Consider the following 114,960-nt stretch of genomic DNA (forward strand, 5'->3'; position numbering starts at 1 on the left):
TTACTTAAGTTAAGAGACTGAACATAGTCATATTAACCCAAAGTATGATCTTTTCCTAAACCTAACCAATTATTTTTGTGCCTAAACTTAACCCAAAGCACAACTTAAATAACAGCCCAAGTCATAATATGTCTCAATATGTGAACTGTTTGTCAGCAAGCATTATTTTGAAAGTCTAACCATATGTTGCATATTATGTATTATTGCTAACTTGACGATGATGCTACACTGTACATTTTAAAAGTTGATTTTACTTTTAGAAAGTCAGGAAACCGATTACCTCAGATTAACTCAGTAAATTAGACTATTAAATTTAAGTTGTACAAGCTAAAAAGTCTTAACTTAAAATGATATGTCTACTTTACTTGGTCACTTCAAAGCTTCATGCCACCGACTAAGCTTTAACGAGTTGGGGGAAAGAACTTGTTGCCCTGGAACAGCCAAATGAACATCTGTGGTAAGCTTGTGCCAACAACCTTGAGTGCAACCAGCTTGGACAAACTCATAGAAGGTGCACTCTGACTGATTGAATCCTGGTCTGCACTGAAACCAAACCAACATTGACCAGTTTGGCTCTGAAATCACCAGACTTTGACTTGAATTAATCAAAAAAACTGGGAGGAAAACTCAACACACCAACCTAGCTGATCACCAAACCCTACCAAATCTTTGAAGGACTACTGGGACACAACTAAGGACAAGTTCTTTGGTTAAAAGGGCCAAGTTTATTGAGGTGGACAACATCTGCATGCACAAATTTAGTTAGAAAGTTATATCTTCGTGCGGTTGCTAACAACATCAGGCTGTGGCGAAAAACTTGCGTATACTTTTTTGATTCAGGACTAAATGTTGATGTTGCTTATATCAGAAATACCATCAACACAGTTTCATTAAACAGACTTTGTTTGTTTTCTCACAACTGGACCCCTTCACTGATTTTTCAACAGGCTCTGACTAATACAACTCTAGTTACTAAACTTTTAACTTGAAGCAGAGAAAGAGAACATATCGATCTACATTTTGCATCACAACCTTTGTAACATTCATCTTGTATAACTTTTTTGGGAGGTGACAGTGATCGGAGGATGACGATGACAGTGTTGATTATAATATGTTGATGACGGTGTTGTTGGCAAGATTGATGAAAAAGACCAGAGACAACAACAACAACAACAATAACAAAACTACCAAAAAGTGATGATGATTGTGACGATGGTGATGATGATGATGATGATGATGATGATGATGATGATGATGATGCCCCTGACTGTTGAAGTGGAGATCAGTGCCAGATGGCTTAAAAACACACAGAAAGCTCTCTCTGTGCCGCTCCGCTCTGCTGAGCAGGATTCAGGACGGTAAAGAGGGATTGGCAGGGGAGTGGGAGGAAAAGCAGGTTTGCTTTGTTTTTAGTTAAATTCCCTGGACTGTTTCCTCGCTGCCAATAACACTGGCAGCCTGAGTAATTAGTGTAAACTCACATTGTGAAAAAAACGTGTGTGTCTGTGTGGTGTGTATGAGGACGGGTGTGAAGGCAACATTTGTGTGCAGTTAAAAGGTGGTTTCTTGTTTTTGTTTTTTTGTTTTTTACCTTGCGTGCACGGTTCATTTGAAGGTAAAAAGAATTTTAAAAAACAATATTTACAACCAGCACAGTAGGTTTGATTTTGTCTGGCCGTGATCTTCTGTTTGAAGCCCAAGGACATTAACTCTCTGGCTTCAGCTCTGCATGCATGCAGGGCAAAGAGGTATGAGAGGAGAGGAATGGAAAGGACCCAGAAAATATTTTGATTGTGAGTACATGTTGATTCAAAATAGAGACTTTGTAGACTGAGGCACATTTCATGTAGGCTACAAGCTTTTATCTTTAAAGTTATTATAATGAAAGGCATGTTGCCAAAAATATTCCGTAAAGCTCCAAGAGGTGATGTTGATAGAACTACATGCCAACAAGTATAAAGGCAGTTTCAATTGAGCGCTAAAATAAAGTTGAGTCAATATTTGTTGTTATGTAACTTGTTTTTGGGAGACAAACAAAGTTATTTTAACTTAAATTATAATCCCAAATCCTTAAAAAGATTTCAGTCATGGTTAATCTGGAGATACCCATCATTACTAATGGTAACTACAGGTCCCACAATTCCAGGTGCAAAAAACACTCCTTGAGCTCGTACTTTGTGTGAAACACAACAAAAGAACTGGTTTTATTGGTTTCACAGTGCCGGCCAACAATCAGCAATATAATTTTTCAATGTAGAAAAGAGTCAATTTATAACAAAAACATTGCATTACTGCTTCACAATAAAATCCACCCCATGTTTTGCCAAAGCTTTTATTGTGAAGTGGCAGCAGCAGTAGAGATTGGGTTAGCATTAACAGTAGCTTCAATTTGATATCTGTCATGGTTAAAGTTGTGGTTCTGTTATTTCCTGTTTTATTTTGAAGTTTTATCCTTCTGTCTCATGTCTAACTTTCTACTTCCTCCCTTTGTCTGCTTTCCTGCCCTTCCTCACCTCATTAACATCAGTTAATCACCCCTTGTGTATTTAAGTCCTTGTCTTCCCCTCTCTCTCTGTCAGCTCGTCTGTTCTGTTCTGCCCTCGTGTTCCGGTGTCTCCCTGTCCCATCTTCCCGTCACTCCTGTTTCCTCATGTTGTTCCTGGTTTGTATCTTGCCTTCTCATTCGTACTTTGCTTTATCGGTTGTACTTTGTTTCGCTTTTGTGTATGGTCTTTGTATTTTTGGTATTTTGCGTTTGGATTACAGCTTTCATTATTAAAACTTGCTTTTTCTTTATGTCTTGCATTTGTGTCCCTTTTTGTTTAAACATTACCAATATCCATGATATCAAAGAGATTACAAACTCCCATGTCGAGGTAGGCAAATTGGAGAGTTACTGAACGTAAATATATTGAATGGCTGTTTATGAAGAATGATAGACAACGAGTAGCAATAAAAAGGCATTTCATTTCATGTTTATTTTAAATGCACAGTATGTAATTTCTGCCAATAAGGGTCTCAATCAAAACAAAACAAAAGATATAAGGAGAGTGGGATCATGGGAGTTGTTTTTGACTTCATTGTTAAATAACCACCATTGCTGACTAAAATCTATCAACCTGATTCAGGCAGAAATGCTCAATAACAAATTAATGTTTTAAGGTTTTATTCACGACACATTCTCTCTCGAAATTCTCTCTCTCGAAAGATATATCAACAGGTAACCCCATGAAACGCACCATTACCTGCGTTTGAACATTGTTGGAAACATCTGGGATAGTTTATAACAAAGGTCCAGAAATGTTACATATTATATCTTAAAGGATTTTAACTAATGTCTTTCTTGGTCACCTTGTGCGCACTGCTATCTATCAAATTCCTACTTGGAAGAAAAATAGTTGCTACGGTAATTAAGCAGCATCTAATGTACAGGAAAAGGAAGAACAGGTTTGGAATTTGTGTGAATTGTCAACCTCAAAAGACAAAGCAGGAAGCAGCCGTGTGTGAGCCTCACTTCAAATTTGACTTTGCTGCTATATATAAATGTGTTTCCAAAGTTAGCCCAATCTATTCCATCAACATCTACTTAACATCAAATGTTTGCTGGGAAGCAGGGAGCCGAGGGAAACAGAGAGGAGGACAGTGGGAGGGGAGATATGAAGAGAAGAAGGAGGAGGAATAAAGAAGATCTGAGTGCCGTATCTCAAAAGGGACAAAGACACAAAAGAGAATAACAACAGACACGAAAGTAAGTCAAAAGAGAGGCGCGTTTTTACAGAAGTCATCTTTTATTGCCACGTAAGAAAGTTGTATATAGAACAATGGTGATATACTGTCAGATGGCAAATCAACAACAAAGGAAGAACAAAAATATCCCTGTCATCCCTCCCCAAAATAAGGTAAACGGACAGATTCATAGCAACACTATGGTAATATATTTCCTGGACAAAACGTCTGCTATATCTCTTTTTCTAACAATATTTGAATAGTACCAAAATACAGCTTTTTCATAACTTAATTTCACAAATTATAAAGTCAGTAAACAGTAAAAGGACGATGGGGCATCACGGTGCATATTATAAGCTACTGTGCAAACAATAGCGGGAAATGGGCTCTACCATAGAAAATATGCTTTACTAGTCACGCATAAATGCAGTGTTGGGGCCATATGTATCCATATACACATATGCATAAATACCACAACTGGTCTGGACATCAAAAATAGAAAATTGATTCTGATATAATTTCGTATGTTATGCATGATTAACACCAAAATGAGTTAATCAATGAGTTACTCTATAAAAGGATACGATTGCTAATGGATAGTAGACATATCGCAAATAGCTTATTGATTCTTCAAAGGTAATGGAAAATCCCTCGGCTCAGCGGTCTAACAGTATTTTTCACATCCACTGTGATTGATATCCTTCCGTTAATTCTAACAGCAAATATATTTCATATAGGCTCATGATAAAAATCATACATACAAAGCACACCATAGGAGCAGACCCCCTTGAAAACAGATGTTGAGCGTTACTGGACGACAAACACTGCATCTCCTCTGTCTCTGTGTGCATAAGTAGACAGCTCCGGATCTGTGAGAACATTTGCGCATTAAGACTGATGCTATACAAAGTCGTAAACATAGCTGACGAGAACCCCTTTGATAATATAGTGATATATAGATTTTCTTTTGATCATACAGATGCTGCACATCATAGGCTGTAATGTTTTACAACACTATCCAATCCAGCAAACGGTAAAGGATAAGAAAAGAGTGGCGGAAAATCTGGTAAAAAAAAATGTAGCTTGTGTTTGAGCCCTTTAGTGTCATCCCCGATGTACTGTACATATCCCCCGTTTTGATCATGATGCTCTTTCTGCTCTTTAATGAAAAGAGTGTACCAAAGAGGATACTGCATTTTATCTGTGGCAATTCAGGGGGAAAAAAAGAGACTTTCTTCACTAACGCCCCACCAAGAAATGAATATTTACAGACTGCTGCATTGACATGAACAATCCATGCTTCACATCTTTAGCTTAAATACAGAGTGTAAAGAAATCGTCAACCCCAACAGGAGCTGACATGTTCCTGTGTGTTAGTAACGGCCAATTTGTCCGAAGGAATCAATGATTGATTTGGGAAAGCATTGAGCTGCTGCATTAATGATCAATACAAGTCTGTGCGTCTACATGTCTGTAACAACATGAAATCACTGGACAGAGGAGTTTGTGTGTGTGTGTGTGTGTGTGTGTGTGAGCCAACAGTCATCTCTGATTCACAGTTTTTTGCCAAACGGAGCTGTTTATGCTCACGTGCTGCGCCGCCAACATTTTACAGTATCAATAATTCAAAGCTTCCTCCCGATCAAGTGTTGACATTAGGTCCCTTTTTCCGTCTTTCTGTGCCACTGTGGACCGAGTCCCTGTCGCAGCACAGAAGCTTTCCCTCACATTTGTCTGAGTTTTCAGTGATTAAAGACCACAGTGAGAACTCATAAAGCCCCCCTGGCCACTGGTCCCAGTACAGTTCCTTTTCCTTCTCTTATTGAATATTCCTCGTAGATACTCCACTGTGTGTTTTTCTCCCGGAGGCTCGCTGCTCTGCTGAACAAGAGAGCTTGATTTCAGCACAACGTGTCTAATGGGGTTGGTTTTTTTTGTTGTATTAATACGCCTCTCTCTCTCTCTCTCTCGCACTCTCTTTTTCTCTCAGCGAAACCGAGAGAGAAGTTGGATCACAATGCCCATTTTTCATATCCCATTCACACCTCCTATAACTGCCTCTCCCTCTCTGTCACCTGCCTCTCTCGGTCTCTCAGTGAAGCTTGTGTGGGCTCGTGGCAGTGTAAGCTTTTGTGTTTCTAGGTGTTTTTTCTCATTTCTAGTACTTGTCAATGTGTATTTTGTGAGTGGCTAGGTGGGCGAGTTTGTTAGGTGTTTGCCCTCCAGTCTTGTTTGGAGACATTTCATTAAATTCAAAATCTCTCTCGCTCATCTGCCACTCTCGCTGTTTGCTTTCATTTGTGCCCTTGTTATGACACAGTACAAGACTCCACCACCGCGCAGGCCCACCAGCTAACTCAACATTAGCTCAACACATATTTACCTCTAAGAGCAAGACACAAAACACCACAACTAGAGCATAAAAAAATGAGCACAGTGGTGGTTACATGGCTGCGAGAGGTGACACGTGGGCCACATTGCCTGGCTGAGCAGCACATGATGGCTGCGTTGCTGAACTAACTACCTATCTCGCTAAATGGACTTTGCCTTTGACAATGATTAATAAAGATGATGACGGAATTTTCCTTTACCCTCACTGAGAGAGAGAGAGAGTGAAAGAGAGCGATTGAAACTGCGGTAAAACACTGCTATAATGTCAATATGACTGCCTGCAGAGTGTTTTCAGTTCTATTTTGGCTGAGAACTGGTAATGTGACGTGGAAAAAATAGGCAAGACTCGGAGTCTCTAGATGATGTATAGCTGCAGCCTCGTATGAGCGAAGCTGCTTGAGCTATGCTGCTTGAGCCATGCTGCTTAAGCAACGCAGATCATCCACAGATTGTTATCCGGTCTATTTTGGCCGAGAATTGTGCGTGTCGTGCGGAAAAAATAGGCGAGACTCTTTAGATGACGTGCAACTGCAGCCTTGCACTAGCCACGCTGTGTGAGCCATGCAGCTTGGCTGATCTAACTGTTTTACATGGGTGTCGAAATGAAAAGCAAGTGGCACACGTGCCACGGGATTTGCGGACCGGGCATGGGTATTGTAGCATAATAGCTCAGATGATGCAGGGTTAAAGAGTTCTGAGGGTGTGACCCACAGTTAAATCCCAGGTAGAGCACAATTGGCAGTGTTTTGCTGGTGGGAAGCCAATCAGGGATCATTGCACTAATGAGCGGTTGGTTTTGGCTCTTGTACAAAGTAGGGTGGAACCTGGGGGATCAATAATCAGAGAAGTTTGACTTCAGTATAATCAATATAATAATAGGTAATAAGTCTCACTTGTTTCTAATGAGGCCCCACGTGGTAATTTATATTGAAAAGATGGGTGTAAATTCAGTCAAAAAAAGGTAATATATTAGTTATTAACTACAGGTCACAAGGCCAAAGCGTATTCAGTTGAATTAACATCACAAAACTCGAGGCTTCATGCTCGACTGGCCTGATTCTTGCTCCTGCCTCCGTTGCTGATCAGTGTGCCGGTGAACCGCTGCACCCTCTGACTCGGGTCGGATTCCTATAATTAGGCCAATTGCACCTCCACTCTTCATTTGACTTCCATTCAGACGGAAAGGGGAAAAAAAGAATAATAATGAAAAACCTCTGAGCTGTGGAAGGCAGTGCACCTACAGGGCAATCAGGACCTGAACGGTTTGGAGCAATGAGTTCGCACTGAGTGGTGGCCCCCCTGTATGTGGGACTCATTTGGCAGTGTCATAGGAGGCAGTAAGACACAAAAAGGTGAAGGTGATCACTGATGCTATACTGCAAGAGGTCAGTTACTAGAGAATGGCCAACTGGGTCAGTTAGTTGGTCTGATTGACTGAAGGCCTGGTCACATTAGAAAGTCGGTAGTTGTATAAACATTGGGAATCTGACAAATAATCATTTCACCGCTTCCTGATTAATCAGCAACTGAAAGACAATGGATAGAGAAAATCCGGAAGTACATTGGGCCATATTTCAAAGTAAAACAACATATTTGATAAACCATTGGCTAAAGTTTGTATTCAACCACTTCCTAGATAACATTACCGTTTGATTACATGCAGTGCCTTTTACTTCCAGGCTTAAAAATGTGTCCAATGTGATGTTTTACTAATTTACGCCTTTTCTTTCGCATCATAAAACACTATCAAACAGTAACATTAGCCAAGTGGTTGAATGCTTACATTAGCTTTTGTTGGAACGGAAGCGAATGGTTGTCAAATATGTATTTTTATCTTGAAATATGGCCTTCTGTTGCTCCAGATTTTTACTATGCATTGTCTTTTTAGTTGCTGTTCAATCAAGTAGCAGTGAAATGCTAACAATTTGACAGATTCCCTACATTTATGTCTTCTAACCTGGCACACCACTGCACGACATTTGAGCATCCCACCCTGATCGTGACGTGCCACCATGTGATTATGGTCTACTATAGCTCTCCAGGCTTCTTTTTGCATTGTCTGTACTAGGCAATTTACTCTTACATGGCTTTTTGCTCTCAGGATTTGTACATCATTATAATAAAGTTATTTGAGGCGGGAAAAGCTTGTTAGCAAGCTTGCTAGCTTGTTTGCTAAAGGGATAATAAAGACTTATTTGCAATCCATGCATCTACGTTGGAGCAGTTTGTAGTCCAACAGAGGGAGTTAAATAAACGTGAACAGCACTACTAAGCTAATAAGTGCTAGTAGCTTAGCTTTAAGGGTCTACAGCTCAATTTACCATTGCAACGTTCACCAAAGTTGAACACAACACAAAAAAAGTGTGAATTTACTTGTGTCTATGAGCAAATCGACTGATTCTCAAAATTCAAATTAATTCAACACCCTATTCATGGTAGTTTATTGTTCTATATTCATGGGCTTTTGTTTTATGTGTTATATTTTCTGTTTTTTTGTCCAGCTTCCCAGGGACAACAGATACTAATTAGCTACTAGCTAACTCTGGTGCAGTTACTTTTAATAGTGCTCTTGTGTCATTGCAAAATAAAACAATAAAATAAATAAATGCTGTTTTCCTCTTGGAAATGAGGGTGTGTTGCTCGAAAATAATAGTGGAAAAAGTGGCGAGCTGGCATCAGCAACGAGAGGAGAAAAACAGAAACTAGACGACCTCAAGCTCTGTCAAGAGGGAATCCGAAGAGGTAAAGCTGATTGCTCTGGAGGGAAAGCAACCATCTGTTATCTATAAAATTGTCCTTCAATTTATGGGAGCATCTTAGATCTCAGGGAATAATGAGGATTAATGCACAGTGACCTGTTTTTCTTTGGAATCATTCTTATAGTTGTTTATGAGCCACTCAATGTACCAAATGTCTTTACAAGTACAAACATGACATTTTATCACCAAATTGTGTTGTCAGGACAAGAATCTCGCAGATTATATGTTCAATAAACGATGAACACGCAGTGTTCCAGAGCCCCTGCTGGCTCTGTTACTGAGCTGGCTGTTTTTGAGCCTGCAGACTACCTGCGTCCTTTTGTCTCTGCTGTGGCACTCGTCTGATGAAAAATGTCAGACATGACTGCCTCCTGAACTCACTCATCTGTGGTCCTGACCCTATCAACCGTGACACAGCCCGCGCAACCAATTCCCCGCTTTCTATCAGGTTTATTTTGGCTGTTACGGTGAGCGAAGAGAGGGGTTTTTGTTTACCAACTGTTTCCACTGGCCTGCCTGCTTACAATTGTTCCAGTGGCTGCTTTTCCAGAGCTGAATGAGCTTTAAGGATGCAGCGGTACGGGGCGGGAGGGGGCAAGGAGGGTTCATATTTCCACTTCTCTGCCTTGCTGGATTAAGTCAATTGGGTCTGATAATGCACATCCTGAGCAAACATTGACCTGCTTCTCAACTCTGTCACAAACAAAACCACCAGCTGCTGAGAAAAGGAGGAAATAAATACGAGGAGGAGGGGGGAAAAAACATCAAAATTTGCAAAGGATTCCCATCGGACGCAGACAGCTTTATGGGATTGTGAACTCCATTTATATATGATTCACTTTGTTTGGTTTGTTTGTTTGAGTTTTGACTCCTTCAGAGACGATATTCATGTGCCAAAGTTGGATTCACACACACACAAACAAAAAGTTATAAAGTGAGAAATGTGCGCAGTGTTCAAGAGGACACACAATGGTACAAAATTGCAAACTGAATTACATTTTTTGGCACACAGAATCAATCACTTACATTTCCTGCTAGAACAATGCACAGGGGGGGAAACCAATCATGCCTTTCAAGGTGGGGCTGAATTATCATTATTCACTGTCTTATCATGACTGCACTCCACTATCACAGAAAGGATTCATCACATTTTTGTTTCTCGCAGGTATTTTTTCTGCTCTGAAGGACATGGAGTGGGGAGCAAAGAAGAAGAAAAAGAAGTGAAGGAGAAGAAAAGATGAAAAGAAAGATAAAGAGAGAAAGGCTATGTATATCTTTATATATAAAAAGCATAATATCAGTTATCGCTACAAAGGGCCAAGGTCTGGAGTTTCACAGTCTTTCATGTACAACAGGCGCAGTAACAGTACTGACTCTTTGTCTCCCTGCTGCGATGTCGCCTGCCGCTCGGCACTGTGGGAGCAGAGGGAAAAGCAGAGTCCACCCTGTAATGTTTTCCATGCGTGTGTCTTTGTGCGTGCGTGTGTTAGGTGTGGGTGTAGCCGCGGTGGCACATTTTTAACGCTCTGATGACTTCTCAAATCCTGTTCCGAGCCTTCAATTTAGTCCCACGTTTCTAGTCATGTGACCCTCGAGGCAGCAGGGGGTTCCACAGCGTGAGGCGAGAACGTAGACCCCCTTATCTCACCGCTCAACTGGCTTAGTTGTTTCATCTGGCTTTTGATTTAGAAGCTGTAGTATTAGCACCCCCCACCCTCCCTTTGCACCTCAGATCTACATGCAGTCTGGATACACAGTGTACCCAAACTGAGCGTAGCTCTGCTGGAGCTTCCAATGAAAATGAAATCCAATGTCTTTTTTGTCTCATCAGATTTCAATGTTCACCTCTTCCTCTTTCTTGTATTTACATGCTTTTTTTTGCTTGTTCTCTGTCCTCACAATCTGTCTTTGTTAGAGTGATACTGCCCGGTTTTGCTTGTGCTTCGGTTGGATCTGCACACAAATATCCAAGACACCTCCAGAGATGGTTTTAAGCAATCCAATCACACCGTCCTCATTGTGTCTCCAGTGCATTCACATTTTAATGTGGATAAGCATTCTCTGATCAAAAATGCATCTTAATGGAGTGTATAGAGGTGGGTCTTGGAGGTGGAAGCAGCACTTTTAGATAACAAGGTTAAAATGATAAAAATGTGGCAGCAGCTGCTAATAAGTCACACATCATTACAAAACAAGCAAATTGGCTCGGAGAAGCCCTTAGAAGATTTGGCCTATTTGTCAGATTTAAGGATTTATTTTTATGTTTGAGTCAAGTAACCCAGATAGTTTTTTTTTTTTCTTTTTACTTTTTCTGATTGTGATGTTTTTTTTCCAGCTAGAGCCTGAGTACAGTGAGTGATCTAATCAAGCCTAGTTTCTTGTGTCTTTTTTTACGAGCAAGAAAATGTGGTATTTTTATTCCGGTTAGACCCACTTTTCTCGGTGGTTTCTTGCTTTTGTCTAAAACTGGAGTAGAACATCCTATGCAAAAATCTGTGAAGAAATAAAATGTTGGGAAGCCAAAGCACCTAATGAAATAAGTTAGGCATATTGTTGTACTTTTGACTCATATTTTATGTGTACTATCTGTACTATTCATATATACATAAAACATATTTTTCAGTTAATTCAGTCATTTTATCTGCATCCAGTGTGATGATAGCTACATTGAAACAGCTCTCTTAGCATAATTTATTTATTCTTTAAAAAATATAGCTTGGCATTTTGTTAAGCCTCCAGGAAGTTACTGTGAGTAAGAAATAGTCTGGCATGAAACTTCCTGACAGCCACAAACTAGGTATAATATATTAATTAGTGAGCTTTTGAGGTGCTTTTAGGCAGAATTTGCTATCTGTTTCCCCTGTTTCCAGTCTTTGTGCTAAGCTAAGCTAACCGACTGCTGGTGGTAGCTGCATATTTAAAGGGTAACTCCACCAATTTTACAGATTAAAGTATGTTTACAGGTCTTGGGGAGTACTACTGCAAAGTAAAAAAAAGTAGTACAAAACCTTTTGTAGCTCCAGAGGAAGCTGCATATATTCTGATAAATTGCCTCCAGTGATGTCACTCAGTGGCTAAGTTGAATTATGGGTAATGTAGGTGCCAAGTTTTGAAAAAAGAAGATTGCGTGGAATATAAAAGGTGTTATCTCTGGTTCTGCTGTATCGATTCTGATTGTTTGTTTATAAACTGGCTATACTGTGCCTACATTACCCACAATGCAACCTAGCAACTGAGTGACATCGCTGGAGGCAATTCATCCGATTACACGCAGCTTCCTCTGGAGCCACAAAAGGCTTTAAACTACTTTGTTCACATATGCAGTAGTACTCCTCAAGACCTGTAAAAACACATTAATGTGTAAAATTGGTGGATTTACCCTTTAACATGCAGACAATAAAAAATGTATTAATCTTATCATTTAAGTCTTGGCAAGCAAGCAAAAAACGTCAAACTATTCCTTTAATTGTGCAACCTTTTTTCTAATTTAAAAGTAATTATGTATTTCAAACTGTACCCTGTTATTTAATGGTTACGGTGGGTCATTCTGACTTAACTGACTAAAGATAAAAAATATGTAAAAATAAACAAAATATCACCCATCTATAAATAAATGCTTGGTATCTCTCTTTAAAATCTCATATTGGTCAAACCCTGGTGTATTTCTACAGTATATGTTTGTGTGTGTGTGTGTTGAAACATGTGTCTGCATGTGCATGAATGTGCTGATTTGTGTGTTGGTGTGTGTGCGAGAATCCTGCTCCGAGGAGCCTCTGCTAGATGCAGCATCATCCAGATGCTGCCTCCTTATCCCTCCTCTGGGCCAGCTGTCACCACACAGACGAGATCAGACGAGAACAATGCCAGTGTGACAGCCTCCATTCTCTGTCCTGGAGCCTTGCGGAAAAAGGCGACCTTCAGCTGCAGAGCTCATGAAGGCGCTTCTGAATAGCCACAGTACAAAGCCCTGTATGTCTGCAGTCCAAAGCCCCGCGCCCTCATCGTGTGTGTCTGTTTCAAAGCCCTCAGGAGATTTGGGGGTGAATCATGAGGGAATGTCCTTCCTTCCAAACCAGATGAGCAGAACTCTTGTTGCAAGGTCTGTTGGTAAACTTGCTGTATTTCCTTCCCAAGACGCTTCGGTGCTTTACACTTGATCCCTTATATTGCTTCTCAGGTTTGGTTAATAAAGCCAATCCATTTTATCATCAGCAGTCTCCCACTTTATCATCTGTGTGTAATACTCAGATATTGTTATCATTACCGAGCAAATATTAGCTGTGAGACAACACTCAAGTGTACAGACATCCCTGCTCTGTAGGCTGTTTGAAGTTATGGTTACAGATGCCACCAACTTGGACACCATCCTCTTGACAACAAGGGTCTATTCAGTGATTTGATCGGTGAACTCTGTTTGTGAAACGAGGACCACTCAGACACAGTGTCACTGTCCCAGCACATTCACCAGTATACCAACGAGCCACAAGAACACACACATAGATCTGCACCTTCGACCACCCCAGGAGTTGGTGTCTCAACTCATGACATTACTTGTGCCACCACTCCACATGCATCCTTTACCCCCTTTTCTTCCTCTCTCACACAGTCACCTCTGTCTTGCTGTTGGTCACAAAGTAGGGCTGTGTGGGGAGGAAGTGTTGGCTGTGGCTTTGGCCTCTGGTGCTGTGGAGCTGGTTGGGCTCCAGAACGGTACACTGAGGCCGCTTGTGCCCGTAGGTCTTCCTCCGGCCCACGGTCTCAGTCCCATCCCAGCCCTTCAGCCCAAGCCCCATTGCATGCCCAGCCGCGATTGTGTTGGAACTGTATGCCAATGGGCGGCCCATTGTAGCTGAGCTTGGGCCAATGACGGTCTGTGCAGCCCTAGAGATGCCCAGGGACGTGCCACCTGGCATTGTCCCCGCCATGTGTGCCAGGGAGGTAGCCCCAAGTCCTGGCGGCTTGCTACTGTGGCTGTGAGCATGAGGGTGAGAGCTATGAGAGCTGTGAGTGGTGTGTAAGGTGTGAGAGGTGTGAGAGGAGTGTAAGGTGTGAGAGGTGTGGGCAATGTGACCATGGCTGCCTTTGGGTTTGTGGCCATTTGGCTTGAGTCCCCCTCCTCCTCCGCCGCCAGCTAAGTGCCGTTCTGTCGGGAGGGTTGAAACGGAGGAGACTCTGGGCATCTCAGTGACATAGGTGGCCACTGGTTCTGGAGTCAGTGGACCCAGGGAGGTCATGGGGGTCATGGAGGACATTGCGGTGAGGGAAGTCATGGGTGTCATAGAGGTCATGGGTGTCATAGAGGTCATGGGCGTCAAAGAGGTCATGGGTGTCATAGAAGTCATTGGTATCATAGACGTCATTGGAGTCATGGAGGTCATCTGGGTGATGGCGGGGTTAATGGGATTGGAGGTCATTGGGTTAGAAGCCATGGGGTTGGTAGTCATCGGAGGGGTCATCGATGACATGTTGCCCATGGATGGTCTGGAGTTGCCCATGGGCTGGAGAGGAAGCCCGCCTTTCGTTGGCAGCTCCACCATAAGTCGGCGCTTGTAGATTTCACCGTTGTACTTGGCAGCTGACAGAAGAGGGAGAAGAGAGATAAACAGAGCTAGTGAAAATGTCAAAGTGCAAACAGACAACTTTTATCTCCCTAGCTAGGGGTCCTAAATGGTATTACTGTTGGCAAAGACATCTGTTTTCTTCAGAGTAGCAACTACCAACAGTTGTTAAATACCATAAGGGCAAGACATGAGTTTATACATTAATTTAGGCAATAATGAAAGAAGATTGAAATGGGGCCAGGCTGCAAGCCTAACTGGCTCACCAGTCAGCCTCCATTTTTCCCGGGATATTTCAGCAGACAGTCACTGGCAGACAACATTGCATTGTGAAAGCGGGGTTTATAGGGAACCAATCTAAACGCAGATGGTGTCATTATTCTAAACCCATTACATTGTGCAATCAACATTTACTTCATAATCATAAGTTAAAGCAAAAAAAAATGTGTCTGTCCCCAGTTTAAGTGGACATGAAAGAGCACAGCTGAAATCTTGGGCCAAATGTTTCTAAAAACGAAACAAAATTGTTTCCCCAGTTTGCTCTTTTAGGACTGTCAGTTATGAGAAAACAATGTCCTCAACTCCACCGTTTTGCTACTGTGCTACAGAAAGAATAAAACCTGTTATATGGAGTGACTCATAAAATAAGACTTTCAGCAGTTTGTGGATCAGCTGCAAACTAAGACATGCACATGTGAGTGCACACACACACACACTGGAAGAAGTTTGGATAGAAAACATCCCATCCATTTTGACTCCCACAATCTGAAAAGGTCGTATAACAGACCCCCATATATTTTAACTTTGTTAGTCAGTCTATTCTCATCCACTGTAACTGACCAAGCAGGTGTCAGGGCTTCTGTAAACGCCTGCATATTGAGGCCTGTCGTGCCACCGGAGGAGTTAAATCAAAAGGATAGCCCAGAATGTCTCCTCCACCTCGCCTCTTCCTTTCTTATAAAGCCAAGAAAACATCTCATTTCTGTGTGGTGCGAAGGTGTTCACTTTGATAGAAAGAGGAAGAATATCTGGGAGAAAGATGTGAGACCATTACAACATGGTGGTCATTTTTCAACATGGCATATGTTTTTGACATATAATAAAGAGAAGATTTCAAGAAGACTGTGTCGACTGCCCCTTCTATGGTGAAAAACTAACTGTGGGTAGTGCAATTCCTGAGCTATAAAGCATTCTGAAAGAAAGTTGTGGATCTGGGTTTGTATACACAGCATTATACATGTTGCAGAAACAGGATGTAATTTCCTATTCCACAGAAAATAAAGGGAAGGTTTCCAGAAGATTTTGTAGACTACTTAAATTAAAGGTGGAGTTTTTCCTGAGGCAGAATGTTCTTTTGGATACAAAGATGTGGATTTGTTTTTGTGAAATTAGCTTTAGCAATATGTCTGCCTAGCCTTGTGGAAGACTCCAGTCATTAGTGGCCTGAAATTAGTGGGCTTATTACACAGAAAAAAAAGAAAAAACTGATGTCATTTTAAGGGGAAGAAATAAAGTAAAAATAAAATAAATACATACTTTAGGTTGAATGTATGCACATTCAAAGTCAAACCGTACAGAAATTCACATGTATCTATCTACTTATACGCAGCTGAATCAACACACACACACACACACACACACACACACACAAACAAGTCAGCCTCACTTTGTGTTGGTGTAAGCATCTTCCCGTATCTTCTGTATACCTGTGTGTGTTTGTGTGTGTGTTTCTCCAGCCTTTGAGCAGTCAGGTTTAACGCCTCACATTTCCTCCCTCTGTCAGTCACTGTCATCCAAGCTACAGTCTCTCTTATCGCTGCCAAATGTGACCTTCTTTTCTGTCAAATTCACGTTCACGGTCGAGTCATTACTCTTTAGCCCTTGTTGCTCCACGTCCTTGAAGATAAAGTTAACACACTCAGCGAGTTTGCTTTGCCGCTGTAACTATAAATCTGGTTTATCGCTCTTTGAACAGGAAGAGAAACGAGTGAGGGAGTAGCAGAGAGGCTTGTGGGTGGGGGGTGGAGGGAGAGCGGCGTCTCACCCGCCGAGTCGCCGCTAGACCGCCCCCAGGGATCAAACTTGCTCAGGCGACAGGTGAATCAATCCGGCGGCAGTCGGCTCAACGGTGCACACATCCAGCGGTGTACGTGAGTGGAAACGGAAAACACTGCTGTTTCGCAGTGTGGGCTCTGCATGCCTCTGCCTGAGAAAGGCCAGCACCCCACAGAGACTCGCACACATTATGCATCACAAAAAAAGTCAAGCACTGCCTCTCTGAAATCCCCCAGGGCCAGTAACATAAAAACCTTATCAGGATTAGACCAGTATGTCAATCTGCTTTTTATTAACCAATCAACTTGTCTACTGCCAAAGGTCTTTAAAACCTGCAATACATTTCTTTTTAAATTGGCATTATGTTTTTCAAATTCAAAGACCTAATCTTTTCCTGAGATTTTTTTAATTGTCTCCCAAAAGTTTTATTGTCTTATTTTGAAGTGACTGCTATCTGTGCGGCTTTACTCCAAAAAGCAAAGTCTTCTTTGGCAGGGAAGTGTTCGATATAAAGTTATTTGATGTTGGCACAGGGTGTGCTATTTAATGGGTAATGGATCAGCTATTATCTCTGCCGTGGAAATACAGTAATGTCAGGCAAAGGGGCTGACCTAGTGGCAGCAGTTTCACATAAAATAGGCTATTAGACAAACAGGTACAAACTGCTTGTGTGCTTTTATAAAATCCTAGAGAACCTGACATCTAATGGTCACAGACATTTTAGTCGACTTATCAGCGTGGCTAGAGGAATGATAATGCTGCCATCGCAGTTCAGCCCACAACTTTGATCTACCCTGAAATATCTCAACAATCATTGTATTGGTTGCCATGAAATATGGTAACAACAGTGCCCAAAGGATTCATTCGATGACCTTTGTGATCCTCAGACTTTTCCTTTAGTGTCACAATGAGGTTGAGAATGTAGGTATTTATTAAAATATATTGGGAGCTAAGGAGGGGTTGCCATGAAATTTGCTACAAATATCCAAATGGTGTTCGTTCAGTCTGTTCTGAGCTGTATTTGGTGTTTAGTGTTAGTTAGCAAATGTTAGCACTGTTAGCAATGAAAAACTTGTTAACACTGTCATTGTCAGTGTGTTGCCATGTTAGCATTAACATTTAGCTCAAAGCACTGTTGTGTGTAATTACCACCTCACAGAGCTGTGGCTGTAGACTTTTAGAGCTTACTATTATTCTTTTAGATATGAAGTAGTGACTCCTGAGTAATCTGTTTAGCAAACTGCATCTGTCAATGAAAATCTGAATATTTGGTGCTATTGTATCGGTTATCGTATCACAAGAGAGGGTGATACGATACATCGCTGTATCAATATTTTGTCCTAAGCCGAATTAAGACACCACTCACCTATGTTACAGCAATTAGCATAGATCAAATAAAAGCTGAGTTGTAAGGATGAATGGTTAGAAGAACATAATAATAAATCATTCTCATTCTGATAAAAATCTTTTGGACAGTTCAATTTTACTCCTTCATCCATAACACTGCGACATATACTACAGCAGCCATAGACGGGTTGTGTTGGGCAGCTGCTAGTTTCAGAGGATGCAGGACAGGAGCAGGCATGATTTTAAAAACTGAGGATTTATATGCACTTTGCAGACTACCCGTGAAACACGCTCCTGTGAGAACACGGTCATCTGTTAAGAGTTCGTGGCAGTTTTCAGATTTCGCATCAAACTTGGGCCATAATTTGTCATTTGTACACATAGAAGATCGCGTCCTCCTCCGGGTTGAGCTACAGGTCTGCATCCAGGGACCGTTATTAGTTGGTTTTAGCCTTGGTTGCAGTTAGAGTTCGATAAAGTGACCTTATATAGATGCGCAGGGGGACAGTGGAGATGGCTATTGATTGACAGGAGTGTGGCTTATCAGCTGGACGGTAGACCATTGGGAAAGTGGCAGAAGCAATTAAAGAAAAGGAAAAGAAGGCAATTGGGGAAATGTTGTTGATCTTAGACTCGGTTCTATTTCTCAGGGGGTCAGAAGGCAGCGAAAACACCAGACTGTGTCGTAGAGGAGAAGAAAAGAAAAGCCCGTTTGTGTTGCTCAAGATTAGCGGAGCTCTCACAAAGGTGACTTCAAAAAGAGCCACCGCTGGCATTTTAGTTTTGTTTGCTGTCACTTAGTCCCTCTCCCTCTCTTACTTCGCACACACACACATATTTTTCCCAGCTTGTGTGTGGCGTTCCTATCATTTGACTTCCAGTAATGGCAGTTCAGCCTCTGGAAATTCAGGGTTCCTGTGCTGTATATCTCTGAACAGGTTTCCAATCATTTCATAGGAGCCTCCTTGAATACCACTTGTGGAATGGAAATCTGTCAGTCAAGTGTGAGCCCGAGGGGAGGGGGTTGAGGGGGTGTTCTGGCTCCCTTCAATTACAGAAATGGAATCAGATATTAGCCGCTATAAGGGAGGATCGAGATTAGCAGCCCAGTGATTCTTTAAGGAGTGATATGGAGCATAATGGATTGAGGTAGGAGTCGGGGGGTGAAGAGGCAATGGTGCGTGTGGGAGACAAAAGAAGCAAAAAGAAAAGGTGAGGGAAAATGCATAGGAGAAAGCAGGAGGCAAAAGAGAAAAAGCAACGAAGTCGAGACGATGGGAAATGGGGAGAGGTGGGAGGGACGGAGCAGGAGGAAAGGTGAGAGGAAATGAAGGGGGGAGGGAGGGAGGAGGAGGAGGATGTAAGGGAGAAAAACCAGCCAAGACATTAAAGGTAAGAGGAGCAGAAGTGAGGAGGGAAAATGGTCTCGGATAAGTGGTGAAGGGCCATTTTAGATGTAAAGAAGCAGAGAGGAAGAAGTGGGGTTGAATGGCGCTTGAGAATAAAATGTTGACAGACGTGTGGGAGTGAAATTATTTTGATTCAGAAATCAATTTATGGATTAGAACGTGTCAGGATTTCAGATGAGTGGCGATTCTCTTCACCTGAGGTGTGATAAGCTGTCAAGAAGTCATGTGGGGTGAATCTCTTTGCCTGAGGTTTTGGGACTTGTCAGGAAGTCAGATGAGTGGCGAATCTCTTTGCCTCAGGTATTGTCAGGAAGTCAGATTAGCTGACAGTCATTGTCTCAAAGAGTCATTGCCCTGGGGAAGGCATGATTAACACTTGTCATGAGGTCTGCATCTGTTGTCCTGTTGTTGCCTGACATATATACATGAAGACAGTCTGAAAGTCCAGAGAGAACATTGCGCTTGGGTCTTCTCTTCATGCATGTACTAAATAGATCTGATTCATCACACCAACTCTGTAATTCTTCAGAGAATTAGCATCTCTTAGCAATTTCCTTACCACATGTGCTAAAAGGTTTGAATGCAATTTCTATATTGATGCCGGGAGTCAATTCAGTCTTCGTAAATAGGCCCGTATGTACAAATCTGCCTCAATCTAAATGAACTCCACTGGTAGCTTTGCAATTTTTATCCCATTAACTTGAAAAGTGTACACTTTACAGTAGCTCCAACATAATTCTGAGAGCCCACCACAGCTTCTTAGATTGATTTTACTCCCTCCAGGCAGTCGCTGCTGTTCAGAACAGCACATTGTAAGTGCCTCAGAATAGTAATCAGTCACAGTGAACTCTCAGTCTGGTACATTTTTGTCAAAGTTTTGCAGTTATGCAGTCAGACTTTTCTGAGAAATGATGTCCTTGTTCACAATGAAAATGAACAATAAAACATTTGAATTTCGAATGGCTCACCTCCACTTGGAAATCTCACAATTCACCTTGATTCAGAATTCATTCATGATTCAAAATGGTTTCCTCTTTCAGTAATAAGAAAAGGGCTGCACAAGTTTCCAGCTCTTACACCAGTGCGCACACATTTTTGTGTTTTTAGTCTGAAATACCAGTAGAAACACAACAGGCAGTAATTAAGCTTCATCTTGAGGTCTTTTTCAAACGAAAAAAAAAAAAAGAAAAGTGTGTGGGAGTTAGCAGCTTTTTTATTTTAAAAGGACTCCTCCTTTTCGTTCAATCAATTTTTCTTTATGAAAGAATGTTTTCTTTCCATCTGGTTGATGCTGTAGCGTGTGCGTTAGCATGTTCAATGGGTTTCTATTCCTTGCGACTCATTCCTAGGGAGTCCAATATCAATGTTTGTAACTTCCCTTTGAATCTCATACAGTCATAGAGCCCCTCCATAGCAATATGTCACAATCAGAGCAATTGCTCAACCCATGATAGTATAAATAAGTTGAGTCATAGATCTTTTCCTAAACTTTACCAAGTTGTTTCTGTGCCTACACCTAACCAAACTGTCATTTGACCTTAACAATGATTTCACAAGGCTTTCTGACAAGAAGGCAATGTGTGTCACACACAGAAGCCAAAGGTTACCTTGTGTACTTTGTCGACATGAGACGCTGAGGGAAGCTACAAAGCTGCATCAGTATTTGACGACCTGATATGAGAACGTGCTGTATCAACATGTTGTATCTGATATCACCATGCTGGTGTTGTTCCCAGAACATCATAGTTTATGTTGTTCAAGGACCATCACCGCAACTAACCAATCACGCAGCTGCTTTACGACTCGTATTGGTGTTGTTCCAGGAACAGTATGATTAATGTTACTGCAGGACCACAATTTCAACTTACCAAACAAACCACAACTAAAACCACCATCGTGGCTGAGTGGGTAGCACTCTCTCGCAGGAGACCAGGGTTTGCATACTGCTTCAAGCATATCCTTATACTGTTCATTCACGACATTAAACATGTGTTTAAATGGATAGCTTCTCCAACGTCCATATTTTTCCCCTAGTCACTAACTGATGGCATTACAGAGATGTGATTTATCAGTTTTAATGATGTCCCAGCAACATTAATTATGATGTTCCAGGAACAACAACAACGCATTATATGTGTATTCACATACCCTACAATGGTGGAGCGACGGCAACAGTCTGTTCATGTCTCATCAACAACTCCATAATTTAAAGAAGGCATGTGGGTCTTTCAGCTATGGCATTTCGCTTGTGGCATCATAGTATGACTGCCTCGCATGCTAATCAGCTTGTTGTGTTATCATATGTTGCTGAAGGTGCAAAGCTAAAAGTTCCCAGGCGGAATTGAATTACATGCATCGATCAGTGTGACTGTGGCTGCATGCACCAGACCATGACCCCTCCAGATAGCAAGATTCTTGTGGCCCAGATCTGTCTGACACCAGACACATTCATTGGGCCCACATACCTCGTGGGATGATGGCACCAGGGCGGTCCACGAGCAGGCTACACCCTGGCCACATGTCAGCCAAGAGCGAACCAAATAAACCAGAAATGGGCCAGATCCAGCCCACCAGAATAGAAATGAACCGTGGCTCAGATTTGGCCCAGCTCTCTATGGCCTGCTTGTGGCTTTGCTTTTTTCTTGTACCACGGGAAATCCTCGGAGCATGTGCTGCATCCATGTGTTGGTGTAAAGTGCGGTGAGATGAAAGGAAAGCTTTAAGCCTGACATCAGAGAGTAAGGTCTTCCAGTTGAGAAACAGTAAGGTTACTTCCCTTTCCTCAAACTGCAGAGTCTTGTGGCTGCACTGCACTCTGATCTAGTGAAGCTCCTGTCTGTGGAGAAACTGGCATCTCAGCCTCTCCTATGATAGATCCCCTCTCTCCTGAATATTGGTCGAGAAAGAATCATTTTGTTCTTTGAACCTCAGGGACTGACACCAAGACGTCTTCTATTTGGCATTTCAGATAACTGAACAGTTTTATGCAATCAAATACAGTTGTAGCTGTGCTGAAAATATCCGCCTGATGTCTATGTTTAGCAAGTTTTAAAAATACAGCATCAAACGATAAAGAAGCCAGGGTCCAGGACTTATGATGACAGTGTTAATCAGCATCTTCACTGATGTTCCTGTACGCTGGCTTTCCTTTAAGCTCAAACACGATGTGTCACTTATTATTCATCTGTTTCTCTGTTTGCAGTTTCGCTGGCAAATATCTAAACTGCTACTGTAATTACACAACATCTTCTTGCTATCAGGGCAAAAAAGCAGCACTCAGTGTAAACAATCATGATAATCTATTACAGTAACATGTCTGGGGATGAGTCAGGGCCCGCCACATGCAGCGTGAGGTAGGATCTGAATCAAATATTTTACTTTCTGCTGCTTGGCATGCAGGAAGAGGCTTTTCAGAGACAAAATCTGTCTGGTTGTTTTCTAATAAAGGGTTCAAATGCACACAAATAACATCTGGTAGCTGTTCCTACAGATATATAGATGTGTTTATAGATAATAACTGGCATGAGTGATCTGAATTTTGATTCAGACACACTGAAGAAATACGCAAGTCAATCTCAAATGAATTCATGTTACGAAATAGTGATGCCACTGCCAATAACATCTGGGCACGGTGAGGCGAATTCAAAACCAGCTGCACTGGCGACTGAGCTCATTGAATTTGGTGGGATGCATTAAGCTGTCAAACAGCTTGATAAGCAGGCTGTTTGTGTTTTACAGCGTGGCCGGTTTGGTAGCGCGATCAATAACACCTGTCAAGGCTGCCTGCAGGAACGCGATAGTTTAGTCACATCGTCCCTGGACACCTCCAGAAAAAAAAAAAAATCATGTGCTGCCCTTTGTGTGTGCATCACGAAATGTTCTCTGCCAGCTCAGGATGTATCAGATGGTGACTGCGCTTACAGGAATTCCCAAGATTCATTGTGATGATGATACCCCCCTGTCCAAAAGCTGCTACAGTAAAATCAAACACTGTTTATTATTTTTTATAACCAGTGAGCAGTGTACTGGGGAAGAAATTCTGCACTGGACTCATGGTAAAAACTAGATTTTTTTCGATGTTTAGAATAGACATATGATTAGGGTTAGGGCCAATTTAAAAATGTTCAGACTGAACTTGATATAAGGCCTAAGACCAGACCAGACCACTGTTACAGAACTTACTACTACACTAGAAGTTGCACAGGACTCAGCCCCTCCCAAGAGGAACGTAATGAGAACCCATGAGTAAGATTGTAGCCGCACTACAGTCCATCAGGGCAACTGCAACATGTTGTGTCTTCATTTACCACAACAATTCAACTTAACTTGTCTTCTTCTAAAGTTTACCAACAAATTTATGAATAAAATAAGCCTTCAGCTAAAGAAGTTACGTATATGACCCCTGAAAGTCAATGAGTTTTCCACAACACGCTGCTGTGTTATTGTTTCACAATAAAAGCCTGGTTAAGAGATGAAGGGTTTCTGTCCACTGAAAGACTAAGAGGACTTATTTGAAAGGACTTCATTTGAAGCAGACACAGGAAGTATTGAGTTTATATTAACAGCGTAATGCAGTAACTTTAACAGGGCAAACAGGAGTAGCGGATTGAAAACAAGGCCTCGTACTGCAGGCTACAAAAACAGCATGTAAAGCTAATAAGCTGCAGCATAACCTGCACCAACTCGTTACTGATGAGAGTTTCCTCTTGTGGTCGGCCAGAGAAGCATAGTGGCACTGTATGCAGAGCTCTCAGTGTTAGTACAACATAATAACACATAAGCAACGCACCACTAAGCTGAGCTAACAGACTATCCTGGGGCTCCTGCTCAACTAGCCACATGCTGCTGGTTCTCTCCGCTCTTCACTTAACAAGTACCGGTTCAGTCGGTTGACACAAAATCAAATTGGTTGAAGCTCGTACACCAGACTGGACCAACAAAATCAGAAACCCACTCAACCCTACACATGATTAAATATTTTAATCACCATTCAAGTAAGCAGAGGACAGAACCAGTTAGCCGCTCTAATGTGCATGCTCTCTGGGCTGCACAGTGCTGAAGCTATGCGAAAGATCCAGGTGATTTGTTTTTAGTTTCATGCTTCACTGAACAGTTTTCAGAGAAATGAACCGGGCCCCGCCTCCTACGCTGTACAGATTTCCCCTTAATAGATCCATGGAGCACACTGCCTATATCAAACAATAAAACACTCCTCTGTTCTTTACTTTGTCTTATAATTTAAAGATAATAAGAGAACTTGACAGACACTCACCCACAGCCTTCAGGGAGGCGTACTTGTTGATATCCTTGTTTTGCTGCTGCTGCTGTTGCTGCTGTTGTTGCTGCTGTTCGTAGACGTGAGCCAGCTGGCTGAGAGCAGGGTAAGGGTGCTGCTGGCCCATGTTTGAGCCTGGTCCAACGTTGTTGTTGATCTGACCGCCCTCTGTGGACACATGGCAGGACAGGGTTACAATCAGGTTTAGGACAGGTACATGGAAGCATCTTCAGCATCTTGACAGGAAGGATCTCATACATATTCCAGCGTCCACTTACACAACCACCGCTTTTAGATACTCAATGATCTGATGCTTTAGAAATAAAGTCAATGCTTCACAATTCTCAGGACACATTAACATCCATTCATGCCAGCACCATCAGCTGGTGGACTCCTGCCATCATTCTACAGCTGCAGCTTATTGTATATCATGCTGCCTAATACACATTTGGACAGAAACCAGAGGGTATGTACACTGATAAGATACATCTGCTTTCTATTATATGAGATTTTACTGGTAATTGGACTGTGCATGCCAATACATTTATGTCAGTAGTAGAGCTACAATACTCAAGTTTTAGTTGATTACTGATTACTTTATCTGTACTGTGTCAGTGAGCCCTCTGTGTTGGGTTGAAAATGTCCAGTGACTTTGAATGTAATTTTTTTTTTAAATAACGTGGTAATGTGTGATCTCAAAATGGGTCGTTTGATCCTCTTTTTTTTCTGAGTTGTTCTATTGTTATAATGCTGACCTGAGGATAAGTTTGCTGCTGTGGCAGGAAGGAAAAATCAATCACATTCAGCCATTTCACTGCATTGTTTTGGCATTTTGTGGAACACGACCATTGTTGGACGTAGTTGTAGTTTGGACATTTCTGTCAATCTTAAATGCTCTTAAATCTTAAAAGCAGTCTACCATACTGGTCTGCAGGATGAAAGTCTGCATATTTGAACGCCCCAGGTCAAGACTCTGCTGTCCACTTACATCTGAAGGAGAAAAAATCATTCCTTTGACAACAACAACATCTTGGCCAGAGAAGGCAGATGGTTTGAAAGAGGAGTAAAAGAATCCATCTATGTCAAACAGGAACAACCGTCTTTGAACAGAGGAGGTGGCCTACGACATTACTTATCACCCACCTACAATGCAGTACTGAGTTCCCTCCCCAGACAGCTTAACAGCCATTCACACCTGGGCTCACCTAGCCCTAACAACCCACATGAAGGCCAGTTGGGTCAAAGTCCCACAAGTGGCCCTAACAACTCTGAAACTCAGAGCCCACACGTGTCCTTAACAGCTCTGTAAGGACACTCCCACACCGGGTTTAAAAGCCTGCAACTCCCCTCCAGTTAGTTAGAACTGAAGAAGCCTCTTGGATGAGAGGTGAAACGTCTTCAAGAAACTGAAACAAGTCCAGTTGCCAACGATACATCATTTAGGAACACTTATTATTAAGTTTAGCTACTTGTCCATTACCTTTATTTACATATTTTAACAGTTATCCATCATTTTTAGCTAACTACTTATTACTTTAAGATAACTTTTTATGCTATTTATCCATTACACTATTTTGATCCTTATCCATTTACCTGTTGCAACTATTTATCATTACTTTAAGTAACCATTACCCATTACATTTAGCTCACTATTTAGACTTCTTTGCTTGCTCGCTAACTGGTTTTGATGCACTCTTAAATACAACCTGTAGTATTCAGGTGTAACAGCAGACTCACAATGCGGATATATTTTGCCACCAAGCCTTATTTTTCAAAATGAGTTGAGCTACTTCACAATCTTTCCACGTTTCCACATGCTATTACTATCTATTAGCATGTGAAGTGGCATGTTGCGGCTAAAGGGAATACTTATTTACAACCTGTCTTCGGAAGTAGGAAGTAACAGCCGGTTAAAATAATTACATTTTCCTGATTATACAATTTAACTGCAGGCCTAATGTATCCATTTCCATAATTTAATAAGTGATAATTAGATTTCAAAAGGTGTGTTGAATGTGTGAGTCTTGTCTCCAACATCATTGCAGCACATCCAGCAGGAAATAATCCAGTTACTTATAACTGCTGCCTCTTAACGACTAACGTGAACATCAGTAAGACGTATGTTGATGATTTATAGGAAATCCAGTAGGCTTTCTGTTCTGATTGTGATTAGCAGGCAATCAGTCCTACGCACCCAAGCACATTTTACAGTAACAGTATCCTTCTCAACCATGGACATAATTGATTAGTCAACACAATGGATCAGCCCTCCTCCACAGTTGCACCCTAAAGCTCAGACTCAGAAAAACCAGATGGCAGGACAACACATCCACGGATGTACAGATGGATACGAAGGGACAGAGTTGTACCAGAGTGTAGCAGAACTATACAATCTGACTTTTAGCTGAATGTTAAAATAAGTGTGGGAATTCAGAGGATGCTCTCTTCAGCGTTAGTCCCTCACTGCGCTGAGCCTGACAGATAATTGCAAATTCCTGTTACTGAAGGCGAAGGTATCCTTGCTAAGTGAACACACTGTGTTAAAAGCCCCAAAAAACTGCCACTTGATAATTTGGTAAGTAAGAAAAAGTTGAGAGGCGGGGAGCACGAAAGGGAGAAAAGTGAAATAGGAGAAAGGGAGACAGATGAGGATGCATAAAGAATGAAGAGAGTGAGTAAAAAGTTTCAAAAGATGTCTGGCAGAGAGACAAAGGAGGTGTGTGAGGCACAGAGTGAGCGAGACAAAATCATTTAGGCAGAAAGCGCACGAAATGACTGTAGACATAGACACTAAGAGATGGATGATCCCAACACAGTCCTATAAATAAAACTCTCCCTCTCAGCCCTGTTATTGGTGCTCATACGGATGGCCTTTTGTCGCTCCATAGCAAACAGAAGGGGAAGTTGTGTCGCCGCAACCCGACGATATTGATTTCCTCCACCATCTTCTCGCTGTTTCATCACAGCGGTGCATTGTTGTGCCACGAGGTGCGCTCAAAGGCCTTAAACCTGCACAGTCCGACTGTCAAGGCAAAACACGTTGTGTTGTTACTAATTAATCACTTAGCCCTGGCACTGACTCAAATCACACAAACACACACTCACACATACACACACTGACTGACAAGGTAGAGAGTGGAGACAATTAAAAAGAGCATCAGAATGAAAGAGCGAGTGAGGCCGTGTAGAAGAAAGAATAAAAGACTTGTCAATGAGGGGAAACGTCCAAAGAAACAGATGAAGTGGTTTAAGTTTATATGGACAACTGGTTCACTGAAGGTTACGTGAATGTAATTGAAACAGGCGCTGTGTGTAGAGCTGGAGATGAAGCCCGTCTCTTTCATGCATCTAATAGAATTTCTCAAAAAACAACATTCACTCTGGTCACGATGAAAGCCGATCCACTGCTTTGTCTTTCGTAGCGGGCCAAAATGGCTGACACAAGGTCGCTCATTTTCTCGTTTCATAATTCATTTTGTCACAATTGTGAAGTTCTATATCTTATCTAAGCTCAGGCGCTCACCACTCATTTCAGGCAATCTGAACTAGTTTGCAGCGAATCCTTGAACAGTCAAGCAAATGATAACACAAAACTGTAAAATACCCACTACATCACATTTGGACTCCACACTACATTGTGATTTTATAAAAATCCTTTATCTTGTTAATAAAAGCTGGTGAGATAGTTTAAACAGTCTTATACCAGAGAGTCAATAAACAAATTGTATGAAACTGGACTCTGTCTGCTCTGCCAAGCTGGCTGACTGTTCAGGTCGTGACAAGCTGGCAAATCAAATTACACAGTCTCACTGAGCCGCAGATAAACATCTGGCTACAAGTGTGGTGCAATTTGGCTTAAAGCATCTATTTGACACTTTGGGAACACTTATTCGCAGTCTGGCACAGAATTAGAAATGAAAATTTATACCCCCCAAACAGGGGGAGGCAGCTAGCCTGGAGCTGTCCAAAGGTGACAAAATAAGCCCACCAGCACCACTAGTGAACATGCTCCATCTCAGTTGTTCAACCCTAACCCTAACCAACTGCTAACTGCTGCTAACTGTAGCTGCCGTCAGCTGGCTAAGTTGGCCATGCAGCTATTGGTCCTTTTAGCTGACTCTGCCTGAGCTTTTCTATTGGACTATTGCCTCTTGATGTACAAAGTGGTATTACGAGACAAGACGGGTCGGGGCTAGCTGGTTAGCATGCTAACTTCAGAAGCTATCTGTGCAGCACAATACATAGATGTATAGGTGTTTCTTCACATTTTGTCTTCAATTGAATTCATTTTTGAACGTTTTAAACTAAAGTCCATATTGCATCTTTTATTACCATCTCTCTACTGGGCCAGGCTAGCTGTTTCAACCTGTTTCCAGACTTTGTGCTAAGCTAAGTCTTCTGGGCAGCTCAATATTTAGCATACAGACATTGGTGTGGTATAAATCTTCTCATCTATCAGAAATTGCATTTCTCAAAATGTTCCTTTAAATGTGAGTAAGAGCAATAGCTCAGTGAAAAAGTGGCAAAAGTGGCATCTGTACACTGTTAATTATGCTTCCATTATAACTTCAGATACCTGATGATTCATCTTTTCCATGAAGTGTAAAAGATCATTAAAGTGATTACATCAGCATAAAAACGAGCGTCAACAATTCAGATCCATACAATAATTTGCAGCAGTGCTGTATGGTTCTGACTTGTGGTCACAATAGGATTTATTGGACGTCCTGTATCCATTTTGGTAAGCACATTGTTTGTGGTTTATCACAATGTACAGTCTATAAAACACGCACTGCTAATTGTCCCTTCAGAGGCATTCTTTGCCAATCCATCGTTGTGCTGATGCATAAGATCCAAGATAAAAATTAATTGTTTACTGCTTCCTCCACGTACAGTTTCCTCCACTATTTACTCAAATACGCCTCTGTTTCTGAGCGAACAACAATCCACAATCTCTTCTCCTCCGCCTCTCTCTGCTTGCTGAGTGCTATAATTATTTCAGGGTCATAGAAACACTGTTAGCTCTTCAAGCACGCAGTTGATGAGGGTGACAAAGATGATGGCAATTTGAGCCAAAATACATACACAATCTTGAGAGATAAACAGAAAATAGATCCAACTGTTCAGCTATTTCCATCCTACTGTTTTATTATCCTGTGCTCCAGAGTCCATCTTTGCAAAAATCTCTCATCCCTGCATTTTCATCCTAATGAAAAAGACCACACACACACACACACACACAAGTAACAGCCCAGAGTGAAAATAAAAACCACCCTGACGACATCATCACACTATGAACCCATTCAGCTGGATGACTGACAGCTGTCACCAGGATGCCCGTCAGGATGATGAAAGGGGATGCAGTGGGAGTCTGCTGGTGTGGTCAGAGTGTCTCACCAAGCCGAACCAAAACACACTGATTCTCTGAGGGTCACCAAAGCGTTTTATCTCCAGCGCCGGCCAGTTTTCATTTTACCCACTGGAGTATTTCACCAAGATTACAGCAGCAAGGGAAAGGAATTGGAATAGCAATTACAAGCACATTTTGTTTCTAGGTAACAAGCAGTGTAGTAAAAAAGACCCAAAAGTCATACTTGAGTAAAAGTAAAGATATTTACATGTATGTTTAAACTGTATGCTTAGTGTTGACTTGGCATTGGCGCCATCGTCCTCGCCAATTATCGGATCTGTTATTCAGCATTTCTCTGATGATCAGAATCAAACTGAGACGATTACAAAACACTTTGCCTATATTTTGTTTTTTTCTCTACTACATTGTTATTAATATATATATCAATGTTTTTGACCTGGGAAGTAACTAAATACATTTACTGAAGTACTGTACAGGTACATATTTACATATTCAAAGTGCTTTACCTGAATATTTCCATTTTATGAAACTTTATATTGTACTTTTTACTCCACTACATTTGTCTGAGGGCTCTAGTTACTGGTTACTTTTCGGATTACGTTGCTGTCCAATAAAAACCACAGATGTGTTAATGTTGAATGTTTTTGTTAAACTGAAAAAGAACCCAAAAGTCATACTCTAATGTTAAGTGTACTTAAGTAACAAAAGCACAAGTAAAAGTAAATGATACATGTATTTATGGCTCTGTGTCTATTGATTATCAGAATCAGTGTTTTTTATCTAAATGATAAATATCAGTTTACTACTGCTACTTAGGCTCTGATGCAGCATGTAATCTGCAATGTAACCAGTAACTAAAGTTATCAAATAAATGTAGTGGCATAAAATTTACAATATTTGCCTCCAAAATGTGGTGGAGTGAAAGTATAAAGGAGCAGAACATGGAAATAGTCAAGTAAAGCACAATTACATCAACATTGTACCTAAGTACAGTACTTGAGTAAATGTACTTGGTTACTTTCCATTGCTGCCTACACACAAAAAAATCGGGAAGTTTCAGGAAAATTCTCAGCAGAGAACTGATAGATGGCAGTTGTAGATCATGCTGAGTGAAAGTCAGCAGGTCAACAGAACCAATAGGTATTGTCCTGTTTGGAGCCTGGTTGTACAGAAAATAATGCGTTATGACAAAGGAAGTTATATATGAAAGGATGTACTGAGGGTGGTGCTAAGAGAAAGAGTTTGTTGTTTACTGAGGTCAAGCTAAATATAACGATCAGTGTAGACAGTGTGCAGTATGGTCATCACAGACAAACAGCTGGACAGATGTGATCATGTAACCTGTAGATCTTGCTCGAGGTACAACACGTTAAAACTGATGGGATTCACTCACTCATACCTTCCATTTGTATAAAGATTTTTCAAAAACAAAATATTCAAAAGAATTCAAATTCTTAATAAAAATGTGATCATCCGCATTCGGGCTTGGGATTCTTAAAAGCGGCAGTCCAATCCTCCCCCCTAACTTAGCTCTGTCATTTAGTTTTCCACCTACAGTATATGACACTGGTCTGTGGTCTCTGGAGTATCCATTCAGTGAGCTTTTGAGTGTATGTAAAGTATTGTTGACTGTGGATGTAATCCTATAAGGGGATCCATCCATCCATACGCTAACAATACCAAAGGAGCAATAACGCTGGCTTCCTCATTCATTTCACTGAGGCTGCGTTGGAGCAGCAGGGGGTCCACTTGGCTGCCACTCTGCATTGGCCACAAAAATGTGCAAGCACAAATACATGGTATAACATTTAAGTGGGTACCTTGTAAGCTAGAGCATGTTAAAGTGCTGTAGTGTTACAACAGACATGAATAATGTGCTAAATCAGGTGTTTACATCAAACTAGGCTAAATCATTCAGTTACAGGATGAACTGATTCATTTTCAAAACACTGCAATGCTGAAACCCTGCTTCAGATGTGTTAGTGTTACACTTGAAAAAGTAATATTTGCTGCTACCTATGTAGGAGCCGCATTCGATCATGTCAGTTGTGAGAAAACTTGTAAAAGATTCATGCAGGAACAATTTTATCGTATTTTTGCCACCGCAGCAGGGAATCCGCAGGTCTGACTTGTAATTGACTCCATCCAGGTACACCGTTTCTATAGGTAGGTGTTTTCCACCTCGCAGGCAGTTGAACGGCTGCCAGAAGATTTCTAAAGGTCAGCTATTGTGATTTTCTTCAGACCTCTGTGAGCTTGACAAGATGGACGCCCGGCTTGTCAAGATTACTGCTGCCCAGTATAAAAGATTTATCATCTTCTGTGTACCGTTTTTCTTCAAGGGACACTGTGTAGTTTTGGAGAAGAAATTCAAATGTTAACATTTACAATATAAGTGAGGTAATAATACGAATTCAGGATTATTTCTTCACTCCATAACTGAATAAACAAGCTGTTCTTAGAGGAAAATAAGGTCCCCAGAACATTGTTTGATGCTAGAAAGGTGGCAGGGTCCGCCAAAAACAAAGAGAGTTTACTTTCTCTTCTGATTAAAATTTCTTCCCCAAAACTGCATAGTGCACCTTTAAGATCTGCTCGCTGTTTGTAAGGGTATGTCGTAATAGTGGCTAAAAATTGACCCATGATTGAATCATTGCTGTGTACAACTTAAAGAATTGTGGGTAAAAAACAGTTGATTTGATCACGCATCTTGGTTCAAAAGCATGCCGCCGTTTATCTTTAACGTTAAAGGAGAAGAAATTTGCTTGAAATCACCCCGCGGGGCGAGGGCGCAGGGACGTCAGGATTACAGTAAGTGTGACTGCACTGATGAGGCAGCGCGTGGATGATGAGCTTATGACCGCCAGGTAACAGACAGTGCAGTCAGCAACGCGCAACATGAGTGTGCACTACATAACACTGCAGAGGCAGAGTCATACGGCACCAAAACACAGAGTGATTTCAAAGCCGCGCCGCCTCCCTCGTGGGAAGCCAGACATCCAGCGTGGAGCCGAGAGGCAATCCTCCCGGGGCAGGAATGGTATCTGTGCTTTTCTCATGTCCCAGACAAGAATATATTCTGTTAGAAATGGTAGACAACGCATTCAGCTGTGCGCCTTGATGTGTACTGTATGGCTGCGTGTGTGCAAGTGAAAATGAAGAAGAAAAAACGTGGAGAGACATCAAAAGGGAGCCGCAGCACATGCATGTAGGAGTGCTTCTATCTCATGCTTGGCCTGACTCCATTGCTACCGGCTCTACAGTGTAATTTCACTGCTTGTTTGATTCGCAGTTGAAAACTGTAAGCAGCTGACTCATCTATTATTCCCTCTTTCTCCTCACTCTGCAAACGGATAAACCCTCTTCTTTTCTTCAGCTGCAAAACTGCTTCTCTGTCATTACTCAACCCTCTCCATCTCGCTCTTCCTCTCCTCCTTGTCATGGCAACAGTATTCTCTCGTGTAGTATTTGCTCTGCAGCACACGGCGAGTTCGCATTGTCCCGCAGTCACCCGCGCCCACATATCAACAGGCAGGCCGGCTGTACTGTACTGAAAAAGTCATTGTTATGCAACCTATGTTATGCTGCCTGCTGCTCTGTCGGTCTGTCTGTTCATCTCTCTCCACTTACTCTTCACGTGTCTTCATGCCTCCTCGGAGCTTGTTCTAGGTCACATCCTAACAGCTTTGTCAGGCATTGTCATAAAAGCAGGCATGTTTTATTGAAAGACTTGCTCCAGTTTGGTAAAAAGGCAATTTTTATGAGTCATCTTTGGGTATAACCAGGCAAAGCATTTTGACAGTGAATAGATGTTGACACAAAAGTCTGCACCGACGATGAAAACCTGTGTAAATAGAGCCTCAGAATGAAAGATGAGACGTGTGCCGTTGTCCTAAAGCTGCTGCCTGTACTGTTTTTTCCCCTTTAAATTGACAGCGACAGTAAACATCTTTGTGATATTAGTTCAGAAGAATGTGTCCAAGAAATGCATCGTGAGACTACAAATCAGTATTCTCTCATGTGTGTAGCTTCCTCTCTTGACTTGTCCAAATCATTCACCCCTAGTGTGCACACATCCTTGTGTAGTGTGAGTGTGTGGGGTCCTCCCTGTTTCTCTGCATATGCATATTTAGTCACACTGAAAACTGTAAGCAGGTTATGTGTGAGCCTGTGTGAGGCGGGTGTGGAGAGCTTCCTCTTTATTTGCCCTCCTGTCTGTTTACAGCACATAAGACGGACCGCACATATCTTGACCTTATCCCTTCGGCCCGTATCTCTCTCCTGCAGGATGGAGGGCAGCGAGGATGACAGAGCGAGCAGAGGACTTGCTATGCGACCGCTGAGCTCACAGGAATTTCGCCGAGAGCCGGGTGTGAAATCCCCCTTGTGTGGCGGGCGGTAAGGTGACGGAGTTCATTTGGAGTATTGAGCAACAGGTGGTGTTTTTGGGCCCCGAGGTGAATGGGTCAGACATACGTGATCAGTGGTCATGGGGAAGAAAAATCAATGAAGCCTTGTGTATAAATGACAAGAAAGTTTGCCAAACTGAGAGAGAGACAGACAGCGAGAGAAGAACAGATGTCCGGGGCTGCATGGGTCTTCCTACCTGCTGGCACTGTCAGCAGTGGGAGGCAAGTCCAAGGGCCAGAAAGCTCACACACAGAAACTATTTGACACTGATGCTTACTGTTTGAACGTGGGCCAGCTTTGAAACTGCAAAGTAAACTGCAAACAGCTTTTAGAGGTGCTTCAAAAGTTACTGAGTAGCCTACTTTAGAAAAGTGATTCTGACGTGTACCCCAGGGAGTACTTCTGCAGTAACAAGTGGGTATGTGGAAAGACTGTGGAGTACCTTAAATATTTTGGTTGAAATAAAAAAATACAATTTGATTAGAAGACGTTAGCTATTACACCTGAACACTGTAAGTTGCGACTAAGAATGTGGAAAAACTAGCTGGCTAGCAGGAACAGAAGTCTCAACAGTTGGCTAAAGGTAACAGACAAATTATGTAACTCAGCTAATGGTTAAAGTTGACTGTAGCTGTTTAAAAAGTAACAGATACACAACTGAAATGGGCTAGTTAGCTATGGTAATGCATAAATAGTTGATGGTGGCTAAAGTAATAAAGATGATTGAAATGGTAAGCTAAAAGTAATGGATAAATGACTTAAATTAAGCTAAAAATATACATGTTAGTTAAAGGTCACTGATATATGGTTCAAATAAAGCTAAATGTAAGCGATGAATGGTTAGTTAATAGAAACTGATATATGGTTGAAATGGTTAGCTAAAATTAATGGATAGGCTGCTTAACGGTTCAAATAAAGCTAAATATAAGTGGTGTGTGGTGAGCTAAATGCAATACAGAAAAGGTTTAAATAAAGGTAGTGATAAATTGTTAGCTAAATGTTATGGATAATTGGTTAAATTAACTAAAAGTGAGTGATAAATAGTTAGCTGAAAATGATGGATAACAGGTTAAAATAAAGCTAAAGGTAAGTGATAAATGGTTAGCTGAATAACTGAAGGCTGTGGCTGAAATGGTTAGCTAAAAGTAATGGATACATGGTTGAAACATCTGCCACTAATATGAATAGAAACACTGACAGTTCAGTTATATTAAAAACATATTTAAACAACATCTACCTTTATATTAAAAGTGTTCGACAATATCCCGTTTTGAACACATTTGGAACATTGACAGATGACATTAGTGGGCACTTGACTTCTTGTGACATCACATACACGGGCGATGGAAGAGAACGTTGGGAACCACTGCTTTAGATCGCAAGACTTTGCTATTTAGCAACACACTTAAATTGTGCCACAAATTGAGAACTTGCAAGAACACTTGGGGGCAAGAGCTAGTGCAATATGATAAAAGGATCTTGCTATATTAAAGTCATGTCACAGGCACCAGCGTTCATTTATTTGCCCAGAAACACTGCCTTAAGGACTTGGGTGTACATGGCCATGAATAATTTATCTCGTGTAGCTTAGCCTTAAGGCTTCTGTATAGCATTCAGTGCACAAAACTGCCTGTGTAATGTGTCACATCCTCAGCCTTATATATGGCCTTGTTTTCCAAACATTGTTCATCTCATTATCATCACCATATGTTGCTAGCTTTGTCTTCGCTCATTAGCGCATCAGCACACTCCCGTTTAGTGCGAGATAGTGAAGGAGAGCTCGGGGGGGCACGGTGAGAGAGGGTCTCATGAAATGCTCGTAGATACAGAGAAATGTGTGCAGCCAACTCTATTCCGAACCCAATCACACATCTTTCAGTGATGCTCACGAAGGCTGACCATTAAACAGATAGGGATGTGATGCAGAGAACCCGTATTATTGAAAAGTCTGTCATGGAAAATGGTGGCTGGAAATGATAGCAAGGAGAATAGCTTATCTACCCTTAATTGTTCCTCCCTGAGCCGTTGAAAGCGCAATGACTTCCGCTGCACCCTTTTATGATTAGAGCCTTCCGTCATACCTTCCTCATTCTGAAGTGCTATCGATTTCTATTGTTCCTTCCTTTTTTTCCCTCTCATATCCACAGCGGAGCATTTCCTTTTGCATTGTCTTGGCACAGGACAAAGCATTGACTTGAGTCTCACAGGACATTGTTAAAGCCAGTCACTGAATCAATAGTAAGATATCACTTTGATATCAATAAAGACCGGTTTAAACGAGAAATATCTCAGTCCAAGGGAATTAAAGTGTGTGGGAATAAAAAAAACAAATACAGTATCAGTGTCAAAACAATTCTGCTGATGACCATCACTGTCCCATAAGACACTTCCTTTGAACACGTTCCATTATTTTCTCTTCCCACTGCTTCTGACACATAGCGTATAGTAGGACAGTTGTCTTCGATTTTTATCCGCATCCAACTCCTAAACCGTAGCAGATGGGGGCAGCCATTTGTAACGGCATTTATAATGTGTCATTACAACTGACTTCACACTCGCATTTAGACGGAAAGGAATCTACCTCGTGGCATCTACGCTGCACGAGTGGATGGAAAACAACTCGCACGTGAAGGGCGTTTGAGCAAAATGAAATGCAAAATAACTCCTCCGGATAACAAGGCCTGTTTATCAGACGCTAAAAAACCATAAGTCCTCTGTGCCGCTGACAGCTGTGTGGGAGAGCACCAGGTAGGGAACAGATCGTGCTACAAGTTGTTTGAAAAGAAAAGGTGTGGAATGCTGTCTAATAACTGCAATGTCTTATCAGAAAGAAGTCAAACACATCACTGGTCTTGTCTCTCATTGTGAAGAGGTTAACAGTCGAATAAACTTTAATTAATAGATGAGTAGCATGGCAGACAACCAATGTAAGGTCTGAGCCATGCTCTACTCCTTACTCTAAATGTGATCCAAGATTGACCACTGAAGAACTAAATGCTCAGAATAGAATCAGGATCTATTGAATAATTGATCTGACTGGATTTCTTACCAGTTACCAGATACTTCATCTCAGAGTACTGATTCCTGAGCCAGTACTGGTGACTTCAGCTGTGGTGATTTCTCTTGCGTTACTGTGGCAATCCTGGTATTATCACAAGGCCATTTATCTGATGGAGATAGAAAAGCATGGACGCTTCACAACTTCACACTATCACCTTAGTCAACACTGCTTCAGTGACGTGGCCATAAGTGCTTTATAGACTAACATTAGCTATCCGTACTCCTACCCTGCCAGTCTGCACTGATACTTGGACTATAGTTAAATTTCGGCCATCATATGCCATCAAGGAGATCAAAATGTAGGATTGTCATGCATGAATCAGCTCTAGCAATGTAACCTAGGGGTGTACTGGGATTTGGCCTTTGGCCTTGGTCAGTTAACATGAGGCTATGCTGTTAAAAACTTTGACTTAAGAGTGCAATATGTAAGAATTTTACTTGAAAATATTAAAAAATGAGGCTAACTAAAATAGCCCCAGCCCGTCCTGGCCCAAAGCTCCTGTGCAAGTGATGTAAACACCAACACTTAACACAGTGTGTAGTTAACTACAGTTAGCAGCAGTTAGCAATCACTCTGGTGATATACCGAGCCTCCTATTTGCTTTTTGAATGAGGCCAATTCTTTAAACCTTTAATGGATGTAACAGATTGATCAAAGGACACTGGCAAAAAAACCTGGCCAAAGACCAAACCGCTTCGGGTCTCCCTCAGTGCCAATCTGGCATTTCAGACCCCTTGGAAGTTGCAACTTACAGTTAGTGTGAGAGAAGGCATGGGTGAGTACAAACAGTAAGAGGCACACCAATTCGATCAGTATCTGCCCTGATACTATCCTCACTGAGCTTATCAGGTATCAGTCAATCCATTAAAAACTTTATTCTTTACATCTATTAAGTCAGTAAGGTAAGCACATTTTAAAGTTTTGAAAGGGGAGACATCCCTGGCATCACACTAATAACTCGGTATCTGTGGATACCAGGAGTTGAGTTATCAGGAGAGAGAGAAAGTTGTCTCAGTGCATCTCTGCACAGTGTGATAATAGGTCAAATGCACAGAGTGAAACAAAGTAAGTGACTGCGAATGTTTTCCTTCACACACTCACCAGAACCCCAAAAGGTTTCAAGGAAATTTCCTCCCCTCTGTATTTCTAAATATATGAATTCAGATTTCTGTGACATGATTGTATCTCGTAAGTGCCTTGGGCGGTCATCTCCAGTGGCTACAGACTAGGTGTTCCTCCCTGTGACAGGGCTCATCAGTCATCGGGCCACAGAGAGCGAGACAGGCAGACAGCGAAAACAGAGAAATAAATACCTGCTCCACTAAAGCACATGATTGACAAAGAGGAGCCCTCATTCATCATGATGATGGAGCACCACTCAAGGAAACAGAGCATCCGCAATAACATCTGGGCCTATTGTTTTTCTCAATGATCTTCTGTCTCTCTCACAGAACAATGTTCCATTTTAAGTCAGGGCCTGATTGTTTATGATTTTCTACCAGAAAAAGGGGGCAATTTAAAAGTTATTGTCTACTTTATGTTTGTCGCCTTCTAACTTTTTCCCTTTGTCTCTGCTTTCAAGAGCTCCCTTGGGTGTTTCTGAGCTCCCTGATTGGCAGGATGCTACCACTGCAGTGCCACCTTGACTTACTGGGCTATACTGTTTCCCCCCTCATCCTGTGTTATGAGTCAGCAGTGGGACTGCCGCTCCATCAACTGAGGGCAACATGCTGCTAGAGACAAAGCGAGACAGACAGATAGGGAGGGAGGCAGTGGGAGATGGTGATGATAATGATGTGTGTCTCCACGGGGGGTTGACACCTCTGACAACATGTCAGCAGCACCGACCCAGATACCACCGGAGAGAGGCAGGAAGGACATTGCTCTCCAGTGGTTGCTTGTGAGAGCAAGGTAGAGAGGTAGCTATGATCACGAAAATAAATCAAAATGGGATTTAAACTTAAGCAATGCAGTATTAAACGGATAACACTTTTGATTGCCAGTAATTCCCAAAACGACCGTTTCCAAAGCAAGATGACCACTGAAGCGTACCGGATACAGATTTACGGGACCTTCGTTGTAAACTTTCTTCACAATCAGTTTGGTTAGGTTAAGGCACTAAAACTACCTGGTTAGGTTAAGGCACTAAAACTACCTGGTTAAGTTTAGGCATCCTTGTTTGAGTTATAATAACTACATCATAATATAATAACTACATAACTGCAGTTGCATTATTTAAGTGACTTCATTGTAATGCGTTAGTAAGTTAAAATAACTCGCAGTTGACTTTTGGTTACACACTGGACACGAACACCGGTCTCCTGGTTGAAAGTCCTGTGCTTGTTTGATGCGAGGAACCACCCCTGACCTCCTCCCTATGGGGACCTGTCCCTCTTTGTACTACTTCACTGAAGATGTTGACGTCATGGTCGTTTTTCTAATGGGGACAGGAACAATTAGGAAACTGTGTTTTTGTAAAATATACAGTATTGTGAGAATTAGCACCTCATTAAGCTGCAATGATCCGGTTTACATTTTCAGTAGCTAAACTGAAAGATTATGGCTCTTAAGTGTCAAGATCGGTCAGTTGGACGGTGTATCCTCTTACTTTTTCCCTTAATGCCACCATGAGATTGATAATGTGAGTGAAATGTCTCAGACTTTAGAAGGGATTGTCATATTAGTACACTGTCACTACTTAGATGTTTTCTTATCACCAACGTCAGGTCAAATTTTCAGATTGTCTGATACTTTGGTTTCCGAGCAAATGCCTGCAAACAGCCCAGTTGTTGGAATGAAATGTTGCCAATGTACATTCCTGCAAACCATGGATATGATAATTTGTACATTTCATATTAATCAAATCAACATTTCTACAATACGTGTCGTTGCATGTCCAGATTACATGTATGTGAGCTGACCTTTCTGATGAGGAGGGGATGGTGGTGGCATTAAGGCGAGGCGTGGCGGCGAGACTCTATTCGAGATGGCATTTCAACATTTGTAAGCGCGAAACCACAGGATATTTTTAATGAGAAATGAGAACATTTAGCAGCCATATCTGTGTCAACAAAAGCAGATATTTTTAATGAGAAGTGGGGGCATTTTCCAGCCCTCTTCGTGTCAACAAAACTAGGTATTTAAAGCCAAAACATAATCTTTTCCTAACCCTAACCAAGAGGCTTATCTTGCCCAAACCTAACCAGACATTAACTCCATAATATATGAGGTTAAACTGATATATTAGTCTAACCTTAATCCAGCATTCTCTATTGTAACAAAGCCGACATGCTGAAGGCAGGAATCTGATTGCTGATAGTGTTTAATTAGTTGTAACCTCAGAATGTATTCCCCTGCAGTCTTTGACCCGCAGTCTGCTCCTCTGGCTCCGCTGAAGAGAAGCTTTATGTTTAAAAGCTTTAGTCTGCTGCACCTGGCCCTTGGGCTGAATCCCTGGCAGGTTTAAGCGTCGGAGCACAGCTGTGACGGTCTTTTCTTGGCCTGCGAAGACAAGACAGGGCAGTAGGCAGATTTCCCCTCGCTCATCCCCTCAGCAGCCAGCCAGCCAGCAGCAGGAAGAGAAATGCATGACAATAATTGCTGAATTTAGGCGAACCTGGGATTTAATTGTGGCAACAGCTTAAGCTGCGTGCAGCTCACACGGCATCAGAACAATCTAATCAATCCCAGACTGCAAATAACAGGCTTTCTGTGTTTGTCGAACAAAGAAAAAGGCTTCCAGGTGTATGTCTGGAGAGCTGCGGTACAAATAACCTCTCGTTACACACTTTCTAGAATTGGCTCCAAGCACAACAGCTTGATCACATGATGCTTTATAATCATCCGCAGACGTAATTTGTTTTGCCGGCGGACTCAAAACTACATGACATTTAGAAGTTTCCTCAACATTCTAACCACCTCTTTTCTCCTCTCTCATGTTCTCCTCCCTCGCCGCCTTCCTCCTAAAAGCCACGAGACAACACATCAAAGACGAAGCGAGTCAAAAGCGAGGCTGCAGAAGAGCCTTGCTTCCTGCACATCGCTCCATCTGTAATCTGTCTCATGCTCCTCTCTTCCTTCAGCTAAAAACAGTGGGATTTTGCCTTCTGTTCGCTCGCTGGGGGTAATCAGACGGGAGGTTTTTTTGCCTCCACAAAAGCTGTTAGTCTTCAGTATCAGCCTGTGTTGCTTTGTTGTGTTCTGGTATGTGTCCCGAAGTATAATTTGCTTTAATTGAACGTGATCGGGTGCTTTTTTTGTAGATGCGACACAGGTTTACTAATAGGGAGACAAGGCTTCCGCGGGGCCAGATTGAGAGGCTTGGTGTTTGGAGTGATCCATCCTCTCCCTCTGTCTCTGCTTCGGCGTTGCTGCCATATGCCTGTCTGATATCAGCACATGGTAGGCAACGCACTCTTAACCGTGTACCTGTTTATCTGCCTTTTCTTTCTCTCCGTGCCTCCTCTCCCTCTCAATCCCCTGCTCCCTCAGTCCATCTGTTGTCAAAAGCATCCGGAGTATTTATCTACCTGTCTCTCTGCCTTCTTGTCTAGCTGCTGCTCAAAGAGGGAGGGGAGTGGGTCAGTGCACTTCCCCTGCTAACACATATCCAGAAGAATCAGAATCCGATACCTTCCTACAGCTATGAAAGATGTAAAATTTGAAGGACGGGGGTGTCTTTCAGGAACCTCGGAGTGGCCCCCGAGGGATCTCCGCACTAACAGGGACAGATTAGCCTGTGACACTCTACCGCAAGACCTGTCCATTCATCCACAAAGATGCCTCGGTGACGTTCTATTATTAGCGTTATAAACTAAACACGGCGCTTATTGATGGCCAGCGCTGCAGGAATCGACTCGAGCAAGACATCTATACTCCCTCGGAGAGTTAAGGATGCAAGTGAAGGAAGGGGGGAGGGGGGGGGGGGGGGGGAAAGTAGGTTAGTGAAGAAAGACCGGCTGCCTCGCTCCATTTGTAAGCAGGAGAACACAGGCATTGGCAGGGTGCAAAGTGTACAGTGTGAGAGTGTGTGCCATTGTGTTTTATGTGTGTGAATGCGCCTGTGTGAAAGGCAGTGGCTGAAAGAATTGTGCAAAGAACAACAGACATGGTAGTATATATTGCATGCATGTGAGCAGATGTGCTGTATGAGTGCACATGCTCCAAACGGAGCGTGGTGCACATGCATGAGTTTCCATTTGTGCAACAGTTTAGCGCTGCTTTCCGCATGAATTCATGTGTTTTTCCATGCGCCTTGGTTTCAGGCATATACGTGCTATGCGAGGGTCCGTGCAAGGCAATGGTCCTGCAGAGTGCAAATGTAACTGTCGGCTCTTCTGCGCCGCTCCGTGTCTTGGCAACAGGGAGTGTGAGGGAACCAGTGCGAGCAGACAAAGACACCTCCGTCTGCCTGACGAATGCTGCAGAGCGAGGAGGCAGGCAGGCGAGAGATGGCTTCTGTGCAACAGCATGGGGGTAAGAAGTGGGTCATAAGGAAATCCCCATATGGACCACCCCCACCCTACACCCTTATACCCTGCTGGGCACTGCCTGCGCTGCCAGCAGCCCTCCAAAACTAACCCAGAGCCCAGAGCGAGAGGCACGGAGGGGACAGAAGCTTGGCTACATATACAATGAGGATCAATCCCTGCCATGACACAGATCGTACAATCTAACAAGTCATATGTCACGTGTCTGCGTTTGGGTCTTCTTGCGTGAGTTAGTTTTAGTCACTGTAATTGAATCGCTTAGCGCAACTAAATATTGAATTTGTCATAAATATGGCAAGAATTTCTCGATAGATCTGCTGATTCTACCATCACTGGAATGATTGATGTTTTGGGATGTTTCAAATAATCTAGCAAGACTGGTGAGAGCATAAACTACAGATCACAGTTCTGTGGATCAGAGGGATCAAAAGAGACTGTCAAGAATCCTGAAAAATCACATCCACACTCAAAATTTGTGAAAAGAGGGAGAACATGTATCTCCAGGGCGCACAGAAGCTTCAAATGTGGACCATTGAGGAGTGGAAAAAAGTTTCTCAGCCAAAGAAAATCCTCAAACTGGTGGAGAAGAGAAGATGAACAAAGGTCTGAACAGAATATTCTATACAATTTTATTCGTCCTTCGCGACACACACTTGGATGGACTCCTCGGGTATGATAATAGACCATGGAATAGAACTTGTATTGTCACCAAATGGCTCCAGGAGGGCTTTCCTGCTGCTTCACTGGCCCCCACAGAGCCCAGGTATCAACCCGCTGCAGCATTTTGAGGATGATGTAGAGAGGTCCATTTATACACAGAATAACATTCATACAAACAGGGTTTTTAGGGATTTTGCAATGATGAACTCTGATGGTGTTGATGGTGCAGCACATCAGTAGTTAGTTGCACTTCATAAACTCAGTGTAGATCAGATGCAGCACACCTGTCCTCCCATTAGGGCTTCAAATGACAACAGATTTTCCCTCAGAAGCAAGTTCTCAATCTTAACATGTCAAATATAGCAGCTTGGTACTTTCCCATACGCTTCTAAGTTTACCCCTGGAGAGTAGTGGTATAAAGAGCAAGAAAAGTTAGAGTCAGAGGACTTTCCCCTCGGGTGTTTACCTCCAAGTGACAACTGATTTGTTTTTAAGTTACGTTGCATAAGGAGGTTAACTTACGTAAATCACGTTACCTAAGTTCAGTCAAACAACTCACGTTTGGAATGTTCATTATAGTAACAAAACATTGTTAGTTTGACGTCGAGGCACCAACCTCATCACTCCCCACTGATATGTTTACACAGAGAAATTGGCTTGACACTTGCTGAATATTATTCTAACACAAAGCAGGATGTTTTCCTAAACCTAACTAAGTAACTTTGGTGCCTAAAACTAACCACTAACAGTGAAAAAGTCACAATAAATCCTAATATGTAAACTATTTGTCAGCAGGCTTTATTTTGAAAGTCTAGCCGAAAATTGCACATAGTTTTTGTCATATTTTTGTCATCATTTTACCATCATACTCTGGCATGGTAAGAAACCATCCTACCTAATCTAAAAACACCCTAACACTGAAATCAAATTCTTTGAGCGTCAGATGGATGATCCACTTAACCGCTAAGTACTAGAGGAAAAGTACGGCACAGATATCTGCTTTGAAATGATCACAAACCTGCTTTAATAAGTCCAACTCTTCTTCACACACATTCTAGTCATGTACAAACTCTGAGCTATAATAACTTTGCACAGCCTGTGAGACAGATAGAGGGCTCATTGTTAAGAAAATGATCTGAGTCTGGAGATTGATGCCTGAAACTGTTTCTAATAGGATGCAAGTGCAACACAGAAACACATTTGCATGCATACTCTACTTACTGTACATACTGTATAGAGCCTCTCTCTGACATTATCTTTTACTTTGGCTCTCACCTCTGTTCTCTTTTACATGCACACACACAAACACATGCTCACACACGCTTGTGCACCCACTGTCTCATACTCATGTCTTCCCAAATGAACTAAATCTAAACTGGTTAATTATGAGATTCGTCGCTGTTAGCACCTGTTAGGTAATTAATGCCAATCACTGCCTTCTGGGGAGGAAAATTATCCTCCACAAAAACACAGTTTAGCTAGCATCACTCTCTGTCTGTCTCTCTCTCCTCTCTCGTTTCCTCCTTCCGTTCTCTCTCCCCTGCTTATCAACCTGCGTGCCCTGTGCCTGCTGTTAGCAAATCATCCCAGAAAATAAATAAAGCGCTACTGCTATAAACAAATGTTGCAGCGATGGCCGTGGTCGTGGAAGAAAGCAGTCTTGGACTTCCCTTCATCACAGATGGGTAGACAGTGTAGGAGTGTGGACGTGGCGATGGAGAAAACCTGAGATGTCAGTAAGCAAACCCGATCGGAAAACAATAAATAATGTAGGACTGAGTCGATGCTGGGATGGTGGTTCTGGCAAGAGTGGCGGCAGGCAAAGCAAGCTTGTGCTACAGTTTCGTGACGGTGTTTTGATATTCAAAATAATAGTATTCTATAAATTTTTTAAGGCATGTGTTGCAATTTTAATCAAGCCGACCACTTGATATTAAAACCTTCGCACCGGGGTTGCTGCAGCTGTAGGGTAGAGACCAATAGAGAGTACTTCAGCCTGTGCTTGGTTTTCTCCTCAGAAGTGATATTTAAACATGTTGTGCACTGTAAACGCAGGTGTATCTGATGATAATGATGATAATCTTCTTTTCGAACACTGGCTTGTATGAAATCGGCAAATTGTTCAATATCAGGCAAATGGATTAAGCTATTACAGGTGTTGCATTTTGGCATCAATAAACCATTAAAGCACCACGACATAAACAAACAGATTATTATTTAGAAGATTAGCAGCCTCTGTATGGAGGCACTCTGCATGGTGCTTCATTTGCTGCTGCTATGGATTTAGCTGTAGCAATTTATGGCAGCGGAAGATTCCTTTACAACACAGTGGCTTTTATAGCAATGCTGAAAATGTAGAAGGAGTGAAAGTCCAACAGGAAATTACACTTTTTTCCCTGCTGAAAAATACAAGTCAAGATTTTTAGAAAACATGGTTGTATTTAGAAACATTGTGACGTGTCTTTGACATGACCTCAACTAAAATGCTAGGACCTGTTCCCTTAAGTGTTGCTATGACTGTCAATCTTTCCATTCCAGCACGGCTCATATGCAGTTTACAATAAGGCAGATTTACCACACTGTAAAAAAAGAAAAAGATTCAAAACAAACGTGTCTAGTCATAAACATGATATCAAACCAGATGTACTTAAATCTTTGCTCTGTGTAATTTAATAATTCAGTTCCTAAGCTACAATCTTAACCTACAATTCAGTCTAAATAAAATATCTAGTTTCCCTGGATATTTTCCATCACATATGTTTTCTTCAAACTGTAAAAAAGAAGGATCTCGGGAGAGTTTAAACTCTCATACAATGCATGCTGGGAAGCCTGCTAGTATGCTGAACTCGTGTTTCTTTAGAAAATGATTTTAATGAGTTGCTTGAACTCTGTAAAATACATTCATCCAATTCATTTTAAGTCAAAAAGATGCTTGAAGAAGTTAGAAGAATGCATGTTGATAAGTTCTGAAGTAGTCTGAAAATAAAAACTACTGAGACTAATGAGAAAAGGTTAGTTGATTCCACATTATGTTTTGCAGTGCACCCAACGTTCCTAGTAAATTTTGAAAAAACGGTTCCTTGAATGGTTTCACTGGTCTGAAACCATTCGTGTGGCAGGCTGAAATGACAGCTGTTGCTGGCAGATTTAATCAGGTGTTGCTAGCTAATTGAGTTTGCTCCATAAGTTGTTTGAAAACACTCCCCACTCCCTGACTTTTTAATGTTTCAAGTGGAATAAAATAGGAATATTGTAAAACAGTCTTAAATATGTATGATGCTAACCGCCTCAAGGGTTTTAGGCAAAGAGTCCTTGTTTTGCAGTGTAGATCTGGATAGCCAAAATATTCCAAGTATGATAAGCAAAAATGTAAGATGAGACATAATCCTGTTTGGCTGCTTAGTTTACACATATGGTATATATGTTCACATCATATTTTCACTTTTAACATTACAAGAGAAATGTATGAAGATATGTCTGGTGTCCACAGAGTTGTTTTCAATTGTTCCCAATGAGGAGTGAGTGTCTGCTGCAGCAGGTGGCCACCCATACAAAAGGCGCAGCGCCAAGCGTTCTGACTTGTGCGGCTGCTCCGAGCGAGTTTTCAGGAAGGTTCCTGTGACGTGACCATTGTTCTTTTTCTTTTTCCTGTCCTAGGGGATACTATCCACCGTATTTTTGCCTCCTACAGATCATGTCATGCACCCACATCCTCCTCGCTGTGATGTCCCGATGTCAAATAAAACACAGACAGATAACAAACCGCAAAGGGGCAGTGACGATTATACAGCGACCGTTGTCAAGATATTGTTGTCAGAGACAAGACGCACCTGCAGCGTTTTTTCTGTCTGAGCACAAACACTTCATCTCAACTGAGCTAACTAGCTAACAGTAGTCACAATAGGCCAATTCTTACATTCTGCACCCTTAAGCACACACTATGAATTCCTAAACCAGACCGGGCTGCTCACAGACCTAACTGTGCATTTTTCTCCCATAAATTACAGAGAAAAAACTATCTTGTTTTCACATTCACACAAGAACCTTGATCGGTGTGAGATGCATTATAATTTAGCACGGTACCTGGAGATGGATATTGTGGGTCAGGGCAGGCAGTCATACATAAATCTAATCTGTTGCGCAGGCAGTGCTGCGTGGAATGAGTTATACATCATTTATGGCTTTTAACTGTTGATCTCAGGGCGAAGCAGAGCCTGGTGGAACAATGTACACAATCAGAGAGGAGGAGGGGAAAGAAGTATGGGATGGGCGAAGGGAAAGTGGGTGACGGTTGGGAAAAATCAATACAGACTCAGGTACATCCAGATGATTCAAAAATGATGCTGAAATAACATTAGGAGCGGAAAGGCAGCTACAACCAGGCCATGCACACACACATAATGCATAAATACAGTGTGTATACAAGCATGCACTTGAACCAATGGGACGTTCAGAATCCAGAAGACTTGTATTCCAGTTGGATTTAGTTTCAAGACTGAGAACTTGAGACTTGACTGCCTGCAGACTTAACTTAAGTCAAGTTTTGACCTCTCAAAATCCCACAGCAATAAAAAATTTATATTACAGTGTCAGGCAGGCTTTGAACAGCCACCAACCTTGAATATTTCATCATTAGGCCTGTTCATGTCTCAGTTATGTATAAAACACTATAAAAGCTTTGAAAGAAAATGTGTTCAGTAGTTCTGTGTATTGTTAATGGTTAGCATTTAGAGATCTGACACACTTGATTCTTTCTTTCTTTCTCTCTTTGACTTCTTGAAGTGAAGACTTGAGACTTGACTTGGAACTTTTCAAATGCTTACAATAAGATTGCACCTTAACCTCCAGTGGCACCAGACATGTCATAAACCACCAGTTAAGATAGATTATGTAAACCACTTTATTTGGAGGTAAAGCTGAATGTGAGGCGTGGAAGTACTGCAGTTTTCTTTTTGCTAATTGAATACAAGTTACCATCGTGCTTTTAAACTAATAGGACATCTAGCTGTCAAGCAAACTTGACAACTTAAGAATGACTGCAAAAATGTTTTTCCAAAGTGTTTCTTTTGTTCTGAGGTGTTGCTCAGGCTGTTTCATCACCATCTACGATTCATAGTTTTTTTTTTTCAGCTATGAGCAGCTCCTCAAAAATTATTATTATTATTTATTTATTTTTTTACAGATGCATACTGACTTTACTTATATTCAAGACCTGCTTAGAAGATTATGTCACATGGATCTAGAATTAAATACGTTTAGTCAACCTGAATGTTTGTTTAAATCCTGTCTGATTGTCTGACTGCTTGTGATTCTCACCCCTTTGTTATAGTAACGTTGAGAAATTCCCTGACAAAAAATGTCACACGTAAATGAGACATTTTCACAACTGACAGGCTTTTTTCACGTGAATGAAAATCTTCACATGTGAAATTGACTTTTTTCACACATGTTCACATGTGATTGGCTATTTTCTCATGTGAACTAAAACATTTGAAAATGAAATACTGTCACATGTGAATTCAACATTTTCAGGAGTGATTTGCTTTTTTTGCATTTGAATGAAAATTTCCACATTTGAATTATGTCCATTCAAATGTGATTGGCTTTGTGGATTGGAATTTCTACATGTGGATACAAAACATGGCACACGAAATCATCTGCTTCTTCACGTGTGAATTCCACATTTTCATGTTATGACTGGCTATTTCCTCATGTGAACTGAAATTTTAACATGTAAAAAGAAAGTACTGCATTTTTGCAAGTGATTTGCTTTTTTCCACACAGAAATGAAAATGTCCACATGGTAAACTCACATTTTTCCATTTGAATGAGCTTTTTTCACATGTGGATTAGATTTTCAATATATCGGCAATTAGCTTGGTTAGAATAGTGTTATTCATGCCATCAAGAGTGATGGATGAAGCTTAAAAATACGACCTATAAAGTAATAAACCAGAATTATCCCCAAAACAAGCCGAGAATTGGATTTAAAATTGCTTACAGTACAAGCATGTTTGTACCAAATGCCGGTGCGTACACACATCTATACAAACATTCCTATTTTCTCTGCTGACTTTATTTCCACTACCACTGTACTTCCTTCTCATTGTCCACCGACAAAAGCAACAAATCAATATCTCTCATCTTCTACAAGTGAACTATGTGAGAGTGATGCACCTGCCACATTCACATCAATACTGTTTGTTCACACTTGACATGTAACAGTCTCGTCAGTGCCACAGCAAATGGGGCCTTTGTACACAGAGGAGCTTTTCACCAATTCAGGACTAAATGAATGTGAAAGCGCAGAAGCCACATTGCCACAACAGTGGAATGTTGCCATTGTGTGCTCTGAGCCGAAACTCAACGGGGAGCTCTGTCTGAATCTATCTGCTCTGCATCTTCTCACTCTTGTATCAGGAAAAGGCCTGAGAGATCGATGGTCTCCATATAGTCTTTCTTCAAACACTCTCCCCTCTGTCGGCTCCTTCCTTTCTTTCTTTCCCGCAATCTTTCTTTTCTCATCTCTCGCCCTCCGCTTGCACTCTACCCGTCTCATTTTTTTGTTCCCTCACTTTACTTCTTTCCTCTCGCTCGCTGTCTCTATCTTTCAGACTTGGCATGTACGACTACTCGCCGTCAGGCTCCGTATATCAGAAAAGGAGGAGAAATAAAGGCACTTTCAGATCCCCTCTGCTTCCATTTCCCAAGATTCCTGAGGGGGACTGATTCAATCGCTGCCTGCCGGTGAGGTTGACAGTGACATCTAAAGGTACCCCTCCCTCTGGATGCCTGTCTCTTATGCTTCTCTAGAATTCGTATTCCTCAACCCACTGCAGCAGCATCTCTCTATAGTGATAAAGCATCTTTCTTGTGTGGTTGGAGACAGTAATCATATGTGCAAAGACGTACAGAGTTGTACGATAATAGACCGTGGGTAGTCACTCAAGGAAAGTATTAACTGCGTGCAGGAGCTCTGCACATAATAATAGGGCTAAATTAAAGTTGAATGCATCATCATAGGCACAGTACTGCATATTATATATTACTGGGCATCCAACTAAATTAACGTGCTCTCTGATTTTCCAATAAGGTAAGGCCCTTTGGGATCAGGAAGCTCATTAAGTTGCTTTGTGCGCTGACACAGTGCCACGCTGCTGCCTGTGATCTGATGAGAAGATAGTGAAATGGTGCATTTGCATAAATGCATGAGTCTCAACACGACGGCCAATGAAAGGGCAGGAAAACAATCCAAATTTCTTCATTTGAGTCAACAGGATCACCAAACCAACAAGACTAGACTTGTGGCTTTTAAAATGCTCATTTACATAAATCTTGGTTTATTTATTCAGGAAGGATGGCATGTGTAGCATCTTTTTTTAACAACCTTGTGCTTGATTTTTTTACAGTGATATGCAGACTTTGGAGCTCCAAAACACACCTGCGACTGTGTTTTTTGCATTACCTTTCCCCAGTGGATACTTCTGTATCTCTTGCCCAATTGCAGTAGGGTGCACAGACTTTGGCTGGGGTAGGTGTGTCTTTAAGCATACTTTGAGCTCTGTGCCGGCACCTCACCTAACCGTTATAACCGATGCTTATATTTATACATGTCATGGTGAAACTAAAAGTGCCCACACAGTGGGACAGAGGACAAGTCGATTATACTGCAGGACTGACATTTTGTAGATCTTTTGGGAATCATTAGTACTTACTTTGTTGCAGAGAGTTAGATGAGAAGATTGATGCCATTCTCACGCAGTACATTAAATATGAGGCTACAGCCACCAGCTGGTTAGCTTAGCTTAGCATAAAGACTGGATCCAGGGGGAACAGCTAGCCTAGCTCCGTCTGAAGGTAACAGGTGGTAAACTCTCCACCTACCAGCATTTGTAAAGCTCTCTAATTAACAAAGTATATCTCATTTGTCTAACTCGGGACTAATTCTTGGCCGGGAGTGCTGATTTTTTTTGTCCCCTCTTTAAGGTCTTTCTGTTGAGCTTAGCTTACCAGCTGCTGGCTTTAGTTTCATATTTAATAGAAGACATCAAAGGTTTTTATTTATTTTTTATTTATTTTTTCATATCTCTCGGCAGTAGAGCAATAAGCATATTTTGCAAAATGTCAAGCTATTCCTTTAATGCTCCTGTTTGAAACTGGGTCACCAGTGCAATCCATTGTAACTGCTGTTAATTCAAGTTGAGCACAGCTGTCTCCCTGCCTCGTGAAGGTGAAAGATACAGACTTTTCAGGGCCACCTTTTACACTCAGTGGATGTCTTATATATTCAATCAGTGTGTTCTCCTTGACTCTTTTTCTTTGACACTGAGGCAGTTCTGGCTGTGAGAAGCTTTTACAAACAGTGTCAGGTTATATGTGAGCAAAATAAATAAAGACAATATCTGACCTTTGCTGAAAGAAAAGTGCCTGGAAAAAAAAAACAGTCCGATCTCCTCCGAGGAAAGAGATTTGTTGTTCAGTTGTAGATTCTACTCATTCCAAATCTCACAGTACAAAATACATGCAATGTCTCAATCTAATCATGTTTATCAGTGCTTTCTTAGCCTGTTGCATATGAATACTGTAAAGGGCTGCAGACGGAGAAACACCTCCTCCTCTCTCAGGAGAAAATGGTGAGAAGGTCATCTAGAAACCGCAACAAAAACAGCACCAGGAGTAGAAAGACTAACAAATTCTGTAACCGACTCCTGCCATAGGAGACAAGAAATGCCAAGAGAAAAGGCAACAGTGGCCAGAAGCTGAGAGGAGCTGGGAGCAGGGCGATTGCTGCAATCAGAAGGGTGAAAACAAAACTCCTTCCCTGTTTTTGTGAGCCGTTCCAGGCTGGTAATTTGCAGGCAGGCAGACAGGCACAAGATCTGTCGGAGCGAGAGCCCAGCATCGTGACGCATTTCGCCCAGCCACATGTCCCCTATCCATGGGCCAGCGCCCAGCAGGATGGGGGGTGGTGCGGGCGGGGGCTGTAAGCCTGTCCACAAGTTTGTGTGTTTCGGTGTTTGTGTGTCTCCATATGCAAGTACGAGGATGGGAGGGTGAGCGGCGGGAAGGCTGCCAATGTGTCCCTACCTCCTCAGGGCAGGGCGATGAGCGAGCCAGACCATACTGACGCCCGCAGGCGAAAGAGAGAGCGAGAGGTGGAGCTTGCTCTCCCAAGACCACCAACCTGAGCCTGGTGATGGGTGTGCGTGTGGGGAGGGGTGGCACGGATGGTGCAGGGGGATGGTAGGGTTTCACAAATGTGCGCCCAGTATGACTGCCTGTGACTTAACATCGCTGGTGGCATCAGTCAGCAAGCCAAGCAAATCTGCTGCCTGCCCCCCGGGCCGTGTGATACACGGGCCTGGAACAGAATACATGTGTGTATATGGAGTTGGTGGTACACGTGTGGGTGCCTTTTGGTGTCCATATGTACGTGTGTGCATAAGGAAGAGCAAAGAAAAAAAAGAGCCTCCAGCACCTTAGGGACATGGGAATTGATCTGTTGCTTTGGCCAGTGCATCCAAAACAGACTGTTCGCTTTTCGAAGCCAAGACTTTCACACACATGGAGAAGTGACAGCACAAGCTTAGCTCCTGTAATGCTGTAGGTGTAATAGGATGAAATGTTCTCCACCTTTTTCAGATGTACCACATCACAGTCAGACGAACTCAAGAACCCCTAATATGAATCAAACCAGTCAAATATCTGTGAAATTGTGATGATTTTAAACTGTACCCTTATGGGCTATTTAACACTATTAGGCTTGATTTAGAAGGTGAATATTGTTGTTATATATATATTGTAATATTTACTATATTTTGGACTGTCAATGTTTATGTTTGGCTTTGGTTAAGTTAGGTCTACTGCTATTGGCATAGGCTGAAGCTAAACGCTAAACCATTTACCCATTACCCTACTTTTAAACGATTATTAACTGTTTATCTTATTACTTTCAGCTGACTATTTTTTCTAATTATCCATCACATTTAGCTAAGTGTTCCAACTGTTTTTCCAACTATTTCAACTAGGCCTATGTAGGCTATCCATCACTTTTAGCTAAGCATCTCAACTTTAGCTGACTATTCCAACTATTAATCCATCACTTTTAGCTGTTTCAAATGTTTATCCATTACTTTTAGCGAAAAATTTTAACTGTTTATCTAGGATATAACTTTTAGCTAACTGTTTCAGCTATCTATCGGTTGCTTTAAGCCAACTGGACTATTTTCACAGCAAACCATTTCAACCATTTACCCATTATTTGTTAACTTTATATGTTTAATATTTTAACAGTGTATCCATTATGTTCGCTAACAATTTCAAATGTTTATCTAGGATATCACTTTTAGCTTACTTTTCAACTACTTATCCATTGCTTTCAGCTAACATGGCTATCCTGTTTATCTATTACTTATATCAAACCATTCAAACAATTTATCCATTATTTGTTAACTTAATATTTCACATGTTTAATATTTCAACAGTTTATCCATTACTTGTAGCTAAATAGTGCAACCATTTAGCCATTACTTTAAACCAACTGTTGTAGGCCTCTGCCTGCTTAGCCTACTAACTGTTGTGTAATGTCAGAATTTCTTTTCTTCATTTTTTCCACAAATTTGTTGAGCTGAGCTCACTCCACAATCTTTCCACGCAGCCTTTGGCAACTGCAGAGGTACACCCACTGGGCTACAAGTACCCCTGGTTGGGAATCACTGACATCCTCCATGAGAGCCTCCACTGCGAACACTGTTACAACACAGCTGGAACACTGTTGGGAAGTGGCAGGAATATATATACTATTGTTGTCAGCAATGCAGAAGATTAGAGCTCTATTCTCCTATTAGAAAGTGCATAAATGGAAAACTGTGTGACAATAGCTGCAGATTACAGAGGATTTCACACAGCGTAACACAGCCTAAATAGACTTATAATGCCACTATGAGATTCGGCTTGCTTCACTCCATGCCTGACAGACAGTGAGCTTGTTACTGCTAAAAGGAACATAGCTGTTTTCTCAATAGCTCCCCTTGTGCAATGACAAATATAAGGATGTATGCAGTGAGCCAAGTGCCTCTCGAAATTTAAACACAGCCAGGATTGCAAACAAAAGCCTGGACTTGAAAACTGTGTTTAAAGTTATCGTCCTTAATAATTAAATTCTTGGCTGAATTCATGTGACAGAAAATAATCCTAATATTTGCAAAAGGCTTGACTCATTAATTTCAATAGTCGATTAAGAAGAGTCAGTGTAGCAGTTAATTAGAAACCAGTGGTGATAACCACCTGTTCAAACATACAGATGGGAAGTCTGTCTGCTTATCCCATGACTGCCTGCGAGTGCTGTATCATTACAGATAGTCAAATGTAAATGAGACTGAAAGAGATGAAGATAGATGGACGTATTATTACATCGTGCTCAGGATTTGACTGAAGCGCACCACAGGTCATGTGCTTGACATGCATGCGCTCGCCTATACGGGCACATATGATGAGCGCGCCGGCGAAACGTAGACTCGGACTCGTGCACACCCGCAAACACACGCGCAGTCACAGACGTAATTACCTGTCAAATGCGAGATGTGACTTCCTGGGAGTAAATGAACTGATTAATATTCGTGAGGAGGGCGAGGGGGGGGAGGGGCTGGCTGATGAGAAGTTAAGATATTCACTGTCCCTATTGCTTCTTTTATTAAAACACCACAATGACAAGATGGGAAATTACACACTGGGTGATGCAAAACAGTAAGGACAGACAAGGATGGGGCCGCATTCATTAGGCCGCTCTCTCTGCCCATCAAAATACCGTTTGATTCCTTTAAATGTCTGCAGAACGAGTGCTTGCTCCAATTTACATTACCTTTCACAATGAAGCTAATGCTCCCTAACAGGAGTGTGACGCAGCCAGGGATCGCCTGCTACTTCTTTAGGATTTTTGGAAAGGAGGCAAAGAATATCACACATTCTTCTCAAGTTTTTCTTTTTCTCTCATCTCATTTTCCAAAATCTTTCTGCTTTTTCTCTCCTTCTAGTCTCCAGTCCAAGTCTCCCTCCCTCTCCAGGCTGTGTTGACACCTCGCTGGCTGGTCTCCCTCTGTGCCTAAATTGAGTGGATGCCTGCCGTTGGTCGATGCTTGCAGGCTGTGCGGTCCCAGAGCCCCAATAAACAGGAGTCTAATGGCGTCCCTGGGCTGCTGAGGGGTCTCACATTAAGATAATTAGGCAGGGAGAGGGTGCAGGAATGAGGCCCTGGAGAGGAGGAGGCGACACTTTTGCACTTTCTGAGAATCTGAGCCTTTGACTTACTGTCTGTTGGCTTGTTGCTTACTGTGCCCTGATTTACGCCTTCATGGTAAAACCACTGCAAGAGCTTTTGTGGCACCAAGTGGCTGCAAATGTGGGAAGGCAGCGTCATTTGTGAGGAGTGACGAGGTATTCAAACAAAACCAAATCACCTTTAATGCAAGGTGTTACGAGGAGACGGATGTTGATGTCTGACAGCTGGCAGAAAAGATTAATTGTGCAGACAAGTCGTTATGTGTAGCTTAAGTCACAATATGTGGACTGCAATCTGATTAGTTTAGTCTCTTAGTTATGCAAATATTCTGTTAGCTAGTTAGCTTCCATTTTTGTACTGATTAAACTAACAAGATAGGCTATGACATGTTAATTAGTGGGCTTAAGACGTGCCTGTAATAGAGCTAGGCTAGCTGTATCCCCCCTGCTTCCAGTCTTTGGCTAAGCTAACCTGGGTGTAGCTTCATATTGAGGGTACAAATAGAGCGCTGCAGGGATGATGTATCTTTGTAGACTTCCCCAAGCATATTTCCCAAAATGTCAAACTATTCCTGTAAGAATATGTACGAAAATGATCAGTGGATTTGTTACTAGATTATGTGACTTATAGACAGTATGAACGTTGACTAAATCAATAAACAAAGGGAACAAAACAAACACTATCCTCAACGGTTTGCATGAAAGAAAACCAGCTGTAGATATAGCAGAAGCTTTACTGTCGCTCCAACGAGCTGTGAGCCTGAAAGACAAACTCAGGGATGGAACCTCAGCTTCACCTGATTTCTTGCCTGTTTGAACAAGAGGACAGAAGCTGAGCTTCAAACGGAGCTGGAGCTGGAGTGACGCCTCACAGATAACTACCTCCAGCTCTGTCATTTTCCCTTTCACAGCGCCTCTTCGCTTGTTTCTACGGCCTGCGCTGCGGTGTGTAGGTTCACTAGCTGGAGCTCCTCTTTCCGCTCTGACACTCAGCAATCAGATGTGACACACTGAAGGCTCAGATGACAGCTGCGAAGACAAGGTCACACAGTCACCTACTTTTAACGAAGGATATGCACAGCTCCTTTTGACAGGCCTGCACCGTGCACGAACACGCAATGTGCACAGGCATACATTTTCCCTCTCACACACACACACACACACATGCTTGTACACACATAGTCACAAGGCGGAGCAGGAGTGTTTTGCAGACAGGGCCTTTTTCTCGTGCCTGTGCAATCTCAGAAGCAATTACCTATTAAAATTTCATCCTTCCCATCTCGGAATGTTTAGGAAAAGATTATAACTGCTGGGGAGGTAATTAAGCCTGCAAATGGTGAATTGAGTTGTGAATACAGAGTGCCGCATACGTGCGTGTGTGTGTGTAGCTGTGTGTGTTTTGTCTTGATAAAACTAATAGCGCTGCCCACCTAAAAGCTCTTTAGCGCGATACCCAAAATGACATTTACAGGACTAAGAAGTACAATATTTGTCTGGAGGAAGTGTTCAGTGTAATAACTCACAAGGACAAATACTGTTTTCCAATTAAATTCCACGTCTTGCTTCCTCATTAGATTATAGTGAGTGTAGCAACAATGAGATTAGCTGCCACTGCTCGTCAATTACACTTAAGAAAGTCTCGAGACTTCCAGTTTCTTGTGCCAAATGCTGTGGTGAAAGTCACCCTGAATGAAGAGGCTTGTTCAAGGCCATCTGAACAAGAGTGTGGTCTTAATACGGAGAATGTGACAGACACAAAGCCCCGTCCTTCAGTGCTGCGGCAGTGGTGGCTGCCATCAGTCTGGGTGTTGCCACTGAGATCTTTTGCCTCCTCACATTCTACTATTCTCGCTCTCCCCTCTTCTCCATCCCTCCCTTCTTTGTCTCTTTGATGCCGCAAGCGAAGAAGAGGCGTGAGATTTTCAGCCTTTTAAGGATTCAAACAAAGTCTCCGGGTTTGCGAGATGACATGAAAGTCTGCCAGCCAGCCCACCTGGGGATCAGTGGGCCGGCTGGTTCTGGTTCACAAAGCAACCAAAGTGTCCATTTTTAATATGCAGAAGGTTTGCGGGGGCCCCTGGCTGATTACGCACAGGGGCCCGAGACATGACAAACAAAAACCTCCGGCTTTGTTTTACTAATTGATGCTGTGTGTCTCACTTGTGTGGCACATGTGGTAATGATTACGACTTATCGAGGCACAGCAAAGCAAGAATTGGGAATAGGGGTTCCGCCTATTGTGTTTTTTTCTTTATAGATTTTTTATACAGTATAAAGGAAATATGATACAATGAATATAAACATATATAGATATGTTCTTGTGCATGTAAAAGATCTTGAAAGTTAAAAAGGTCAAAGTCCGCACCAACAGAAGCTCCTCATTACCACAGAAAGCACCGCTCCTGAAACGTCTCGTTTGCAGTCCCGCCTTTAATTCTGTGACTTTGTGACATCACACTACCTCACAGAGTCAAACACTTGCATAATTGAATTTATTTAAGAATTGATTTAGCAACCTGCTCTGTTGTTGTTAGCAGCATTGGCTCAGGTGTGTGTGAGCTGACCAATCAGAGCAGACTGGGTATTCAGGGTTAGGGCTTAAAGAGACAGGAGCTAAAACAGAGCGTTTCAGACAGAGGGGGATACAGAGCTGCTGCACTGCACGGTATGAGAAAACTGATGTGTTTTTTGAGCAGGAAAGTATGTAAACCTATTCTAGTAGTAACCCCCCAAAAAATGATGAACCTGAAAGTGAGCATGTTTCCTTTAAAGGTGCACTATGTAGTTTTGGGGCAGACATTTTAATCATTAATTAATATGTTTTATGCCTAAACAAACTAAATAAACAAACCATTTTCTGACTGAATTAACAAACTGACCTTAAAGAACAACACAATTTCATACTGTTTTACTTTGTTTATATGTGGCAGACCCTGCCACCTTTCTAGCTTCAAACAGAGTTCTGGGGACCTTATTTTCCTCTGAGAACAGCTTGTTTATTCAGTTATGAAATATTTTTGAGCTTGTATTTATACCTAATTAATATCGTAAGTATTAAATCTGAAGTTTGAATTTCTTCTCCAAATGTACATAGTGCCCCTTTAAGTCTCTGTTGACAAATACATTAAATAAAGCGCTTGCGGGGGAATATAAATGACAAAGTAGAGGTGGTCATCATTCCTTTACGAACAAACAGCATTCTTTGACAGTAGCACACGGCCCGGAGGAATTTCCTCCTCCTATACAAGCAGTCGAGACCTGCCAGACCAGATTAATTCGATGCCAGCAATAGGGGCAATCTGGCCATAAGCTATAATCAATATGTGGTTAGCACTAAAAATAGATTTTCCACTACTTATCTTTACATTGCGATTGCATCCCTCTTCACATATCTTCGCTCCCTTCCTCATCCCTGATGAAGAATCATCTTGACCTTTTCGATCTATTTATCTTCTGTTAATCATTTAAAACAAGAATAACATGTCCACATTGTGCAAATCCATATTTAATGCCTCTCCTCTCCAACCATCCCCTCCCAATGCCCCCAATGAATCGTCTCCCTCGCCAATCAGGTGGCCGTTGAAGAAGGATCTCGCCAGATCACAGAGGTTAATAACATTCCACATGATCACCCACAAGCTCCGGGATTAGAGGGTTCAGCGGAGGAGGTTACACATTGCAAATAATAATCGCTATTTCACAGCAGTGTCCTCCCGGCCACTCGGGTGATAGGCCACCCCGTTATCTCATCTCTCTCCCTCAGTGAGCGGAGGAAAAAAGACTCGAGCAGACCCCTACACCTACTAAAAGGGTTATTCATCTCTTCATGGTAGCAGTTTTTTTGCGACTGATACCCCCCGCCTCATCTGAAACCAAACCATTTCAATGAATGCAACCTCCCCCACCCCCACCCCCCACCATGAGCTGTGCTCTCATCATGATGTTGATGGTGTCTGTGGGCGTAGTGCTTCATGCTGAGTAGGGTTATGTCACCTGGTCGTTAGCCAGGGGAGCTGTTGTAGGATTACATATTTATCTCATTCTCACAAACACAAGTATTTACTCAACCCCCCCAGCACTTCCTTACATGTGCACTTCCTGTCGGTTCCTGTCCCAGAATTTCCCGCCTGCTCACGGTTGATCGTTTGAACTCGACTGTTCACTGTGTGCAAAGTTTCCAAACAGTTCTGGAGGAAAAAAAGGGGGGATTTGGGAACACTACTGGTGCTTTAACAAAATTAGGCTAATAACAAAATAATATCTTCCAATAATCGCATATGACCCACTAGAATGATGTGGCGGTGTCTGTATCTGTAGCGACCGTGCCCTCTGACTGCATTTTCTGATTTTCTTATTATTTTAGTGTTTGTGACATTTCTGGGTGCAAATCTGGAGAAAGATAGTTGACCGATTAAGGGGAATGATGGTATTTTTAAGGCTGGGCTCTGTATCTTCATGTTTTGGTGTATACATGATTCATACCTAACAAAAGTTTTGGAATCAGTCCAGCTGATCGCCTCAGCTGGCAGCCGTGACACAGTTTCAATGTAATCCTTTGGGGCAACTGCGACTGTCAAAGTTACGTCCACTAAAAGTGCTTGTTTTTGCCGCTGACAGGCTGAGGTTGTTATTGACAACATTACGGACACAATTCCTATGTAGATAAACCTTTTTGTCAAATCAGAAGAGACACAAGTCTCGTTCAAAGAGAAGTCTCACTCTGAAATCTCGTGAGAACTTGTTACAGTTGTTAGAGATTGTCAAAATCAGTTAATATTCAGCCATGACATGAAGCAAATTCTTGCTAGTTTCTTTAAGTAAACTCCAAACTCCTCTCTCCACCTCTTTTTACTGTTGTATTTCTGCAGAGACTTCTCCATGAGGGAGACTTGTGTTCCTGGGTCCAGAATCTTATTATTTAACAAAAAAGGTCTCTGTAAGAATCATTTTTGTAATGTTGTCAGACACTTACAGTAACAACCTCAGCCTGTCAGTGGCAAAAACACACACTGTTAGTGGACGTAACTTTGACAGTCGCAGTTGCCCCAAAGGATTACACTGCAGCCAGCTGAGGCATGTTAACACAGGGCCAGGGTTTAAAAATACAGGAATTTCCCTTCGAGTCTCATTCCCAGGCCATTGACTTGGGTTGGTGGCTCACCAACCAGAAATCATCAAACTTTGACAACCAGGGAGCGAGACAGAACAATCAACTTTGAATGATGTATACAAACAGCAGCCAATAAACCCCGCGTCATATGCCTTTAACCAAAAAGCAAGACGCCAATAGGAACGAAAATTCATGATGCCGCTTTGTGTGCATTGGACGATTGATAAAAATACAATAAAAATCTCATCCAACTGATCTCATCTTTTCACTCATTCTAAAAGTCGGAGTGTAAAACTTAACAAAGGCGAGATGCACAGAGGTTTTCGACTGCAGAGTGTGAGTGCTTCACTGTGTGTCTCAAACACATTATTCACAGCGATCTGCTCTTTCTTGATGCAGAAATCGGTGATGCAACTTTGAGAGGAATCTGAATGCTGCGTACTCCATGTGTTCGCGATGTCTCTCTCTCTGTATGTGTGTGTGTGTGTGTGTACTGTACGCTCTGGTCCGTACATATTTGAGTGTGTGTTTTCATGTGCGATTCATCTGTTTGATCTTCGCTGTTAAAACACAAAGAAGCTCGGTGCTGTAGCAGCCCACGGGACGCAACAGAAATAGATGGCATTCATACGCTCACCAACACCACCCTTCAAACTCCCAGCCCCCCCAATCCCCCTACACACACACACACACACACACACACACACACACACACACAAAAACTCACTACCACCACCACCAGCACCACATCCTCACCGACTCACACACTCCCACTTCCCCTTTTCTCTCTCTCATTATATCATGTGGGCACGAACCAAAATAAAGCAGTGAATAACGGTTGGATTTGAAAAGCAGCTGAAAAGGCAGGCAGATCTTCTCTTTCGAGCGTGTTATGAAATGGATGGATATCTGGCCGCTGCAAGATAAAACAAAAAACCCAGCGCTGTCATTTCAGACAAAATAGGAACACGCCTGCAGGGATGTGTGTGTTCTCCCTCGGCTTGTACTGTATCTCCGAGGATTTTCTGACTATACGCACCATCAGCCAGTCCAGCTGAGACTGATCCCAAACTCACACACGCTTACATCATCGCTCCAGATGACTTCACGCGGACCTCTCCGACATCAACCTGTGCACGTTTAGAGATCTTTGTTTTCGCTGACACACCCACGCCTCCTTGTGCTGCTCGAAGTTATACACACAAGCTGTCCAAAAGCCCCCAGAACGTGACAACAAAACAACAACAAAAAACAGAAACTTAAACTCACGGAGGTTTGTGGCCCTGGAAACAAAATGTTGGGAATGCATCCCAAGGGCCTCCTCCCCCCGATACTGCTCACCTGGACACCCGCCCTGCAGCACGCTGGCGACGGCCCTGTCAGACATACACAGAGGAGAGGGGAGAAAGAGGCGGAGATGGATGAGGAACTGTGCACAACATGGTTAATTTGATTATTCACTTGGGCTGCACTGCTGCACAGCATCTTTTCATGAAAGTGGAAGGTGCAGCTGAGTGGAAGAGAGTGGGATTCCCAGATGAATGGAGAAAGATTTGGTTCCATTTGTCCTCTTATAACGCACACTCCTGCCCATTAGATTACACTGTGAAGGTGTATGGGAGCGTTCTCTCCGGTCTGCACTCAGACAGACACACAATGGAGCACAATGGGGCGCAATGTGAAAAGCAGCCGCCCCCGCCTGATGAGAGGAGAGTACAGCTCGCGTAATGTTGCGCTGTGCCACAGTGGAGAGTGGAGTGAAGAGTTGCTCTGGCTGAAATTGAATGTGCCTGGTGCGTTTAAGTAATGTTTCACTGCTGAAGGAAGGAGACGCGCTCCAGATCTGTGCGTGCGCAGGCTACTACTGCAAGTCTCTTTGTAAACATGCGCGCAGAGACACTTACCTGGACATGTTCTCCCTCTGAGGCCGGTGCGCCTTCTCCAGCCCCAATTTGGTGAAAATCCCCACAAGAGCCATGATGGCCACTACTCCACATATGATGTAAACAATTAAGTTCGTCTTGTCTTTGGTGCTGTCGTGCAGCTTGTTCATTTTTTTGTAGGGTGTCTGCCCGGTCTTCATCCACACCGGGGTGTCATAATTTTTACAGGTGCTCTGGTCCAGCCGCGAGTGCTTGTAGGAGCAGCAGAAGCGGAAGCCACAGGTGCCGCAGCAGTACAGATAATTGCCCGTCTTGCAGATGAACGGCGGGTCCCACTGGCCCATCACGTCGTAGTAACCCCGACACTTGTCCTCGGTGTGCGGGGTCTCCTCGGACACGCTCTCCTCCTCCCGGGAGCCGTTGGAGGTGGCGATCATGACGAAGCCTCCGAGCAGTCCCGGCTCCCCGTCAGCCTTGCACACCAGAGCCATAAGTTTGAGCAACAAGAAGCCGAGGAGAAAGTATTTCCCTCTCATGGTGCTCTCCTCTCCGCCGGGCAACTTCACGCAGAAACGAAAAGACTTGGAGAGAGGGGGGAAGGCGCGCGGTCATGATACGCTGAAAAGTCCAGGAACGCACATCCAAACAGCAACGCACCGTCATCCGCGCGGATGAACATCTTTATCAGCATATCATAATCCAAAAAAAAAGAAAAATAAAATAAAAAATAAAAACATAAACGCGCAGAATCAGAAAAAAGAGAGAAAAAAAATCGACTTTAATCGAACCAACTGCTCTCCAACGCGCTCTCTGCTTTGCGCAAATGTCTTCTCACGGAGGCGTCCGCAGGCTCAGGTTTGGCGTTTTGCGGGCGTGCATCGCTTTACATACATCCATCGGTGCGCTCTTACGCACGGGGAGTAGGCAGAGACACAAGCCGCGCCGAGGACGAGAGCGCAGTGAGCGAGGAGAGGAGAGGAGGCGAGGGTGGGAGAGCCTGGTGCGCAAGAAAAGGAGAGGAGGAGGAGGAAAAACATGATGAGGGAGAGAGACGGTGCGAGGGCTGAGAGGAGCGAGGGAGGGAGAGAGAGAGAGAGAGAGAGAGAGAGAGAGAGAGAGAGAGAGAGAGCCTTTATTGTTGAATATTCTGATAAATACGCACATCACTATTCTGTTTTGCCGTCGAGGAAAGGCGTGGGAGAATTCCCCCCCATTTTTGCTTCCACTTTATGCATTTCCAGTGGTAGGTTGCCATTGTTTTAGAAATCCTGAAATCACAAGTAGCTTAATGTGCTACAATAGGCTGCGGCTGGCAGCGCTTCTGAAAGCAGGGGGGTGGATTTTGAGAAAGAGCCCTTCACCAAAGATGTGGCCCCGGGACGTAATGCCCGCTCAATCCGTGGGAACTTTCCAGAAAACAAACAGCAGTAGTGTTCATGACGACACTGTCCTTACTTTAAATGTGTTTCAACTGAAAGACACGAGCAAATAACAAGATGAGTTAACCTCAAAACAACGGACACGTGCTTGAGCCAGGTTTACTTCAGCTGAGAGAGTGGGCAGCCTCATCCCCACATTGTATCCATATGGAGAACTGTCTCTTCCTTAAAGGGGCACTATGTAGTTTTTTTTTAATATTTACAATATTAATGAGGTAAAAATACAAACATGTTTTCCATGACTGGATAAACAAGCTGTTCTCAAAGGAAAATCAGGTCACCGGAACAGCGCTTGAAGCTAGACAGGTGGCAGGGTCCGCCACATATAAACAAAGTAAAACAGTATGAAATTGTGTTGTCCTTTAAGGTCAGTTTGTTTGTTCAGTTTATTCAGTCATGAAAACAAAGAGAGTTTGTTTATTTAGTGTGTTCAGGCAAAACAAAGAAAACAGTCAATAAAGATCTTTTCCCCAAACTACACAGTGTGCCCTTGAAATTAGCATTTCAAAAAATGGTGACCAGTGACAGTGTAAGCAGAACACTTTGTACAGGAGTAAGTTTTATATTCAGTGAAAGTTCTCTGAAGTATTTGTTTTTTTTTCAAACAGGTGCCGTATGAGAAAGAAAAAACTAATCAACTGCCTGAGTTGAGCTGAACTGAGCTGAAAAACATTTTTAAAAAAAAGTCATTTCCCACCTGTGAAGCGTTCTTACATAAACCTGCGACACAAAGTTGATTAATTCTGTGGTTAAAAGAATCAGACCGCCTTGAGACCTTGAGGTTATTTGAACTCATTGAAATATTAGAAAAATATGAGAGGAAGCAGGAAACAGTTTATCTAATCAGGCTGGATGGATCATTGAAGTTTGATTTTCCAGCCACTTTGCAAGGTTCCTTTCTTTGTGTGAACATGAAGCTGTGGGCGGTCGCAGCACTCCCAGGGTATTTTTATTTATTTTTTTTTTACACAAAATGCAAAATGATTTGTACTACAAGATTTTTTAGATTTATCCTTCAGATATCCTTCAGGTTCAGTTTTTTACAGCACATCCATCCAGTTGTGGTAAAGTTAATTAAACGTGGCTCCAGTCTAACTTTTTACAGCGGTTGCACTAGTGCGCCTAACTTTTTCATTTAGGTGCACCGGTACATAATTTAGGTGTAGCCAATAAAACATGTTGATTTAATTTCCAAGCACATTGTGTAAATGATTGTAAACAGGAATAAAGGTGCAAATACATGTTTCTCTTCATTTAAATGACAGCACATGTAAGAAGAAAAGGGCCACGACCTCAATTGCAACCGATGAATACGTGGAGTCGCCTGTTGTTTGGGTGCCTGTAAATAATAAATGAATGATAATTGGGCTGATTGGGTTGGGTTACTATAAATCTATAGTTAATTAAACTGCAGTTAATAGTTATTTAGCTGTTAACAAACAATAAAATGCTTTATTAACCATTAATTAAACAATTGTAAAGGTTTATAAACATTGCTTGCAACTTTATAATGACCATCCAAATAATGTTTACAGATGAACAACACAGTAATTATTAACCTTATAAACATCAGTTGCAACTTTACAATAAACAACTGCTGATAAGTGATTTATAAAGCATTTCATTATCTGTTAACGATGTAAAAACTATTAACTAAAAGTTTAAAGGGGCACTATGTAGTTTTGGAGAAGAAATTCAAACTACAAATTTAATACTTACAATATTAATGAGGTAATAAATACAAGCTAAAAAAATTTTTTTTTTATTTCATAACTGAATAAACAAGCTGTTCTCAGAGGAAAATAAGGTCCCTAGAACACTGTTTGAAGCTAGAAAGGTGGCAGGGTCCGCCACATATAAACAAAGTAAAACAGTATGAGATGTGTTGTCCTTTAAGGTCAGTTTGTTTATTCAGTTTATTCAGTCATGAAAACAAAGAGAGTTTGTTCATTTAGTTTGTTTAGGCATAAAAGAAAAATAGTCGATGAAGATCCTTCTCTTCTGGTTAAAATGTATTAACCAAAACTACATAGTGCTCCAGTAACTCCAGTAATTAGGCTCTTATGTATTTTCAATATATTTCATACACTGTAAAATGTTTATGCTGTAAATTAACAATAAAGACCATTATTTACCGTAGATCTACAGTTCTCCTATGATAATCTGTTTTACAGTATGTTCCTGTAAAACTGAATTACAGCACATATGTGTATTTTTTGATTTTAAAGAAAACAACTGGCAGCAGGGTTGCCATTATGTTTTTCTACAGTTTACTCACTTTGGATGTAATTTACAGATTTTCCTGGTTTAACACAACACATACTGTACATTTAGTTAAAGCTGCCGTAACCGTTGCCGTCGTTTTAGTTAACTTCCTGTCCATTTTGCAGTTAGACACTCCTGCTCTCTCCTGAGCAGACAGAAATGCATCTTCTGTTCTCTGTCCTGATTGGATAAAGTGGGCAGGGATACCAGAACATGTATTTTCTCTTTCACTGCAGAGACATGAGTTACTGACCAAACACTCTGCAACAGTGAGTTCTGTTGGAATAATTATTTAACACTCAATTTAACAAGATGATAACAGCTTTAACCAAAATGCAGCAATAAAAAAAGATCCTATGGGTAAGAGGAAACTTTCAAAATAAAAGCGCTATTATGGACTTTTCTTTTCAATGCAGCACTGATTCAAATAATCAATTTATTGAACGAACAAATCAGTTTTTCCATTACAGTTGGAAATTCCATGTAGGCATTACACAACATGGCACTTATTTATATTTTGATCCAAGAACATCAACATCTAAATGGTGGAAAATGTACACTCAAACATTTTTACCCTTGGAATACCAAACCAGGTACAGCCTTTAACATTTAGACTACAGTTTTAAAGGGACACTGTGTATTTTTGGAGAAGAAATTCAAACTCAGAATTTAAATATTTACAATAATAATGAGCTAAAAAAATAAAAAATAAGTCAGTGAAGATCTTTCTATTCTGATTAAAATGTCTTCTCCAAACTACATACTGCACCTTTAATACAATACTTTTTGCCTGCAGCGTACAGACAGGTGATATCCTTCAGAAGATTGCTGTTCATTCTCCCAGCAGAGTTAGAGGATCTATATCAGGGAGCAGTGAAGCTGTGCTGGATGCTCGTGGTGGACAACATTACTTAGGCACTTTTAGTTTTCCTCTCACTGTTTCCCACCTGACAGCGGGGAGGACAGGCTGTGTGTTGCAGCCACACTGGGGGCCGCTGCAGCTGAAGTCACACACACATAAACACACACACACACACACACACACACACACACACGCACGCACGCACACTCACTCACAGACAGGCTGTGTAGTCGACCACCGATAGTCACCGACTGACAGCTGGGGCCACCCGAACAGCTTCACAACAAACCCGTCCGGAGGCTCGCTGACAGGCGAACAAGTCCCACAGTAGCTCGCTCGGACAACTCTTTAACAATCTTATGGCTGAGAGTGAGGACACCTTTCTCAGGGCTAAACATCGGACATTCAGCGGACTGAGTGAAGGTAGCTGTTTAGCTTTCTTTATCCCCGCCGGTTAGCTAACTTACAGGCTAATGCGCTTGCTAACGCCCCCTTTAACTTGGCTGTGAATGCTAATTAGCACAAGTTGCTGTTGCTAGCTGCGGTTTAATGAACCGACAGAGCAAACGCAGACACTTGACAGCTTTTGTGCAGCTCTGTTTGGATCACCGGCACTGTTGTCAACCGAGGCTAGTTAGCTAGCCTGCTAGTGTGTGTTTACAAAACTAACCTTTATGTGTGTTGCTGCGCTCTGTTTCAGCAGCGTTAGTGAACCAACTTAGTGCAGCAAAACTGTTTATAAGTGCTGTGGTTAGAGGCCATATGTTATGTGACAGTTGCTGGTAATTTTCTGTGAGTTGACTAACTTAATAATTTAAACTTTCTCTTGTTTGGTCCACTAATGTCACTTTGAATCCCGAGGTTCCCTGTTCAGCAACACCGAACCACATTCCTGCCTTATTTAAAGGGAAGTTGCAGCACAGCTTGAAGTAGTTTTTTTACAGTGGCAGACATTATTAAAGTAGATTACATTAGTTTAAAATGTTTTATTACAAATATGTGCGTGGTTCAGCCCTGCAGTCAAGGTTTTCAGGGATTAAAACCTGAACAAAGTAATCACACTAACATGGTCAGTCATGTGTTCATTGATTTGTACCTGTCATGTTTGCTCAGCTCCTCACCACTCACTGTAGGAGACCAGCTAGTGTAAGGGGACTCGAGAAATTGAAATGTCCAGGATTGTATTATTTGCTACAAAAGCAAGCCCCCCCATGTGCTTTCATCTCAAATGATGATTAATTTTGTTTTGAGCGCACCATCTGCCACCTGAGAAATCTGTGCGATTTATGTTTGAAGTTGTGCTCGACCAGCGGAGCCACACAAGGCTGCTGCCTCTTATCTCCTGTCATGGGAGCTTTTCTGCCTTCTGCAAGTCCTTGTGTACTTCTTTTTTCCAACTTCCTTTTCATTTTGCTTGTGAAATGGTTCACACATCTGACTCCGGAGAGAGACATTGTACTATAAAGTATGCTCAGTGTTGCAAAAAGCCTGCAGGATTTGTGCGAGTGCACCCCGCAGCTTCATGAAATCTTTATCATAGATTGTGTCTGTTTTTTGGGGCACACACAAAAGAGAAGGCTAATAACCAATGCATGCACATTCCCATGTTGTATGTATATGTGTGTATGTGCACACTTGCTCGCTCATGTGATTTGAAAGCATTCCTGTGTGAAGAAGAGCAGGTTACCTGCTTACTGTGCTGTGTATTGTCAGGTAATGATTCCCCTATGCAAACTCTCTTAAGCTGAGGCTGAGTTATGAGACTATTCTGCTGAGCTGCAAGAGCTCAAAATGTGCTGGTGAAAGTTTAAAAGTAGGGCTGCAACTAAAGATTTATGATTAATTGGTTGTTTGGTCTATAAAATGTCAGAAAATGGTGAGAAATATAACAGCAAAGCCCAAGATGATGTCCTGAAGTGTCTTGTTTTGTCCGTAACACAAAGGTTATCAGTTTACTGTCATAGAGAAGTAAAGAAACTAGAACATATACAGATTTAAGGAGCTTGAATTGGATCTGACTCTTTTTTTTTTTTTTTAAATATGCAAACCGATTAATCATTAATTAAAAAAGTTGACAATTAAAGATATTATATGCAAGATTTTTGCATTAAAGTGTCTAAAAACGATTTGAACTTATTTAATATGGTTGGTAAACAGATCCCGATCAGAGCAGAAGCTAATGTGACCCAGGTGTTTTTTCCTCCAGAACATCTGGCTCTGTACCGACTCTCCTCCAGAGCTAGCCAGCTCTGAGGAACTGCAGCAGCTCTGCTGTGCTTATTGTGTGATTAACTTAATAGTTGACAACTGATTGATTAATCATTGCATCTCTATTTAAAAGACAAATCCAGTCAGCATTCTCTCGGGAACTAAATGCTGGCTGACTGTAATAGATTCAGATAATGTCACAGCAGGAGTATTAACTGTATACTACACTGGTCATGGCAGCTGCTGAAATTCAAAATTCATCAGCGGTCCTCAGTGTGTTAAGAATAAGGCCAGGCTACTTTGGACTGAAGGCATTCTAAAGTAATTTGATTGAGGAGATGATGTTGATGATGATAATAATAAAAGTAGAATGTGCTTCCCCCTCATGGCCTCATAAATGTCAATTACCACGGGGAGATCATTGTTAAGCTTTTACTCGTCTGTTTCCCAGGAGCAACGCACTCTTTGTCATTCTTTCTTTTCCTATCTTTGCTCTGCATTTCTCTGGAGGACTGAATTATTATAAACTCATTTGGGAGAGAGCTACATGGAGAGCATGTTAAACACTGAGGATGCCGAGCAGCTAGTAGCCGCCCGCTGTGAGCGTGAGCGTGAGTGAGGGGAATATGTGCAGAATGCAGATGCAGACTCCACAGTGACAGCAGTGCATAACTACAGTTCTGCTTCCACATCCTCCAGATACTGAACGAGTGGAGCAGAAAGCTGTTGTTTACACCTGCTCTTAGCATCTGTCCATTCGTGGGCAACAAGGGGACTCCATTTCCATATCACTTAGCCGGGTTTTCTTCTGTATTTTTCATGTCTAACCTTGTCATTACAATCAGCCAAGCCGCGTCGAGTGTCCGCTTCCGTCCTTAACATGGAAAACCAGTTTGTGTTGTCAATGAATAATGGAGAGTGATTAGATTGTAAGGCCCTTCTCTTACGCAATATCAGGATTATGTAAAACACTTGTTGATCATTTATGCTCCAATGTGTAGCGGTTTGTTAATTATTTAGCATTGGTTACTCATGGAGAGAGCATGTACAGCCTTAACAAAGGGCTATACATTACATTTTTCCCCACGGATCCTCAATTTCCAGTCCTAAATCCTGATCACAGCACTTTCAGCTGTGCTCATTCATTTCCAAGAATGAATATAACGCTCCTACATGAGGCTTTCGCAGCAGGCTGTACACTGCTGAATGACTAATAGTGGGATGACACCTAATCCCTAAAGCTTTTATGTTTCTGCTTACTATTATGTGCAGTGTTCCGTGCAAGCATCCGCGTGACCTAAACATATTGAAATGAAAATGTTCACATGCTGCCAGAATGTGAAGTGAATGCCTGGCAGATATATCAAAAGGTCGGCTGCTAATGAAAGCTGTGGATTTTAGATAAGTGTGTGACACGTTTAAATTTGAGCCAAAGTACCTGGCTATATGCATATTCAATTAGTGACACTTAGAAAAAACAACACACATTAAAGGCAGTGTCAGTACGTCATTTGTCATGCAAAATTTCCTCTATCAAGATAGTCTGTGTTACTTACTTTGTTTCAATTTCTGACAGCCACCACTTGATGTGATTCCTCAGATGGCCTCATTTCCCAAGTGGAGAAGTCGTTCTTTTGACTTTGGTTTAGTCAGGATCTTTTAAAGTCACACGATACAAAGAAGACGCGTAGCATTTGATTGCTTTGACCGCTAAAACAACATGTTGATAGCTGGCTGAAGTTTGAAGCTTTTAGGGATGTCCCAAGCACCATTTTTTGATCTCTGGATCTCCATTTTTTTTAAAGATTCTTCTAATCTACAGTATTGTTCTTTGTATCGTTATTTGTTATTGAATAGAAAGCCCTTTTCCAAAAGGTCTGGTGTGTTTTGTATTCCCGAGGGGTTTGGTAACACAAGGTCTTATCTACCAGTATGCACTTTTTGTGACATAGTAAGCAGTTCCCCTTTATTAATAGCCTTCATTTAGCAGAAAAAAAGAATATCCAAATCCCAAACTGAAAACTGAATACCTGAACAACGAACAAGTATTGAAATAGTCAAAAGTTTAGGTCCAGCTCTAGAAGCTTTATATTGCAAAGTGATTTTGTTCCAGACCTTTGGCTGCAGCAGTATATTCCCTAAAACCAGTAAAATATTGCTTTACTGGACATATCAGGGTTAATGCTTGTAAATTGCTTTACTAACTAATTTATGTCACTCAATGTGGACAGCAACTAACGTTGACAATAGCATGTTACAAATGTATATGTGAGCAACAAACTTGATATGCAATACGTGAATTGATAAAACATTTCTAACCATCGACCATAAATTTACTTTCATCTACCATGTTTCTGCATATGTTGCATCAAAGTCAGGAAGCCGTGTACCCACATTTTTGCCGAGTTAATAAATAATTCTGACTTTAGGCAGCACTTTCCAGAATTTTCCGAGTCAGGAACAACATTTCCAGATTATTCTGACAACACATGAAAGCAGTATAAGTCCAACATTCACTCTCCTTTTGGCTCTTTTCATGTACAGTGGGTTTTGCTGAAAGCAGCTGCCTGTCATGGCTGGAATTGAAGTTGATGAGATTGCAAAAGAGTAAAATTAACGGTCGTAAAACCAAGACGAGAGCTGAAAAATGTTAAAATGCTCTGTAGAGCTGAAGAGAACGGCGGGGTCGGGGGTTCCGTTTGTCTGTATGAGCAGCAAATTTATTTTTAGATAAAGAAATTTAATCAGTTGTTTATAGAAGATTATTGATTAGCGCAGATTTAATTAATTGAAGTCTACTATTTTCTTGTTTCCATGGGCCTTATAACATGTAATGCAGCTTTAAATAACGTTTTTAAAGCACTTTGCTCTTGGTAATATCCAGTGCCGGTTTCTGTCGACACAACTGCTGAGTCCATTCTCGCCTCTTCTTGTTTCAGATGCAGAGCGTGACTGGAGGGGACCATTTTGCTTCATCCAGGCCGCAGACCCCCAGCTGGGGCTTATGAAGGCTTGGAGGGATGGCGACTGTGACAGCGGAGGGGAGGAATGGGCCGAGGAGGTGGAGCTCACCAAGCAGGCTGTGGAGGCCGTAAACCAGCTCAGACCCAGGCCAAAGTTCATGGTGCTGTGTGGCGACCTGGTCCATGCGATGCCAGGTAGGAAGAGAGGACATAAAGGACATAAATCTTGAGATTTTTTCATAGGTTTCAAGAACTTCATGATAGTATCACAATCGCCATTTCTCTCCAAAATGAAGACGTTGTCATTTCGTTGTCTACAGTGAACATATTTCTCACTAGTAGGTTTAAATAGTGTGGTGTCCCTGGTGTTTTATTGTCACGAAAGTACATTCCTATATTGCTAAACACTTTCAACTTGGCTGAGTGATAAACACAAGTTCTGAGGGCTGTAAATATGCTCCAACAGCACATGCTTATTACTGAAAACAAGCAGTGAAGAGAGGTTCCCAGCGGACTCACAGCCGTATGGTGGTTAAAAACAAGATATTGGCATCAACCAGGGTGGCTGCCAATTATCCGCCTAATGTTGGAGGACATGATGCGAACTCACAGATGCCACTCGCATGAGCCTTGACTCTGCTACGCCTCTTTTAGTCAGACCAAATGACACAGCGGTGGTCCCACGAGCATTATCTGGTGGCATCTGGTACATCATGAAAATGCTGTTCTTACTTCAAAGCATTTGAGTGGCTCTTACAGATAACAGCAAACTTATTTGAAACACAAGCTGTGATTTTACGCACTACACACCGTTTCGCCAATCAAGTTGTTTTATGGCCTGTTTTTGTACTCGTCACTCCAAAGCTGCATGTTGACAGATTTTACACCCGAAGCTGAGATCTTGTTTTATCATCGAGGAGATCAAAGTATTACCAGTATCAGAAAACTTAGGAATGATTAACAACCACCACCCAAACACTGTTAAATGTTGTATTGTACAATCAGCCGTCAAACCAAATCATATCTTTTATTCTCTGGTAAAAATAGAAAGCACCTACTTTGGTGTTCGAGGCCAGTGAACATAAAAGTTTCTACTACTCCTACTTTCCTACTTTCATACAATACAATACAGCTTTTAATACAACTGACATCTTGTTCATCTTCATCAGTAGTTCTGTTATAAGTCAAATGTGATCTAATATTTGATACTAACAGCTTGGATCTGGACACATTGAACTTAATAGTGTAGATCCAGGCAAGAGCATTAAGTCATTTATGCCATCTTGATCAGCCGATCATCGGCTGGTCACAGCTTTGAAGGCTTTCACCTATCTAATGATCTATTTAAACCCCCCGCCCCATACATCAAAGTGCTATTGCCATTGCTTAAAGGTGCTATTTGTAAGAAAAGTTGATTTTTGACTCTCTTTCCCAACTTGTCAAATAATGAGGCCTTGGGATGGCGGCTGACGCGTCCTACAATCCCAAAGCTTCAGTTTTAGATGAGTCCATCTTCACAATACAGAAACAATATGGCTGCCACTTCCGATTCGCACTTTTTCTCTATTGCAGCTTAATATGCTAAAATATGTTTCTGAAAAAACAAAACACTTTAGGCAAGAAATAGGCTGTGTAGTGACAGAATCTTAGTTCATAGTTTAGCAGCACTGCCTAGTTTTGACGGTTTGATCGGAGTTTAGTGCATCTCTCTTGATCTGACCATACTCTTTGTACCCTTGGACATGGACATACAAAAATGCAGAGGGTACAGGTCAGTGTTTGATTTATAGATCAGCGTCCCATTTCACCCAGTAATATCACCACCACATTAGACAAATGTATTGTATGTAATCAGGCTCCATCATGCCTTAGATAAATGTGTCAAATTAAGAGTTCACATGGTTTACTCACTTTATGATATGGAGCAATGTCAGGCTATGCAACGTACCTGGAGTTACTTCAATGTAAGTTCTCTATCACCTCATTTCATTACAGAATAGGAGACTGCTGTGTTTACATTCTTGCAGAGCAATGATCACAGCGATTGAAGTGAAGATGGCCTTTCTAGTCGTGCGTTACTAAAAAGCAACAGATTAGAGACACTTTCTTCAACTTGCTTAATGCTGTCTTCACTATTAACAATCTCCTTGGGCATTTAAAAACAACACAAGCGACCCAAGCCGACCAGTCACAGTACTTGTCTTCTCAGTGTGGTATCTCTGTAGCCACTTTGGTCCTGACATGTAGCATTTTTGAGGAAGCACACAGTATCTACAAGGCTAAGCTATAACACAGAACTATAAATCCACCGTAACTTACTCATAATCACTGTGACTGCCTTTGCATTGCCTCCCAAGGTTCAAAGTTCAGCTTCATTTCCATCATACAATACAGGACTGTATAGTGAAATGTGGTTATAGCTCCCTCATGCTACATGCACAGTATATAAAAGCAGCACTAAAGGAAAAAATCAAAGAGAAACTAACTATACTACATGGAAGATGTGCATAGAATTATTGAAATGTAGACATTTATAGACATACGCACAACCTCAGTGTAATATGCAGCAGGTAAATGTATAGGAAGTGCAAAGGTAATGCTATGGTAATGTGCAAAAGAATGTTCCACGTGAAGAGGTCAGACTGATCAGCAGTGTTAAACCTGCTGCTCTGCTCTCTCTAATCCACTGTGGGTTTTAGTTTTTGACCCGCTCAGTGTGAGATGACTTTCTGATTAGGTGCCAAAGCTGCTCTGAAAGGAGTTATTATGCCAATGTCAGATATATTCTTCATAATAGTAAAATGTGACAAAAATGTTTCTGACTGAAACCATTTACATTTTATACCTTTTTCTTGTCATATAGGATTCCAAATAGGCAAACAGTGTAATCTTGTGTCATTGTGAGATGTGGCTGCTATTTATGAACCTTAGGAAGAATTATTACTTTTTGAATCCAGTGCAAAAGACAAGAGAGGTTTGTGTTGACCTGCAAAATCAATGCGTGTATGTATCTTTAGAAACAGTCAATGGCACTAGATCAAAATATTAGGCATGCACAATATGATTTTTTTTCAGCCGATACCAATAACGGATAATTGCCTTCTTTTCATGGACAATACAGATAAGATAACCAATGTTGTGTACCTTAAAATGTCTAATTTCTGTGTTTATTGGCGGATCGCAAACCAACTCTCAAGGTGCAAACAGCCGCCTGCTGTGTTGGAGCTTGTAAATGCTGCATTTGTTAAGTCAATGAAAGCAATTTGGCTTAATATTAATATAATGGCGATAATATTAAAGGGGCTCCATGTAGTTTTGGGGAAGGAATACAAACTCAGAATTGTATTATTTACAGTATGAATGAAGTAATAATACAAACTCAGAAATATATTTTTTTTCCATATCTGAATAGACAAGCTGTTCTCAGAGGAAAATAAGGTCCCGAGAACAATGTTTGAAGCCAGAAAGGTGGCAGGGTCCGCCAAATATAATCAAAGTCCTTTAAGGTCAGTTTGTTTATTCAGTTTTTTTGATCAAGAAAACAAAGAGTTTGTTTATTTTGTTTGTTTAGGCATTATAAAATCATTAAATTAAGATCTTTCTCTTCTGATTGATATTTCTTCTCCAAAACTACATAGTGCACCTTTTAATTTCCCAATATCAGGTAATTTATCAGTCCGATATATAACATGCATCCCTACAGAATATATAATATGAGCACGAAGGACATGTATAATGGACATGTTATTTCACTCGTACCATTTACAGGAGTGTCAGGAGTGAGTTAATATAAAGAAGTCTTGACTTTTCAAACCTTCCTTGTACTGCGTTTTATGTCTTGCTGCATATTCTCAGATAATGTTGTTAGCAGAAGACGAGCAAGCTTTCTGACATTAATCCTTCTTTAAAGAGAATGCAGTATGTCTGATACATATATATTGATTTATGTATTCTCAGCTGCCCTCTGAGATAGTCCTTATCTAATTTATGCACTCTGTGAAGAACATCAGCTTTGGGATGGTTCAGCTACAGAATATCCCTCATTGAGGTAGGTTTGAACATTAGCTTTCTCTGTTTCCCAGCCAGAGTGTGTAAACAACATACTCCCCTATGAGAGTGGCTGATATTTATCTATGAAATAGCACAGGCCTTCTGGCTGCTCTCAGGCAAGTTTAGTTTCTGTGCTGATGAAGATTTCGGCTATTGATTAGACCAGCTGCACTTTAAATTCATGTCCAATTCTAAAAATCTATGTGAGATAGCCGCTGGTTGGGTCGAGGTGCTACAGTGGCTGCAGCTCGGAGGTTGAGAGTTTGAGAAGTTTTCTGACCTGTTCGTGAAGCCTAGTTTGTCAAGCCCCCCCTTGACGGCATGCAGTATCTATCTTTAAAACACCTGGTTGCCTTCAAGCTGTGTCTGGTTTGTTGGACAGACTAACAGTAGTGTTTGTTTATCTCCATGAATCTTATGAGGGAAGTTAGACATGTTAGATGCCTTGGAAGCACGACAGCAAGCTGACTTGTTTTACCATGGTGACAGCTGGTTCCCCCAATTCGCCAGATGCTTTCACTGTCTAGGCAGACAAATAGGATTTTCAGAATAGAGTTGGATTTTTAAGAAAAAAGCGCAACAACCTTTAGAAGTGGCTAGTAGAGTAAACGAAATAAACATTTTGCTGCTCATTTCCTACCTTGTCTGGATCTGACACACCGTGTTTGACTCACGCTGTGTTCAATTGTGTGCACCCTCCCGTCTGCCTGCATCCCTGTTTCGGTTGTGACAGTGATGTGATGATTAATGCTAACCTGTAAACATCAACCGAATGATTCCACTCATAAAGCAAAAGACCTTTTAAAGCTGTAGACAATACAGCTGTTTCTCAGTACAAGACCATGACCGTGTAGAGTGGCAGGTATTAGTGGCAAGTGGATGTTTTTACTGAAGTGACTGTAATGAAATGAGTGACTACAGTGTGGTGTGAATGTTTCATGATGTCCGGCCGCCTGATTTGATAACAAGGTAAGAGGAACAGACGGCCGGGAGCGATTGCAGAGTTAATGTTCAGCAGGAAGAGCCACAAGGCGCCAACCAATGTAAACCACCTTTGCATGACAATTAGGGAGTAGCATGAGCTGCCTGCCTGCCTGGCCTCAAAGAACAGGCGCGAGAAAAGAAGTCAGCAGAGGAACCTGTCTGTCCGTCCATCTCTGGACGCCGTCACTCTCAGTACATCTGTTTACATATTTGATCGGATTGTGATGAAAGCACCTCCGGTCTTAAGATTATGTAAGTTAATAAGCAGAAGTGGAATATTTTATGTGGTGCAGTATGTCATCTGTAAAATGTCCTTGGCCTCTGTTTCTAAAATATGTCTTGAGGCAAACTATTTATATGCAACACAGATTTAGCTTGGCTTAGTCACAGAGCAACTTCTGCCTTCCTGTTCTCTTTTTTTGGGTCACAATGACCACCGATTTTAGCTGCACTCCTGGAGCTGTCTCCCCCTATCATCTAAGAGTCTTGCTGTAGGCGTCCAAGTATCCTTATCATCTCCATGACTGCACCATTTAGACTGAAACATGGCTGCCGTCCATTCTCCACATCCCTCCCTCCCCATCTCCCTCTGATCAGTCTCATTTATAGGTCACAGCGAGATCTATTTCAGATGCACAGTGGGACAGTAGATAGTGTAAGCATGGGGTTTAAACCGCAAGGCCTCGGGGACCTTTAAACGCCGTGGCGTCAGCCCTTGTTACTGTCAGCACCAACAGAGCAGGTTGTGTGTGCCATCCTCATTACTCACCACGTCCGTCACTTGCCTGGCAACTGGGCTGCTGCATGGGCAGGGAGGAGGGAAGAGATATTATAGCCAGAGCTGCTCCTTCCCTCTCTCGGCTGACATTTCCCCTTAAACTGTTTATTTACAATACAGAATGAATGTGTGGCGGCCAGGGGAAGCTGGCTGTCAACCGGCATTGTCAACACTGCTGCCTGTCGGCGACAGGAAATTGGCAACTGTATTTCTGTTCCAACGGATCCCACTCACTATCTCTCCTCTCCGTCATTCTCACATTCTCTTTTCCTTTCCGTTCCTTTCCCCTCTGTCTTTCTCTCCCGTCTTGTCTGTTCTCTTTAGCAAACAGCTGCGGTCTCATGCCTCATACCTTATTTTGACAACCTCCATTTGCAAGTCTGACACCGTACACAAACACGCTAATTTATTCTTGCAACTGATGAATCTATTTGAAGCATTTGTGTGAATTAAATCTAATGTAGAAGAATCAAAAGTTCTGTTTGTTCTTTTAATTGTTCTGGAATAAAGCTGCAGCTGATGATTATTTTCTTTGTTTAATCTGCAAATTATTTTCACAGTAAAAGTGGAAAAAAATGATTAATAATGAATTGAGTAATTGTTTAGTCTTTAAAATTGTCAAAAAATGCTCATTGCAATTTTTCCCAGAGCCCAAAGTGACATCTTAGAAATGCTGCTTCGGTCCAACCAACAGTTGAAAACTCAAAGAATCTTCTCTTATTATCATAAATCACAAAGAAAAGCAGTTCCTTGGTGCGCCCTGGTAGCTCACCTGGTAAAGCGTGCTTCCACTTGTACAGAGGCCAAGTCCTCAGCAGTGTGCCATGGTTCTAGTCTAACCTGTGGCCCTTTGCTGCGTGTCATACCCCCTTCACTCTCCCCCATTTCCTGTCAATTACAAACCTGTCTTATCTGAATGAAGGCTAAAATTAAAAAAAGGAAAGCAGCCAATCCTCAATGATCAAAATAGTTGGCAACTAATTTTCTTTTGATCAATGCGCTTTACAACACAAGTCAGCATTCACACATTCAAACACTGGCATGGCAGAGGCTACCATGCAAGGCACCACATGCTCATCAGGGGCAATAGTCCTTCATAAACACTCACCCATCAATGAAAGAGCCATCAGGAGCAATTTGGGGTTCAGTATTTTGTCCAAGGACACTTCCACATGTAGATTGCAGGAGCTGAGGATCAACCCTCCAGTTGGTGGACGACCACTCTACCTTCTGTCCCACAACCGCCCCAAATCATTGCAGCTCTTTACTGGAACAAGCAATAGAAAAACAAGTGGGTCATCGTGTTCATCAGTGTTTGGTGCGTGCTTTAGACCTTATTACAAGGGTGGGGAAAGTGAAAGGCGAACTAGTGAGGTCTCCATTTGATAATCTCCCTGACAAAGACTCATTGGGGAAGTGGCGATTAGAAGATGTCATTCACAGGAGATGGCGAGGAACCCTGATGGACTCAAAGGCTTTCATCTGCATCCCATCACAACGTTCCCCGATGAACAATCCCATTTCCCAAACTAAACAGTCTTAGATCATGCTTCCTCAAGAACTGCTGGCCAGCATTTACTACCACAACATCATGTCATCCAGACCTTTACTGAATTAGTTCCTTGATCCTAATTCCCCGTCTCCTCTCCAATCCAAGCTAACCCCCAAGAGACGCTTTCTCATCTCAAGGACTTCCTTCAATCTCACCCTATCTCTGCCTCTGCCTCACTCACTTTCACTCTCCTGTGTCTTTCTCTTGCTTATTTTCAAAGCTGACAAATGAAGAGGATAAAGAGTAGGGAGGGGGGGCGTTGGCAGAGGGGGGTGGGAGAGGGGAGCAAGATACGGAGCTGATTAGATTAGAGAAACATGCTGGACTTAACACTCCTAATGAGCACTACAAAGGATTCAAGCTGTGTCTCTTGGGGTTCGCGAGGGATGTAACGCATGATACAGCAGGGAGAAATGTTCAAGTACGTGTGCGCTACTGCGTATGTGCACGCATGTGTGTAAAACTCACAAAGGTGAAGTAAAGGTTAGCTTGGGACTTCCCTGTCCCCTCTCTGTAACTGTGGAAAACTTGTTTAATTGCTGTTGAAGGCAGATAAAATGGGGCCCTCTGTGGGATTCTGAAGCAGAGGAGAGTATGAAGGGGACACCGCCAAGGGAGAATTTGTTTTTGGGACAAGTGAAAGCATTTAATTTTTTTTTTTTGGAGGGACATTTATGAGCGGTGAGGTTCTCTGTGTGTTTATCAAATAAGATCGTCCTGTGGCTTGCGGGTAGTAATGGACCTGCCAGGAGTGCAGAAGTTCAGAAATGTCTCTCTGTTACCATTTTCACACTTCACCTTTCAATAGTCACCCAGGAGATACTCAATTCAAAATGTCAGCTTGAAAAGATCCTTTTACACCCTTTAAGACAACAGTGGTAAATGTCAGAGTGAATTCCACCTTCCAACCACTCATCCATCCGTTTTTGTCAGCTTATCCGAGTTTGGGTCACACTCGCAGCCATCCATCTGTCTGTTCCCCCAGCCACATTTACCAAGTCCTTCAGAGGGATCCCAAGACGTTGCCAGGCCAGACTGGATATGTAATCCGCCCAGTTTGCTCTGGGTTCACATTGACATCTCCTAAGTTGGACAATGCTCAAAAACCTCTTAAGGGAGCCATCCAGAAGGCATTCTTAAGACACCATATTCTACATCAGAAGTGCCCATGAGATAGTCAAATAGCATCAGACACCCCCTCTCCCCCAAACCTTTCCAACCCTTGAACTGGGAGTGGGACTGCAACCTGAGAGTTTCTGTAACAATCTGAAGTTGACGATCTAACAATCACTACCACTTCACGCAGCAATTGGCCAGAAGTGTGAAGGTGAGATAGTGTTTGAACTTCTCCCTTAGGCCTCTCCTCACTACTTCTGTCAAACTTCATGTGAAGTGCATGAATGTCTTAAAGGAGAGACTGTCTAAAACTTGAACTACTATACCAGCATTTAAACAACGACCATTTTTTTGGTCATTATCCAAAGCTCATGACCGCACTTGAGCATTAAAACATAGATCAACAGGTTAGTCAAGCTCAAGCTCTCTCATGGCGACAGTCCCACAGCATGTGCACAACTGCTAATGAGAGTGTTTATACAGTGCTCATGGTGTATTGAGTTTATGTAAATAAGGAAGATCAGGCTTGGAAAAACCATTCAGCCTTCAAGCTGTCTGTGAAAGGACATTGGAGTTTTTCAAAGCCAGGGCTATCTTTCACATATTGAACCTGTGAACTCTTTTACATTGGTGAAAAGAGCTGGCATCTCCTTCCATTCATCTTTTATTCATTTTAGTCAGGTTTTATATAGGAATGTCCTGCTCAGCGTTTTTTTGGCCTCTCTTTGCTTTAACTCCTCTCAATTTGACACACTTTATTGTTAATTAGCTACTTGATAGAAACACTAAAGCTCCTTGTTCTAAACTATTACATTTCTATGATTTATTGTCGATATGATCTGAATGAAAGATTAACTGGGAGAATGCGACTCTGATGTGACGAGATCCACTACAGAGAAGATGTATCACTCTGTTGGAGTTGTTGGGAATACAGGAACACTAGCAGCTCTACAGTGGCTCTACAGATGGGGGTTTCTTCCCTCACAAAGGACAACGGCATGCAGAGAGCATTTAAACGAAAGAACAAACATGTTTTAAGCAGCCCTGCCTTCAAGTTAGTCACTGAATTAAAAGTTAATTCGTGACAGATGATATGATCTGCTCACAAAAGTGAGTGTGGCTGTCATTAAGAAGATTTCCACTGCAAAATTACTAGGCTGAGATGGGCAAAACACAGTAGAGTACAGTAAAGAGAGGATCAGATTTTGTCTGGCTTCATTTTAGCCAAATGGTTTGTTCCTTTTGATCAGCCGGTGTTAATAGGACATTACAGTTTACAGTACTTATGGTTAATTTCATTGCACACATGGCAACACATCCTCATACCTCAATGACTGAATATGTTGATTGTCAGTGAGCCAAAACGACATGGCCATTTCAGTGTAAGGGCAACACAGGTACCGGACCTTTGTCAAATGGTCGCAGTTTGGTTAGGTTATTGCAAGAAAACTAATTAGTAAGGTTTAGGAAAACATCATTGTTTGGGTTCAAATCACTATGTTACTTTGGTGACTTGCATTACAGCGTTACATATGTGATGTTAAGTACGTGACGTTATGTACGTGACGTTATGTACATGACGTTACTTCACTACGTTAGTAAGTTAAATAACTCACCGTTGACTTCTGGTTTCACACTGGGCATGAACAGCCGTCTCATGAGTTAAAGTCCTGTCCTTATTTAATCCATCCACCATCCCTAACTCTCCCCCCATTAGGACGGGCTCAACCCAGCATACTGTAATGTAACTAGGTAGCGTGTGAAACGGGTTGAAGGACACATTTAATATGACTTCATCCTAGCTTCCACCTTGTCATAAACTGTAGGCCACTGCCAAATCAGCACAACCTGTCAGTGCCAGTACATGCTTGAGTTAGTCACAAATACAGAGGTCCCACACATTCAAAGTGTAAGTGCAGAAAATGTATGCGACAGCAAGACCCCACGCACTGAGGTCTGTGTGCAGTCTCGACAGCCAGTCTTTAGAGGAAAACTGAGAGAAGTGCTTATAGTGTTGGACAGGTTCAATGAGAACCTGCCAAAGTGTCCTGTCAAGGTTTGAAAATCACAGTGTTGCAATCTCATTAAATGAACAAGGCCTTTCAGTCAGAGCTCCAGAGCGAGTGGAGAGCAACAATGTGTGTTTATTTCCATATGCCCTTCATCCAACAGAGGAGAACTGGGTGAGAAAATGTATGCATGAAAATGCACTTTTAATTAAATCTTTTATGAGCTTTTATTATATCGTATGCACATGGAATTCTACTTATTTATGAAATTAACTTATGTGCAGCATTTCATTACTCTATTGTGAATGTTCTTTACATATTTAATATTGGCCATATTTTGTGGAAATGGGTTTAAATCAGAAATCCTTTAACTCCCACTTATATCCTACCCTTTGCCAAACAAATGGTCATCTGCACAATGCTGAATGGTACTATCACCAGTGGTGAAGTGAAGTGAAGAAGTGCATGTTAACTGACAAATGTAACCAGATAAGTATGAAACCAATTTTATAGTGAATAAACAGTCCAAGCAGGACATATGTATCTAAACAAACTACAAATGTCAAACTGCCTGGTGCCTTAACGGTGTCAAACCTGTAACCCCCTCCCATTAATCTAAAGCAAGGTGTCTCAAATGCAGATTGATGCAGTAGTGGATGATTGAGGATTGGTTTGCACTGTGTAGTGCTCAGGGATGATTCATGGATATTGCAGTGTAAGCGGATGGCTGTAGTTGAGGGCAGGCAGCTGGAGGTGTGAGGAAGCAGAAGGCAGCGCAGCGTCCCTGCCACGGTGTTTGGCTACCAGTGCTATTTTTTCACATTTATTCATCGAAAGAAGGTAAAGTGTGGCTACATGTTCTTGTTGAGCCCCACCCTGCTTCACACTCACACGATTACACACTTTCACACTTGGATGGTGTCAAGCATAAAACATTTTTTCTGTTTTTAGCTACCAACCAGCTCCACTGGAGCAGCTGACAAGGTTAGGTGCCTTGCTAAAGAGCACATTGATGGTGTTTAAAAGAGGGAAGAGAGCTTCTCTTTCACTTTCCCCTCTAGATTCTCTGGAATGTTGAGTACTTTAACAAACTGACCTTGTAGAAACGAAAACAAGATTTTTTCTTCACTTGTGAATGCGTGGTTAACATCCAATTGCCTGTAACAGCAGGGTCAGTTGGGAGCGACCAGCTGCCGCAGCATTTTAAATGACAACCTTTGCACCCCCTACTCTCCATCCCTTCTTCATTAGAGCAACTGCCTTTGTATGTATATCATTGTGGCAGCGGTCAAATATTATGATTGTGGAATAATGAGTCCACATTGTTGTGGCCTCAGCTGTCAGCATTTTCATCAGGACTCTGCTTCAAACTGTCAGCTCCTCAGAGACCAAACTGGATGCAGCTTTTTGCTAAGCTGCACATCACCTACTTGAAACATTGCTCAGACTGCTTATATGTTTATTGAACAGATAAATGTGACACTGTGAAATTAATTAAGTACAGTAATTTGATAAGTAAGGTAATACTGTTTCAGATTTAATGGCACAGATTTAGTTTCCCAGAACAAAATGTAGCATATTTATGAAACATATTAAAGGGGAATTCTTGTATTTTTAAACCTGGGCCCCATATTTACATGTTTTGGTGTGCCAATGATTCATACTTACTAAAAGTTTTGGACTTTTGGTCCAGTAGATCACCTCAGCTGATAGCGGCAACACTGCTACCATGGCTGTGATTTAATCCTTTGGAGCAACTCCGACAAACTCTAGGGTTGTTATTGTAAGTGTTCAACATTACGGTAACAATTCCTATGGAAAGAGACCTTTTGTTAAAATGTAAGATCCTCTTTTGCAACCAGAAACAAGTCTCACTCTCGCAAGGTGAGTTGTTACAGTTGTTGACTCATCTAGACTGTCCTAGGTTGTCAAAATAAGTTGAATGGTCAGCCATCACTTCAGAAAAATATTCTTGCCAGCAGTTCCTCTAGCTAAACTCCAAACTGTGACTTGCGTTTCCTACAACAGCTCACCTCTGACGAGATTCAGAGCATGACTTCTTCTTCCTGAGTGAAATCTGAGTTTCTGGTTACAAAAACAATTTATTATTTAACAAAAAGGTCTGTCTCTGAATTGTTTCTGTAAGATAAAAACAAGCACTTTTAGTGGACATAACTTTAGTAGTCAAAGTTGCCCCAAAGGCTTACATTGCAGCCATCGCAACCATGTCCGGACTGCCAGCTGACTGCTCTACTGGACCAATTCCAAAACTTTCGGTAAATATGAAACATTCACACACCAAAACATCTAAATATAGGTCACAGGTTTAAATATACCAGAATTCCCCCTTTAAACAGTATTATTACCATTTTTATAAAAGTTTGGACAAAATGCACCTTCATGACATTTCACCAGCATGCTCAAAATCGTGGTGTGACTTGGTCAGTATTCTGTCAAAGTGGATTTTATGCATGAATTTAGTATCGTTTGGTAACAAAAAATGCTCAGTGGCTATTTAATAAATGCAACAGCACAACCCGAGGGCACGCCATGCTAGCGACTTGTCAATCACAAGGCAGCCACGCCCTAAAGCATACCTGGCTTTATTGTCTATTATACTCTGAACAGGACAATAATTTACTAAATGAACATCATGCTGTATTGAACAAGACTTGAAACTATCGATTGAGACCATAAACTCATTAGGAATCTGTTTACTGAGGTCAGAAATCAAGTGAAAAGTAGGGTCATTTTCTCATAAGATTACATACAATCAGACTTATTTTGAAACCAATGGAGTCAACCCCCTGCTAGCCAATTAGAGAGAATGCAGGTTTAAGGCATTTCCTCATCGGCTTCACTTTTCCGACCCAGGAGCTCCGTCGATATTTCACGTCGTCAGTGATATTGACCATGAGACTTGCTGGAGCTGCACTGGCCTTCCCTTCAAGTACCATCAGCCCGTGTTCGGCTAGCCAATCAGGCGCAATACTTAATGGCACTGTTGAAAGCTAGTTATGACCTGTGAACATTTTATGGCACTAATCTTATTTATTTTCTTTATATACTACTTGTTATATCAAAGGAAATTAATATACTGTATATACACAGAAGCCACTACTCACCGAACCTGAATAGGAGTGCAGCAATAAAAGTGTCACACAGAGTCTGTTTTACATAACAAAAAGGGCCTTTGTGTCTCTCTTTGTATTTCAGTGCATGTTTGTCGGTTGTATTGACAATCTGAAGTCTGACAGGCTAGCTTAATTATAGACGAGAGACAGGTGAAAACAGCGTTTTACCTTTTTATCCGAGCGCCTTTTTAAACTCTCCAGTCTCTCACTCTGTCATGCACAAGATGTTCTGTCGGAGAAGGCTCTTATGTAATGAGTCCTATCCAAACATCCAAGGAAACGTTTGCTCCAAAAGTAGGCCAGTAAAATAATTACTCAGATGAATAAAGAGGGAAAGAAACAAGAGAGGAGAAGAGGGAGAGGAAGAAATAACTTAAGAGCAGGGGGCTGATTGGTTTGTTTGATATACATTCTGAATTATAAATAGATTTGAGTCTCACCCATTCCCTGCCCGTTACCTACTGAATTAATGTGGCTCAGAACATTTTCCTCCCTCTTGCGCACTTCTCCTTTTTGTGAACTCCAGACTTAATAGCATAGTAATCCTGATTTTAACACAACACGCAAATAAAGACATCGCAAAGATCTTACAGCGTCACGTGTCTAGGACCAAAGAACCTGACAAGATGTGGCTCAGCTCAGCAGAAAGGTTGGGCTTTCCGTGTGGACCGGGGAGACTTCCACCAGAACACTACTCATCATTTCAGTAACCATGGTGATCTAAAGTCGAGCTGAACCGAGCATTGATCATTCTCTGAGCTGTCATCGTTATCATCCAAATAATCCCCCTTCCCTTAGGCGACTCTCGCCTATAGTACTCTTCACACTCTCAATCTGACAGCTTTCATCAACATTCATATACATTTCTCTGTCTGACTCATTCTGTCCTGTTCAGGTAAGATGTTATTATCAATATTAATAATCAAGTATTGATTTTTCTGATCCATGTCGGTGTTGTTTTGTTTTTTCCCATGCTGATGTCTGTTACCACCAACTAATTTCTCACAAGGACATCCGGCCGTCCTTCATATTGCGACAATGAGTTCTCCTCTTCCCCCCAGACACCCCTTTCAGAGAAGGTCAGGAGCGAGACCTGAAGGCGGCCTTGAAGGGGACAGATCCCTCCATCCCGCTGGTATTTGTCAGTGGGAACCATGACCTGGGCAACACCCCCACTCCAAGGACAGTGGAACAGTACTGCAGTGCTTGGGGGGACGACTATTTCAGCTTCTGGGTAAACACACCTAATACAGTAACACTGTATCATAACCATTCTTAATAAATGGGAAATGTATATGTATTTTCTTCTTAAATTTTGTGCTGGTGCTCAATCACAAAGTGAAGTAGTGCTTTGACATTCTCATGGGGTATAGTAACAAGTGTGTTGTTCAGTGTTTTCAGTATTCTCTTCACCACAGGCTTCTTCAGCATTCTATATTCATCTCTGATATTGTCTCAAATACAATCAAATAAATATAGTACCAAATAAAAGTCAAGTCGTGTTCTCTGAGTTAAAAACGAGAACACAGCAGAGTCAGGACACCGTTTAGAGATGCTTTTCTTCTTTAAAAGAGGGGACAAACCAGTGCAACTGCTTCCCTTAATCACAGTGATGATGAAGTTAAATCATTGTTGACACCTAACAGCATTTACATGTTGGCCTACTCTACTACTTTACATATTTCTAGCCTCTTTAGCCCCCATAAGCCCCCTCAACTCCAGGGCCCTCCTTACATGCTCACTCTGCCCATTGTATTATCCATATATAAGCAGTAGCGGTGAAAATTTTTTGAATAAGATGATTCTTCATTTATCTTCTGTCCGGATTTTGGAGCAGTAAGAATTATATAAATGACAACAGGACAAAAAATATAATTGCAGGGATAGAAAATATACAGTAGATGGTAGAAAATGCATTATGAAAATAAAACATTGAATGAGGTGTAGGCAGTAACATCTACCACATCTCTGTCTCTTCCCTCTCCTGTTGTCTCAGGTGGGTGGAGTTCTCTGCCTGGTTCTGAACTCCCAGTTGTTCTTCGACGCTTCGGCCTGCCCTCAGCTGAAGGAGGCCCAGGAGACGTGGCTGGAGGAGCAGCTGAGCAGAGCCTCCTCCTCAACGGTAATATAGCATCAATGACATGATTCTATTCCCGTCTGATTTATGAAGGCGTTTCAGCTAGATGACATCTTCCTTTTGCTGTGCCTGGAAGTTTGGATAATCGCTGCCGTCGGCAGCCATCTGACACAACAATTGAATTTTGTGTTTGGAGATCAGTCATAAACCCTTCCGCACATCTGTGTCTCATTCAGGAACCCAAACCCAAACATGTCCTGGTGTTCCAGCACATTCCTCTGTACCTAAAGAGCCCAGATGAAGAGGACGACTACTTCAACCTGCAGAGGGGAGTCAGACAAAACCTGCTGGACAGGTTCAAGAAGGCAGGTAGGACACCGCGGGGGCACTAAATATAGACTAGTTTCACCTTTTAATGCCTCTGCACCGGTAACAGCTATGGCCGGGAGCATTATGTTACTTGATTGTCCGTCCTTCCTAACATACGTCTGTATGGTGTCCCCTATGACTCGAAGATGAACTGATTATAATTTGTTGGTCAAAGGTCACTGTGACCTCACAAAACCCTTTTTTGCCCGTAACCCAGCTTGTGTGACTGAGCAGGTTCATGTCCAGTGTTTTGCCGAAGGGCACTTAAACTTGATGCACAATATGTGTCGTCTTTTCTAACTCCAAAATCCTGTCAATCCAGATTTGTCTTTTTGTTTGTCTTTGAGTTGGAAGTCACAGAAGACATGAAGTTTTATTGTTTTAAAAGTCAAACAGCAGCCCCTTCCAAAAATGTAAAATATCAGCAGTATTTTCTGTAATGATGGATTTAGGCCACTTGTGAAGTAGTCTTACATTTCTTGTCTTAATACTTCTTATCTCATATTCCTGTTAAACCTGTTCAGTCCGAACACATCTAGCTGAAGCACAGTTAAGATCCCAGCCTAGAGGATTAATATGCCATTAGCCAGAACCACAGGAGGAGCTCCTGGCACAAGCACACACACACATTCGAGTGCAGTAGGCGTAATTGAATTAATTAATGAATTCACTTCCTATAAGAAGAATAATTCCATAATCAAAATCCATTGTTGTCGGCTTATAAGAGTCTGATACAAGGGTATCGGGCATAGAAACTCTCACAAGGACAATAAGTCTTTAAGAAAGCAGCCACTCAACACACACACGTGCACTCTCTCTCGCTATACGGCCAATTCGGCACAACTGATTGACAGGACCGCTCATACGGACCAGTGTCGTGCTTCTCAATCATGCATCAAGGTGACTGGCGGGGGATGGTATTAATTTCATTATCCATCCATTATTCCAGCATGTATTTAACCATGTTGGCCCGTTTTGGTCTGATGACCCTTCTCTCTCATAATTGATTGCTCCTCTAAGGGAACGCTGGTTAAAGATTTAAAGGGCGATCCGTGTGGGTTTTTTATATGCAGAAACATATGTGAGGAACACGCTATGAGCAAGTGTCCTTTTCTCACCCACACTCTTGTTCACTTACGTTCTCTCAGCAATTATAAATTCAGACTACATACATTCAAGGCATGTACTGTATGAACTATATACATACATGTACTGTGCATAGTTATTAATAATTGATGACAGACATGCTGCCGCTCGCTGTAAAGACGGGAACACTACATGACTTTCTCATGTTGGTACGCACATGTGTGTGTAAGTATGATTTATGGCATTTCTGATTGCAGCGAGATAAGGGATGTGATTTATCTACAAGCATGTAGACATGTTTTACTCATCACATTCATGCACACTCTCTGTCCAGTCCTATCCCATACATAATAATGGGCTGGGTAAAATGTCAAACTCTGTCTGTTGAATTTTTCCTTGAAATGTCCTTCAATGACATGAAATCTATAAGAGAGGAAAAGCCTCAAGTTTCATATGAAACATGACATAAAAAGCTTTGATACACAGAGCAGCGTTTTCATTGTTACGAGCTCTTCGTAAAGCAGCTTAAAAAAACAGCGTTTGCACAAAAAGAATCACACCAGTTATTGTTGAATAATACAGCCTTTATCTCTTAGTTCTTTCTGCTCTCTTCTGATCCCCCCCGTTTCACTTTTATGCTCCCTCTGCTATCTCCTTCATCTCCTACTTGGAGTATCTTGTTGTCTGATGCTGTAGCATCTGTACCCTGATTCTACTTGAATATATGTCCTTGAGGCATGGTTGTAAAAGAGACTGACTGTGATCATCACTGTGCTCTGTGTCAGTTTATGATAGAGCTACTACTCTCTATATGTACCAGATACTGGTCATAAACTAGGGCTGTCAAGTGATTAAAATAAATTAATCTAATTAATTACAAGCTTTGTGATTAATTAATCGCACATACCAATATTTGCCTGAAGCATTTCAAATATTTCAGTGCAAATGGATTTTGGTAGATAAGTGAATCCATTAGTAAACGGACATTCAAAAGGAGGTGATATTTCAAGCTTGAAGAACTCCGATGGTACAAAAATGCCTTGCTGCATAAACTGCACAAAACGGTGCTCGTGTCAACAGTTCCATCTGGGCATTTTTTGAAGCCCCACTCCAGTGTGTTTGGGTATTTTTATGATGTTTCTTGACATGTTTTTTAATGTTTGACAAGAAACTTAATTTTGTGCTTAAACTTGAATAATATAAATAAATAAAATAGGCTTCTGCTAAAATGGAATGGACTACAGTAGAATCTGGGACTTTAATGTCATCCACCAAGCTTGGCTTCTAGTGTTACAATAAAGGCTGATTTATGGTTGCATGTAGGCTCTACGCAGAGCCGACGCCGTAGTGAGCGTTTATACATGTGTGCTGGAGTGTCCACGTTGCTGGCAGTGGTGAGCGGATTGCCAGCTGACTTTCCCCTTTAAACACACCAACTCCTTTGGCTCACAGCTGTATCTCTGAACTAGAGACAGGCAGTGTCTACAGGGAGGGCCAAGGCTGTTTGCTTGGCTTTCTTTTTTTTTTTTATCTGAGTGCTGATAAAATAGATTTAATAATGAGCTACTTTGGCTCAGATGCAGCATGAAATCTGCAAAGTAACTTAAGTCTTTAAATAAATGTAGTGGAGTAAAAACTACAATATTATGTAGTGGAGGGGAGGTGTAAAGAAGCAGGAAATGGAAATACTCAAGTCAAATACAAGTACCTATAAATTTACTTAAGTATAGTAATTGAGTAAATGTACTTAGTCACGTTCCATCACTGGACATTAGCATTTAGCTTCAAGCAGTGATGTGTCTATGGAAGTACAGCCTAACAGAACTGCTAGCTAAAGTCTCTCTATTGTGTTATGATTTTTATGGATTTGAGCTTACAAATTATTTGGGAATGTTAAGATATCATGAAATATCTTGGTTTTCACAAAATTGACTTACGCTCTACTTTCTCACATTTGTAATGCTGACTGCCTACACTAATAGATAATCAGCTACATCATACATCTTTATTTGGTTTTTACGTAATGTTCCAATGTCACATAAAAAGTAGATACATTATTACCATTACCAGAAGTTATGTGTGTACAGAACTTCACAGAAAGCTAAATTTAAGGAAACACAGATTTTGTTGTTGTTGTTCTTTTTATATGTTAGCCACAAAATGAAGGAACTGTAGGAATTTGCATGAAATAAGAGTTTCCTGCAGAGCAAACTAGCGCCTGGTAAAAATATCCCAGTGGAGACACTGCAGGCTTTTTAGAGGAGAAAATAATAAAGACGGGCAAAGAATTGCAGAAAACTATGTTATTTACTTCATATTGAAGAAAACAAGAGCATCAGGGAAAGTGTGTTGTTTGTGTTCCTGTCTGTGCGGGCTGTGTTTCCTCTCATCCGTGCTAAATTATGTCTCTTCTGGACATTGGCTAGATTGGCTATGGTAATTTTTTCCCCTCTTTGCGTTGAGTTATTCACGCATCATCTGCCTCCCATGTTAGCCTGTCCTCACCGCTTCACCCTGTGATCCGATTCCTCCAGATGTGCTCCTGTACTCTGGTGATCATTACTGTCATTACAGTAAAGTGCGGCATCATTAACCGCACACGTACACACCCCTTCACGCAGGCACAGATGAAGCATTAATGTAATTTTTCTAAGATTTTCATTGAACAAAGCAGTTGTCAAGAAAAAGTCTTTATCTATGTTTGTGCAGCCAGTTCTCATATAATTTTGCCTGGAAGAAAAATGTAGCTATACCAACAGTTGAAGGATTAAATGTTTTATAGTGTGAGAATAAAATTCACTTCAAAATCCCTTGATGAAACATTCGGAAGCACTTTAAGACACTCAGAGAGTGTTTCTTTGTACCAATAGCACATGGATGTTATTCAAAAAACTCTTCAAGGATATTCTTCTTAGTCTGCTGCCTCAAAGTTCTTATTTTAGCTGTCTGGTATGAACAAAGAGGTAAAAATTGGATGGCTTTCCTCATTCTTTGTGTAGAAATTCTAATTCTACAGAAAGCGGCCTTGAAATGGAATCGCTGGATGTTTTGCAAATGTGTCTCTGGCATCAAATCAATCCTTGTGAGCAAGTACACACTGCTGTGTGTAACCGAGTTCTCCGACCACTCCAAAGGTGTCTTTTGTGGTGTCGGTTGACTCGCAGGAGCTGGGGGATTTGGCTCAGCGTCTGTGACTTTGTTATTGCTGCTGCTGGGTTTCTGCAGCCCCCCACCACCACCACCACCACCACCACCACAACTCCAGGGACATATGATGGAAATGGAGAATGTAGTCCCCTGCGGACAAAGAAATACGTTTAATTGATTTTTCCTCACTGAGGTATTTTTCATTTCTCTCCCTACTTCTTCTTCTTCTACTCATAGGATGTGTGAGTTTGAGTAATTGCGTGCGCATGACTGTTTATTTTTGTGTGCGCGTAATGCACTTTGCATATAAATCGCTACGCGACTGCATTTTTCTGTGCATGATATATTCTACAGTAAGTATCTATATGTTATCTCAGCGGCACAGGCGCACATGGGAAAGGTGCGACACCAATTAGTCTTCCTGTGGCTCATCAGAGCGAGCGGTTCCACCCTGGGAACTGTTGACTGCATTCCAATTCATATTAATGACACACTGTCTCTGCGTGATGACCCCCTCTCGGGCAAGTAAAGTATCGTGCAGTCCCCTTTTTAATTGCACAGGCAATTACTGTGATGTTAGCTATGACAGTGATTTAGTTGATATTAAATCTTGTCTTTAATTGTGCTCTTGCTCCTTGTGTTTAATATCTTTTGAGCTTAAAGCAAGCCCCTGATTAGAAACGGACGTGTTTTAAATGCACAAAGAAGTCTGTGATTTATTGGCCGTTTTGCGACAACCAGTTTTTTTACTTCTCTTGTAGTATTTACTCCTCGGTAGATGAATTTTCAGTCAGTACATTCAGTTTGTTGGTAACAATTACACAAAGCCTTAAAACCCCCAGAGGGAACTTCTTTACTCTTATTATGGTTCCGTCTTTGCTGCCTCGTCACTGTCATACCCGTAATCATAGTAAATATGCTCTCTGTGGCTTTATTGGCCCTACCTATGTCGATTTTTCAGTGCATGAATGAAACTCAGCCAGCATTTAGTTTCTGCAAGCAGAGGAAGAAAGACAGGCAGAAATTGTAGGTTGCTTGCTTGTTGAGGATGAGTTTTTCACACACATCCAGCATCTCTTCAGAGAAGATTGAATCCCGTCGTCCCATGCTCTCAGTGCCTCTCCTCTCCTCTCTTCTCCTCATACATGGTAGTACTGTAATTAGATTTCTTTGCCCTCCTCCTCGTCCTCCTCCTCCTCCAAGGTTTATAGCCTACGTTCAGGATACCTTCAGCACACATACAAACAAGAAGGACTGAAGATACATAGACGGATAGACGCTTCCACGCTGCCTCAAAACCTTGTTTATGTACGGGGTGGAAAAAACAAAAACAAGAGTGCAGCAGAGAAATTCATAAGGATTCCCGACATTGCCAGCGGCTGTAGAGTTGTACATACAGTAGCTAATTAGAGGCAAAGATAAGCCGTGTGCTGCTGTGATGGTCTCTCCTTCCTCCCTTCTTTCTCTCTCTCTTGCTGCCGGTTGTCTTTATCAGCAAGGGTCCTACTCTGTTCAAAAGCGAAGACACATTCACCACCCGCTGGGGATTTGATAAGAGGCCACGGTTAAGCCTTTAACCCCATTGTTTTAATGATGGAGCTGAAGAATGCTTTTGATTTTTCTATCTCGCTCTCTCTCTTATTCTGTCTTCTTCTTTGTCTCGCTTTCTCTTTCTGCTGCCGGCGAAGGAGCGGGTTGGCGGGGAAGACTTGTTGGGGGCATGTTGTTTCAGGAAGGTCGGTTTGAGTAATAAATTGATGATTTTGAAGGCCTATCGGATGCTGAAACAGAGCAGTTTACAATACTACGAGGATGATTTGAACTTTACACCATTGCCAGATAAAGCCTATAAAGCCTAAAGCCTGTCCAAACAATCCAGACGATATCCATGGAGCAATCCTCAACACTTCCTGTTCATTTACTGTTTTATTGATTGAACTGTTGATGATGCCTTGTTTCTGTTAGATTCCAGTTCCCTCCCAGAGCAGGTTGGAAGTCTTTTAGGGCGCACTCACACTAGCCGGACGGCCCACGGGTGTTTTTACCCATTTAAATTTTACTTCTGAGCCGATGCGAGTTCTGACTCCCTCAGAAGTCTCTGCTATTGGTGCTAGTTCTATCGTTAGCTTCACACAACTACATCTCAGCTCCAGTCACCTCCCACTATCTCCCCTGCTGTGGTTTAAGCAGCACTTCAAGGTGTTTTACTGTCATATCTTCAGTACAGATGATGTTTGGGCTGTTAGCGTTGCCAAAATGTAGGTGACCTCCACTCGGCTCTGTGCCTTAACGCATCCTGTGTGGACACTGAAGGAGGACTGAAGCTGCCACTTTGAACTTCTTGCTTTTTGAAGGTTGACCCCAGGTTTTGGCCGTGGGTTTCAACTATTCCCTCTCAGCGCTACGCCCTCATACATCTGTGACATCCGAACAGTTTCAAGGCCTGTCGTTCTTAGAGAAACATAAGGATCATAGCTTGGCGAATTCAGGATGATTAGGTACCACGTTGGGTACCAAATGTCCAAAAGGCATGCACGCTTTCTGAGGAATAGATGACATGCTGACTACTTTCATTTCCCAGCTCCCTTTGTGATTGTGTGTGTGTGTGTGTGTGTGTGTGTGTGTGTGTGTGTGTGTGTGTGTGTGTGTGTGTGTGTGTGTGTGTGTGTGTGTGTGTGTGCGTGTAACTGGAGGACACAGGAAGGGGATGCTGCGTGGTGACTGATGGCTGAGAGTGATTTATGGGTAGCCGGAGATACAAGATGCCTCTCCACGCTACATCATTTTGTATCCCTCTGTCATGCAAATTATCAACAGCCACCATTTCATGATGAATTATTTCCCAGACCTGCACTTTAATGACAACCGCCCTTCAATACAAGAGCACACGTTGCATGTTCACTCCTACGCAGCCCATTCTCACAGATGTGTAGATGATGGCTTTGTTAAGAACCACATAACGTTTTGTGCCGTGGAGAAAAGGTCTGAGGGAAAATGGCTTCTCCTAGATGTAATTCCTGATCGAGGGGAGGGTTAGCGGCAAGGTAGGAAGTTAGCTCGCAATTAGCAAATCCAATCAGTGACCGAGAGATGAAAGGGAAATGATGGAGAGTGGGATGGGAAAGAAAGAAAGGGAGGGCAGACTGAAGGCAGGAACATCAAACATGATTAGACATGGATGGACGTTTCTTTACTTCCTTTATTCCTTTATTTTCAGATCTACATCAGTGACCATTATTAGCATTTAAATAGTAAAAGTGTTTCAGAATATTCAAACACATCTGCCAATTAAGGCGACCATGGCTCAATTGACTGCAGCATAAAAAGATCGTATTATAATCACAAAATACAGTCGCATATTGGAAGGGACTCCCCTCCTCCTTTCTGTGCATTTTTCTGCAACCCTGACCGGAATTCAATTTGACTCTGGGTAATTTTCCTCCGTTAGCATTCAATATGTTTTCATCACTCTGACTGCTTACTCCGGGTATTTTCTGAGCGCTCCGGCAAACCCCCTCTCTCTCCCTCCCCCACTTCCCAACTCTGTCTGTCAAGGCAAAGGCCAGTCCCCAGATCGGAGTCTTTATCACAAAGAAAAGCACAAAGGAACCAGCACTGTTTCAAGGCTGACAGGTAAATGGGATTGCTGCAGAGACAAGACGTGGTATTATCAGCACAGAGAGTGCATGTTTTTGCGAGGGGCATCCACTCAGCATGAAAAGGGAAACGGAAGAGTGCAGGAAAGCATTGCGAAGAGACAAACATTGGTTGGAAATGGACTTAACAATCCTCTTCTGTGTGTGATACTGCTATTAACACTCTCTGAACACGTGCTGCACCTCCCATCTGCATATAGTTCAGTGGGTAGAGCAGGTATAGCATGGTTATATGGTGCATTGTCTATATGGCTGTATGGGTAAAGTATGGCACCATCAGTGGAAGGAGAAGGATTTGATTCTTTATGTAGCTTAATGCCTACAGCCATAGTACTAACATCACTGCAGTTAAGGGTGGAAGTCCCACCAGTCCTCCCACGCTGATTGTACTGCAAGGCAGTTTAGATAACAATGTACAGAAAGTAAGATGTGCTACTGTGGTTGGAGTGAAGCGAAGTGAAATGAGCTGTGTATCGTATTTCCTCATTGTCAGATCAGCCTCATTTTCCCAGGAGGGTGCCAGCTATCATTATCCTGGCGGCAGAGGTAGCCTACAGAAGTGCATGTCCACAGGCTCACACGCTGACGGCTGCGTTGCTGAGCCGTGAGCTATGTCCAAATACCTGAAAAACCAATGGCAATCCCATTTCCCTCAACTATACATTGTGTTGCGTGATAATTATCACATTTTAGTATGGTAATATGCTAAATTTAGATGGTAAGCATTTTCTTTGCTAAACATCAGCATGTTTACATTGTGTGAGCACTGCTTTGTCTGTTCACCCCAAGTCCCACACACCTTCAACCAGCTTTTTTGTGGTTACTCACTGGATAACCAGTCCTATTCACAGCGTTTTCACTCAGTGGTCAAGTGCCTTACCAGACAGGCCTTCAGCCTTCAACCCAGGTCAGGAGGAGGGTAGCCAATAAGGGTTTGAATCTCATGACCGCGTTGGTCTAAAAGACGTCACTGCCAACCAATAATGATATGTTTTTTTGTTATTTTAAATTTGTGTTTTTCAATTCCATGCAGGCAATCTCAGCCTTTACCGCTCACTCTGAGTGCTTTCCTGCATTCATTTTCTTGCAGACGATTTCAGAGGTCAGCTTCATCTTCAGACTGCATTTCAAAGGGGACAGCTTTCTTTACTCTTCTTTATTCTGGTTTTCTTTTTCCAATTGTTTATCTTTTATTCATGCAGACAATCTTTGGGAGATTGAAAGTGCCTTTCTTTCTCAGACTGACAATATTTTCTCTCAGAGAGTGTTTGTTAGCAGACAAGGGCCCAGGTGGAGTGTGTTGACTCCTAACGCCTGCGTAATGACGCCTGTCTGAAAGGGAGGTGCTCAAGTGAATTCAGGTCAGGGTGTTATGGCGGGGCCTTTGCCAAAATTGTTTATATGAAATCGGTTTTGCAGCACAAGAGCCAGTGGAATAAGCAGATTCATTTCCACAACATACAAATTGTCCTTTGGTTTAGTCCACTCATATATACTCAAGACATTGAACAGAAGCCTGTAGTTTGTTGTGATGACCCCCATTCTGCCTGATAGACATCAGACAGGTTAGCAAAGCGCAACACTCCCAAGACCCCGTTTTCTTCAAAGGAGACAACTAGGAGATGAATCTCTCTGTTCTCTGCAACGGAATAGAATTGTTACTCTGGTATTTAGTTAATAGTGTTAACGCTACAAGCTTTGAAACACCACTGAAGTGCAGATGTGTGTGCATACACATAACCACATATTACCACTTACACTAAATGTTATACTTGACTTATTTTTGCAGTAAACGGTAGTTACGTGCTTTCTTTTTGTCGTTTTTCTTTCCTTCAGTATGTTAAAGGTTCTTGTGCATGTAAAAGGTAGACAGCCCAAAGTCCGTGCCAACAGACGCTCCTCTCTCCCACAGAAAACACTGCTCCTGAAACGCCTCATCAGTAGTCCTGCCTAAGAGCTGACCAATCAGAGCAGACTGGTTATTCATGAGGGGGCCTTAAAGAGACTGGAGTGTTTCAGACAGGGGAATACAGTCCTGCAGCACTGGACAGTGTGATAAAACTGAACCCAAAATAACATTATGAACCTGAAATGAGCATAATATGTCTCCTGTAATGTTTAAGAAGACTTTTATGGATTTTTATTCTTTTATATTATGTAAATATAGGATTTATTATCTTTCTTGCAGCTTTTTATTAAAAGAACTACTCTTGCTTGAGAATTAGGAAGTTGGCTAGCTTATCTTAGCACAACAGGGAGAAACAGCTAGCATGTGCAGATTTCACAAATCTGCCTCCCAGCACCTCTTATGCTCACTAATTAACAGGTCATATTAAATTTGTTTACCAGAAAATTGTATTTTTATACTGTTTCCAAGCTAACCGGCTGTTTGGTTCTTCTATCAATCTACTCACCTAACTCTCAAGCAAGAAATTGACTGTGTATTCCCAAAATGTTGAACTTTTCCTTTACCCTGCATCTGACAGCGCTCACTACTCTAGCTGTTCTCAAATTAACGGCACTGTGCGACTTCTTTCTTTCATTTTTAAAGCTCTGACTAAGACATACAGCACAACGCCGCTTCATGGATGCATCACAAATATGTCACGTACATATGGGGAGCTCACTTCTGCTGCGTGGTGGTGTCATGCAGTGTGTGTGCGTCTGTGTGTGTGTGGGATGTGGATCGTCAGAACTCAGACGCACTGACACATGTACACATATGCACGCTTACACACTCCCACACACTTATATATGGCGCCATGATTAATCGCGGCATCTTTGGGGGTTCTAGAGGAGGTTCAGAAAAATCATTTCAGCTTCAAAGACATTTTTTTTTTCCTGAATTGGTTTACAAGATTAATTCCTGTCTATCACTTCTTTACTACTGCTGTCTGGGCGTCTTCCTCCCACCACCTCATCTTCTCCGAGGTGACGAGGAAGTCGCAACCCTCGTGTGGATACTGTAACACATCCAACATTTCCACAAACGGCGTCGCTAACTGAGTCATCAGGTGATCACATCAAACATTTACCCTGCTTTCACACTTCAGCTGCTTCTTCGCTTTGTTTTCGTTCGCAGGGTCTGAATAATCGTCGACGAGCGGCGTGATTCCTCGTAGGACAGATAAAAACACTGAGGCGTAGAGGGAACACACACACGCAGGCGTACTGAATAATGAGTACATGCTTCGGCCTGGAGGCGTGGAGGCCAGTCGTGGCCTTTTGGCCCTAATTTAGAAACAACATCAAGGACACACATGTATACAAACACATGTACACACATTGTGACCAGACAGTGTTGACCCTCGCCAGGTCGCTAGCTGTGGCAAGGTTACATGAAAGGCTATTATTCCCGGACACACATCTACACAAACAGATGCGTGAAATATGCGGTCTGTAATGATAAGCTGCTGCCCACAAGTCACAGGAGGGTGGGCTTCACACCGAGCTGGTTCTGATTGTAAATGATTTTAGCCCCGGCACACACACATACACGCCTAGATCATCGATTGTCATCTATGGCGGATTAATTATTAAATGGTCCAGCATGTGCAACTGCTGTCCTCACATAGCTCTGAATGGTGATATGAATTTAGGTCACATTTGTATGCTGGCGCCGTTCGATTGTTTTGAGTGGCCGACTTGATGATTCAAGGCGATTACACGCCGCTGACATCGAAGTAGTATCAGCAGTGGATACATAAGAGGGTTTCTTTATTCATATGGATCCTCCTCGTCTTTGTTGTGCAGATTTCTGGGACAGACCGATGTCTTTCTCATGCGCCGACTGCAATTTATCCTCTTTTGTTGCCAGTTTTCATTATTTTTTTTGGCTGGGTTTTCTCTCTGGAGATGAGGCGGCAAGCGGCGAGACTTTCCCTATAGGAAACACAACGCCGATAGAAAATAGAACAGCTCGTCGCCTGTGCCAAAAGTCTGCTGTAAACTCATTTAAAAATCAAATGAAAAATTCAAATCAAATCAATTTCAACATGCAACACACAGTTACTCCTAAACCCCTCCTGACCACCACCATCGTCATACCCCTGATTGAAATATTTTTCTTCAGTTCAAACCCCAGTAAACCTTATGTTTACTCTTAGATTGAGTGAAAATTTGGCACCAGGGTGACACCAACTTGCCAGAAAGTCAAATTTGTTCTCCCCAAGCTAAACAAATTCACAGTCAGACAAAACGCTGCCTTCACACACAGCAAAACAACTCATTCTGCAGCCCTCATTCAAAGTGGGGCTTGTTTCGGCGTGCCATTTTAAGTGTGCAGTCATTTCAACTGTAGTGACACAGCATCACCGCCGCAGGGCCCGGCCTCACCCTCACCGCTCTATTAATGATGTCGCTTGTAATTGAAAATAAATTGAAAATCGTGGCTCCTCTAATGAAAGTTCCCCAGGTTTACTAAAATATGCTACAAGTGGAGGCATCCTGACTGTCTTCCTCTCTTTCCTTTTCTTCCTTCTTCTCTCCCTTACCTCTGTCCTACATTTCCATTTGTCTCATTTCATTCTTTGTCTGTTTCTTTCTTTCTTTCTTTCTTTCTTTCTTTCTTTCTTTCTTTCTTTCTTTCTTTCTTTCTTTCTTTCTTTCTTTCATCTCTCCTTTTCATTTTTCTGTCCTTTCTTCTCCTTCTCCCCCTCTCTTTTTCTTTTTCTTTTCATTTCCTTCTCTCCTTTTCCTCCTTCCTTCCATCTTTCTCTCCTTCCTTCCTCTCATCTCTCATTGCTAGTTTCTCTTTTTTCCTCCTACCTCGATGTCTTTCTTTCTTTCTTTCTTTCTTTCTTTCTTTCTTTCTTTCTTTCTTTCTTTCTTTCTTTCTTTCCTTATTTATCCGTTCTTTCTCTTTTTCATTATCTTTTCAATTCCTTTTTTCTTGTTTCCTCCTTCCTTATGTCCTTCCTTTGTCTCATCTCTCCTACCTTTACTTCTTTTTTTATTTTCTCTCTTCCTTCCTTCCTTCCTTCCTTCCATCCTCCATTTATCTTCTTTTTCATTTTTTTCGTCCCTGCCTCACTTTCCTTCAGTCAGTACTGGTAGATGGTATAAGATATAGGAAATAGTCAATTATTCAATGTAACACTATAACATGCATGTTAATGTTAATGCTAATGCTATGCGAGCTACTGTATAACTAAATATACATCCATGTATCAGAAACCAAGAAAGTGAGCAGCAGGTTGTTAAAGTGAGGCGAGTTATTTAAAGCCTTAAATCTCCTGATGGAACAAACATTGAGTCACAGGTGTTGATCACTAACCCTGTTAAGTCCTAGTGGACCCATTTTGGTCATTTTGTGCCGCGAGGTGTTAGTAATTGTACATGCTGAACCTTTTTTTGGGATACATGAGGGTCAGAGGGGTCAGACGTGGTGTGAATTACATGGCGCTCTAAAAAGCAGGATGCCTATTCAAAGAGTATCCCAGTTTAGATCCGTGATGTAAGCAGCGATGAAATCAGGCCACTAAACAAACAAATTCCAGCTCTTGTGTTCCATCGTGTTAAGCCTTGATTTTATCCTCGTTGCACTGAACTCAGCCCTCTCTCACCTCTCTCACTGACACAGGGGTGAAAGCGGTCTTCTCCGGCCATTATCATCGAAACGCCGGCGGCTTCCACGGCGGCCTGGACATGGTGGTGAGCTCGGCCATCGGCTGCCAGCTCGGCGAGGACAGCCATGGCGTCAGGGTGGTGGCGGTGACCGCCGACGAGGTCATCCATCGCTACCACAGCCTGGAGCAGCTGAGAGCGGGAGGCATGGACGAGGATCTCAGGAAGCTCCTGCAGGCCTGAAGGACGGAGGAGGGACAGTCAGGGAAAACAAGCTGGGTTTTTGTTCTGAGTTTTCAGCCCCTGTTATTAGACACAACATGATTTTTGGAGGCTGGAGCATTGATCAACTCGTGTCAACTTCTTCATACTGTATGTTCCCAGTTGCTCATTTTATCCAATATGCAAAGGCTTATAATCTACCAGCACAGTCTCACCCAGCTGTGTTTCCATCAAGGTAGTAGCACGTCAAGGTAGTAGCACGTTAGTAAAGGTTGATGCAAAATGTGTTTGTGTTTTTTTTTTTGCTTTTTTGTTGTTAATTATTCATTAATACATTTAATGGGAGATGGAAACACCTTTTCCAAATGAATTCTGAAGTAGCGAATATTTAATCCACGCGACTGAACAGCTGTCTCTACTGGGAGAGAAGGACAAAGAGAAGCTGTAGCTGTTGAAAATGTCTTCCTCAATTCTCTTTCCTCCTCATTTTTCTTCCTCTTCCTCCTCCTTATTCTTTTTCCTTCTCCTTCTTGTTCCTTCTTGTTCCTCATCCTTCCTTCTTACTCTTCCTCCTCCTCCTCCTCCTTCTTCCTCTTCTTTGAGGTTTATTGGCTGTTGTCATGGCTTGTTTCTGGCTTGTTTCATATATATCCACCTCTTCTTCTTCTACTCCAATAACCATGCATAACGTAGCCTAATACCTCTAACTTCTGATGAAACTGCACTTTGCACAGCCTGGTTGTTTTTGCTCCAAGCCAGCTGATGGCAACGCACCTAATTCATATATTGTTTTTTTTGTTTGTTTGTTTTTTTTGTGCAACATTTCAAAATTTAATTTCTAGTCGCTTGAATTTGGATGCAAACACAGCCAAGACTGCTGAAGTTGATCAATGGCCCAATTTCCAAAAACTCTTAAGAAAATAATTGAAGGATCTATATCGAGACATGAACTCTCAGTTTGACCAGAAAAAAGGAGGAAAGCAGTGAATTTAAACCAACATTGCGACTGGCCGCCCAACCACACATCACAAACTGTACACAATCTTATGATGAAAATGAATTTATTTTCTCTCTCTACTGAATGTTTTCCTGGGACATCAGTTGGCAGAGTGGATGTTATTATCTGTGCTCCCGCTGCCCTGAAAGCAGCACACAAAGATCACTGAATGTGTTCTAAAAGTAGCGCTTCTTCTTCTGTGGAGAAGCAAAAACCTTCCCGCACAGCCGCCTCATCAGATTGAGGCTGACACCCACTCTGTCTGCGCAGTGTCAGTGTTAAAAGTTCAAAACGGCGCTATGGTGAAGTTGGATGTTGTCAGTGTAACTTTAAATGTACCCAAACTTCAACATTAAAGGAAGATTCCACCTTAAACATTGAAACCTCTTTCAAAACAGCGACAGATGGTGAATTTTGCAGGTAAAGAGAAATTCATCAAGAAACCGGAAGCAGTTCATGAGTGCTGCTTGTTTCCTAAACTCACTTTAGGAATGTTCTTTAAAGGCTGTTGAAAAGCATCATGGGAGATGTAGGAAAAGCACTAAGGTATATAGAAACAGATCAAACCAGTGAAGATAAACTACTGGACTGCACTGAATGCTACAGGTTATTGTTATGTAACAGTTTGCCAGTATTAAAAGGTGGAGTTTTCCTTTAATGATGCTAAACTATCCAGCTGTCATAGCTATTTCTACTATGTCTGTTGTTACTATGCCTTGTTGGCCATCCTATGCAATCACCATATTGTGTGTGTTTTTTTATGTTTAACATGGTACGTTGTTGAACTGACCTGGAAGATGTGGAGCCGACTGCTGACCTCTGATCAGACCTTAAGCTGTCTATTTGTAGCCTCTTACACTGCCCTTACTGGCAAAACGTGACTGTTCTGAGACGTTTGTTTTTTTATACTATCCAGCAAGTATACCAGTCACATAGTCTTTGAATAGGTGTTGACTTGAGTGATTATTTTTAATAGTAGAAGTGACAATCCTGTTTTTGACTAAAACTGATTCTATAGTTATAATCCTTAAGATTTCAGTCATAATTGATAAAAAATGTTTGCTGATCAACTGTGAAGAGAAAAAAAGTTCACCCAAAAATGAAAATTCAGTCATTATCTACTCACCCCCATGCCGGTTCTTCCTCTGCAACGACCTCTTTATATAGTAGTTTAGCTTGTTCGTGGCGGGGTCCGCCATTACTTCTCTGGCTTCAAGTTCTCCCGCATAAACACCAGGGATTCAAATAATTTCATGTTTGTCTGTTTGTAAGTTAACTGATTAATATCAGCTGCACGGTTTATATACTCCTAGCTTCAGAGCTGTATTTAAAGGGTAAGTTCAGCCAAAAATGAAAATTCAGGCAGTATTTACTCACCTTCATGCTGATGGAAAGTCAGGTGAAGTTTCTTAGTCTGCAAAACACTTCTGGAGCTTCACAGCAAAACAGCAGTGCAGCATTCTCCTAAAGAAGTAGATGGGGACTTATTTTAAAATGTACCAAAAAAACCTGAAATGGCTCCATACAGCTCATATGGAATAATACGTCCATATAACTTCCATAAGTCTCTGGAAGCCAAAATTGCAAATCCGAAATTCATCTAAAAAAAGATGGTGTTTACACCCTCCACGTGCAGTTGAGCTCGTGCAGTTGTGAGCTAATGATTTTAGCCTCGCAGCTACACTGGAGGCTTCAGCTTAAAAAAAGGTTTAAATAACGTCTTTTCAAATCAATGTTGGACCTCGGGACTTCCAAAGGCTTGGATTACTCCAGATGAGCTGTATGGATTTTATTTTTTTTTTACATTTTAAAACAAGTCCCCATGTTCTTCAGTTGTTTAGAAGACTGCCACAATGGTGTTTTACTGTGACGCTTCAGAAATGTTTGGTTAGATACGAAACTTCACTTGTCTTTCCATCAATGTGAGTAGATAATGACTGAATTTTCATTTTTGATTGAACTTATCCTTTAATAAAGCTCCCATCTTGAGTAAAGACGGTAAACAGTGCAGCTGATATTAATCAAATAAAATTACAAACTGACAAACATGAATTCATGTGAAGCCAGTGCAGTGTTGGCGGACCCCGCCTCCAATGAGGGAAACTGTTCCATAAAGAGGTAATTGCAAATAGAAACACACTGAATGGTTATTGCAGAAAAGACGGTACTTTAAAGGTGCAATATGTAAGAATTGGGAACCTTTTGAATTCAAACAAATGCAGGGCAGCATATCACCATAGCTAAATAGCTAACAGCAGCTTACAGTTGGCAGCAGTGAGCGGTCCTGACTGGGAGCCCAGAGTGGTGTTACGATACAGGACAGGCTGGGGCTAGCTGGTTAGCAGGCTAAACTCAAATTCTTACATATTGTACCTTTAAATGACTTAAAAAATGGGGTTTGATAATCTCAAGGATTATGACTTGAATGTCTTTTCTCTTTGTTTGGCAGTATTGCAGATCTTATCTGTGCCCTAACCCATTACTCTTGCGTTCAGTACCGATAAATAACTAAGGCACACATGTTGTAATATCCACTTGGTGTCTTCTAGTTACTTGTTTATGAAAGCGTAGATCAAACCGTTTTCCTTCACTGTGATGCTTTTATGATGAAAATCTTCCATCACTGGATCTGAGTTGAAATCAAAATTTATGACACCACGCTTCACATTTAAATTACACCTAATCGGTTTAATCTGTCGGGGATCCTCGCTGTGAACTCTGCGCGCACACACGAGTGCTCAGTGCATAAAACGAATAAAGTGTGATTGTGCTGTTAAATGACAAACTGGAGGACCGGCGTCAGGATGATGAAACGTAGCGATAGTGATGTGTTGGTGATGAATGGGAGGAGCGGCTTGTTTCCTGACTGTTTAGTCACAGTGTCACAGCCTGCTGGCCGCAGGCTTATTTGGGGGCTCACAGTCCTGAAATTGTCTTTAAAATGGACATTACTGCAACAAAATGACTTTCTCTGTGAGCCCTAAATGACTCCACTCGATTACACTTTCCACACACACACACACACACACACACACACACACACACACAGACTCTCACACTCGCCCTGACCGACTGGGAATTTAAGAGAGTTGTCATGGCAACCCTTTAGCAACACATCTGTGTGTCTCAGAGACTGCGAGTGTCGGAGAGAAAGTGTATGCGCTGGCCGTGTGTGTGTGACCGTGGTCTGGTGGGTACTGTAGGTGATTTTCCATCAGCGTCGCGATCGCTGACCTCATTTCACACTGACGGATTCTGTCTTTTTTCCAAAAATGTCAGCATGTGACGGAGGGAGGAGGGGGGCGTCCGAGAGGAATGGATAATGAGTGCGATGTGTGAAAGACGACTCAGTCCATCTCCTTCATTTCCTGTTTGAGAAGGAACCTTATGTCCTTATCTATTTTTATATCCTCATGGTAGCCGAGCTCAATCACATTGTTCTTTATCTTTTTTTTGTGTGTGTGTGTGTGTGAATCTTTTTGGGAGCACGTTTGCCCTGTGAATGGGGGAACATCACACACATCCACTCGTTCCTGTGTTCAACTCTAATGAATGACCGAACACCACGACTGTGACATGATTGGTTGTATTTTTTTAATAAATGGTGATTTTATCTAATGATCCCAGTGTGTCGTTGTGTTTATTATAGTTTGTCAGCAGCTTTGCACAATTCTTCGTGCGCATGTTTTTAACCAAGACAAAACTCATGCACGTCCCGAGACTTTTTGAACTTCGCTGTTCAGAAATCAGCACCCAGAAAGCTTCCAACCTGTTGCTCCTTCATGCTTCATACGGAACGGTAACAGATGGGTGGTTCATAAAGCAAGATTAGGCCTGGCCTACTTCAGTAAATCTGGGTTTTTCAGACTGTTTTCTTTGGAGTTATCACTTTTTGACACTTATTGCATGCTTAAAATCATGTCTTTTTCAGTCCTAAGTGTTTTTTAAAGTCTACTGTGGGCATTCTGTAAAACAAAATCCTGCAGCTCCCATAATACCTTGTGGTTTTGGGGAAGACATTTTAATCAAAAGAGAAAGATATTGACTGATTTTTGTTATGCCTAAATAAACTCTCTTTGTTTTCATGACTGAATAAACAATTTCATGCTGTTTTACTTTGTTTATATTTGGCGGACCCTGCCGCCTTTCTAGCTTCAAACAGTGTTCTGGGGACCTCATTTTCCTCTGAGAACAGATTGTTTATTCAGTTATGGGAAAAATAAATATTTCTGAGTTTGTATCATTACCTCATGAATATTGTAAATGCTAAAATTCTGAGTTGAAATATATTCTCTAAAACTACATTGAGTCCCTTTAGGCCAGGCGTTTCACAATGAGCCCTGCTTTTCTGAGCCACCTTTATAAGAAACTCCCCTCGGGATGAATCACAATCAATCCATGTTTTTGGGATGTTCGCTGATTAAATTTTTACGGTCTCACAGTGTTCAACAGAGTGTGTCTTCCTGTCTCACTTTGTTTTACTATTCATGTGACACAGTTTGTGTGTAGCCTCTCCAGAGAGCAGAGACATGTCTGGCTCTGGAAAAAAACGCCTCCTCGATTCTTGTTCACTAAATGGATGACGAGGACTCCGACATGCATCCATCATTTCAAGTTCAGACTTTTGTCCGTCAGCACAGACACAAATCTGGAGATGCATCATCAGCCGCTTTGCAGAACAAACAGCGGGAACAGACGCTGCAAAACACACCGAGGCTGCTGATAAGATGTGGCATTTGAACATAAAAATATCAACCCGTGCATGCTCTGCATATTGTGTTCATATTTTTCCACTCTCTTTGTGTTAAATTAGAGATTAGCTGACTCCAGCGCAGCCCGAGGGGAGTGAGCAGGTGGGGACGGCTTGCTCGAGGACTCCGAAGTCAAACTAATGGCCTTTATTGGACTCAACAGCAGAGATCGAATGTGAGGCCGGCTGCTTACAGGACAGTAATTCATTCACAAATCCACACACAGCAGGAGCTAGTCTGCTGAAATTGAGGTTTAGTCCCTTATTTTACTGCTGCAAAATTGTGATGATTTGTTAAAAAAAAAAAAAAAATCCCCATCCCTGTCATGTCTTTTGAAGGATCATATCAGCTCATTTTAGGGATTGCAGGCAAATGGTTGATACTGCAAAAAAATAAAAATGTCAACATAAGATGGCGGCTCTCTGCACAGACTCGGGGGTCAGCGGCGTGGCCTTTGCTCTCTGCTCCCTTCCTGCAGGAGATTTATTCTACTGTGACAGATGAAAGCTAGTTCCTGTTTATTGATCCAAGGCGCTGTCACAGTGCTGACATGTACACATATATACACACATGCATAAGCGGAAACATAAAAGACACATGAGCCTCACTACAACACATCAGCTGCCAGGGTGTAAAATCCACAACACTGATGCTTTTCTCATAAAAGTGCACACTCCAAATGCATGTAAGGGACTTGGGTCAAAGGTCACCTGCTTTTGAACATACAGAGAGGCCTATGTACTGATAGCATGTGGGGGATGTTAACGTTTCAGAAGTGAACCACCAGAGACACAATAAAGGAGCCTATTTTATGTTTGCCTGAGTGTTTTGGTTCCTAATGGAATCCACAGTTATCATAACATGGAGAAGATCACTTTGACCGTCGGCTATTTTTGGCTCCATGTTGCTGAGTACCTACAAGACATACTGTAGGTGGAGCAGCCAGTTTGAAAAGCAAAGACCGTTGAGAAATAATCCACAACTCGTCCAAGGTTCATCAAAGTTTTCAAACGCAAAGTAACAACAGCTGAGGCAGTTAAATTACATGCTCCACGAGTTAGGACTCCCATTCCCATTGCTGGAGAAGAGAAAGTCATTTCACAACACAAATCTTCTGCAGTACTGTCTAATGCCTGAGGACTTAAATCCACTTTTGTTTTGGCAAACTCAAATGACTTCGTGCTGGTGTCTAGTCAGGGGAAGTTTATTTGTATAGCACCTTTCAGCAACGCGGCGATTCCAAGTGCTTTTCTTAAGACAGTAGAGGCATTTAGAAAATAAACACAAGGTAATGTAAAAGGGCATATTTAAATAGGCTTTAAAAGAGTAAAATATATTAAATATAGAAATAAGCTAAAATAGAATAAAAATTGCAGTGCAGTACAAGATATTAATAACAGTCCCATGTGAAATTAAACCTCTTAAGCTCCTCCACCATTATCCCTGTACACCAGCTAGATCAAAGATTATATGTCCGCCCTAGAGCCTACAACAGCCAATGTGTGATCGCGCAGACCAGTGACCCATTCTCTCTTCTTTTTCCTCTCTCCTGAGCCACTAACACTCCAGCCTCCGGATGACTGATGCATCATGTAGCCAATGAGATTTCAAATCCAGTAATATATAGTTTATATTATTGTTTTAAACCCCCCTAAAGTTTATGGAGTTTTATACGTTTTGGTCTTTGAATAGGCAGTTTTTCCACCTAAGCACTTGTTTTTGACTATTTTATACGCATAAAGTTTTTGTAAATAAGAAACAAAAAATATATATAACATATAACAACTATAATGAGTTTTTGCTCCAGTTACTATCAAATAGGGGTGTTTTAAGGTCACTGAATGACCTTAAAATATGAATATCTAATATCTGAATATTTCATCAGATAAAACATTGATATTGTTATCTAATTCGAACTTGGATCATGTAAGACTATATGATGTGGACCCATTGTGTTTTCCAGCTAATAGGGGCAGTTACAGGTCACCTGCAGGCTTATTTTCCATTAAATCATTTAGGAGAGAAAAATAAATAAATAATTGAGTGTGTTCAAACTCCTATAGATTAATGTGAATGCATGTCAGACAAGCGACATCAGTCACCACAACTTTAGAAATGGTAAGAGTCTGCAGTTGGGAGCGGGTGACTAAATAAGGACTGCTGCACTGATGTCGTGGTCTAACCAAGTATCAGTTAAAAACATAAAATCAAGATTGGGCTTGATAATTGAATCATTAATTAAAAATTATTTCCCTGGAAAGTCCCCTGCGAGGCCTGACATTGAGGAGAACTTGCAGTAAATGAGATTTGTGCAGTAAAAAAGGATTCCACTGAGAGCTTTATCAAAAATGATACCTGAACTGAGAATTGCTTTTAGACCATCTTTGTGTAATTATGGCATAATTGCTGATAATTTAGTGATATGATTATCAGTTTAAGGAGAAGGGTTTACTTGAACTAAATGTCCGGTCAAGGCTGCTCTGCTTCTAGGAAAGGGCTTCTTGACACAAACAGGGGAAAAGCAATAATTATGAATTAAACCTATTAATTAAATTCATTGATTCATTGAAGTCCCCAACCCTGATGAGTTTACAAGACCCCAAAAGTCCATTCGCAGTGGGCAAACATTTAATTGCATTTCATTTCATTACAAACTAGTTGTCATTTTTTTGGCAGCTTGGTCTTAAACAAATTATTCTGTCCTACGTACAGAGGCTGTGTCCTCTAGAGCGAGTGGCCCATGTTCAGAGGATGTGTCCTCTACAGCGAGCACCCTTTGTACAGAGGCTGTGTCCTCTACAGCGAGCACCCTTTGTACAGAGGCTGTGTCCTTTAGAGCAAGGGCCTCATGTACAGAGGCTGTGTCCTCTAGAGCGAGCAACCCATGTACTGTACATAGGCTGTGTCCTCTACAGGGAGCACCCTATGTACAGAGGCTGTGTTCTCTAGAGCGGGTGCCCCATGTACAGAGGCTGTGTCCTCCAGAGCGAGCGTCCCATGTACAGAGGCTGTGTCCTCACTGCAGCTGCCCAGTGATCAAATACAATCTGTGGCCCTATTCTATCAAATAAAAGGCACAAAAAGTCAAAAATGAATAAATAAATAACCCCCATTGAGCTGAAAGACGCTAAAACACTTTAGAGGTTAGGTGAACTTTAGAGTCAGGTGATTGGTCTCTGTGGGTTTGTCAACATAAGCTGCCCGTTTCACCTTACATGTATTTGATTTATCGAGATAAAAAAATGTCAGAGAATTGAAAATGAAATCATGAACAATTTCATGACAACTGGGCAAAGTACATCTGCTGAGGAAGACCGTGGGTTGTTTTGTACACTTCTGTTGTCAAGGTCAAAAATAAACCTTCAATTTTAAAAAAAAAGTATTAATCACACTCTATTACCACGAGGAGGTTAAAATCAGCCAAAATGATATCCAATGAATATCCGCGCCGCAAGTGCCCAACTTCAATTGGCTCTCGAAATGATAGCCAAGAACATGCGCACACACTCGGCCGGGCTCCAGTACCACCACCCTCTCATTTCTCCACGCAGTCCACAGGTGCTGGGGGGAAAGCAAATGAAAGCTGGCGTTTCCAATCATGGCCTGACGTCAGGGTGCCACCCCTCCTGGTGGCGAGCCCGCTGACAGAGCGAGCCATCTGGGCAGCAGAGAGCCAGCGACAGGCCTATCCATCCCTGTGCCCTGCCCTCTGGGCCTGCAGCCAGCGAGACAGACTGGGAGAGCTGGCGGGGACCGGCGCTCCTCGCTCGCTTGCCAAGCTGCAGCATGTTTTGATGATTCTAGCATTCAGTGAGGTCAAAAATGTGCATGATTCACTTTATTTAACGCGACGGGCTGGTTTCAGTCACGTAGTCTGACTGGTCACAGATGTATCCCAACTGTTGCATTAAGGTCACACGTAATCCTTCATATTTTCACATGATTATATACTATATATTGTACTATTATATATACACTATACAAATTTTGTGTCATGAGATGTCTATACACTTGACTGACTGGTGATCTCTGTTAAATGCAGCATTACAATTCCTGTTCTTTCTCTCTTTTGAGACATGTTCCTATAACTCCGACATACCAGACAGTCACATCAGTTAATGCCTGGGGGGAGACACTGCTGTTGGGGGTGCGATGCAGAAATATAGCAAAGACAACTTGCAAGAGACTTTAAATACCCTCTGGCTAGGTTAATCATGGTTGACAGGAAGGTACGTGCACATAACTTAGTGAGTTCACTGGATAATAATTGAGAGGTGGGAACCGGGTGTGATGAGAAAATTAAAATTATAATTGTCTTCCTGCTTGAACTAAAAGCTTTTTTCTTTTTTTTTCTCGTTTGAATTCCAGAGAAAAGTTTTCAGCTAAAGTGTCACAGTTGAAGCAGTTCAGAGAGGATCATAGAGAGAGGAGCTGTGTGACATCAAACACGCACCGTGCTGGAGTGTCTTTGAGCAAGACATTAACATCTTTCACATGTAAAGGTTCCAGGGGAACAGCCTGCTGGCACAGCACATATTAAACTGGGTTTTGATCCTACAAAGCTGAGGTCTGTTTTTCAACCTTCAAACTATTTCCATCATCCAACTTTTTAGCCATGCTAGTAGCATGATTCTAATGTCGCTTAGTAAGTCGGTCCACCATTTTGCTTGATCAGCGATGGATCGACATTTTGTACGTACATTCATGCTCCCAAGAAGATGAATCCCCATGACTTGTGATCCCCTGACTTTTCTTCTTTCACCACCAGCCGGTTGAATTTGACATCTTTCAGTAAATTTCTCAGCAACTATTGGATGTTTTTCAATGGAATTTGGTACAGAAATTCATTGAAAGACATCCAATGTCTTTCAATGACTTCAATGACTTCAATGCTGGTGAATGTGAACAAGTCAACCATAATTATGAGTTATATCAAAGTCCTTTTAGGCAAGTCTTGCCACTCGGCAGCCATCTCGGCAGTTATTTCTTACACGTAAGTGTTATACAAATGCTTTAATTGGTTTGTCTCTTCTCTATAATGTCTTTGGTTTTTATCAAAAACACCTCAATAACAAGTCCCTTATGACTTGTTATTGAGCTCTGATGCTGTAAGGCATTTTGGAGTTACTGTGAATAACAACCAAGTCATAAGGGAAAAGCATAGTAAAGAGCTGCACGATTAAAATGTTTTATCCCCATTCAAGTTAGCAGGGCGCTAAACCAGGAAGTTAGCAGGCTTGATCGGTGGAAGTCTTTTGTGTGCACGCTATATGGACCGCACAACACGGAAGATCCCGGTAATTTCATACCTTTGCTTTCATAGGAAAGAATGGGGCTCTGAATCCAGGCTTTAATGTGACATCCTCTTCTCATTTCTCAGTTTGTACAGCCTTGATTCCTTTCCTCTCCTCCTATCTAAACACCTAAGTCCCTCCACATTGAGTTGCAAGTGGAGGAGGCGAGGAAGTCAACTTACGTCTAATTCACTTCACATTATGCCACAACAATGTGGCATAATGTGAAATAAGTAGTATCAAGGTGAAATGTCAAGAAGGAATGGGGCCACAACAGTGTTTTACAGGGCGTTAAATATACAGTGATGGGCGGAAAGTTTGATTGTGCATTTGATCCTCATAATGAACTAACACAACTTATACTAAATATGTAGGAAGATCGGTAGAGTCCTGCTCCCACCGTCGTTTTTGTATTTCAGATGTGTCACGCCTGTTTTTTGTAACGGGTCCATGAAAAACTTCTGCCAAAGGACACACCTGTGCGTCCTCGCTCATTGGCACAAAATAGAGACTACAATAATCTTAATTTTGGTCAAGGAGTAACGTAATTTTCTGACAGATAAGTGTCCATGTTTGGTTCATAAAGATGTTAATAGCAGCGCAGTAGTTGCGTGTATGGTCTTATTATAAAAAGTTGACATTGACAGACCTCAGTCACTGTCCTCCCTGTTGTTCGAGCAGACAAAGTGTTGGATACACTCAAGGATTTCTTTTTCTTTTTTTTTCTTTTTTTGTTCACTTAGTCAGATATGGAACAGAAGGCTCTCTGTGACATTTACCCACAATACTGTTCTTCACACCACCACCAACTGGACTCCCACTCTCTCTAAGTGAAGATGGAAGATTGTTTCAACAGTTTGTTTGGACGTAGACAACGAACCCCCCCGACAAGTAGCCACCTGCTGACTAAAAATGGCCGAACGCTGTTATTTGCCAGCACGCAGGATGTGAATGTAGTGGCTGAGAGGCGGAGAGAGACAGGAGTGGTTCATCAGGACAACAAGGAGCACCTGCGCCCTCCGTGTGTGTGTGTGTGGGTGTGTTTGTGTTTCTCTATGTGTGTGTGCGAGGGAACGCTATGTTTGTGAGGAAGTGGCCATGACAATAGAGTGCCTACAATTACATTAACACAAACTTCTGGATGACTAAATTGAGAAATATAATTGGTGTATATTGAGCACCGTACTCGAATATTCTGGGAAGGCCACCTGCTAAAGAGCCACGTTAAAGATGTCAGCATTTCACACATAGCTGTATTTAAATCAACATAAATAAAGGAAGCTTTTAGAGGGTTAGAAAAAGTGTGTTTCCGCCTCGAAGAGAAATCCACTGTGGTTTCCAGTGAGCTCAGAGTTGGTGATCACTATTTGCATTCGAAAAAGTTAAAGGGGCGCTATAGATTTAGTTTATTAAAGGTTGCCTTTTTTGGTAAAACATAACAGTAGCGGCATATCACAGCACAACACAAAATACAACCATGAGAAGGCCTGCCATTTCATTTACAAAAGCCTGCTGACTCTAGAGATGACTTGTGACTTTTCCCTCCAGTGCCACCATCAGTTTGAAATTTGTGATTTTGAGTGAATGTCTTCGCAGCCAGAGAACCAATCACAATCTTTCTTTACGATAACCTCCAGGTAGAGAAGTTCTGCACCA

The 114,960-nt window shown here is 41.8% G+C and overlaps 2 protein-coding genes across 2 annotated transcripts; one reads left to right on the forward strand and one right to left on the reverse strand.

Annotated features, from left to right (window-relative positions):
- Positions 1 to 13,474: 13,474 nt before the first annotated feature.
- Positions 13,475 to 63,316, reverse strand: shisa9a (shisa family member 9a). The gene is made up of 4 exons (XM_073490393.1): positions 62,802 to 63,316; positions 62,167 to 62,273; positions 24,518 to 24,688; positions 13,475 to 14,451 (listed from the first exon to the last, which is right to left on the reverse strand). Exons 1-4 carry the CDS (start codon positions 63,314 to 63,316, stop codon positions 13,475 to 13,477), a joined length of 1,770 nt encoding a protein of 589 aa, XP_073346494.1.
- Positions 63,317 to 67,625: 4,309 nt separating this feature from the next.
- cpped1 (calcineurin-like phosphoesterase domain containing 1) lies at positions 67,626 to 106,880 on the forward strand. The gene is made up of 6 exons (XM_073489931.1): positions 67,626 to 67,769; positions 72,494 to 72,712; positions 87,202 to 87,374; positions 88,137 to 88,262; positions 88,454 to 88,586; positions 102,057 to 106,880. The coding sequence occupies exons 1-6, from the start codon at positions 67,706 to 67,708 to the stop codon at positions 102,281 to 102,283; spliced, it is 942 nt and encodes a 313-aa protein (XP_073346032.1). The 5' UTR covers positions 67,626 to 67,705; the 3' UTR covers positions 102,284 to 106,880.
- Positions 106,881 to 114,960: the final 8,080 nt, after the last annotated feature.

The sequence above is a fragment of the Pagrus major genome, chromosome 20 (genome assembly GCF_040436345.1).
Source record: "Pagrus major chromosome 20, Pma_NU_1.0".
Lineage (NCBI taxonomy): Eukaryota > Metazoa > Chordata > Actinopteri > Spariformes > Sparidae > Pagrus > Pagrus major.

What these genes read in the sequence shown, in the direction of transcription:
- cpped1 (XM_073489931.1), top strand. Translation starts at nt 67,706, where the DNA reads ATGGCTGAGAGTGAGGACACCTTTCTCAGGGCTAAACATCGGACATTC. An exon ending in ACGACTATTTCAGCTTCTGG is followed by an intron (nt 87,375 to 88,136) that starts GTAAACACACCT and finishes CTGTTGTCTCAG; the next exon opens with GTGGGTGGAGTTCTCTGCCT. An exon ending in GCAGAGCCTCCTCCTCAACG is followed by an intron (nt 88,263 to 88,453) that starts GTAATATAGCAT and finishes TGTCTCATTCAG; the next exon opens with GAACCCAAACCCAAACATGT.
- shisa9a (XM_073490393.1), bottom strand. Translation starts at nt 63,316, where the DNA reads ATGAGAGGGAAATACTTTCTCCTCGGCTTCTTGTTGCTCAAACTTATG. An exon ending in CAGAGGGAGAACATGTCCAG is followed by an intron (nt 62,274 to 62,801) that starts GTAAGTGTCTCT and finishes TATGTCTGACAG; the next exon opens with GGCCGTCGCCAGCGTGCTGC. An exon ending in CGCCTCCCTGAAGGCTGTGG is followed by an intron (nt 14,452 to 24,517) that starts GTGAGTGTCTGT and finishes CTCTTCTGTCAG; the next exon opens with CTGCCAAGTACAACGGTGAA.